Source organism: Pteropus medius, unplaced genomic scaffold, assembly GCF_902729225.1.
Source record: "Pteropus medius unplaced genomic scaffold, Ma_sr-lr_union100, whole genome shotgun sequence".
Classification (NCBI taxonomy): Eukaryota; Metazoa; Chordata; class Mammalia; order Chiroptera; family Pteropodidae; genus Pteropus; species Pteropus medius.
In genome coordinates, this window is record NW_024344370.1 from 7,417,111 (window position 1) to 7,561,289 (window position 144,179).

At 36.3% G+C, this 144,179-nt stretch overlaps 2 protein-coding genes, 2 long non-coding RNA genes, 1 other non-coding gene and 1 pseudogene across 12 annotated transcripts in view; 3 read left to right on the forward strand and 3 right to left on the reverse strand.

The window, feature by feature from the left end:
- LOC120608286 (uncharacterized) overlaps positions 1-6,468 on the forward strand; it is a 15,896-nt gene extending 9,428 nt beyond the window's left edge. For 2 of the 3 annotated variants that reach the window (XR_005654367.1, XR_005654365.1), the window contains one exon: positions 1-2,844. This exon is cut by the window's left edge and continues 470 nt beyond it. This is a non-coding gene — a long non-coding RNA (uncharacterized LOC120608286). Of the gene's footprint in view, positions 2,845-6,051 lie in introns of those variants that run through there. The other variant, XR_005654366.1, reaches the window with a different exon arrangement.
- Positions 6,469-54,094: 47,626 nt separating this feature from the next.
- On the forward strand, positions 54,095-85,870 carry LOC120608205 (uncharacterized). Its single transcript, XR_005654329.1, has 3 exons — positions 54,095-54,228; positions 68,116-68,197; positions 85,260-85,870. It is a non-coding gene; the product is annotated as an uncharacterized LOC120608205 (long non-coding RNA).
- Positions 60,280-112,410, reverse strand: DEPDC1B (DEP domain containing 1B). Its single transcript, XM_039869986.1, has 11 exons — positions 112,261-112,410; positions 110,251-110,516; positions 94,757-94,892; positions 91,107-91,234; positions 90,321-90,451; positions 88,501-88,548; positions 84,605-84,745; positions 69,380-69,546; positions 67,472-67,648; positions 63,836-64,021; positions 60,280-62,641 (listed from the first exon to the last, which is right to left on the reverse strand). The coding sequence occupies exons 1-11, from the start codon at positions 112,306-112,308 to the stop codon at positions 62,480-62,482; spliced, it is 1,590 nt and encodes a 529-aa protein (XP_039725920.1). The 5' UTR covers positions 112,309-112,410; the 3' UTR covers positions 60,280-62,479.
- A 14,071-nt stretch (positions 112,411-126,481) lies between these two features.
- On the reverse strand, positions 126,482-126,600 carry LOC120608310 (5S ribosomal RNA). The gene has a single exon (XR_005654374.1). It is a non-coding gene; the product is annotated as a 5S ribosomal RNA (ribosomal RNA).
- A 5,665-nt stretch (positions 126,601-132,265) lies between these two features.
- The window catches only part of ELOVL7 (ELOVL fatty acid elongase 7), a 63,308-nt gene continuing 51,394 nt past the window's right edge, over positions 132,266-144,179 (reverse strand). For all 6 annotated transcript variants that reach the window (XM_039869995.1, XM_039869990.1, XM_039869992.1 and 3 more), the window contains 3 exons: positions 143,135-143,240; positions 138,224-138,360; positions 132,266-134,977 (listed from right to left, as the gene is read on the reverse strand). In XM_039869995.1, the coding sequence (XP_039725929.1) occupies positions 134,768-134,977; positions 138,224-138,360; positions 143,135-143,240 (453 nt within the window). In that variant the 3' untranslated portion in view covers positions 132,266-134,767. The remainder of the gene's footprint in view (positions 134,978-138,223; positions 138,361-143,134; positions 143,241-144,179) is intronic.
- Positions 141,186-141,304, forward strand: LOC120608351 (uncharacterized; annotated as a pseudogene).

Here is a 144,179-nt window from a genome sequence, read left to right on the forward strand (position 1 = left end):
ACTTATACACAGGGAGCCTAGACCACATGCTTGGCCAGCATCTTGGCTGCTAGTGTTGGCTACATCCTGACTGGCTGTGGCCAGCGGCTACAGGGACAATGTTAGGCTACCCTCTCGCTTCTCTACTCCAGAAAGAATGACTGAATTTGAAAACAAAACAGGGTCAATATCCGGCTTCTGTGGTAGCCAGCTTTTTTTCTTACAAATATCACTTGTATAATTAGCTTAGTTTGCGCATCCCTGCCTGTTCAGATTCAGCCAAATCTAGACTCTGAGTCAAAGAAAACTATGCACGGCCATGTCGTGACCCTGCCCTCCCAGATGGGCTTCTACCTTAGCACAGCAGAGACACAAATGTGGCTAAAATGTCTGACAGGAGAACTGGACAAGGGCTGCCTTGTCCTGTCAAGACAGGATAAAATTCCTGCAGAAAAATGCATGGATCAGTAGCCCCACATTCATCCTGCCAAAGTGACCAAAGACAGGTAGCCAGCCAGCTCTGCAGTGGCATTAGCACCTTGTCTGTGGTATTCAGGCTGATCCCATCTTGAAGTTCCTACCAAACCTAAAAGAAGGCTATATTCCACCCAGCACAGGTCCTTGGTGGGGCCTAGAAAGGCAGCCTCCTCCACATTTTCTGTACTCAAAAAGCATTTTTCTTAACTCGTTAGACATTCCATGGTCTAACAGAATAAATAATTCACACCGAGACTTAAAGAACAGCTGGATGAACAGTCTTGGGAAAAATGGCCTCGGATTCAACAGTGATGATTATTTGGGGCCAGGAGACACTCATGTAATCCTCACAACAACTTTCTAAGGTAGGTGTTTTTATCCTCACTTGATACATAAGGAAACAGAGGAAATAATAAGGAAGAGTTAATTTCTGGACTCACTTGATCCTTCTACAGAATTTTATGAACTTTTATTGTGACTTTGAGCAGTTCTTCCAAAAGACCAAGGGAAAAGAATGAAGTCTGTCTTGAATGTTAACCTGTCTTGAAGGTTTGTTCCTGGCTGCTGGACCAACTGGCTCCTCTCAGCTTTCTCTCTGGAAAAAAAAAGTGATCTCATGCTTGTGGCTCTCTTAGGGAATAGGATGTTTGCCACAAAAGAAAATTATTTTCAGAACTTAAATCTTATTTTAAGAGAGTCGTGTGGATTCCCAGCCATCTACACTTGGGAAGTCTGATGCTCCTGAATCAAAGATAGACTCTTCAAATAAATTTCAGCAACACTTTTGGTCATTAAAGACTCAAAAAATAAATGAAGAACCAGATCAGGGGAGTTATATTGGTCCAGGACGTTTGTGAACACATGACTTTTCAGCAGAGATTTGCTAATTCCTATGGTGTATTTCCCTCATCTCCTTTCAAGTTTTCCTATCAACTGTTATGGTTCCTGGGGTATTTACTTGCTGGCTCTGTAGTCTTGATGGATTACATGCAATAGGTTTTTGTTTCTTGAAACATTCCTTCAATTTAATTAACATATTTGCTCTTTTTTTCTCTCCAAAAAGGATCCAAAGAAAATAATATCTGATTCCAAGGTTGTAAGTGACGCCGTTTGGAAATATTTAAGATTACTCATATGCACCTTACACAAAACGACATTGAGAAAAATACCTAATTCCATAGATTATCCAAGAAGGTATCTGACTTGGTACTAAGCACCTATAGGAACTCAAAAAATACATATTAACTGATTTATATTCATCAGGATAATAATGATGATAATAACATGTATTTATAAGGAACTTTACTATTTTCAAAACGCTTTCAGAAATATCATTTTAAATAAACCCCAAAATCTCATGGAGGTCTAAAAAGGGGTTTTGTGAACCTATGTATTAAGATATATACCCTGGCTTTGCTACTTGTTAGCTATGTGACCTTGGGCACGTTACTGAAAGGATCCGAGTCTCAATTTTCTCAACCATAAAACCTGAATGGTAATTATTCCTTCCTTGTAGACTTGATGAGAGACTTAAAGGTAACATGTGCCAAAGGCATAACAGAGTACGTGGCACACGGCAGACATTTAGAAATGGAAATTATTGTTATTATAAACCAGAACTGATCAAATTATTCCCTTCTTACAGTTGAGGCAACTGAGGCTGGGAGAGATTAAATGATCCTGACCTTCACCAGTCACTACAGCCAATAAGGGCCAGACCTAAGACCAGAACCCAGGTTTTCAGCCCACCAAATGTAATAGTTCTCTGCTCTGTTTCAAAACCTGAAGTGTGAAAAGTAGAATTACTGCCAAAACAGGGGTGTTGATCTCTGAATCTTGAAAATAGCTGATCCATGCTTTCAGCAACAAATAAGGCAATTAAAATAAAACTCTGTCTTCATGCTAGTGTTGTCAATGGGAAGCAGATTTAATTCCAGAGACTCTCTCTCCTCGTTTCAATGCAGGCAAAATTTTCTAAGGATTCGATGAGTTTTATCTCGACCATCGCGTCTTTTTCCAACCTGCTTTCAAAAATTTATTAATTCTCACATTTTGGCATGGGTCCCCTGCCCTTCAACTAATGAATATAAATTCTGAACAAAACAGACCCAAAAGTAAAAGGAGCTTGCCATCTCAGGAATGCTGCTGGAGGTCATCTTGTTTAAATGTCAATTAAAATATGTAGCTGCCATCCAAGTAGATACAGAAAGTATTTTGGTGAATGCTGGATTGGGGGGTAAGGAGATTGGTGAAGTGGGGAGGGAAATAAAAGGTACAAATTAGTAGTTACAAAGTAATCATGAGGATGTAGAGTATAATAGCATGGGGAATATAGTCAGGGAATATAGTCACTATAATAACTATGTATGGTATCAGATGGGAATTGGATTTATCGGGGTGATTGTTTTGTAAATTATGTAAATGTCTAATTCCTGTGTCATATACCTGAAATTAATATAATATCGCATGTCAACTATAATTGAAAATAAAAAATATTAAACTGACAAAAAATGTTTACATTGATTACTTGTTTAAATGATAATATTTAGGCTATCTTGAGTTAAATAAAATACATTATTAAAACTTTTTAAATAAATAATAAAATATATAGATCATTCCAAGAAGCAGGAATAAAGATCATTTTAGGACCTGTGTGGCCTCTGACATGTGCCAGGCAGAACTTTTTAACTGCACCTTTTCAGCTCTAGAACTGATCTGTTCTAGAATATAGTTGGGAAGTCTTCTACTTGGAACTTATTTATAATAAGTTACTACATTCAGCATTATTGACAGTAATTTGAGATCTGCCTAAGATTAGGAAATTTTCAAAACCTTAGAACAAGAACAAAAATCGATGGTGCTCTCTGCAGCAAGCCTAAATGAGCTTCTGTGAAATCGCTAAAATAAACTACTAAAGTTGAGTTTCGCTCACACCTCCATATCTTTTTGATGCTGTTGATAGGATGTCTGAAGTACAGATAGCCATACTAGTATCAATTTAAACCCTACTGGACAAAAATGGGGAAAAGAGAGTTAGAGAACCCAGGACACTCCCTCCCCCAGTACGTGGTAGAAAACAAGTGAAAACATGACTTGATCGATAGACAGCATACTCTACCTGCTAAAAGAACACCAATGTTGTAAATATTTACTTGACACCCTGCCCAGTAATTTAGCCAATCACTGTTCAAAGTCGTGAGTAAATTCTCCTTCCATTTCTTTATTCTTGGCTTTATTTTCTTTGCCTTCCTTTTGTCCTTTTGCTTTATGTTCTCTGCATTGCTTCAGTATTCTTTATATTCCTTCCTTTATCTCTCTGTTCTTTGAAAGTGCTTTCAAAATAATCAAGTGCTATAAAAATGTACATTTGTAGCATTATTATTCTTATCATTTCTATTATTTATGTCAAGACATTATTAAATATCCTTTGCATTCTCACTATTGTATCTATAACTAGCTCCTCCAGCTTTTATCTTATCTGGTCTCCTGCAGATTTTTCAGAATATTGCACTACTTATTAATACTTAATTAATAAGTATTAATAATAGGAGCAAAGTTGTATATCTTTCTATTACCTATTTTTTTTTGCTCTGAAAGTATCCAGTGAGTTAAGGAACACGTTTAAACACCATCTACAGACAGGATTATTGTACCAAAACTATAGAGGAAATTCCAAAGATAAGAAAGACATGTTACTTGACCTTTGCAAGCTTAGAACCTAGGCAGAGTGACAAGTCACACAATGAGCAACTCCAGGGGACATCTATAAGATATACAAGTAACTAGAGTTCAAACAAAGGACCAAGTTTGAGTTAGCCAGATAGAGGTGACCATATAAGGTTTTTTGAAGGTGAACTTCATAAAAGAAAAGAAAGAGATGAGAAGACTAGGGGAATAAGGGCATTCTATTGACCCACCAATGTTATTAAATTTTCTTCTGTAGCCTTTTGCAGTCTCCTAGGGACTAGCTAGTTTTCTGATGCCTTTCTTATTTCTGTTCTGAATATGTTATCAAAAGCTGCTTTGGAAATTAAGAAAGCTCTAATATGTCTTACTTTATACAGTTTTTTTTGTTGTTGTGTGTATATGTCTGTGTGTTTTTCTACAGCCTGCTTCTCTAGTACTTTCAAGTTTTCCAGGTCTTTTTCAGTATGTATTTTTAGCATGACATGTGAAGCCAACATTTTTTAAAAAGCAGTTCTGTGGCATCCGCTGTTTGAGGCATGTGGTATAGCACAGCAGCCCAAAGACTTTATTCCAGCCCTCACCAATGCTCTAGGTTGTCCCTCAGTTTCATTCTCTCTGCAGAAAAGATTAAGTTACAAAACAGCCTCTTCCATATTGAAATGGGGACACCAAACCAAAATGATCTAAATTCATTCTGAATCTGTTAGACAGTTGATCAACATCGATAAGTTCCAAGTCTGGAATGTAATTGCTTCCATCATATTTCCCAACAGGTTCCACCTTTTTTTTCAAATTTATTAAACATTAAAGTTTACACAGTGACTTTTACTTGAAAATTAAAATTCATCATAGTAAGAAAAAAGGAAGGATGCTTTTAAATGAGCAGCCAATACCACAAGAGGTTCTATCTAATAATTGCATTTTTAATACTAGATAGGGTTTTAAACATGGACTGCCAGCAAGAGGGCTAAACGAGCCCTCCCCAACAAAAGCATAAAATACGTCACCTGTCTGCTTGTAGGAAACATGCGTTTTGCTCCAAAACAAAGAATGTAATGTCAAATTTAAATATCTAAATGGAATTAATATATATCTTACATTCGCACAAAGGTGTGCTTGATTCATCACCCCTGAAAGCTAGTATTTCTCGTGAAGGGGGAGAAAAAGGAAGAAAGCTCTGTAAGAAGGGAGACTGAGGCAGCAGGACAGAAAATCCACTTTTTCACATTATTTCCAAAGGCCCATGGTGGCAAGGGACACTTATAGCATTAGCATTATTTATCACCTTCTGTGCACAACATGAACCTTGTACAATTTGCATGCTTCTTTTCAATCAAATAAATTTAATAAAATCCAGTTTTCACCCATGCGACTGGATTTTTTAAAAAACGACATTGGGGTAAAACATTCATCTCACTGGCTATCTCTTTCTCTACCTAGCATAGTCTTTTGAATGGAGAATGAAGAGCTCTCAACCTCAGAAAGCATATCAAGATACATTTCCTCCACTAGGAGACACTAAGCTGAGCACTCTATAATAGTCATGGGTACTTGCACACTGCAAGCCAGTGTCACATTTGCCAGTTCTTTTCATCATAGGCTTGATTTATCACACAAATTTTCAAGGCTCAATCCTTATGGGTCTACCCTGGAGCCAACTTCAAAGCCAGATTTTAGATTTATGGAAATGAAATAAGCATAGCACTTCAATTATAAATATCTACTTGAATTCCAATTTATACATAGAAAAGTTCATCCTGGAAATCCTAGCCTTCTCTTTCGACTCATAGACTCTCCAGATTTGGTCCTTAGCTTTTCTTTCAAGGTGTCATTTTAATTTGATCCTGCATGCCCACATATATAAATCGAGTTCTACCATTTTGTCTAATATATTTATCTCTTTACTAGTTGGCAGATTTTGAGAGATATTGAAAGTCACCCTGCCTGGCTTGGAAACAGCCTAGCAGCAGCTGGAGAACCCGCAGAGCCAGCCCAATTTGCATCATCTTCATCAAAGCTTTCAAAATATGGATGTCAGCCTGCTGGTACCAAAGTGAATTAGGGCATCCTCCTCCTGAGAGCATACAGTCTGAGCCCAGATATCAAGCTCTGAAAGGTCTCTAAGCAGAGACAGGCCAACAGGCTGCAGCATTACTGGAGTGCCTGCTTTTATGGAGGAGATAGGAAGTGACACTGTTCCTGACCTGGAAGAATAGAACATGTATTCACACACACACATGCACCTACATGCACACACACATACACTCTTACTCCTGATATGGGGGGAAATACTTGTGAAATCCCTAAAAAAATAAAAAAATTTTCATTAACACAAAAGTACTACCAAGGCTCTGAAGAGACTATTCTATAAATATTTGGAAGAGACTATTCTATAAATGTTTCTACCTTCTACCCTCCAAAATAAAAAAACCAGAGTAAAGAAACAAGAGAAAAAGGGGGAGATGGGGTGACTATATGAAACTGAATAGTGCGCTTCATCTCCCCAACAGATAAGAAGAGGAAAAGGTTAATACTGCCAAAGAAAAGCAGACAGAATTTAAATTAAAAAGAAAAAAATAAAAGATCAGTGAAAGAATAAAAAGAAAAAGGAGAGGAGAAAATCCACAATTGGAAAGGGGGCTAAGTACAAAGGTTTAAGCTGAAATGATACCATGGGAAGAAAAGGGGCTTGTAACTGAACAAATGTGAAATAACTGAGTTTCCATTTTCATCTTCAGCCAAAACAAGTGATGAGATCTTTCGAAATGCAGAAACTAAGAGAAAAGAACAGGACTTCCTTTAGGTAAAACATAGTTCAAGGAGAATGAATGTTACTTACCATTTTTTCTGATTATAAAAATATATAGTCATTTAAGAAATTTGAAAACTACAGAAATAAAAAAATACAAAAGGAAAGAAACACCTATAGTCCCATCACCAAGAGATAACCTCTCTTAACATATATTATTCTGGTCACATATATACAACTTGTGATTACACTACATATTTGTGATTTTTTGCACATTGTGCCTTACCATAGACAGTTTTTCATTATAGTATATCATTTTTAAAACAACTTTTAGACATTTGCTTTGATTTTTAGTTTTCGTATTTTGAACAATAATGCTGTAAATATTTTCATACATAAATGTTTGTCCGAGTTTCTAATTACCTCCTTAGAATAGATTCTTAAAGGGCATATTTGGTACCTGGTTCAAAAGGTGTCAAATGTATTTTATAGAAATTTTATACTAATTTTTTCTGCCATTGGCAGTATAAGTAGGTTTGTTTCAACACACCCATGCCAATAATGAGCATTTAAAAAAATCCTTTACTAAACTGGTAGAGATGCAAAATACAATGTCAAAAATAACCCTAACCCAGTTTACTATTCACTATTTATTTACAAAGTCAATTTCTGAATATGTACGGAATACTTAAACTTTTTAGAATCATGAGTTCCTTTGAGAATCAGATGAAATTAATGAGTCTATTGGAGCTCATACTTGAACAACCTCAGACTGACTTCACATCAGATCTAAGTGGAATTTCTGGAACATAAGCTCATTTGTAAGCCTAGACCCCAACAATTAATTTAAACACATAGAACATACATGGTTTAATGGGAAAGGACTCAACTTGAGCCATGGGACTCAGTTTCTGGTTCTAGTTCTATGTCTAAACATACTTAGGTTCTTATCACACTCTAGGACTTCTTCGCTATGTAAAACCCTGGAGCTCTAAAATAATGTCAGCCTTCACTGACATGTTGTAGAAAACTGCTCGAAAAATAACCGTTTCATGGTTATTTTCTGTACCTTGGCTGGGTTCCTTGATATATTCTGAAACAGCCAGGCCCTTCTCTGATTCTCTTTGACATCTGCTCCAGGAATATAAAGCAATGTCAATACCATTGCTTGCACATATCTCCTTGCCTTCCATGGAGGACTGGGGACTCCTTCAGGGTGCAAACTGGGTCTAACACAACTGTGTCTGACTTACTTGACATTTTCACTAGTAAAGTTCTGCTAAAATAAACCAACCTAAACAAAAGAATAGAGTGTCTTCCAAAATTAAATAAAAGTAGCTTCGTTTTGTTTGAGTTGACTATAATTCTACAAAATGTCTAAATATGCGTAGTCATTAGCCATCTTCTCAGCTTAAACAAAATGTTCATACAGTTGATTTTTGGTATTCATAGCAGTTTTGTTCTACTAAGTCAGTGAGAACACTGAATTCATGAATACTGAACCATTGCTCTCGAAAAAATACAGAGTTAGGTTCCGGAGAGCCTCTGATCCCAACATTTTCATCAATCAAATAATATATCACCATGTTTTATGTGTGTTTCTGTTTAAAGAGATATATTTTACTTAATATATATTGTCAATCCATTAACATTGAACTCATAGCCAACAGCTCTGTAACTCATGCCTGAACAAAGCTTATCTAACGCATGTATTTTCTCCCTAAGGCACATCACAGCCTTTTTGTGCTGAGGTACATTAGACAACACTTCAGCACCACACTTGGGGGTCCATTTTATACAGCAAAATCACCAGCAAAAAACACAGAAATACAAAAATTGCAGCACTGAATATACCAAGAAGAGGACACTTGTTTATAGTATGAGAGCCAAAACGAGAAGGCAGAACCCTGCTTTGTTACTCAATAAATGCTTATTTTATTAGGCAGGATTCTCCAGAGAAACAGAACCAATAGGATATATATATTATTGATACACACAGACATACACACACACACGCACACACACGCATACAAGCTGGTGACCCAGGAAGGCTGGTGATATGGTTCTGACGACTGAAGGACTAGTGGTATAAGTTTTAGTCAAGGGCAGAAAAATAATGTGTCATATCAGTCAAGGCAGAGATGGTCAATTCTCCCTTCCTCCTCCTTTTTGTTTGATTTAGGCCCTCAACAGATTAAGTAATGCCCACCTTCACTAGGGAGTGGGAAGAATCTGCTTAATCAGTCTATCAATTCCGAAGTTAATCTTATCTAGGAACACCCTCATAGACACACCCAGAAATAATGTTTAACCAAATATCTGGGCACCCTGTGATCCAGTAAAGTTGATACATAGATTAACCACCACACTTGTTAAATTAAGAATACAGAATTTATGATGTGCCATTGGCTCATATGTTCGCTAAATATATATCTTCACAAACTCCAAAGAATAAAGTGCTAGGTTATTTTAAATTATTTATTTTATAAGGAATCATTCTCCTACCAAATATCATCTGCCAATACAACATATTATTCTATGAATAAACTTAGCAGGCAATATTATGCTATAGAAATTAAAGAAATTAGTAATAATAATGGCTGCCATTTATAGAGTAATACTAACTCATTTATTTTCCTTTATTCTTAAAACAGCATTGTAAGGTACAAATTAACCTCCTTTTACAGATAATAAAACTAAGGCTTGAAGAGTTAGAGTAATTTTCCAAGGATACACAACAAGTAAGTAACAGAGATATTATTTGAGTCCAGATTTGTCTTATTTTAAAACTCATATTCTCAACTGCTACATTATATTTTAGTAGATTTTAGTATAAGAAAAAAATATTTTAAAAGTAAGAATTTAGTAAGCACTATATTAATGTTAAAAGAGGTTCATTTTGCAGCCAAAATACTCCCTAAGAATGAAAAAGTTATAAATCAAATGTACAATTATAGATCTATATACTCAGTAGAAAGGTGTCACATTTATTTTTCCAACAACTGATGTCCAAAATGAAAATATTCAATGAAACATACCTAACCAATAACCACGTAAAAAGAAAATTGTAAATGATCAAGAAAGCTAATACAGTACAAGGCAGAATCTTTTGGACTAACTTCATAAATAAAAAGAACATGGAATAGTATTATATGTGTTTCTTAGAAAAAGCTTTGCTCTGAGACTGTGACCATCAAGTTCAAGCAAGACACATATACGTGTGCTTTTTTTGCATTATCTTTGCATACTTTTACATTATTTAACTTAAGTTTACATATGTTTTATTCTACCTCTGTCTTTTAGAGAGTTATAAAAGTACTTCCTAGAATATGTTTCAATAATCTTGGAATGTTCTTTAGTCCCCATATTAAACAAATACTTTATGTTAAGTAATCAGATACTTGATTCCTTTGATCATCTGCACTTAAGGTGCAGATTTTTAAAAATTTTATGCTAAATATCTGTAAACTTTAAATGCCATGAAAAATAGAACTAGCTTGAGCTATACACACACAAACATATGTACATATATATAAAAACCTTGATGTAAAAATTTGTTTCTTATTGTTGATTACAGTCAAAAATATTTGAAAAACCATGCTTTGGAAACTATTTTTCAACAGAATTCTAGTTGTCATTACATGTTACAACACCTAGTATGTACTAAATGAAAATGGATTAAATGCTCCAATAAAATGACATAGGATGGATGAGTGGATTTAAAAATATGATCCACCTATATGCTGCTTTCAAGAGACTCACTTCAAATCAAAAGACACATACAGACTGAAAATAAAGAGGTGGAAAAAGATATTCCGTGCAAATAGAAATGAAAAAAAAGCCAAAGTAGCAATACTCTGACAAAGTTAACTTTAAAACAAAGAATGTAAAAAAAGACAAAGAAGGACATTACAAAATTATAAAGGGATAAATCCAAGAAGTGGATGCAACAATCATAAATATCTATGTACCCAACATAGGAGCACTGGTCCCTTTGTGAAAATCACTGTAATTTTGTTTTTTGTGCACTTTGGCCTTTCAGACTTTCCCTCAGTGGTGGTCACCTACCGCCACATCTGTTTCTCCATCTTTCCTCTCAAGAACCACCCTGGCAATTTGCTCTCCCAGCTCCCTTGGTTCAGGACCACCATCTTCCTTATGATATCTCCCGGCCAACCTCAGCCAGAGTGTAAGCAAAAGAAATTGGGGTGCTGAGACATGAGGAGAGCAGCTTTAATCTGAACTCCCGGGCTTATGAGACCCCAACCAGAAGAAACCTTGTAGGTCAAACATCTCCATATGACATACTAATTAGTGAAAGAGATTTAGAATTAGAGCAATAATAATAATAATGATAATAATAATATTAATGAATTAATGTTTATTGAGCATCTATTTTATGCCAGGCATTGTTCTAAGCATTTTACATGAATTAACTCATTTAATTTTTACAGTAACCCTAAGGTAGGTATCCCCATTTTGCAGATAAGGCAAATGAAGCACCGAGTGTTTAAGCAACTAGCACATAGTCTCACAGCTAAAAAGTTGTGAAGAATATAGAAAAAGGAGAATTAAAAGCAAACTATGAAGTAATCGAGAAAGAAGAAAATATTGAATTATCTGCTTGACGAAATGAGCCCATGATTTTTCAGGATATCTTTAGTTTGCCTTTAGTTAGAACTACAAGAGTTCACATACACTCAAGATAAGCTTGGATTTAATTGCCTTTACCTACCGACTTTTGTGTGGCATTTGTGGAAATCGCCAATGTCAATCTCAGAGTTTTTTCCTTAAGAAAGATATTGCTTTTGTAACTTCCAAACTACAGTCTTCATAATAAAATGTTAAAAAGTTTCTAGGGACTCACCAGGACGCTAAACCAAAAAGCAAGAAGCCTTAACATCTGATGACTAAAATTCACCCTACTTATTTGAGACAAGTTAGTCCCCTACCTTATTTTGGGAAACCCAGGAAAAACGCTGGTAGACAAAGGGTATTGTGAAGATCAAAAAACTAAAACACTTAATAGATGTATCCAAAATCACTGAGAGAGCAAGGGGAGTCATCAAGTCCCAAAGCCAGTGAAATACCCATGTTAGAAATAAAGCAAACGTCAAACAGCTAGGCTAAATGTTGGTGATGAGAGAGTGCTTTCTCCACTAAGCTTTTCAAGGAACTAAAAAAATATATATAAATATCACTCCAAGCTGGGAAGATAAGGAGATAGATTGCTGTTAATAGCTCTTATGAGCAAATTTAAATTACTTATTAAAAAGAGAGTGAAATTTCTGCCTGACATTTAGACATTGCTTATGTGATGTGCACTGTCCCTTTAGAGCCTTGACCTGAATTTAGTAGTTTAAAAAGAACTAAGTCTCTTCTAAATGCCAGCTAAGAACTTATTTCTCAGACCCTTTTCATCCATAACAAAACACTGAGAACTTTTTTAAAATTTAAGGACAAAAAGGTCAGAAAGTTTAAAAGCAGAATATAGTCTCTCCTTTCTAACATGGCCATTTGGCTAAAATCCATGAAAATGAAAGAGTTAAAATTCTGTGCTGTTTAAGAACAACCAGTTGACCTTTAAATATGCTGGTTTGAATCCAATCACCTTTCAACAAGCATGAAATCTGGCACAAGGCGTACTAACACACCAATTATTTTCATAGTGTACATGACGGAGTTCACAGCATCCCGTTTAGACAAAAAGAATAAATGTTCGCTTTTCAAAAGCCAGACTAAGAGGCTGAGTGTCTCTGTTGATGGGTTTGTCCTTTGGTAACTGTCTCCAAACATGCTGTTGGAGAAGGCATTTTCTTGAAAAAGTACAGTTCCTTAAAGAAAATAACTTTTTCAAGGTGTTTAAATTCTGTTATGTGAATCGTTTCCCTCAACTTTTAGCACATGAAAAGTAAAAATAGCTGGGAAATAATTAATTACTATGCTCAGTTGAAAACTTTGCATGCCATATATGTAAGAGGAAAACTTTACACTCTCAGTGAAAGGGTAAAATGCTGAATCTTACTCTGAGCAAATGTATTAAAATTCATGGATTTAATACCAATTGTTGAGTGTCTACTTCCTAAAACGAGTCTTTGTTTTTCAAAAGTAATTCCTATGAGTCTCTTTTAAGTGATGATCGTCCCTCATGTCTTCAAAATATGATTCGGTCTTCGAAATTCTGTTACAGGCTTCTTAAGAAAATACTGTTTGGCTGTTTAGGTGCGATGTGCAGAGACAGACACCCTCTTTGGAGAACTATGTCACACGGCCAGCCTTTAGCCAATTGCAAGACCACGTTTTTATCACTTTCTTTGTTCTCTATCTCCAGGTCCCTTCTGTGCCTCACCCCAACCCATTTCTGTCAACCAGTTACAAGGAATATTAACCCCACGCCTGGACCATGTTTGAGCCTAAGTGTATGTTTTTTCTTTGTTTAATCCTTTGCCTTAGCACTGACACTCCTGAGAGTTCTTCCCAAATCTCAAAATCCTCCTCTCTTGGCATCTCGTTCCAGTGAGAGACGTCTGCTGGCCATGCCCATGTTTGCCAGCCTCTCCTTTCTATAATATTTGATTTCCCCTCATTCAGTCCCTGTCATTTGTGAGTCTATAAAGAGAACAGACAGATCTCACAGCAACGTGGGCAGTGGCCCTAGGCCAGCCACTTCTGCTTTGGGGCTGACGGGGGGAAGGGCTTGATTCAGGAAGGGAAAGGACCTCCTGGCTTGGGTACTACTCACAAACCATCAGGAAAACATCTGCTAGCCTGAGTCCCTGGCACAGAAGGCCCCTTGGAGTTTACTGTCTATCAAGACAATTTGGTTACACGTATAGTCCTGAGGACTCCTCCAAAATCAAACAGACCCTCCTGGAGCTCTGGTAGAGCAGAGTCGTCCTACAGACATGCCAGGCAACACAGGCAGCCAAGCCTTCCACGGGCCTCACTCACTGCCCCATCCTAATTTTCACTGGTTCTTAAGAAGTAGAGCTCCCTCACTAGCTTCTTCTTAGCAGCCACTAACTTCAATCCCATTTTCCTACCTCCGTGACTGATTTGATATTACGTCCAGATATTCATTATTGATCCCAATTCATAGCTGATTCTCCACTCTTTATTTGCCTTGCCAAGAATTGGGGAGCAGGGGACATGAAGTGTCTTTTTGCTATCATCTCCAGCTCAATTGCCAACAGAAAAACTCAAGTCACTCAAGTCCAAGGTGTGAACTGCCACCAGGCTCACATCTGACTTCCTTATTCTCCTAGCATTCAGTGAATGACTCCCTCAGTCACATTGTCCTAAAGTCTGAAACAAAGTAAGAGCCAAAGCCCTATATACTTGACGAATTGCATGGCAATACATATAGTTAACATTTAGTATTTTATTAATCAGGGTACACAATTCTATGGAGGATGAAATCGATCAGGTTTCCCAGCCCAGCTACCATTTCCTCTCCTTTCTGTCAGCATCCTGCACAGTACAACTGCCATCAGAAAAGCAGTGTGGTATTGGGAAAAAGAAAACATGAAAGACCCGGAGTTAGAAGACTGAGGATTCAGTCTCAGGATTATCATTAATGGAGAGACTGGCCAAGTCACTAAAGCTCACTGAAACCTCGGTTTCACCTTCTGTAAAATGGGAATTGTGATATTCACCTCACAGGATGCTACAAAGAAAGCAAATGAAAGAATGAAAGTGAACATAATTTTGAATTATAAACAGAGAAAGAGAAAAGAGGGGAGGAGGAAAAACTGAAATGATCTGCCTCCCTCACCCTTTCATACTAGCAGGTAAAATAAAATGCTCAGACAGGAAATAAGGGAGATAATTCAAACTATAATATTCTTTGGAACCGTCAAAGTGAGAAGCCACTGTAACCTCCAAACTGATCAAGAGCTCAGTCTGAGCAGCTTGTTTTAAACCTCTGAGTTCCTGGAGCACTGCACGGAAGCTCTAGGTCTGACCTGCAGGAAAAGACCAAATGCTTTCTCATTTCACTTCCTGTAATATAAAGATGAGAACAGCTGAAGGACAAACTTTGAGAGAGGGGTGAGATAAACACCTCAGACCATGAACTTACTTTATTCCCATGGCAGATCAACTTCAGGAGAAATTTCCAGCTTTGTGTTTTCTGCGTGGTCCCACCCGAATGGGAAGTTCTGCTCAGAGGCCCAAAATAGAAAACAGGAAGTTAACAGAACTGATTTTTCTAACTCCTCCAAAGCGAATCACTGTACTTGTTATGAATGAGAACTACAGTAAGGTGTAAACCTCCTTTTTGAAAGGAGGTTACATGTTGATTTGCCAATTGTGTATGGAAAACAGTCTATTCCAAGGAAGAAAAGAACAATCCATCAGCTTCCTTCCTAAATGAAGGGAGAAAGCAAAGCTGGATTGACAGTGAAGTAAAGGCTACCTGGGGTGTTCCCATCAGAATCAAACCGCCACTAAAAATAACCAAGTGCCCCATTTCGAAACAAGACACTATTCTCTGAGCTGGTTCCTCTGAAAGCACTTTTCTTGAAGGGAGAGTGCTAAAGGGACTCCCTTCCCAATGTCCTCATTAGCATTAATGGTATCAATATTTTCTTAGTGTCCCATGTTTGAAACTTTCAAGTTCAGATGCCAAGCTCCACCCCCTTCAGTCAGTTTCTATCATATACTGTCAGTTGCGCCTCATTTGCATCAGGCACAAAGTCAGCTGGTTCTCCTGTCACGGCTAAACTCCCGTTTGCCACACCTTGCAATTTCCTCAGTCATCTCTGGTCTGGATCTTAAGCACCCCGGTCTTCTTGCCTGCTCTCCTTCACAAGACTGCCAGATGAACCTTTCCAACATACTGATGGCTAACATTAGGGAACTGCTACAAGGGCTGCCACAGTTCCCTAATATTTATCAAATCTAAATTGTTCACAAGTAGCCTCACCACAACTAGAAAGTGCCTGAGCCTGGGTGCCAGATGCACTGTGTAAGAACATATCGAAGGTAAGCTTTACTACTAATTGGCTGTGTGAATCTGAACAAGTTATAAAGCCTCTCTGCACTTGTTTCCTCCTTTGAGAAAAGAAGATAATAGCACCTATCTACATAGTGATTAAAGATTAAATGACATAACACATCAAAGTGGTCCTAGTGGGTTTCAATAAGAATAATGCTTATAAAGTGCTTACTACATTCCAAACCCTGTTTGAGCGCTGTACATGTGTTCATGCATGTATTATTATTGCCTTCATCTTGCAGAAGAGGAAATTGAGGCAGGAGAAAGTGAAATCACTGAAACCACATAATGACTCAGGACAAGAACCAATATTTAAAAGCAAGCAGTCTGACTCCAAAGCCTCAACTCTTTGCTGTCGCATCCCATTTAGGCTACTTTCCCTTCTGTCCAGCTTTTACCAGCTAACACAGTCCACGTGCCCATCCCAGTCCTCCCCATCTGTCCAGGCTTCACTCCATATTCCGGTCTCCCCTGATGGATGCCATACTGCATTTTCTCTCTAATCTCACCTGATACCTTAAAAGGAGCAGTTATAATGCATTTTTTCTGTATCAAGTATGCCATCTCTCTGCTCTTTATTTTGCCTTCCCTTATATATCGGCTCATAATTGTTCTCCAGTTCTTTCTGTAATCTAGTCCTAGAAACTGCATCAGAAAAATAGACCACACCTCCAAATTCCAAGATGTTCCAAAAGAAACATGTTATTTACACCAACACTCCAGTTGCCATTACCAAGCCGAATCCCCTGACTTCCATTTAATTACCCAGCAAGCATTTACCAAGCATCTGCCATGTTCATTTTGATAGGTGAAGATTGCATGGACTCTGCCTCTAGGCGCTTACAGCCTAATGAAGAGATCATGTTTATATAGAAATTTGTAATAAGTTACGGTAAGTACAAAATGCATGCTGCTAATAACATCTCCATCTCTGGTTCTTCTAGCTCTTGCATTTTCCGTGTCCTATTATTCACCAAGGCTGTGACTGTCCCTTCCTTTCCATCTCTGCTGCCATCCTGTGGTAACTTGCTCCCTACCTTGTTCCTGACCTGCAGTCACTTCTCATCTTATCTCACCGCCTCATTCTCCTGCCCCTCAAAACCAGCCCACCTCCTGCTGCCTGATAACCTATGTTGTCACTTGCATATTCAAAAACCATAGAGGTTGATGAACCAATAGCAAAGAACCTGAGCCTGAACAAGCAAAGCCACCTGGGAACTAACCCGACTTTCTGTCTTTCCTTCGTTCCATTCCCCTCCACGTATATAACACTTCACCTCCCATACTATATCCAAGAGAGAATTTCTGTAGTTCTTCAAAAATGATTTGCCTTCCTATTTCCTATTATTCCCTGTGCCTATGTTGCTTTCCCACTCCATCAGCTCATTATTATCTCTGAAATTCAGATGCTTCTCCAAGGCTCAGGTAAAGTTAACTTCTCCATGAAGGCTTCTCTCATTCTCCCACAATGTATTATAGTTCCGTTCTCTAATTTGCTCTAGTCATAAACTTTAATTCTATGTTGCATTATAGTCATTTGTAAATTTTATCTCATGGTCTCTGTATCTTCAGGACAGTATTTTGTCTTTATCATCTTTGTTCAATACAGCACCTAGCAGATTGCCTCAAGCATAACATGTACTGAATAAATAATGAATATGATCCTTATTTTTCATATGTGATATGATGGGAGAAACATCTCCTGATAACTCAAGAAGAAATCCAAGTTTTTTCTTTTTTATTATCATCCAATCATTTATTTAACAAATCTTTTTTCATTCCTAGGTAACATTCTAGGTAATAAAGGTACAAAAATAAAGACACAAATGGCCTGCAGTCAATAAACATACGTTCTCTACCAGGGAGATTAGCACATAATACAAATAATATAATAAGATACATGCAAAATAATATTAATTGCAAAATTGTAGCACTTCTACCACCAACTAGGTATGTGACTTCGGGCAAATCACTTACTCTGTTAGGTATGTGTTGATAAGTATAAAACTAAAATTCATAGGCAGTCTATGAATTTATGATTCTAACAATTGTATAGCCTGCTCTGCTGATGAATGGCCTTTCCATGTTAGTAAGTGCCAATTATTAGTAATTATTAATGCCAATTATTAATGCCGATCATTTCTAGAGAAATCGAGTATTCAGCAATCAAAGAAATGTAAAAACGAGCAACTGAAAATGATAGAACACCCCAAAATAATTTATATGTGCTTTACCAGCACCACTAGATTAATAAACCAGTGAAATTCGAGGCCATGGAATGCAGGGTATGTATATTTGGGTTCCTCCACCAGCATATGAAGACTACTGTAAGGTGACCCTCCTCCACCAAACTCCAAAAATGGAAATTAGATCACCCTCCAAGTTTCATGATTCGAATTATTTAAAAATTAATAATCAGAATAGTCATCTGTTTTATCACATTAAAGAGAGTCAGTGGCTCCCAAGCAAGCAGAACTTGCCTTATAATATAATTGAAAACACTCGAATCTCATTTAAAAAAATGACTCAACACAAAGAGTGGTTACCACTCATATAATCATAGGAAAGTGAGACCACAGAGGCAAATGCAGACAGTGCTCACGCAAGCTCTCTCCAGGAGAGGAGTCTTGACCAGCAGATTTTGAGTTTAACCTTTCTCAGTCACGGCTATTCCTAAGACAGAGGTGAATGTCCCGCTTTACCCCAGTATAAGACATACAAGTCATTTAATGGACTCCTCTAGCTCTGATTCTGAGCTCATCAATCCTGATTATTGATCGATTTACTCTAAGATCTATCTCTTGGAATAGAATATGATGGTCAAGCTGATGAATATCTTGTTTTTTGCGACAGTTGTCTTTGTCATCACAAATTAATATGTCATTCTCATTAACACATCAGTCTCATTAACTGCTTAATACGAATGCTCACCTAAGAAGCAGATGCCCTCTCAGTAGGCTCACAAAAATCAAGTTTCTGGACCTGAAAGGCTGAAATCTAAACCTTGGAACTTAGAAAATTCTGCTGCAAAGGCACCTTCTAGGGGCTCCAGAAAGACAGCTGGATTCCCTTCTTTTAGCAACTTACTTTCCTATTATACATGCCATGTACCCTTTCTTCAGACTCTTCTAGTTGATACTTAAATTCGGTAAAAACCAGGCTGCTTTTTCCTGTGTATCACGGAGTCTAATTGGGAACAATGCTTTGGTAGGCATGAAAGAGGCTCTCCCCTGAGCTCTCAAAGTGTGCCACAAGTATTTACCACAGATGATTGGAAATGTATGTGTGCAAGTTCGTCTCCTCTCTGTGAGGTGGGCAAAGACTTCTTTGTGCTTGTCTCTGTATCCCCACACCTGATGCCTGGCACATCTAAGGTATTCAATAAATACTTGAGAATGAAGCAATCAGAGAGTATCATACAGAACTTATTGAGAATTTATGCATGCTAAATTTAGAACTACAAATGATATGGTTCCTGTCCTCGAGTAAAATCAATGAAAACCTTAAGACTTGAACTATGAACCATGATTTGGTCTTCAGTATGGGTCATTATCAAAGAAAAACAACTTGGCAACCAAAAAGTAACTTTAAAACAACAAATTCTCTTTTTCCATTTCTCAAAAACTGTGAAAGGGCATCTTCATCCACGGCAACAATTTATAAAGCCCTCTTCTTGTCATACGGTTACTTTACATCACTCAAGCTCTTTCTATGCATCTCTCTTTAGATCTTCCCACGAAATCTCTTTTCCTAGACCTAGTCTTTAAACCTCAGTCCTTCCAATCCTCCTTTTTCCTTGATTCTGCATCCCAAAAGCCCAAAAGTACTGGTCTGGCAATATCAAACCTTGTTTGAAACGTACAGATGGAAAAAAAAAATGAATAAGCAAAATCAAAACCATTCTTGGTAGGCAGTGATAGAAAAACACCTCAAAACTATCATACATTACAAATGATGTTCTGCTCATTTATAGATACAATTCAAAGGGTTAAAACAAATAGGATAGTACAAAGAAAAGAAAGTACTTAACATTATTAAGCATTCACAATATTTAAGAGACTTGTGATACTCAATCACAAAATGTTTATTGAGCACCTACTATAAAAATTGTTTTGGAAAGAATACTGTGTCAGGAGTACCCAAGACCACCCCTACATTTGGACATTTACTAGAACTCACAAAACTCAGCTTATAGTTGTATTTAACAGCTAAGATTTTCTACAGCAATATGGTAAGGATACACAGCCAGATCATAAGGGGAAGAGACACAGGGAGAGCTCTATTGGATCCCATATATAGATTTCCTTACACACTCTCTCTCTCTCTCTCTCTCTCATGAGAGATTACACAGAGAACACATCCTTCAGCAACAAAAATGCAGCAACGTGCGTGGGATGAATCAGCCCGGTGAAGCTCCTTAGAAACTCAGTGCTAGAGGATTTAACTGGGGGGTGATCATGCAGGCACCCACTGCCTAAAAAATTTCCAGAGTCCCAGAGGGGAAGCAAGAGTTAAGCATAAACTGTACTGTTTGCACAAAACTCTAGGCACAATGATTCACACTTAACAGTTGACTGTTGACTAAAAGCACTTTGAGAACCAAATTCCTAGATGTCAGCCAAGGCTAACCTTGCAAGCAGGTCTTTCTAAGGGTAGCAGCCTCAGGCCTGCTATGTTAACTTCTTTCCCTATAGATACAAAGACCAAGTACTTGCCCTTGAGGCACTTAACATTTAGAGAAATAAGATTTATACATAAAACATGCAAAGCATGCAGTAGGTATAGCATCCTGGATAACACCAAAGCAACATGTCCCAAAATGTCCTCTAGACCACCTTTATCATAATCACCAGGGTGCTTGTCAACCTAGTAGCTAGAACTCAAAGCATCCTAAGAAGTAGAAGAATGGACATCAGTCAAAGCCACAGGATCAGATGAGATTATAGAAGGTCTTGAATATCATAATGAGAAATTTAAATTTGATTGTATAGCCATGGGAAACCACTGAAGGCTTCATTTTTTCCTTCACCAACTAATAATAAGATCAAATAGCATTGTATATAGTAGGCCAAGAAACCAGAACCTTGGAAAGAAAATAATCATAACTAATATCTAAGGACTGCTCACTAGGAGTTAGACACTGTCCAAGGTGATTTACATGAATCTTTATGTTGATCTTCTAAAGTAGGTGCCATTGTCCCATTTTATTGAAAAAGAGTTTGTCCAATGTCACACAATGAATTCAAACCTAGAGAGCGTGATTCCAGAACTCATATACTTACTCGTTAGTCAACAGACCTGTGTAAGAGAAAGTCAGGACAGTAGAAAAAGAAACGAGTGGCCATGGCAAGGGAGAGGAAGCAATCATGGGTAACTCCTGCACTTGTCTTTCCTCCGTTTGCACACTTTATTCTAAGGCGATAGGCAGAAAATCATCCTCCAAAAATAGTATAAGATTGAAAGAGAGAACTAAAACCAGGTATTGTCAAATTTTTCTGAATGAGATGAGAGGTGAAAAACAAATAGGAGTCACAGCTTCTTCTTGACCCAGATAGAGAGTAAGAAATAAAGTTCCATGTTGTATCTCAATATAAAGAAAGGAACGGGCAACTGGTGGCATCCTTTTGCCTTTACTATCTCAGAGAAATGTATATGTGAAAAATATTCCTTCCTGTTTACTTCCTCCTGCCAGAATACAACTCCAAAATCACTTAATAACTGAGACTATAATTTTTAAGACATCTAAAATTAACACTCCAGAATCATCACAGATACATTTGTTGATCATTTGATTGCATAAACTGTTTAGGAGATTCTAGAGTAAGACACTAACCCCCAAGGGCTTTAGAGGACACAGTGCATTGATAAATACCTATTTTGGTTCTTCCTAAAACCCAGAATTAAGCAACAAGGCATAACAAGCTACTATTTATAGAGAATTAATCTGTTGCCTCACTTGTCATTAGGCAGGAGGCCAAAGGCATTAAAACAAGCTGAAATCGATATACCAAAATAACTCAGTCCTCGGGTACTGATCTTATCATGTTGAAAATGACTCTAAAATCTTTATTAGCCATTAACATAACTTCTAAGCAAGCTGTCTACATCTCTCCTACTCAGACTTCCTATCAGCCAATTCAAGCACTCAGAAGTATGGCCAAGAAATGACAAAGAGGAACAACCTGAACAAAACCTTCAAAACCTTTGACACCACCCAGATAGTGTCAATGTACCCTGTGGAATGTACCCGGCTATTGGGGAAAATTCTGATTCAGATATCCAGTTGAGTTACAGCTTGCTTGAGAATTATTTCCTCCTAAGAGGTAATGCCAGTAAAAAGTTATTTGCTCATTTATAAGTTACAGCACTCTGACATGGTATGAAAGAATGAAAGGAGACATGACTTGCCTTCCAGGAATCTCATGAGAAAGATGGGACAGACACAGATAAAAAAAAAAACAATATGAATACACCCAGGTAAATATTTATGAATGTTGGTAAAAGCCTGGGTCATGGAAGTCGAATGGCCAAGGTTTGAACCCTAGCCCCACCAATCACCGTCTTCAGCAAGTTTTGTAACCTTCTCTAAGCCTCATTTTCATTTTTCCGAAAATTGAGTTAATAATACTCGACTTGAAGTATAGTTGTTGTGAGGAGTTAGTAATATAATGAACATAGAATACTTAACACGTAAAAGGAGTTCGGCAAATGTTAGCTGCTATTATTATCATAAAATGATTTTTCTGTTGTCTTTATGACATGACAACTCTTCCTGCCACCATGACTACCCTCCTCTATATTTTGCCCCGTACCTTAAAGATAAGGAGGCTCCCAGGCTGCTTAAAGAGGTCCAGTCCAGATGGAATAAGTTCTCTCCAGCAGGGAAGCGAGGAGGCTCATGGTTTGTCAGAAATATCAAAGAAGATTTTCAGATGGAAGAGATGGCTATATAGGGAAGGAAGCACAGCCTAGATAAAGCAGATAAATCAGTTTGTTCTAAATGGTTTCTTGAGCTGAGGAAGGGCACATGTTCACAGGTCATATGATTTTCAGAGCTGGAAAGTGCCTTAGAAATCCTTAAGTTACTCAAAAAAAAAATGCCACAAAAATGGCATTTGTGGAATTTTGGATAGCCACAAAAATCATATGCCTTCCTCTAAGTGTTATTTGAAATTTTGAAATAAATTCAGTATCAAGAGAAAAGAATAAATGCATGCCATAGTATCTTTGAAAAAAAATTTATTTCTGATCTTGAAAGATACATATTTTTTCCTCTGATCATGTGGCAATTGCATAAAACTGTGAGCACAGAATCTGCTTGCTCACCACCAGCTTCTCATTTCTAAGTAATAGGGAAAACAGAGCCCGATGTAGGTTTCTTTCGATGTCAAATTTATTTGCTGCTTTATTTTCAAATGTCATAGGTCACCTTCACCCTGACTCTGATACATCCCATATGAGTCCAGGGCAAAGGGACCATGAGACTCAAGTAACTTCTCTTAGACACACAGTGAATTGGCAAAGGAGAGAAACAGGAATCCTGCTAATGAAGAGGAAATTCAGAGGAGGAAACAGAAACGACAGCGAGGGCTCAGAATAACTTGCTGTGGAAAATCAAGTGATGTGGGCAGCTAATTAGATTTGAGCAAGAAAGGAACTTAAGAAAAATGAAGTTTTAGGAAAAGCATTCTTGCTGCTGTAGATAGAGCCCAATAAATTAATTGTGTCAGATTCCTTATCTCGGCACCTTTTGCTACAGAATCTAAAATGAAATATCAACAAAATATATATTTAAAGAAAAAATCCAGTTGTAATCTTTTTCATTTGAGAAATTTTTCTATTTATGATCTGTGCTTTACTCATTTTAGAATAAAGTTTTTTTTCTTTTCTCAGTTGGTTATAACAAACTTACAGGCTCAGTGGCTAAAAAAAAAATTCTGTTTTGTTTTTCATTTCTTTTTAAAGACAGAAAGTTACAAACTGAGCATGCAGGTGCTTGGAATTTTTTGGGTGTTCCCCAGGTCAAAAGTAGAATTTCAGTCCTGCTTCCCTTGAAGACATCTTCTTGCTTCAGCAACTTGAAGACACTGAGTTCTCCTTACCTTAGATTTTCAATTCAGGGAACTGGGGGCAGGGCATTTTCCCAGGAAACACCTCACATTTGAACCCTTCTTTACTTCCCAGGACAACTGTGTGCATATTGACCAGTACAGACCTGTGTTCTTGGTAGATTCTCAGCAAATGTTTGATGACAACCCTGGCCTTCAAGACTCAACTGCCACTCTAAGTTTTCATAGCCTTTTCCCAGAGGAGACGGGATGAAAAAAAGAACTTCAAGACTGAAATTTATTCTGCTTAGCCTCTGCTACTTATCAAAGGCTTTGCTGATGGGAATACTCATAAAAGACAACATAAATACACCCAAGTTTGAGTTCCCATGTGAAACCAAAGTCACATACACTTGCCTTCCATGCGCTGACCAATAAACTGCAGCATTTTCTCAGAAGAGAGGACATCTGTTTGTTCTTGGAGACATAGGAAACAGGCAGGGATGTGGGGACTCCAGGTTTCTATATAGGAAGGGATTGGAGCAGGAAGCTACCAAGAAGAGGAACCTAGGGACCTTTGCTTACAGCTGTGGTTTGCAAGCACCCTGCTATCGCACACATTGCATGGTTATTGCAGCTTCTTGGGTTTTAGCAGGAAAGCAGCTTCAGCTGGTGGTTAAGCCCCTTCATCCAAGCCACTGCCAGCCTTCCTCTGGAGAGTAAAGAAGAGATGAAAGGCCATTGTGGGGAATCTTGGAAAATGGTGAAAATCTGCCGTTGATTTGTCTACTCTGGTATGAATCTCTGAGGTGTCTCAAGCTGTTTAGATTCTGGGAAGCTTCCTGACACAGGCAATTTAGTTCAGAGCCTGTATCAGAGTGATCCAAGCAGATCACTCCACACCCATCTTCAGCATGTTTTACCTTATTCATATCCTATGTTGGGTTTGAAAAAAAACGAATTATTTTTTGAAGAGATAATATCATAAATGGTACAAAATTCAAAAGTTACACAAGAAAATACTGTGACATAAAATACCCCTCCTCACCTCTCTTAGTCACTCAACAGCTGTTACAGTTTCTTGAATATACTTCCAAAGCTGTTCTATATATATACATGTATATATGTCCATGTATTTTTATGAAAAACTTACATGACATACATAGAAGAGTACTTTTCAAACGTTTTATTGTGATCCACCAAAAAAAAAAAAGTTTTCTCTCTGTCCTGTTGAGGTAGCTATTTATGACCAGTATTAGAGAGCTTTAAATCATTTCAACTTTATAAAATGTGTTCGTCTGAGCATTTATGCTTCTCATAGCTATTATGATTTAGATTTTTTTCTGGTGATTCTTGCTCTTTTACTTTTCCATATAAACTTTAGAATCAGCTTCTCTGGTCAAATGGTCCTTTCTTGCATTATATTTTGGTAACAATTGTTATTGTTTTCTAAATATTCTGCAATTTCAGTTTCAAAAATTATTTTAAGACTGTAATTTCCAGGAGGTAAGGTTTTTCTTTTTATCTTTATTATTAATTTTGGATTTTATTGCAGTCATCAGAGGATATATCTATTTTTATTTTAGAGAATTTCTTGCATTGTTCTTCGTAGTTTATTATGTAGTTGTTTTTTGTGACCGCTCCACTGATACTTGAAAGGAAATTGTAATGTTTTCAGATATACAGCTTGATGTATATCTATTAGAGCTATCTTAACTGATTATGTCATTTAGAAGGTTCATATTCTCACTTGTTTTTTTACTTTACCTGTCAGTAGTTGAGATAATAATTAAAGTTTTCTATTAATAAAGCATTTCTGTCTATTCCTATATTTCTTATAACTTTGGCGCCATGTTTTTCTTGGCAATTTATTCATCACATTAATTACGTCATCAGTTACATCCTTTACTATTATCAACTGCCATTTTTTTCTAACAATGCTTTTTGTTCTGAATACAATCATTTAGTTATGACTGTCTCTCTCTCTCTCTCTCTCTCTCCCCCACCCCCTTTCACTGTCCATTTGCTTTGCAGTCTCTCTTAGTCAGCTTGGGCTACCCTAACAAAATACCATAGACTGGGTGGCTTACACAACAAACATTTATTTTCTCACAGCTCTGGATCCTAGAAAGCCCAAGATCAGGGTGCCGGCATGGTCAGGTTCTGGTGAGAGCCCTCTTTCTGGCTTGTAGATTGCCGACTTCTTGCTGTGTCCTCACATGGCAAAGAGAAAGCTCTAGTGCCCTTCCTCTTCTTGTAAGCACACCAATTCTAACAGGTCCCACCCTGATGACTTCATTTAACCTTAATCACCTCTTCGAAAACCCTATCTCCAATACATAATCACATGCGGGACATAGGGCTTCAGTATATTAATAAAGGTGGTGCACAATTCAACATATAGCAATGCCTTTGCCCAATTCTTTATCTTCAGTCTTTCTGGGCTTTGTTGTTTTTAGATGCATGACATACCACACATAATTGAATGCCTCTCTTTTTACAAAATTGAGTCTCTTTTAATAGGTGAGTTAGACAATTTAAATTTATTGTTATGGTCATGTTTGATTAAAATTTGGTACTCATATTTTATGTTATGGTTCCTTTCTTTTGCTTTTGATATTTCACTGTGTAATCCATTTTGTTACAATGCCAGCTTGTTTTTATCACACTAGTTTGATTTTCATCTAGGTGATAGAGTTTGTCTTTGAGGGCCAGTAAATTTACTTGGATACATGGGTGTTGATCATTCCGGATCAGGTTTTCCTGGACCATAGTTTGCCCTTTCCATTTGTATATGCAAGGGTTATTTTACTTTCTAAAGCATTTTACTGAATAATACCTCCAGGCTTCCTCTTAAAGGACACAAATTATGTATATGTTGCAATTTTTTGTCTTCTATATCTTTCATATTTTCTTTAATTCGGTCTAACTTTGTCATTTCTAATTTATTTTGCTTGTTTTTTCTTATTCCTGTCCTATTTTTCACTGATGTCAGTGATATCTATTCTCTTTTGCATTTATTCCAATATGCCTGCATTTCTTTGGTGACTATTTTTTCTCTTCTGCTTCTTTCCTGAGCTCTAGAAGTTCTCGTTTCATCTCCTGTGGTGTTCCTATTATTTTCCCTGAGCTCTCAGTTGCTGTTGTGAGCCTCTTTATTGTTTTATTAAATACTATTAGTCCATAGCCATTTATTTAGTCATAATTTTTGTCATAACATCTTGGTGGCCACTTGTTATTGTGAGGATTTTTTGCTGTATATATTCCCTGCCCTCCACCTTCTCTTGTCTTATATTATTTTTGTATAGAGTCTGTGCTGGTTGCCTTTTTATTCTTATCTTTAAATGAAGTGCACTCTTCTTGGACTTTGCAGGTGGTTCATTTTGGGGAGGAGATGAGCAGTTCTAGGCTAGCAAGAATTATGTGACTTATTTTAGCTCTTATCTCTCTCCAGCCAACAGATGTTGGCAGCTAGGGAATAGGGCACGATTCAATCTCTCTCCTTCACCTTGCCTCAGATCAAAGGTGGCATTTCTACCTGTATTTTTTTAAATTGAGCTCTACTATCTCTGCTTCTCTGTGGGGTCACATAGGGTCCAGGGATGTTCCAACACTCCACACACACATGTAGATGCTATTCCTGTGATTCCCAAGAAATGATCATTGCTTTTGTCCCTCAGAGTGTCATCTACTTAAGAAAATGGTTTCCTGCCAGCTTTGCCTGAGATCTATATCCACAAATATCCCCTCTGAGAATCTTCTGCACCCATATTTGATCTTTATTGCAACTGGCATCACTCCCCATGTATTATTTCTTGGGAGTTAGCCTTCAAGTTTTGTCAAGAATAACATTTATATTTTTGTCCTTTTTTTCTGGCAAATTCTGAGAAGAAAGGTGGAAGGAATTTCTTTAGTCTGCCCTTTTAAATAGAAGCCCCAGTATTTATAAAAGGTAAAATGAAGTTTAGGGTAAACATAAAGAGCAGACTTAAAGAGGAGAAAACGTCCTGGCAGGGGAACACATATCCTGAGTACTGAGCATGGAAGGGCATGGAACAGTTACTTTACAGGTGCCTCAATGCCTCAATAGGAGAAGACCAATATGCAGAGTATGTATATGCTAGTCTCTCCCTGGGAAACTCCCTTTAGAATCGTTGGTACTCAAAATGTGGTCCATGGACCTATAGCATCAGCATCACTGGTTAGAGATGGAACTGATTAGAGATGCAGAATCTCAGGCCCCTCCACAGGCCCCACATGCGGAATGGGAACCTGCATTTCAAGAAGATCCCCAGGTAATTCATATGCACACTTGGGAAGCACCGCTGTACAGTAATGCCATTCTTAACATTGTCGATAGGTTTTTGGAAACTGTGATTTTAGTGAAATGCCACATGATGAAACTAATTTTGCCACAGGCTAATTGATAACAAGAGTTAAGTTCCTACAGCATATTCCTGGTCACAAGAACATCACCAAAGCTCTAAACGAAGGCCCAAAACACTTCTAATATAAAACATTAAAATAAATGCAAGCTATACATATATTTAAGAAAGATTAATAAAAACAAATAAGATCATTCTTTTTCAACCTGTTTATTCCTGTTCAGGGTCGCAGGTGACCTGAGCCTATCTGGCAGCTCAGGGAGTGCTCACACACACATTCACACTCAGTCACACTGGAACAATGTAGACACATCAATTAACCTAACATGCACATCTTTGGGATGTCGGAGGAAACCGGAACGCATGGAGAAAACCCACCCAGACATGGGGAAAATGTGCAAACTCTACACAGACAATAGCCGTGGCTGAGAATAGATTTTTTTTTCTCATCATTATAATGAACTGACATTATTTGAGGACCTGCTGTAGATCTCAGGTTAAGCATAATTTCCCTTTCTGACCCAGTCACCTCAGGCTCTTTTGTTAAACACTCATAAAATGTTCTGTATCTTCTGAGCTCTCACTCTGTCATTATACGTTTCCTAGGATAATTTTTTCTACTCATCTGCATCTGTCCTGCTGAACTAGCGCCAGGCTTCATGGCTTTCCCACAACTAATCAAAATCTATTTGCCGAATGAGTAAATGAATGTGCACAATATTATATTTGTGTCTTAGAGCATTTTTCGTTTTAGTGTCAATTGGCTGGCACCTGCCCATTCTCCTACCAGCAGCCTCCCTGCATCAAATTCATTTTTACCTTCATCAGCCTGGAACTCCTCCAGCTAGCCCTCTGACTAGCCCAACTTCATCCCAGGCATGGCTTTGGAGAAAGCCCTCCCAGAAGGAGTGAGAAAATGAAGGAATAAATGGCATCATTGAAAAATTCAAGAAATCTCATTGCCCAGACCACAGTTCCCCAACATCTTACATACTTGTAACTAACACAAAGAGATCCTGTTACCTTCGTGTTATTTTGGAAAATCTGATCACAGCTTCTGTGTGGACAGGGAAGACAGTCCCCATGCAGCGGAGCAGTTACTCAGCCCTGCCAGCCCCCGTCCATGGAGGCTGTGTGCAGGAGTAAGGTCCCAGTGAACAGGAGTGGAAGGATGCTGAGATAGGGTCCCCCGCTGCTGGGCTCACACTGAACTCCAACAATAGAATTTTTCTTGTCCATTGCCCTCACCAGGTATGGCCGAAATTGCCATTCTCAGCTGCAGGGAATGTTTTGATGAGCAAGGAAGGAAAGGTGATGGCTTAAAACTAGTTTTCCTACTTGTATAATTAAACCTTTACTAAATATAGTGGGTTTAAAATGATTGTTCACAACATTAAAACAGAATCTACTAATTCTAAAAATATAGAATCCCTTGCTGTGAAAGTCCTCTCAGGACAAGTGGACACTGAAGAAAAACAATGATTTCATCTCTCCAGCCCACCACCCTCCCCCAGTGAACCAATTTGTTCCAAGACCAGGGTCAACACATGGCAGGGGGGAAGCCAGAGCTATTACCAGACATTCCATGAAATTCTCAGAAAACTAATGGTAGAAAGTCGAAGGAGGAGAAGTCATAAGGCTGAATTTCTCTTTGTGGGATCCTGCTCAGCACCAAATCAAGTCAGCTGATACTTGTTATGTGCACTCAATAGATGCATAACTCAAGTTCAAAAGGGAAGGAATTTTCGTTAGGTTGCTTTGCATCATAGTCTACAATGCTTTTTGTTAGAAAAGGGAGCTATTCAAATGAGAGAATCTGACTTCCATTTGAAGAAAGTGTAAACTTTTACAATTCGCCGGTGTAAAAACAAATGATGGAGAAACCTCATTCAAAGAGTTGAATTCAATTGGTGTCTCTACTTTTCGACCTGTTTTCTTTTGAACCTACTCCAATCACAGAAAAAGTTTGTACTGAGATCATAATGTCCCTCATGTTGCTCAACCTGATGGTCAATCCCAAGTTACATCAGCAGCATGTGATATGACTGATTATTCCCTTCCTGAAAATCACTTTTCATTCATTTGGCTTTCAATTCACCATTCTCTCTCTGTTCAACTCTGACCTCAGCAGGGACAAATGAGGTGGAACAGAAATTCAGATTAAGCTCATGCACAACCTCATCTCCAGTGCCCATGCATTCTGTTTCAAAAGGCTTGAATTTTCAGTTATCTTTATAGAAAAACTGTGTATGTGGATATGACAGAATAACAACCTCTTTTCTCCCAAGATGATATGTGTATCTTCAATCCTTTACACAGGCAACATCTCTTTCCCTCCATTTTCTGAAAATACTAAGTAGCCCTGAGGTGTGTAAGATATTCTATAAAGCATTTTCATTTACTTTTCTTCATAGAAAAAATTACAGTCTAATTCATGGCTTTTGAAGAACAAGAGAAAATCATGGCCACATGAAGGAAAGAGTCATCGTTTACGCCTCTAAGGCCTTTTCGTAGGTTCAAATATCACGGCAATCCCCTCAGCTGATCTCTGGGGACTTCCTCCTCTCTCCAGCACCCTAATACACTAACACCGCAGGAAGACCTGAGGGCAGAGTTTTTAGATAAGCGGCTCCGTCTACTGGCTACAAGTTATCACATGACAGAATAGATTTTACAGCGCTGAATCCTTCAACATCTCTTTTTTGGACCTTAACTGATTCTTTCTCAGAGAATATGCAAACTTCTGGACACAAATGTGCATAAATTATATCTATAATTCAGGATAGGACAAAGGCTACCTGGTACCATATCAATCTATGCCTGCTCTTGAATTTTAAAAAACTTAGGACTTGAAGAAGGGCCTATTCCACTGTTCTGAGTTTTCATGAGAGAATGGAGGCTCAGAGAGATAAGTGATTTGCCCAAAGGCTCACAGTGGCCAGTGCGGCATGAGATCAGGCTCTCCTGGCAGCAGGACATGACTCTTTCCTGCATTTCGTCTCTCCGTCAGGCTATTTGTCTAGACTTTACAGAGTTCTATCTTCTGCTGGGAAACACATTGAACAGAGACCACCACCCCCCCCCCCTGCCACCACACACATGCACACGCACACATGCACACACACTGTTCTGTCTCTTGGTGTTAGAGTGACACTTCCAGATAATTCTTAAAGACTGTAGTCTGTTTTACATCTGTTTTGTCAGGTCTCTCTGATTATCGGTGCTTCTGCCTGGACTTCTTTTAAAAGCAATCGATTCATTAACAAAACTTTCAGAAAAACTGTCTCTTTGGGATCTTTAAGAAGTTTATAATTAAATCTAAAAGAGGAGAGAAAAAGGTTTGACATAGTGGCTTGAAGAGCAGTGTGGGTTGTTACATTTATTTTTGCAGTTGAAGATAATCAGGATTATTTCCTTCTATCTCCCTGGGAACGGCTGACATTCATTTGTTTCTCTAACACAGCATATTATTGCTTTCACCAATACCAGCTGACTCTAGATTTGAGCTACAAATCTGATTTTCTTCAGAGGGGCCTCAAGATTTCTGATTTTACTTCCTTCCTAAGGTAATTTATATTTTTTTCTTCAAATTATGATCTTCTGTTTTTGTTGTTGATTTTTCTGGAGTAATATGTTAGCAAATTCTATGAGCTTCAGAATGTCAGCCTCATCTGTACCTAAATCTCTAGATTTTCATAATAAACAATCTTGCTGATTCCTTGTCTACTAAACTGTTTTTTATACAATTATGTTTTATAACAGGAAAAATGACGTTGCAAATGAACAGAAATAAGATTTCTACCCATTCCCTTCCAATTCTTTGGGCCTGAACATGTCCCTTTCTCCACCATGAAACATGACCGAAGACTAGTTACTTTGCACTGTTTTTTAAGGTTGATGTCCCAGCCCCAATCCTGGCCACATCCATCATACAAACCTCTTATTCATGTCATTAATACATTATAGACTTAATTCATAAGTTCTTTGGATTGTTCCTGCTTTCTCAAGGGCAGATAACACATTTCCCCCCTCATATGCATAATACTTAGCAGGTAATACCTACCTGACAGAGTAATTAGTAAACATTTCCTATGTTAAATTGTTGACTTTTCTCACCTCTTTATAGAATTTCATCTTCTGGCCCAAGAGAGAATCTGAAATGGTCTTTCCTTGGCTATATGTGTAAAGTAGGTAAAGGGAAAAGGCAAAAATTACTATTTATGCTTTTGAGACAAATGTAATGGGTATAGATTGGTTCACAACCCCCAGGTCCATGAAGTGTCATGTTTCTTTACCTTCCCAAATCTAATTCTAACTAGATGCACCCTCTCCTACTACTCAGTCGTTTTCAAACCACCATATACCCCACCCGCGAACATGAGAACACAGGGAGTTTTGTAATCCATTTGGGATAGGGTCTCTGGTCTGGTTCTCTATCTTGATCGAATCTTGACGTCTATGGTCCAGCACAAGTGGCTCATTTCATGGTGGGTGGCTCTGTTACTCACAGGATCTACCCCACCACTGGAATCGTTGCCCTGCCTCTGAAAGCCATCGTGTCCCTTATTCAGTCAGCAAGCACTACAACCAGGTGTCTTCAGCATTCAGACAGCCTCTTGGTTCAGCCTCTTTGAACTTTCTAGTCTTCTGTCAGCATCGATCCTGTGCAACGCATCTGGGAGTTTAACTCTCTACTAGAGAAAGGGAAACTCAGACTTCCACACAAAACTCTCTACCTACCCTCAACTAGTTGGGATGGAGAATGAAGATAGGGGGAAAAATGAGAAAACAGTTATTTCCTCAATCATTTCATTCCACTACAAAATAAATTATCTACACTGTTTATCACATGTGCTTAAAAATTTGGTAAATACAACCATAAAGTTATTCCAGAAGAAAATGAAAATTTTTTTTTTCTTTTTAAAGAATTGGAGGCAAGTAATAAGAGAGAGATGAAGCCAGGAAAATTCTATTTCAGAGGTATGAAAAGCTGATCTGCTTCTCCCATTCCACAATTCTCAAAATAACATAAACTATCATCTTTTTTTTTAATGGGAAAAGGCCATGTTCATAATAAGCTCCCTTCATTTCCTCCTGTTTTAGCATCTGTTACATTCTTGACCTCTTTGCCAATTCGACATAATCAAACAGACTGATTGGATAAATTAGAATAAATTTGCATATTATAAAAGTCTTCCTGCATGAGATTTAAAGATTTTTCAAATGAGTTACTCAGGAAGTTAGACTTGAAAGGAAACTGTTTGTTTCAAGAAGGCTTTCACCTTTGTGTGTAAATTCTTTAATCTGCCAATTGCTCTGTTGCCATCTCCAAATTATAATAACGCATTTGTAATCTACAAGTTTATATAACTCGAGAATTTTTAGCATAAATTACATGAACACATTCTTAACGTCTAAAATGTAATGGGTGTTTTATGTTGTGTTTACTTTTTCCATGGGAACCGAGAAAGAAATCTGGCATGTCTGACGCTTTTAAGACTTGTGCTTGTTCTCTGCTCTGAATCCAATTTGAGTGTTGAAAGTTCAAGAGAAAAATGCTTAAAAGAAAGTGGTTACAATGTATATTTATGTTACAGATAATGACACATAATATGTGTGATATATATAAATATATAATTTATAATTGCTAGAATTTAGTTACTTGGTAAACTTTCAAGTAGGCAGCTATTTTTAGGATCTATAAATATTTATTAAAAGGTAGAAAAAGAGTTGTGAGATACTATATTTTGTTCATTTGTTACTATACTCCCCCTTTACAAGCAGAATATCAGCTATTTATTCATTGTCTTCGGGAAAGGGTAAATTGAAGCAGAAAGCAAATAAGGCCTATGGAATTTCCTGGCATTGGTTTCTGAGGCGGGTGTGAGAACTAAACCCTTAAGGCTAAGGAAAAAAACTGAAGTCTTTACAAAGTATCTGAGATGGACAAGAAAGAAAAATATTTTCCATCTTACCCTACCTCCACCTCAGAAGAAAGGTTTCCCTGGACTACAGAGCAGAGACTGGGAAAAGGAGTGTCCTGAAGAGAGGGTCCCTGAGTGACAAGTCTCCAGAAAGAGAGTACTGCATCCAGTATCCATGCAGGGATTCTGGATCTCCCAGCACTTCAGAGAAGCAGGAAAATGTAATGACACAGCACCCCAAAGGACTGCTTGGACAAAGTAGAACGAGCCACCAAAAGTGAACATGCCATGTATTCGGGCACTGGCAATGACTCAGCAACAACCCATGAGACTCAAGGCCCCATGACCACATGGGAAAACAGTCACAAACAGCTTCATCAAACCACATGAGTCATCGTCAACATTCACATTCCCCAGAACCCAGACTCCAAGTGTGAAATGAGAGAAAAGGTGGCTCCTGCTGATCAAGACTGTTTCCACCATGCTAGCAGAATGGGGGTTGATAATTAAAGTTATGATGGATTATAGGGAAAACACCAATATTTGTGGACTGAGATTCATACCCGCTATGAAGGTAATATTTAATCTTCGTAGCATGCTTGTCAACTATGCAGAAAGACACAGTCTTTATTTCATTGAGCTTACCTATTTAATTGCGTTATGAAACCAGTGCATTGTGAGGAAGCTTAAAATCTACAAATGTTTTGCAGTCACAATGCCCATTACTTGGAGGTCAGTATAAAAAAAACATTTTATATTGCAGATAAAAAAAAAAAAAAACACTGAGACTCAAAAATCAAAACAGAGCAGATTAGAGATAGAACTGAATGTCATTTTGCTTCATTTTTTTAATGAATCTTGTGGTCCTCAGAAAGTATTCTAACCACTATACCATAATATAAGACATTATAATGACCAAAATAAGTACTATTTTGCAAGTACCGTACATCATCAGAAAGTCCAAAGACACTTTCTCTTATTTATTGCAGCCATAGGCTGATACTGCTAAAATTCAAACACAAAATTTAATAGTGTAGTTTATTGAATTTTTAACATCAAATTCACCATTTCACCAAGTTGAGAAACGTGAAAGTGAGGGTACTGATTTAGAAAAAATGGAGTCCTAAAATGTGAAATGAGTACATCTGATTGTATTGAAATAAAATTGACAGTCCTAAAACCCCAAGTCATCCGGGGTCTTCCTTACCCATGGAAATAGCCTGACCTCTTTTGTCTGAGGACAATAGTCTCTCTTTGCTTGAAAAGCCTATGATAACATCACCTGGAAAAGATGACTGGAAAGGAGATGATCATTCTCCTCAAGACCCACAACTACAATTACCTCTTGTTGCCACTCGACTCATAACTAGGGCTAATTCTCAGCATGCTCCAGGGAGTCAGAAGGAGATAGTTCTTGCTCCAAAAGAATTGCAAGATTTTGCTAATATATTGGCATCAACCTGGGGAATCTGTATGGAAGTAGATTCAGAGAGTGATAGAACAAGCAAGATGAAATATAACATTTGAATGGGCCAAATTAATTGATATGGGTATATTTACTAGAAATTCTGGATTCGTTGTGTTAGCTTGTATAGCAAGAAGTGGCTCTAATAATCTATGTGGTTGGTTGACTGGAACTTGCTCTCAACAGTGGTCTACGTCTAATGAGGTTGAGATGCCAAGGAATACAAAAGCTTAAGGAAGTGGTAGTATTGAAGATTATGTGTGACCTATACACCCATCTCCCAATTACATTCTCCAAGAAGGCTCAGCATATACTCCCTTCATTAAAGCATTGACACATACATAATTGGGTGGAGCACTGTTTTCCTTGAAAAGCTCTGAGGTTACTCACCTTGCAGGCCAAGTATGACCAGGAAAGAAGCTTCTATTGAAATGAGACCCCTGATTTCAATGGGATGATGGGATTCCAGAGGAACAGACGACATAAGGCAGAAATTTACCACCGAAGAACACCAGATGGACACAATTACCATAAAGGGCATCAAGATCTGAAAATAGGATTTAATAGGAATAAAACTCTAGATCCAGTGGCCAAATACCTTATTTGAGTTGCAATAAAGAATGAGGAGAGGTAGATGGATAGACTTCTCAGAATGAGCATAGTATAAAGATATTTATGTTGCATGTGACTGCTTACCAAAAGGCATCCACTACAAAAGAGACTCTTTAAAGATGTCAGTCAGGTTCTCCCCAGCTACTCCCATGCCTCTCAAAGAACAAGCAAAGTGGCCAGAGTGTCAGGGATAGAGGCTCTGCATAGGCTCGACAACACAGATCTCTCCTTATTAAGGTTGACCTGGTTACTGCTACTGCTGATTGTCTAATCAGCAAACAGCAGAGACAAACTCTGAGCCCCTGATATAACACCATTTGCCAAAGGAATCAGCCAGTCACCTGGTAGCAGTTAGATTAGATTGAACCTCTTCTATTATGGAGGGGATGCAGATTTGTCTTCACTGTACTAGACATGATCTCCAGCAATGGATGAGTCTTTCGGCCCATCATGCTTCTGTCAGAACCACTATGGACTCAAAAAATGCCTCATCCACCATCATGGTATGCCACACAGCAAGGGATTGATTTCATAGCAACTCAAGTACAACAATGGCCATATGCCCAACTAATTAACTAATTTTATTACATATCCCATTACCCAGAAGCGACTGGGCCAATTGAAATGTTGAATGGTTTGCTGAAGATTCAGTTACAGTGCCAATTGGAAGACAATACTCTGACAGGATGGGGTTCTATTTTATAGAATAAAGTATATGTCTTGAGTCAGAGACTTTATATGGTGCTATCTATCTCCCCCACTGCCAGAAAACACAGATCTTGGAATCAAAGAGTGGAAAGAAAAGTGGCTCCTCTCACTATATAAATGATAAATTTGCAGATTTTTTGCTTCCCTTCCCAGCAACTTTGACCTCTGCTTATTTGGAGGTCTAGATTCTTAAGGAGGCCATGCTTACAACAAGGGACATAAGAATGATTCCATTGAATTGTATGATGAGAATATCACTGGGCCATTTTTAACTCTTTACGCTGCTGAACAACAGAGAGAAAAATATAGTAACTCTGTTGGCTGGAATGATTGATTCTGGTGACCAAGGGGAAATTAGGGTGCTGCTACGCAATGTCTAGAATGCAGGGGAATCCTCTGGGGGCATCAATAATAAAGGTTAATGGAAAACAATAAATTTTTTAAAAGGCAGGACTATTGAGAACTCTGGCCCTTGGAAATGAAGGTTTGGGTCACTTGACCAGGTATAGACTCGAAGAGTAATGGGAATACGGAATAACAGTAGGAGGAGGAGGATGCCATCGATATCAACTACAGTCTCTTGATCAATTACAGAAATGAGACGTGGAATAGTTTTATATATTTTCTCTTTGCATGTTATGTGTATGAGTATATTTGTATGTACTAACCATTTTCTTTTTTCTCTCCTTCCATTTATTATTTTATATATAATTTGTTTAATATAAACTCTGAAATTTAGCCTTTAAGTAAGAGCATACTCAATGGGACGGTGACTAAATTTGAAGAATAAGTAATATAACCAGCTGAGGATATAACTGACTGTTGAAACTGTGTGTCTCCTCCTTTGGGGTAAGGAGTGAGAACTTCTGGACACCTTGAAGAATAGAGTTGGCTTTGTGTTGTACAAAGTTCTCGTGTATAAAAGGATATATGTGAAAGCTAAGTAGCCGAAGGAGTTGACTGCCATTTATTGATTTATTGCCTCTCAACTTCAAATCCACCCTTTTTGCCCTAGCAGGAACTCTGTAGACACTGTGCCTTTGCTAGCTGTTGCCATGTTATGTTTTGTTCATAGAGCATAGGAGGGATACTTCAAGGTATAGCAGAATAAAAAAATATCCCTTCTTCATTCTTCCTGGTTCTTCTTGCTCCCAGGGCATGCCACCTGTGGTGTGACAAAGACCCAACGGCACCCAGCCTCCTGTGAGTTTCAGTAGCTCCCAGTGAGGACTTCCAAATGTGCTTTACTGTCACTGCAGTAAGTTGCTTGCTTGCCAGTGGTACATGGGAGACCCGGTGATAGCCACCACCTAGCCAGATCCTAGTAGGCACTTTCTTATTCAGTCCTGGTCCACTAGCACCCCAGCAGACAACTCACTAGCCCTGGCCTACAGCACCTCAAGGAACTTTACTATCTATCCAGTGGGCCTCTCCTTCTCCCGCAAGTCTGGATCTCAGCCATAGGGATAGAGTGACATTTTTCCAAGTTTATAATCTTTCCTTGAATATTTTTCATCACCCCTAGATATAGTAGCTGCTCCCTACAATTGCTATTCCTGTGTTCTTTAATTTACCCCTTTTGTAATTAACCAATGTTACCTCAAGGCAAGAGAAGTAAAATCAAAAATAAATGAATAGGACTACATCAAGTTAAATAGCTTCTTAACAGCAAAAGAAACCATCAACAAAACAAAATGGCAATTAACCCGATGAGAGAACATATTTGCAAATGATACATATTCAAATATATAAAGAACTCACAAACTCAACTACAAAAGAAATCTGATTAAAAAGTGGGCAGAGGACCTGAATAAACACTTTTCCAAGGAAGACATTTAGATGGCCAACAGACATATGAAAAGATCATTAGTTATTAGGAAAATGCAAATCAAAATCACACCTGTTAGAATGGCTGTTATCAAAAAGACAATACATAACAAGTGTTGGAGAAGATATAGAGAAAAGGGAAACTTTGTACACTATTGATAGAAATGTAAATTACTGCAGCCACTATGAAAGATGGTATGGAGGTTTCTCAAAAATTAATAATAGAACTACCATATGATTCAGCTATTCCTCTTCTATTTACTCAAAAATATAAAAACATTTGTAAAGACATATGTACCCCTATGTTTATTGCAGCATTATTTACTATAGCCAAGACATGGAAACAACTTAAGTGTTCTTTGACAGGTGATTGGATAAAGAAGGTGTGGTATATGTACGCAATGGAATTCTCCTCAGCCATAGAAAGATGATATATTGCAATTTGCAACAACATGGATGGATCTTGAGAATATTATGCTAAGTGAAATAAGTCAGACAGAAAAGGACAAAAACCAGATGATTTCACTCACATGTGGAATATAAAACAAAAAATAACAAACTAACAAAACAAATAAAAACAAACTCATGTATACAGACAACAGAATGGTGTTTACCAGAGAGAAAAGAAGATGGGGTGAAGGCAAAGTACACAAAGAGGATCAAATATATGGTAACAGAACGAGACTAGACTATGTGTGAGTAACACAATAAAGTACACAGATACCAAATTAGAATCCTGTGCACTTGAAAATTATGTTATTAACCAATGTTACCCCAATAAATTTATTTAAAATTTTCCCTGTTCAAATTACTGGTATGATTTCTGTCTCCTCAATGGACACTGACTGATATAATCCCCTTCAGGAAAAAATCCTCTTTAGAAAAGTTTTAATTTTTTCCACAAATAAATTGATAGTATTAAAAAATTACAGCTCCTCAAACAGGAGATGCTCAATAAATAATTGAAATTTTGCTTATTAGAACTGTAAAATTTGCCTTTTACAAGATGTGGAGAAATTAGAAACTTCATATACCACTAGAGAGATTGTAAATAGTACAGTCACTTTGGAAAACAGTATGGCAGTTTCTTAAAGTATTAAACATACAGTTACTATATGATCCAGCAACTTCACTTCTAGTTTATACTCATGAGAAATGAAAACATATGCCACACAGACTTGTTTACAATGTTCATAGCAGTATTCATAATAGTCAAAAATGGAAACCATTTAAATATTTATCAACTGATGAATGAATAAAATGTGATATATACATACAATGGAATATTATTTAGCCATAAAAGGGTATGATGTATTTATATATGCTAAAACATAGATGAACCTTGAAAGTGTTATGCTAAGTGAAAGAAACAAGAGCCAGTAATAAAAGACCACATGTGGTATGATTCCATTTGTATGAAATGTCTAGAACAGACAAATCTTTACAGACAGAAATTTTATTGGTGTTTGCCTCGAGTTGGGGGAAGGGAAATGGTCAGGAATAGAGAATCAATGCTAATTGATAAGGGATTTCTTTTGGGGGTGATGAAAATGTTCTAAAATTAGATTGTGGTGATATTTGCACAACTGTGAATATACTAAAAACAGTGAACTACACACTTTAAATAAATTTAAATGTATGTAAATTATATCTTAATGAAGCTGTTTTGAAATTTTGCCTTTTAAAAGTGACTTCATTATGGTTCTGCCAGTATAGTTCATGAACTATATTAAAGTGAGGCTAAAATAAAACCAAGAATTAAACCCAATAAATCACAAAAATCTTTATTTTAAAAAATTAAAGCCTGTCTCTTTTGTTTTATTTGCCTCTAACAAAAATTGTTTGGAGAAACATCTGAGAGGCTAGTGAATGATTTTTCTCATATGTTTTATAATAGGCTGGTTCATCAAACTGCCTGAAGTTATGCTTTGTGAGTGTGATTTAAAGTGTAATGATTCTAAATCAATGTTAAAGACCAGCTCATAAGAGGCAATAAGCAGGACAGTGTGATGGGAAATGCCACAGGGTGTCCTTCTGGTTCCACCTCTACAAACAGAAGCTACAGCTTCGGAAGGAGCCTTCACTTCTCTGGGCATCTTTTCTCACCTGTAAAACAAAGGTGTTGAAAAGAGATGGTCCTTGAGGATCTCTGTATCTCTAACTTCTGTGTGTCTGAGACTGTTATGTAGATATTCACTTTATCAATGATAAGCAAGAAAGATTAATGTCGGTGAGATCTGAGCAAATTTTGCAAATGAAAGTAAATTTTTGATGTTGAGCGCTGAAGTGTGATGGCCTATACTGCCATCAGATTTGCCTAGATGCACAGTCTCTCCGAGGTCACCAATGCGACTATTCTTTGGGAAACCAGTCAAACAGCAAATCAGGGGTTAGATAGAAGTCGAAATATAACCAGAACTCTTCAGAATGAGGATCTCTAAATGAAGTTACAAAATTATTTATTACAGTTATTTGTTATGTTTATTGACATTTTCCCTAGGAAAAGTAACATTCCTTTATTTAAAAAAAAAAAAAAAAAGTCTCTGTAGTTATTCTGGTTTGGGGGGGGTAACCTGCAATTTTGAAATAATTAAATCTTCTATAGTTTCCTTTCCCATCACTCATCTAGTCTTTTGCTCCCCAAAGATCTTGCAAAGCAATGCACCTCAGGAAAAACATAGGAAAATGCAATTCCTTTTTCTTTCTCATATTTCTTTTTGTGTGCAATGAAAGAGCCCCCATAAGAGCTTTCCTTCTAACTCCAAATGTACAAGTTAAATCTAATTCCAATTGCTACTTACATTAGCTAATCTCACTTTTATACCATGTTGATGATATTTTATCAAGACTTTGAAAGCTGCTTAAGCAATTTCTATTTACTTGAATGAACTATAAGCTAGATGTTGCTCAAGGATTTTTAAAATTTAATTTTATTCTCTCAAATTTCATCTCATTTAATTTACTAGGTATGTAAAATGGTCACATATTCAGTGAATGAGAATCTTCTACTCACAAAATACAAAGGAAACTAGATATTTAGCCTTTACTGAGTAATATAAAATATAAATTAATATAAATAAAATTTAAAGTATAAATATGTACTTATATAAATATGAAGTGAATATAAGTGTATATAAAGAATATTTACTACAGATTCAGAATACTCTATACTATTATAGATATATAAGATACAAAGTAAATATTTATTTAAAATGAAAAAAGGAATCGCAACAAATAATAAACTTTTAAAAGGTGATAAGGATCATGTTACAAAATCTAGAAAAAAAACACATTTCTAGAATACTTTTATCCCTATAATTTTAGCTGAATACTCTTTGGTTGCCTTGTCATATGACAATGGTTTTTTCTCAAAATGTCTAAGTAAGAAGCATATCTTTCATCCACTGTATGTTCTGTTTGGTCCTCTGTAAATATTATGAGATCACGATTCTGGAAAAAGTCATTAAATGTTGTTGGATGAAATATTGCTCAAATAAGTCAAACAAAAGATAGCTCTTTATCGAAATCAATGACCTAGTCATAATGCAGCCATTGCTGGCCTTCATGCTCTTTTGTTGACTGTATAAACTGAGTTTTTCTTTACTGTCATTTTCATCTTCCTTCTGCTTTTTCACTTCCTGCTTGAGAAGGTCCTGGTCTCATAAACATTTTTACAACTTGTCTTCATTTTTTATTAACTATAATTCTTGGCTATCTAGATTCTTTCTCTTATCTTCATGATTTTGAACATTAGGGCTTTCAGTTTACATCATGACACAGTAAGAGATTTTTTTTGATATTTTGAAGTTTCTGCTAGCCTTTTCTTTCAATTTCTGTTTTTGGCTTCCCCTAAGGATACTTCTTTCATATTTATATTTTTGTATAATAAATGACTCCTCAATAACTTACATAATACATAATTAATATACAACATGTCATGTAACTTATATGACATAATTCATCCAGAATCAAGGCATATACATGGTGTAGACAAATTCTTTAGTAAAGGGTGAGATAGTAAATACTTTTGGCATTGGGGGTCTTATAGTCTGTCTCAACTATAGAACTCTGCTTCTATAGCACTAAAATAGCTCTGGACAATATGTAAATAAATGGGCATGACTGCATTCCAATAAAACTTATTCTCAAACAAGCTGTAAGCAAGATTTGGTCCCCAGACTACAGTTTGGCAACCCCAGCCCAAGAACAATTCAAATACATTTTTAAAGTGATGCCACATTGTATTGAGCCACATAATTATCCATATTACTTACTCATATAACAACTTTTATACTTCATACATTGATTTATTAGCGAATGTATGAGTTTGGTCACTTCTAGCTGTTTTACTGCACTGCTGACAATAGGTGTGCCATTTCATGGGGAACCACAGGATTTTAGCAGGACAAGGTGAATTTGAAATGCTAAACCAATACAATCCACTGGAAACAAAAATGTGACTTGACACATACACATACACACATACCTTGTAGTATGGCAACTAGTTTGGGTCTTCCATGGAAATTCTGATAAAATTCTATTTTGCACATTTCCCATGCCAAAAAAGAAAAAAATGTATGATATATCTGTAATTGGCAAGAGGCATTATTGACTATGTTGCTGATAGAAGAGAAATTCCAATTTGAATAGAAATCAATAAAATAATTTTACAAGTCTAGAAACTAGAATCATTTTTCCAGAATAATTTCTAGTTCTCTATGTTGCAAGCCTTGCAACATACATGCTTCTGATGCTAGATTTATTCATATCTTGATAAAAACTGGGTTCTATCATTTCGTGATTCTACTCTGCTGGGTGGATTGACACAGTGGGCAGCAGAAATATTACCAGAAGCCATTCTGACACCGGCATAACTAGCAATAATTTAGCTCTCTCTCTGTACTAGATCCTTATGGCTGCTGTAACAAACTACCACACACTTGGTGGCTTAAAACAACATGTACTTATTATCTTACAGTTCTGAAAATCAGAAATGAGAGACCAGTTTCACTGGGCTGAAATCAAGATGTCAGCAGGGCCACACACTCCTTCTGGATGCCCTAGGGCAGTGGTACCTTTCTTCATCTTCAAAGCCAGTGTAGCATTTTGCTTCAGTGGTCCCTTTGCCTCATTCTTATAAGGGTACTTCTGATTCATTCAATGGCTACCTAGATAATCCAGGATAATCTCTCCATCACAAGATTCTTCATCATATCTTCAGTTTCCTTTGCCATGTAAGGCAATATTCACAGGTTCTAAGGATTAGGACCTGGATATCAGTGTGGGCCATTATACAGTCTATCGTAGTGTCTAAGTCTTATAAATATAACATGTTTGATACCTAACCTAAATTAAATATATGTCCAATTCAACCTCTCATAAACTGGATACCAACAATGCCTATGGCCACTTCACCACCATAACCCAAAGGGAAATATTACCTAAAAGTCAAAGTAGGAAGAGTAATCTTAACAAACTAAAGTTAGAATATTTTACTTTATAAATTTTTACAAAATCCAGGACTTTTGTCATATCAACTCAATTAATTCTCTCCACTATATTTGGTTTTATGGGTGAAGTAACTTAATTTCAAAGACATTGCAAAGGCCCCAAAAATTAACTTAAAATGTGACCAGGCAAATGAGAGACCCTACAACTAAAGCTTCAGTAGTTTTAGGTAAATATTTCCCTTACCTATTATTTACCTCTTCCAGGGTTTCTTTTTTGTTTTCTTGGTAGTAGATGTGAAAGACTGCATTTGTGGTTGAAGAAATTTTTATACAGCTTTTTCAGTACTATTTTGTTTACTTTGGTTTGTTTGTTTTTTAATTGAGGTAAAATTCACATAACCTAAAATTAAACATTTTAATATGTATAATTCAGTCACTTATAGTACATTCACAGTGCTGTACAAACATCACCTCTATCTGAAACTGAGGGTCCTTATGACTTTGATTAAATTTAGCTTTAAATCCTAGCTATAGAAATCATCTCTCTGTACACACACACACACGCAGTCACTCACTCACACTCACTCTCTCTCTGAGAACTAGCCTTTGCCCTAGATAATCAGCAACACCTGATGCAGCAGGAAACAGTAGCCCAGACCTAACCATAACAAAATCCAAACCTCTGGCAAACTAAAGATAAATCTTGACCTAAATTATGTTTCGGCTCTTGACCCCTAAGGTAGAATGACCCCTGGCTTACTTTCACATGAAACCAGACAGAAGGACACAGGAACAGATCTCAGAACTGTCCTCAAGATCTGAAGAAATGATATATTACCATTACCTCACCTCTAAACAATCAGCTCCCAGCATAACGCCAAATCCTTAATCCATGGCGTCTTATGTTTTTGCCTTATGTAACCTGTAACCTACATGCCATCTGGGGGTTTCAGTTTTAGATTCCCGTTTTCCTGGGGAGTGCCATTCATAATAAAATAGCCAGTCTTTCTCCACTGCAATTCTCGGTGTCTAGTGTTTGGCTCCCTGCTAGCACTGGGTGGAGAAACTTTTCATTAACATATCTAGTTCCAAAACATTTTTATCATCCCAAAAGAAAATCTATACTCATTAAGTAATCATTTCCCATTCTCCCCTCCTCCCAGCCCCTGGCAACAATTTGTTTTCTGTCGCTATAGATTTACCTACTTTGGATATTTCATATAAATGAAATCATACAAAATGTGACCTTTCGTGTTTGGCTTCTTTCATATAGCATGTTTTCAAAGTTTATCCATGTGTTTGCATGCATCAGTATTTCATTCTTTTTTATGAATAAACAGTATTCCATTGTATGGATAAAACATTTTGTTTAGCTATTCATTATACATTTGAGGTGTTTCTACCTTTTAGCTAATGTGAATAATACTGTTATGAACATTTATAAGGATGCTGCACCCAATTCCAGTGTGTGGGGCGTTTCTCCTTCTACCACCCAGCAATTCTCCAATACCAGCTGGGTATCCTCAATTCTGACACTATCTACCCAGAGATAGCGTCAGATTCTACAGGTAAAGAGTTTAATCCTACAGCACGGCCACCCTCACTTTGGATGCCACCTGTGCTTCTGACCAACTGACTACAGATTGGAGGTTCCAACGATCCCTCCTTCGGCTGGATTAAATTGCTAGAGCAGCTCACAGAATTCAGAGAAACATTTTACTTACTAGATCACTAGTTTATTATAAAAAGATATAACTTAGGAACAGCCAGATGGAAGAGAAGCCTAGGGCAAGGTATGGCATAGAGCAGGAGCTATCATGGCCTCTCCCAGCACGCACCGGCCCCGAATCTTCTCCACGTTTACCGATCTGGGAGCTCTCCAAGCCCTCTCCTTTTGAGTTTTTAATGGAGGCTTTATTACATAGATACGGTTGATTAAATCATTGGCCACCGGTGATTGGTTCAACCTCCTTGCAGGCCAAGTGGGTGGGACTGGAAGTTCTAACCCTCTAATCACCTGGCTGGTTCTCCTGGCAACCAGCCCCCATCCCTAGGTGCTTTCCGATAGTCACCTCATCAACAAAAGACATTTTTATTGCTCTCATCACTTAGGAAATTTTAACGGTTTTAGGAATTCTGTGTCACAAATGGGGATGAAAATCCAATACACATTTCTTATTATAAATCACAATATCATATTCATATTTTTGTTGAACACCTGTTTCCAATTCATTTGGATATATAACTAGTACAATTGCTGGTTCATATGACAATTTTATGTTTGTTTTTAAGGAACTCTCAGGGGTTTTTGCAATTTAAGCCCTATCTCTGAGGGTCATATTAGCCTAAAAATAAAAGGCCAAAGTGAGGCAACAAGCAGTTGAGATTAAGGAAAAAAAAAAAAAAAAGAATGGCTATTAGGGAAGCACTGATTCAAGCAGAAACTCAAATAGTGTTCTGATTGGAGAGTGAGGGCAAGAGGTTTTTATGAAAGGGAGGGGAAATATTTACATGAAAAGAAGGAATTTTTATAGGTGCAAATAAGCTGTTATTCTTTAGCTATACATGGTGGTGCTGATTCTAAAGCATATTTTTAATTTTCAGTCTTGTGGTCAAAATGTCTGTTGTCCCGTTAGCTTTGCAAACAGTTGTTTGAAATACAGAGTCCAAAGGTGTCCTTTTGCCCAAACGTTCCAAAGTTTTCAGGAATAAGTCTCACAAGGCTGTTCCTCCAAAATGGCTGCCCTCATTCTACTTTAAAATGGTCTACTTATGTCAACTTTTCACATTAAAATAAAAAGCAACTTTACTTAACATAGACATGTAGGGCAGAGGCTGGCCGAGAAAGTCAAGAAAGAAACATGACATTTCCTAGCTCAACCTCCCACGTGGCTCAAGCCTAGCTTCACATCAGAATCAGGTGGGTAATTTCTTTTTCCAAATGGCAATTAAACATTTGAGTGAAAACTTGATTTAAAAACCTTGGGAAAACAGGGTACTATACCAAATTTCTCCCCAAAAATGTTTAAGTCAGCGAAGTCCCTGCTTGTAGTTGGTGGTACTGGGACAGGTTCCTGCCCTAGCCAATGTGTACTATCGCCTCTGGCTCTGGAAAGGCTGTACATGAGACAGTCCTGGAGAAGAAGTGTTTGAAACTACTCAGAACATTTGAATTGCTCACCCATGTAAACGAACCCTAACCCTTTGAATTAATTAAAACTATAATTACCGAATAATATCCATATTGGGGATCTTATAACAGGAGGAGGCATAGAATGCCAGCAGGTGGTAGAAGAGAGTTACCAGAAGGAAAGCAGAGAGGCCAAAGACAAGCAAACATTGTGACTCTGGCAGTGAGACATTGCTGAATACATGCCTAATAACCATTTATCTACTTTCTTAGCTTATAGAACCTATTTCAGCCCCAAGAAATAAATTATGATATGTGTAAGTCAGCATTTTCCAAGCTATGGACTACCACCCACTTGAGAGTCATAAGGTCAATTTGGTAGGTCAAAACTAACAACAACAACACATGATGTTTCCTCAATTACAAGACACCAACAAATGTTAAGACGAAACATTATCAAAGTTGTTAAAATAATACTAAATATATACACAGAATTTAGATGCATCTTAATTTTTCAAAAGTAAATATGTTTATCTTAGATTCTAGGATATAAAGTCACTTAAATGAAAACTAGAATCAGACTTTCTTATGGCCTTTGCTACATAATAACATCAGCAGGAACGTGAACTCTGAAAAAGAATAGGTAAATCCATCCGTTAGAAAATTTCCATAGGGTAAATCTGTAAAGTACAAACATTGTGGGTGCTTTAGGTTTGTGGATAGAAATTAGGTTTTTTTTGCCAACCCAACCTATTGTATAGAAAAGCAAACTATCTAAATTTTCTATCTTGGACACTTGGACCATACAAAAATAATAATAGCAATAGCTACCATTTATTAAAAATCGACTTGCCAAACATTGTGATAAGCATTTTGTTTACATCAATTTAGTCCTCTCAATAAATCTTTTATATTTTAACGAAAAGACATTAAATAACCCCCATATGTTTACAAATTAAGAAAAAGTTCTATATAACTCATAAATCCAACAAAAATCACACTAGAAATTAGAATACATTTCAAAGTGACATAATAAAAATAATATACAACAAAACTCATTGGAGGCTACTAAAGCTGAGCTTAGAGGAAAATTTATAGACATATGCATACATTAGAAAAGACAAAATTCTGCTCATCAGTAATCTAAATTTTTATCTTAAAAAGTTTAAAGAAAAATAGCAAATTCAAGTCAAAGAAACAGAGTGAAGGAAATAAAGAATACAAGGTAAAGAAATAGAAAACATATATACAATAGAGAGGTCAATGAGCCGAAGATTTGTTTATCACATAAGATAAACAATTTGCCTAAATGACAGAGGTGAGATATCAGCCCAAAGTTCTTCGGCCTCCTAAGACAAACTCAGACTATAGTCTAAAACAGTAATCATAAACTCTGTCTGGTCTGGAGGCCCCTGAAGTGTATAATCTTAATAAAAGCAACCATTTATAGAACACAGGACCAAAAGTGTAAACAAAGTCTGCTTCTACAAATGGATTTCAATAGTGAAATAATTTGTTATTGTAACATATTTGCAAAGTTTGTTTGAAGCCCACATCTTTTCTATTTTAAAATAACTCTCAAATTTATTTTGTAGGAGGAAAAAAACCTGAAAAACAGTCAATTGCTACTTGTGTGAAATAATATTTCATTTTTATATTGAAGAAATTATTAGGTTACTATTTTATACAAAAGAGAGACAAATTGTGTTAAATAACATCATCTGTGGGATTATTCAAATTACTTGGGAAACAAAACCACTGTCTAAGAGTTAATATTGAGATCCTAGGTGGCAAGAATTACGTACACTTACCTGAAACAGTTTCCAAACTCCTCACATAATACTCTGCGCTCTGTGACATTTAGCAAATCCAATATTTCACTGCACTGGTTTCTCTGTTTTACTTAGGGTGTTTATATACCTGTTGCAGCTAAAAATCGCAGCAGCTTTCAGGACCAGCAGCATCACCAACATCACCTGGGAACTCGTTAGACATGCAAATTCTCAGGCTGCATCTCACACTGAATCACTCTCTCCAAAGTGGAGCCCAGAAATCTGTGGTTTAACAGGCCCTCCAGGTGATTCTAATGCACGCTGAAGTTTAAGAACCACTGCTCCAAGATAAGTTGAGAAACAGTTTCAGAAGCATCTCAGAATGCCATCTGCAGCAGTTAGCTATCAGCAGCTCACAGGGCTCTGCACATCACAAGTGTTGACAGTTTATACAGTTCCTGATGCTCTGACTAGGCTAGAAACTAATTATCAAACAGGAGCTTCGGCTGCTCTCACAGAAGACAGGTTCTACATGGCAAAAATGGGCTGCAAACGTCACTTTCCCACATACTGCAAGAAATGACAAGAAATTTAATGAGCTTATAACATTTGATCATTCGCCAGGGTAGAGTTGCCCTTCTCCTGTAAAGGGACATTAACAGGAAAATGGAAGTGAATAGGCAAATAAAAAAGCACTATTTTGAAAACAGCCCATTAAAAAATGACCTGGTAGAATGAAAAGATGCACCAGCATTTAATCGCCAATTATCCTAAGGTGATAATTTATATTTAGTAATTTATATTTTCCCTCACCTTATTCCTCCTCTTTTGAAAAGAAAATGAAGAAAAATGTTTCCCCCGAGTTTCCCTAAACTCACACTTCTTACCTGATTTCTCCCACCAACTCACACAGTGTACAAGATATTGCACCAAGTGGAATTTTTAAAGTTCAAGGTTCGAGCCTCCCTGTAGGAGATTGAGGAGCAGTGAACTGGGGGTACAGCAGCCCCCTTGCATGTCTCCTCCTTATCATGGCACAGGTTTGACCTCTGTGCCTGAAACTTTGAATAAAAACATGTTTCTTTTTCATAATAATACTATCTTCTACTTTTTTAATAACAAAAATAATTCATGCTCATTTTAACTAAAATAATCCAATGATGCATCTATAGTATTAATGTTTAATGGAAACAAATTTGTAATGGACACTTGTGGGAAAATCCGTTATGTGAATTTGGGTGGGAAACAGTGACTGGTGCAGGGCACGTAAGTTCAACTTGCACCGACACTCCCACCTGGGACTATTGCATCTAAAGGAAGTGATATAATACTCAACGGCCAATTAGTACCAGTGGAAGTAAAAGTCTAACAGTGGCCATGCTACTAGGGCCATCCTAAACCACATTGTTTTGCAGTGTGATCTCCTCTGTGTGTCCTCTACTCCCAAGTTCCCTGCCAAATTCCTGATCCTAGTTCTTCAGACCTAATCTTCCCACTAAGTTCTGTGGGCCTCATTTAGCCCATTCTTTGGAATATTCTCACTAGTAATGAATTTTTTCCTTTAAGGATAGATTTGAGTTTTGAAATAGCCAAAAGGCATTTGGAAGCAAGTGATGACACTAGTTAATACTAATACAAATGAGATGTGGTTATAAAGTTTTGACATTTTCCTGCCTGAAGACGAAATGCTGCCAAAAAATGCCTTGAACAATGGAAATTAACACTGTTAATTAAGGTGAGTGCATTTTAATATTTCTTAATATTTATCATCCTTCAAAAGGATGGAAATAATTTGAATGTTTATTCTTGTATTTCGAAATTAAAATCAGTTTCATTACTGCCTACCTAGTGTGCAGCTTATATGAGCTCAGGCTTAACGGGATGCATAGAGGTCTTTAAGAAATTAATAAGAAAAAATTACGCATACAGATCCATAATTTAATGAAATATAGTAGTAGAGACGATGAAATCCTAAAAATAAAAATTAACTGATTATTTAAAATTACATTGGAGATACCAAAAAAAGCTATGACAGTAAGAAATCGAAATGAGAACCGGAATAATCAAAAAAATATTTTCAGCATTTCTAACACAGAGAATTTACTATAGAAAAATGTAACAAAGAGGTAGGGTTTTGAAACAAAATTTAAGTTCTCCCCAAATGTCACAGTATTCAAGTTAAGAAATGAAAAAGCATATACAACTGGAATCATGGAAAGGCCATTAATATCTGAAGAGGTTACTGAACAATCAGAATGTTCAGTGAGAGGAAAGCACAGGACTCTGTCTTAGAGCAGAATGATGGGTCCAGCTGATTCTCAGAAGCACAGAGCTACTTTGAAAGATGTTTTCTGAGAAATCTGCACAAGCTATAAAAGCAATAAGTAATATAAACAATTATAAGTTCTGCAAACTGGCGAATTGCATAGGTGAGAAAAAAATTGCCTAATAGTAAAAGAATATAAATGAAGCATAAAAAGAAAATAAGAAATTTATAACTGCATCATTCTAGCCTCTATTAAAATAAATTGAGCTAGCAAAAAGCCATAGCATCTAAGTATGATCAATGTTAACTACTTATAACTCAACCCCCTACTTATATCTACTGGGGACTATAAAAGTTGGTAAAATCCAGGTTTTGATTATGAAAATATTCAACACTGGTAATGGGAATATTTTACATCTTTGGTGCATAAAAGGGCTATCAAGTCAAGAATATTTGAATGAAATGAATAAGTTATAGATGCTTATTTAATACTCTCATTTTATATTGAGTCGATTAAGAAAAAAAAAAACCCACCTGACCTTGGTTTTAACTTAATGATAAAACTTGAAAGCAGGAATCATGACATGAATCATTTGATCTAATAGGACAACTTGAATTTCTGTGCCAGCTCTAATACCCAGCTTCTTGAGCTACTAAAAATTACCATGGACATTAATAACAACATAAAAAGGGACTCTGGGTTATATAAATGCAAGTCAATACAAATAAGGAAAAGACCATTTATTGTGATGAATGTGTTCACTGAACGCGAAAAGCAAATTATTGAAGATAGAGTGGAAGGAAAAAAAAATCTATAAATATCTTGGCTCCTTGCAGTAGAAGGGAATTAACCACATGGAAATTAAAGAAAAGCTAAAGGAAAACACTGAGTTCACATGTGGAGAAAATATTAAAAGCGTCTCACTGCAGGCAACAAGATTAAGGCAATGCATTTTTAGAGCCAGTTCTAACATTCATTAAATGTTATGAAATGGAACAGTATATACCCAGAGGCATGGAATATCAGGCTATTGATGGGAAAAAAATAGAAGCGGGCAAATAAAAGGATCTCTCTTTTAAATAAAGCACAAGAAAGGTCCATCAACACCAACAATTTTTTGCAACTTTTGTAAATGCGTCGGTACAAATGAACACTGGCATGCCCTGTGAAAACTTGGAAAGAGAAACCATGATGTAGCAGCAATCTAAAAAGGATCCAAAAGTTAATTCCAAAGAGCACTGGGATCCGGATCCATTGGCTGTAATAAGAAGAGGAAGCCACCTTGGAGATGTTATTCAAGTGATGTCATAAAACTCCTCTTAAAATAATTCCATACCTACTCTGCCACGGTTCGTGAAATTCCCTTATTACTCACTCTTTTAGGTAAAACCTTTTAAGACTCTATGTTAAAATATTAGCATTATCTGAACATGAAATGGAGAATCATTTCTAACTGCCACTAGAGCCTTATTTCATGCTAGTCCTATTGAGAGGATGCCTCTTGCCTCACGGTAGACATGTTCTTCAGGGCTCAGCTTCAGTCAGCTCCTCAGTGACACTTTCCATATCCTTCCAACTGCCCTGGAAAAAAATTCCCTTTCTCTCTTCTGTGCCTCCTGCACCTTACAGGCTCTGTGGTGCCAAGGTCATCATCCACAGTTATGGATAAGCATGTTCATTTTCCTCAGTGGGCTAAGGCCCCTGCAGAGTTAGAACTGTCTTTCTTCCCCTATCATTGCCCAGCCTCGGGTCTGACATATTAAGGCTCTAAAATCAAATGAATGAATGAAAGAGCACTGTTTGCATAGCTAACTAGTCTTCGTGAAGAAATGTAGTGCAGCTTGGATAAGCTTTGCTGAGAGCAAAGGATGCATCATAGCACTGGACCTGAAGTGAGAGGGCCGCACCATGCGGGCGCCGGGCTGTTTGCCACGTCCTAGAAGATGCCTCATACAAAACAATGAACGCATGAGCACAGCCGAGAAGGTGGGGGAGTGAAGAGGCATAAAAAAAAGGAGGCACAGATGGATACAGGGAACCAAAAATAAGCTCCCTCTTCAAAGATTTGCTTGGAGCCAGCCCCTGACGGTGACAAGATTTAGTGTGGTGAAGTGGCGGAGCACTGGATCATCAGGGAGAAGACCAGGTTCGAAGCTCCATTTGTAAGCGGGTACCTCTCCGAACCTCAGTTTCCTCATTTTATTCTGTCTGCCCACCAGCGTTTGAAAAGATTAAGTCAGAAAACATGTGAAATCATTATAAAAAGTGCTCTAGGAATGAAAAGTATTATTTATTTTGGTCTAACCAACAAGAAAATGAGGGTAAAAAGCTGCCTGTTAGTGAAAATAAACACATCATACGTAAGGAAACTAAAGGGTTGGCTCTAGCAATTTAGGTTGGCACAATAACTACCAAAATTTTTTGAATATTTTATCAACAATTTTGATGAAATAGGTACAGACGTATAACACACAAGTATTATCACTAAGAAGAAAACTTTTTTTAGCTATTGTGGATTAAACCAACTGGCATAATAATATAAAGAGAGGCAAAAACAGCCGTTCGAATTAGGTTAGGCACATTATGGATGTGCCTAAGAATAAGGATAAAATTTCTTTCAGGAAAAAAAGCATTTCATGATGAATTGGCACTGACTTTAAACCCATCCTGATTGGCTTTCTTCTATCTGATACAGAACCGAGCTTGCTGGTACAAGTGTTCCACTCAGAAGTAAAGAAGAAAAGATGCAGGTAGGAAAATAAGCCAAGGCAATAAGGGGTTAAGTGTGGAAAATGATGTCATTCATATATATATTCACACACACACACACACACACACACACAATGAAACATTAGAACCGCAAGTGACCTTGAAAGTCATCTCTACACATAGGATTACTTCAGCCAACATGGGGCATTTGACATATTTTTTTGTATCCAATACTTTGTTGTAGGACATACAGGCTTCACGGGTACCTCACTCTCAGTAACATATCTTCTTGTCCCTGGAAGATGTTGAAGTTTGGACTTCACAAACTTCAAAATCCAATTTCTTCACTTTGCTAAGGAGAAAACCAAAGCCCAAAGAGGTTGTGACTTGCTCAAGGCCACTTGCTCAAGTGTGTTACTGGTAGTACTACAAATTAAAATCCAAACAGTCTAATTTCTAACCTATACTGGTGCTACAAATTGTAGTAGGAAGGACCCTTTAGGTGAGGCAACCCTTGGTTGACCTCACAGATTGCAAGGTCCTTGTCAGCTTACAATCCCATATTTTTTTTATTTTTTACGCCTATAGCACCTGGTCTTTCTAGATGGTCTCTCATCCAAGTCCAAAGGCATTATTTGTAAGCTCATGTTTTAGCCTAGATTTCCATCTCTACGTTTATTATAATTGTTTGGTTTTAGACATCAAAAGATTAGCTTACTATGATGAATGAGAATAAAACAATATTTATTCTAAAAAAAGAAAGCAAGCAGTTATCCCCACAATGCAGAACACAGCTAAGGCAAGGAGATGACATGCATGAAATTGTCCTACCACTGTTTTGTTTTTCCTCAAATTGAATTTTGCAGGCAATTTTTCACTTTAAAATCTAGTAATCTGACATGCGTCCCAAATTATCTGCTGCTGCATTTAGATAATTGCTGCTTGTTACCATTTATAGCCCACTTTTGGAGAGAATTTAGCAAGCAATACAGTCCTCTGAGGCTTTGGGGGAAAATATGATAACAGAGAAGCCAAAATATAACCCACTTACTTTTGTTACAATAAGGATGATTAATTTTTGAGTTACTTCTTTCCACAATTAATGACTTACTAATTATATAAAATATACTGAACTTTTAAATAAAATCCCTAGTTTTTCCTTTATGGTACAATAATTACCAGCATAAGACTGACCCCTACTGGGAACATCTGTCCTTGTTAGATGGATCGTGATGTAAAAAATCAAATAACAGATCTTTTAATTCAGTTCTCTCTAAAAGGTAAGAGGAATTTTCCAAAATCAAATCCTTCCTCATCTTTAAGCAGCAATTGTGTCTAATTATACTTGGTATTTTGATAAGTAGAAAGTTTTAAGAAATTTACAAGCCATGTAAGTGTATGTTTTAAATGTTAATTATAGCTTCAGATGATTAAGAGAACACTAAGAGTATTATCTAATCAGATTTGGCCACTGTGTACATTTTATTTAGAAAATTCTTAAAATTTTTTTCAAAGTATCAAAAAGCTTTTTAAAAAGTGGAATCTTTAAAACAAACTTGCATGTGGACAAAAACCAGATTTAATAAAAAATTATATGAAATCACTAGGCAAAAAAGGCTGAATTCAATTATTTATCTCTGTGACTCATATTATGGTCTGTTTTAAGATCTCATATGATGTTGTTGATTTAAGCCAACTGATTCTAATCTTCAAACAGCTTTTCCATGGTTTGACTTTGCTTTTTCTAATAGCTGAATCTAAAACACACCTAATTTTAAAATATAGGTATATAGGTATAGATACCAGTAACTAGAGATAAACTGGAATCATGGGCTCTCAGAATATCAGAGATTGCATTTTATCCTGGGTTAGCTATTTTTAGCAACAAATCTTTCTGCTACCTTTGTAAATTATCACTGAAATATTTGTTGCCAGGACCCTTCAAAAGGTCACAGATTCTTAGTGGAAATAGTGAGCAAAAGGCCTCTTTCATTTCCATGTCGGATTAGCCAAAACTAAGCAACAGTACTTCAATTTTAAATATCGATCATAGTTTACTTATTTTTTATGAAAATAAAATAAACTTTAGTCCTTTTTTTAAAAATAAGGCTGTATTTGTTTCACTAGGATACTCAAGAAGACTATGTTGTTATTACTATTAGAGAGATGCTGGCAGCAATGTGTAAAATTTGTAAGGGCTAGAAGATGGAAGGAGAACTTTTGTTATATTTTTCAGAAAAGGCTCTGAATATTACAAGTGCTCTCAACTTTGACAGAAGAGCCCCTAAAGGAGGTATTACAAAGTAAGCAGACTTAGCCAAATACACATATTATCTTTTGTTTTGAAATAGGCATGGTTTATGGAAAACATAATTTATTCTAGATCCTCAAATGAAGCAAGCAATTCACTTAACAATTCTCTGAAGTGGAATTTGCAAAAACTGTAGATTTTTAACTAAATCTTCGATTCATTGAGAAATTATGAAACTTACATAATACGAATATGTGAAAAGTGGCTAAATGCGACATTTAAAAACATAGTACCCTACATCCCATATTGTTCCCATTTTATTCCCACAAATTGAAAGCTTAAATATTAAGGTTAACTAGACATTGAAATACCAAAAAATCCATCAGAAGTCATTACATTGTTAGTGAACATATCCTCCACTTATCCCAGGCACTATATTTATTCTACAAAATTAAAAAATAAATCCATTTCCAAATTGATACAAATACGCAAATTCTCTGTTTATTGATGTGGTCCCAGATCTCAACTTTCAAATCACTTGGGTACCCAAGAGCAAATTTCTTAAAGTCCCAATAATCATAGTTTATATATTAGTTTGTTTGCATGTAAGACCTTATATGCAATGATGTCAAGGTATTATACTTTTTTGCAGATTAGGTTGTCCAAAGCAAGGAAATGCAAAAATGTTCCAAATGCCGTAAAATTAGAATTTCCAACATCTCATTCTGAAGTGAATACTTCAAATTGAGGCAAATACTATGATGATGGATAGAAATACAGCTGAATTGCCTCTTAATGCCAATTTTAGTTGGTAATAAGTCTTACTTTACTATAGGCCTTTAATGTTTGTAGGTTTTTGCTCCTGAGGACAAAAATATAATTTAATTTAGCCATACCCATATAGTAAAGAGCCATTTTAACTGATTCCTCTCTTAATCATAAAAGATTTTTGACATTTCAAACACAGGAATAGTATTCTCTTCTTGTATATAGACAGTTCACAAATACTAGCTCCTTTTAAGTTATATTTCCTATAAAAATGTACAGAAACTCTCTTCAAATGTGAGAATCAGAATCAAGCTCCTGGATAGCACAAATGCTAAGTCATGACCCATAGGTCTATTACATTTGCTAGACCCCAGAGATGACTCCCATGAAAGCAGATGCAGGAACACAAAAATGTAAGAAATCGCAATGATGAATGGCTGAATTCCAACACCCCTCTCACGCACAGAGTATATTCGACCTTAGAAACATGCTGTAGTACTCTCGATTGTCCATACGGAACACTCATTTGATAAATTCCTTATCGTAGTCTCTCAGATCAACAACAATTGCTATGCATTTTCTACTTATATATTTTTTAAAAGCAATTGTATGTAAAGATAAAAATACTTTAAAAATCATGCCTACAAATAAAGCAAAGATCTGATTGTACCCATAGAGCTTCAAATAAATACATTGTTTTCATCCCTGTTGCAGTATTTTTTGGGAATTGTGGGAAACTTGGTGAAACATATTCAGCACATGTTTGTAGAAAGTGACCAAAAGAAACTGGAAATTAATTTGGCAAAGCTATTTTAGGACAATGAAAACACCGCAAATCAAAAAGAAGTTTGAGATCCTAACTTTTAGAAAGTATAGAATAAAAAAATACCATGGGAGCTTATACTTACATATCTAAAAAGTATTCATACATAAAACAGTACTCACTGGGGGATATAAGACCTCCTACTCGGGAGATCGGGCTCTGCAGTCAGAGCTGGCTGTGACTGCCTACGACGTCACTCACAAACCCGGTAATCTGAAGGAAGTTACCCAACCTCAGTCTCAGCTTCATGAGCTGTAAAATGGATGCAAATTCCAATAGTGGATATAGGGATTTAACAGGGAACTAGACATATCTGAAGAGAGCTGGGCTGGAATGGAGGAAAGACTGAAGAAGTTATATAGAATGCAGCACAGAATGTCAGCTACATGAGATTAAGAGACAGAGGACAGAGTGAGAAGATCTTAAAATGTCTGGAGACTCAAAAGCAGAGAGACTGTGACAAAGACAATATTTAAAGTGATTAAAGACTTCAATCTTATTAAGAAGCCCCACAGATCCCAGCAGAATGATTTAAAAAGTATATCATGTAAACTGCAGACCACCAGACACAGAGAAAATTTTAAGAAGCAGCCTGCAAAAAAAGACATACAATAAAAGAGTGACAATTAGCGTGGCAGCTGATTGCTCAGCAATGAAAGCCAGCTAACAAAGCAATGGTAACTACAGTGTACCGAATAAACTATCAACCTAGAGTTCAATACATGGGAGAAACATCTTTTAAAAATTAGGACATTCATTACACTTAAAAGTAATTAAAATAGTAAATTTTGTCATATATATTTTACCATAACTTTAAAAAATTAAAAATGTAAAATAACAAAAACTTAAATTATATACTTTATATTATATTTATATTAATCATATTAATATATTATATCCCAATAAAGCGGTTTAAAAAAATACAAGCAAAATAAAAGTTTTTCAGACAAAAACAAGCAATGTATTTTTAAGAAGGAAAAGTGGTAAAATATGTAAATCTAATAAATAAGGGCTATAGATAATAACAATAGAGTATGAGGTTTAAAAACAAAAAAGTTAAAATATGTTACAACAACATCTAATCTGGGAGGGTGTTCTTACTGCTTTATGGTCCCTGAATAACCTGTGAGGAGGGTAAAAGCTATTAACTTTCAACTTTGATAAATTAGTATGCAAGATGTAATTTCTAGGGACTCAGCGAGATTAGAAAGAGTACTTAAGTTTCAGATTAGTGGAAAACGTGAAATTATATTTTAAATCCAAAGGCAAGAAAATGAAGACAAAGAGTTAGAAAGCATCAATAAAGATTTGTTATAGACTGAATCTATGAAATATTTGTCTAAATGTTAGTTAAAATAAAGATTGTCAAATTGGCTTCTTAAAAAATAAATGATCCAACTGTATAATGTTTATAAGGGACACAACTAAACTATAAGAATACAGAAAGATGGCAAACAAATGCATTACTAGAGATAGGGACATTCTATAAAGATAAAAAAATAAAGGGGGGAGGGAGAGACTGAAGAAATAAAAATTAGAAAGTATACTGTATCTATCACTTCATAACAAATTACCCCAAAATTAAGTGGCTTAAGACAACAAATACTATCTCATAGTTTCTGTGGTTCCAGGCACAGCTTAGTTGAGTCCTCTGGCTTAGGACCTCTCACAGGCTGTAATCAAGGTGTCAGCTAAGGCTGCCTTCATCTCAAGTTTTGACTAAGAGAGAATCTGCTTCCAAGGTCACTCATGTGGTTATTGGCAGGCCTCAGAAGATCCACCTCCAAGACCACTCATACAACTGTTGGCAGGCTTCATGTCTTCACTGGCTTTTGGCAGAGACATCAGTCCCTTGCCTGATGGGCCTCTCCATAGGACAGTTCACAACAAGGCAGCTGGCGTTCCTCAGGGAAAGCCAAGGAGAGAGCGAGAGAGAGGGTAAGCAAAGTGGAAGCCAGAGACTTTTTGTAACCTACTGAGTCTTTTTGTAAATCTGCTCTCAGAAGTGATATCCCATCATTTTTGCCATATTCAATTTGTTACAAGTATGTCACTAGATCCAACCCACACTCAAGGAGAGATTATACATGGGCATAAAAACCACGAGGCAGAGATCACTGGGGACATTTTAGATACTGTCAACCACAGAAATGAAAAATAAAAACTGTCATTGTTTGTTTACATGTAGTGAATGTATAAAGTTCAAAAGAATCACACTAGATATTTAGAGTAAGAAAGTCTAGAAGGTTGTTGGGTACAAAAATCAGTACATAAAAATTAGCTTTATATACTATATATGAGCAACAAACAGAAAATGAAAATTTTAAAATAACCCCATTTACAATAGAATCAAACATCAAGGTATTTACCAGTTGAATAATTGTTGAAGCTAGGAATGGGTAAGATTATCTTTACTTTACATACATTTGAAAATTTTAATACTTACATTTTTTAAATGTACATAATACCTAGGAATAAATCTAACAAAAGATTTCTAAATCTTTACAGAGAAATTTAAATATTTTTCTCATTTATTCTAAATAAATGGAGGTATAAACTATGTTCATGGATTAGAAGACTTAATACTATAAAGATAGCAATTCTCTACAAATTGATTTATAAATTCAATACAGTCCAAATCAAAATCTCAACAGTGTGTGTTTGTGGGTGTGTGTGTAGTTCAATAAGCTGATATTAAAACATGAACGGAAGTGGAAAAAGTCAAAAAATATTTGGAAATAGTCTTCAACCATGTGAATAATGCAAAGTAAAACCATATGAGATACTGTATACACCCACCATGCACTGACAATTCAAACTCTGACAGTAGTAAGTTTTAGTGAGGATGTTAAACAAAACGAACTCTTATATACTGCTGTTGGGAGTGTTAATTGGTACAACCACTTTGAAAAGTTGTTATTAGCATACATCAATTTCACACTTAGGTGATGGTGATGTTTTATGATCTCTCCATAAGTATGTCATATTTAAAAGAAAAGTAATATTAAGGTGAACAAAAGGAAGAAAGAAAAGGAACATATTTCCAAAGATAACCAATAGGAAAGGAGACTCTGAAAAGTAAACTCTACCTAGAAGAGCAAATAGAGCAGAAAGCAGACTTATTCTTTGTTTGAAACAGAATTCCAAGGTCTGAGAATAAATCCTAAAACACTAAAAATTCCCATTACTTTATATTTGCAAGGTAAGGTGGTACCCAAACCAATATGAATACTTTTATCCATTTTTAAGTAAACAAAATCTGAGTCAACCGTAGGAGGCATTTTTGCTACAAAAGAATAGGGGCAGATCCCTAGTACGAGGAAAAATCAGAACAAAGAGCAGAACCAGCCCATTAGTGAGTGTTACTTCCAGCTTTTTGGGTAGTTGCTCTCAGAAGCCTTCAAGTGTACCACTATTTGCAGGAGCATAAAGCAAAGCAAAAGAAATGGACAAAGCACCCTCCTAAAGGCTAGTACAAAAGCCAAAAATCTCACTTCTTATTTTATCATAAAAATAAGTGACTGATGTGAGAACAGTGGCCAAGGCAATGACGTTTAACATTTGAGGATGCTCTCTAACCGACCCAAATAAATGCCAAAAAAGAAACACCATGTACAATATTTAAAAAAAAAAAGTATTTATTTACATTCCCTTTACTTTCAAAAGGATGAGGAAGCTGGGAAAAATATATTTATAAAGAAATATAGTCTCATTTTACTTAACCCTTTTGTGTTTCCATGAAACGACAAAGGTTTGACTTAGAATCACATGTCTAAAGGGACCAAAGGAATTTATCCCATTCAATTTTCCATCTCTAACCAAGACTGAAATTATACCACTGCAGGCAGATTAAAATTTACTCTGCTTATAGATAAACACCAACCAGTATATGTTATAAAGGAACCAGCTTTAGTAAAATCTGTCATTGTATCCAACAAATCTGCAATAAAAGATACAGCCATCATAACATAGGACATTTAGGAATCTTTGTGCAACAATTAAAAACAGAATTTACACAGGAAATATCACTATTGACTATTAAGTCAACAGCATCACAGTAACAGTAGCCAGTGTCTTTCATTCAAGTATATACACTATTTTTGAGACTTGGTTGTAACAAAGACATCGGTAACTAGGATACGCACATAATTATTTTATAAACACCATGAAAAAGAACAAATAAAAAAATAAAAATATCCTTAAATTTTCTAACAATTACAAACAGGTTAACATTACCACTATATAGGTCTCATAATTTTTTAACTGATTTTTACACTTTAAAAATAGCACTGAGTTTTAGAAAAATACTGATAATGGCTTCAATTTTTTGAAGTCAGATAATCTTTATATTTCATTAGTCTACATTTTCTGCTCTTCTTTCTTCCACCACCATGCTCTCTAACCACCCAATTATGCAAAACAACAGAGATCTCTAATGGTTATAAAAATATTACATCCGAAAACTTCTAGTTCTTTGAAATGGTTGGAAAGGGTTTTTCAGTGCCCACATTAGCAGCTGTGGTTTTGGTTTTGGTTTTTCAGGAAACAGAAGTGCTTCACTTTCTGGTGTAGGAAATCGTTCTTGGTAGACTTCGGGATAGGATTTCTGAAACTAAAGAAAAAAGAAAAGAAAAAATCCAAGATGAGTCAAAATAACAGATAAGAGCCAATAAACTTGCACAATCTAATTTTAAAATAAGAGTTTCTGATCCCATACTTTCCGTTTTGTTTTGTTTTAACATTACTGCTTTCCATCAGAAAAGAAGAAAACGTCACCATCAAACTGACTTCAACACAAATCTTTTTTTGTTAAATCATTTGATTCCATTTTTTATATGTCTAATTCATCTTTAATACAATCTCTAAATAAACTTCTCATTTCAGTCACATTTCTTAAAATTTCCCCCACTGCCAACTGTAAATAGATGTTACTTTAAAAATATTCACAAGTAACTCTGACTTAAAAATAAGTTCTACACAGTTAAAGAAAATTGTGGTCCAACTACATTTCACCATCTCCCTGCATCTCCAACTCCTGCTTCTGCCCAAATGGATGAATAAATATTCTAGTATATATTATTTTATAAAAGCTTAAAGAGAGGCAATATGTTTTTCCTCTGTTCTTTACTACAAAGTTTGAACTCTTCTACAAAATCACTGAGAAAAATATGATTGGAAGTCTAGAACTCTGGTGCTCTATGTATAACCTTGTATGTATGATGTGAACATGAATCAAGCTATGCAGGATTCAATCTTTAAAAATAAAAACATTCACTTAATCTTTGATCTATACTTAAAGAATGGTCAAAGTAAACCTATTCTGAGTTAAAAACTATTCTCTGAAACTCTAAGCTATGATGCCTAACAGTGATGCCTGAGTTGAGAAACCAATTTGATACTGGCTATCTAAAATTCAAGGCTTTTATATTCCAGATGTTATACTTGTGATTTCAGTCTGATTTGCCTTTCAAAGAAATCTGTCCTCATTTGATAGCTTCTCTGAATTTAAAGTAATTATATCAGGCCACATATCAAAAGACAAATATAGAGAGAATCGTTCCAAAAATGAAGAGTTTAATAATGGTAAAAGATCTACGCTGGAGAATAAAGATATGGGAAAGTGACCACAACTGTGTAAATCAATGAGACTTCTGGAATAATATATGGAATGAATAATATATTTTCAAAACTGCTATCTCAGATGATGAGATTCATAAGAAACCTATTAAAATAGAGAATTCTAAACAAACAACATAAGAACCGTAGTAGAGGAGATGAAATGACTTATAAAGAATATCCCTTTTACCTGCTTCAGTTTTTTCTTCTTCTCTTTGCTGGAGAGTTTGGCATCTGTTATGATTTCCTCCAACAAAGCTGCTAGAGGTTCCTGAGAGCCATATGCTCTTTGGTATTCAAATTCCTCTGGACTGATTTGACGGCAAAATGATGGAGCAGATACAGTAATATCCATGTCGGCTCCTGGGTATTTTATCTGAGGCAAAAGAATTAGTAGTGAAAGAAAAAAGTGTATTTTCAAATAAATTACAAAAATTTGTTCAGATCAAACACAGCATATCTCCAGAATGCCATGTCATTCCTCAGTGTGATTGGAGAAAACTCCATATTAAAAACTAAAAGTGTTTCCAAAACTTCAAAAAAATATCACTTAAAGCCCCAGTTTTCAGTAAGACTTTTACCTTTTTAAATACAAGCACAATTTTAATAAATAAAACCTTGTACCCTCTTTTTAATAAGATCTGAAATTGAAACATAAACTGAACATGTTGACTAAAACAATTTAAAACAGTGCTAATGCTGAACACATACAGTGAACTATCCAGGTTCCTTTCCTCATCTGGAGAGTCCGGTCCTCCCTCCCTGGGGGATGGACAGAGGCACCCCTTCGGCTCTGCTGTCACTTACAGAAAAGTACTGCAACCATTTCCAAACATGTTAATAAAAGCAGATGAAAACAACAAATGTGCAGACACTGCACAGGGCAAAGGGAGAAGGGAGAAATAAGAAGAAAGATGATACCGACGTCTGTAAACAAATAAGTATCCATTAAAAATATTTAATTTCAGTCCAAGAGGTTCATCTTCTCAAAAATATAGCACTGTTTGTTCTTCTGCAGTGGATAAAATTTCTACTATTACATTCACTTGTTTAGTTTAAGTTTGTTTTTCTCCTAGACTCCACAGTTAAAAATAAATATGTTGCCAAGATGGGTTATTATATTCAGTACATCCCATGCCTAAACATCAGTTTACCAGATCAGTAAGAGACAACCTGAGAGAGACAACCAGAACCATAAAGGAAAGGGGCATACACCGGACACTTCCTTTTTATTTGAAACAAGAAGGCCAGCAAAAGCAGGAAAGGGCCAGAATCAAGGGTGAGTGCAAGGTAAAAGGCGACAGTCAGAACCCAGGATATGAGAAAAACACTAGATACCTATGATTAGGTATCTAAAGGGCACAAGAGGAAGAAGGGGGTGGAAGACAAGGTTGATAAAAGATTGGTATGAAAAAACAATGCCTAGATCACAACTGACCTATCTCAGGGTCAGCCCTGAACTGCCCCCAATTCACCAGGACAGTCCAAGTAGCACTGCCCTAAATGTGACATGATGTAGGGGCTGAGAAGTCTGTGTGAAAACAGAAATCTATAGGCTCCAAATGTTAAAACAAACAATTTTGGGGTAATGCTACTAAGTACTTCTAAGACAGAACATTTAATTGGACAATTGAGTAGCTACTGATTTTATTCGGTGTCATTGTTAATCATCATAGCTCAGTTTTCTGATCTTCAACTGACAATCAATGGTTCACAAGTATAAGTTGCTGCAATATACATATCGTATTGCAATATAAGTAAATATACTGCATTGCAATATAAATATTCACATTGCCTGTGCTATGTGAATACACAAACCTAGCACGTATATAGAGCAACATAGTTTCTGCTATTGCTTTTCCTTGCAGAAATTCAATAAAGTATATCTTTTTATTTTTATTTTTTATTTTTTTTTCAATTTGACTCAAAAAAATATTGGAGGAAGGCTGAGAGAGTAAAACAGCAGTAAGATTACGTTTCATCCATTTAAATGGCGAAGTATATACATTAATGATAATAACCAAAGTAGGCAAGGGTGCAAAGAAATGAACACTTTCTTAAACCACTGATGGGAATATAAAATGGGATGATCATTCTAAAGAGAAATTTGGCAATATGTAACCAATACTTAAAATACATTCATGGGCTTTGGTCATGAATGCTGCTTCCTAGGACTTTATTCTTAGAAAACATTCATAGATCAACAGCAACAACAACAAAATCTAGCTATGAAAATATTTACTGCTATATTGCTTACAGAAAAGGAAAAAAAAATAGAAACAATCTAAATATCTACCAAAGAAGAAAACCATTTAAATAAATTATAGCATAACTGTATTATGGAATGATATTGTTGAATAATATAACAATAATGATGATAATAACAACAGATACCAATTAAGAGTTTACTATGTGATAAATATTACTCTAAGCACTTGACATGTCTCAAGCCATTCAATTGCCAAAACAACCAAGGACATAGGTATTAACTATTATTATCCCATTTTACAGATGAAGAAAGAGAGATGTCAAGGCAGATGCTAAAGTAGAGATACGTTACATAACATAATAAAGGGCACATCAGGAATTCAAACATCTGTGCTCTTGGTGACTCTAGTGTCAATCAAGAATATTTAATGATGTGAAAATTTTTTCTTGTCAAGTAAGAGAAAGTTAGAAGGAGGAAGGAAAGAAGGAAAGAAAAGATACAGAAAAACACCTAAAAGATTATGATACTGACTGAATATCTGGTGTTACTCTGATATGTTTTGGTGTGTATTTTTTATATTTTCCAAATCCTTTCAATGTATTAGGCTAATAATTACCGACATAAAACAAAAATTTTAATTTCATTTTTAAATTGCTCACTGCAAATAGCCAAATGAGTTATTTACTTTAATAATTGGGATGTAGCAGTTCACTGGTCCTTAATTGTGGAACCTCAAAAGGTGCTTAAGCGAAAAGAGGTCCAATCATTCAGAAGGAGCCAAACAGAACTGCCAAAAGACTTGTTACCAAAAGTTTCTGCTCCCACGGATTGACGTACAAACTCCACTTTGGGGCTCACATAATAGTAATAGGTTACATGTCTTTTGCATCGTTTTAGTATAACAAGAAAAACAATAATAACACTCCCTTTCAAAAGGTACCTGCCGTATGTCAGACATTTGTGCTAGGGGTTTTACAGTGTAGTACTCTATCCTTCACAACAGTTTTACAGAGCAGGTATGGCCCATTTTAACACTTCCTGAAACTAAAATCCAGAGAGGTTTGGGGACTTGCCCAGAGCCGCACAACCGGGAAAGAGGGGAGTCGGGAGTGTAGCCCAGCTAGTCGTGGCCCTAAAGCTGCGTTCTACCACACTACGTTTTAAAGCAAGGCAGTACGGCATGAGGGTTAAGAGTACGGATCTCATCAGTTTGAATCTTGGCTCTGTGACCTTAGACAAGTTACTTAAGTTCTTTGCCGCAGCTTTCTCATCCGAAAAATACAAATATTAATAGTATCTGGGTTGCAGGGCTATTATAAATCAAGACAGGAAAATCATTTCCATCAGGAAGTACATGTAGATTCTGAACAAATTCACTTAAGGAATTTGCAATCAAAAGAATGCAGCATTGATAGACAAACAAAACTAAGTGGGCGGTCCACAAATTTTCAACGATAACAAACACATGAAGTGCTTACTAGGTACTAAGCCCTGTTATAAGCACTTTGTAAATATTAATTCACTGAATCCTCATAACATAAAGTTCCAAGAAGCTTACCAAGCTTACGTGACTTTCTGCGGGCAATTTCACAGGACAGAGAATATCCCTTCCTTTACCTGGACTCTTCGTAGATGCGCCACACGCTCTTCTATGGAGGTCTGCAAGGCCAAAGGGACTTTCAGAATCTCTTGGGAATTGTCCATCAGAAACGTCACCAGCCTAGCTGCTAATAACTCATCCAAGTCCACTTCATCCTTGGAACACAAGATGCAACGGGAAAACGTCTGAACCATCTAAAAAGAAAAAAAGGTGGGGGGTGGTATTTTTAAGTGAACATAGATAAGTTTTTCCTACTCTGAACTGAGTGCAATATAATATGCAAAAAAAAAAAAAACAATGTGACTAGTCAGTGAGAAATGGCCCATACCTGATTATCTCAGATGAGCTGATCTCATCAACCAGCATGAACAGAATGTGCATCTCATGTCACAGAGACTCATCTCACAGAGATGCCTGTCTGAAGAGCTTTCAAAGGCACCTCTTTTCACAGACAGTTTTAAACAAACATATTTAAATAAATTCTGAAAATTATTATTACCATCATGGCTTGGATCATGTAGCACTTTTAAATTCAGTATACTTTATAGCCATTTAGTCAGATAATATCCTATTTTCATTATTGATGTTTTAAAAATATACTAGTACAGTCTGTATGCCTCAATTGTTATATATTTTCTTGATTAACTGTTATTTTCTCTAGGGTTTTGTATGCACATTTGACAGTTACCTTTGAAGAAAATTATGAGATTTACAAGAAGTGCATGAAGTGATGAGACTCTACGGTAAGCAGAAATTTTAAAAAAAATTATAGCAGCTGCTTTCATAGAATTCATATTAACTACTCCATTCTTAATGCTATACTTTGGATGGATGATTTTTTTTTTCCTTCCTACTAATTTTATTGCTGACAATCTTACCTCAACACCTATCAGCATGTAATTCCATTTACTAAGACGTCACTTTACGCTCTGAAGATGATACTTTATCTTCACTCATTTTTATGTGTACAAAGAGATACATAGAGATTCCTTACCTGGAAACTACAGACCCCAGGGAACCCACAAATGCCTTGAAATTGTATGCAAAACTTTACACATGCATTCTTCTGAGAAATAGGTGCAAAATTTTCTTAAGCTTTTCAAAAGGCTCGATCAGCTTCCCTACTCATCTACCTCCTCCATCCCTCCCCACCAAAAATATTTCAAGAATCACTCCACTGGGCACTGAGCGCTCCCTGATCTTACTCCATACTTCCAAAACTGGGCAAGTGGAACCCCCGAAGTCCACAAGGATGCACCAGGAGACAGAAGCCCAGGAGATGCTCCCAATGAAGCAACAATTTTATTCCAAGACTTTTTTTGAGGAAAATTAAGAAATTTTGTTAGCAAATAATTCTAAATATAAACCTGCTTTTAAACACATACTAGAATTCAAAATTAGCATATGTTTTTAAGCAAAATTGAGAATATTTTAAGAAATATCCTCGCTCATGAACCCTTGAGTTGTACCCCGGGAGATACAAGTTCTCTCTCTCCTTCTAAGTTGTCTGGTTCCATACAACATTTTACTTCTTCCCTCTTTAATCTATTTATATATGCTGCATCTCACCTACTGGTTATAGTAACAAAGGCTCGCAACCCCCTTTTGACCTGGAGGAGAGAACGTTTTCTTGAGAGACCACTTATCCTTTCTGTCCACCCTTCCTTCTTCTCTCTGTGTTGACAGCAGGCAGGCTTCAGCAGGTATCTCTACATTCAGAGTCTACCCCTACTCTTTACTTTTCATTATGTTCTTTAAGACACAAAGATCAAAAGCACAATACCAGTCTGGGTGGATTCTAAGCCATAGCTCTTTAAGCAAAGTCTGTTACGTGTATCTTCCTCAGGTTGCCAAGCTAGTAAACTTTACTTGGGTGTATTTTATTCTAAAAATCAAGACATGTTAGATGTTACAATTTAACCCACCAGTGTTCGGGTGCCAAAACCATCACAGAGTGGTGGCATCTCCTTATTTAAGCAGATCCTTGCCATCATCCTCATCAACAGCTGTAACTTTCTCCGATTTTCAGGTGGCAGGAGAAGGCAGCAAATCTGAAATGCTTCAATCGCCATTTTCTCTTTCTGTAACAAACCTGGTTTAGAAAAAAAAGTTTTTAACTTTTAAAATCCTATAGCCTACTTGACTCTATGATGTTCACATTTTTATACCAAATTACTAAAATTATATAGAACATGTTCACAGATCCAGCTATAATGGTCACTCACAAATCAGCATAGAAAATGTAAACCATCAACTAAGGATGACAAATATATAAAACAAATAGAGCCATTTCCTCCTTCACATCCTTTACAGATACAATAAATTTTTCATAGCATTCTTTCCCGCTGAACTAAAAGCAGTCAAGTGAAGACTAAGCTAACCATTAACATTCACACTGTTGATAAGTGCAAGGTAGCATGAGCAAGAACATGAATGTGCCATCGCATCCCTGAATTCTCCCCCTTGTGTTACTTCCTCATAATGAGCAGGATCGCCACCTTGCACAATTCTCATAGACTAAAAATAGGACTAATCCTCCTACGATCTGTCCACTGTGGAGTGGCTCAGCTTCTTTCTAAATAACACCTGTCCAATAACCCTTCGTCCCACTTAAGCTATTTTTCCTAGTTAAGTGTGCTGATTCAACTGTGTTATATGCCATCCCTCCTTATCCAGTATGATTTTGCTAAAAATTAGAATATTCTAATATTGTGCACTCTTCAACACTATCTGTTCCTGAACACAGCCATTCCAAGCTCGCTGAAAGGATGAAACTGCTTTCACCAATTTATTGGTCCGGATCCAACCTTTTCAAGTTCCCACTAGTCTCTGACTTGAAGGCAAAACCATCTTTTACATTCAATAAACATTTTCTGACTGTGTATGAAATGCCAAGAACTATATTAGGTCCCGGAATTACAAAAATTTGCCAGGTCCCTTCCTTTGAAGAGTGTATGCACTGTGAGAAGAGACCCATGAAAAAATAAGTGACAAAATGTAAAAGATGCTGCAAGAAACATCTGCAAGAGACATATTAGGGAAACTATAAGTACTCAATATGACTGCAGCATAGGCTGTAAAGGTAAGATAGGATCTTAAAAGGCCGTGAGTGCCAGACTAAAAATCTTAAGCTTGATCTAAAGGCAGTGGATGTACATAGGAAAGAAAGGGGACAAGAAGGAGCTTTTATATACCAAGTTCGGATCTTAAATGTTCACCGGAAATACTACTGCTGATTATCATCTTCATCTATATTGATCTGCCCTCAATTCCACATAATCAAATCTATGTAAAGAAAAAAGGTTTACGACCATATTTAACTCATTCTTCCATTTATCTAACAAATATTTACTAAGTCCTGCCTTTATTCCAGGAACTGTTTTAGAAGAGATACTGTAGGGAATAAAACAAAATCCTGTTTGATTTCACAGAGCTCTCTACCCAGCAGAAAATAAGCAAAGGGTTATATAAAAGTGATGTTAGGTGGGGAAAAAATGCCATTAAGAAAAATAAAGAAGAAAAGAAGCTGGAAAGTGATGGGAAAATACTTCTAGTGTTTCGGGAAAGGTCTCTTTCTTAGGAGGTGACATTTAAGTAGTCATCTGAAGGAATGAGAGTAAGCCAGGAAACTACTGAAGAGACAAATTTTCAAGGCAGAGGAAATATCAATTATTATAAAGATTGTGATGTTGGGGTATTTAAAGTGTTTGAGGAACAGCAACGAGGCTAGTGTGAAGAGAAAGGAGTGTGTAATGAATATTCAAATCAGAAATGAGATTAGAAAGGAAGCCAAGAGGCAGATCACACAGAACCTTACAGACTATTTTAAAGACTTTAGGTTTTATTATAAGTGACCTGAGAAGCCACTGGAGGATTCTGGGCAATATATATATATATATATATATATATATATATATATATATATATACATGAAACATAACAAGATAAGGTGAAATCTGATTCCCTTTATAATTGGAAAAAGAACAGATTTGCTGGCTAATGGGATAGAAGGCTTCATGGAAAAAGTAGAAGGATTTGTGGAGAAATAGATCTGGAATTTCATTAGTTCTTGCCAGTTCCAACTGCTATAACCTTATCTGGACCTTGCATCTTCCTTCTTCCTTTTTACCCACTTACACTCTATTCTCTATACAGCTGCCAGAGTAAAAATGTAATTCAGAAAGATAAAGGAATTAGCAGAAAAATATGTTACATAAGGTATTCTAATATATTTAAAAGAAATATGAACATAATGAGGAGAGAAATATAAGATATAAAAGGAGCCAAATGGATCCTTTAGAGATGAAAAATGTTGTCTCAAACATTCACCAGATGAGAACAGTAATAGATTAAACACTGCAAACAAAAGGAAAATCAAGAAACAAATATATAGCAATATGAACTAGCCAAAATAGAAGTAAAGAAAAAAAAAAAGTAGAGGGAAAAAAATAAACAGAGTTGCATCAACCTATGAGAAAATATCAAGTGAACTAACATATGTATAATTAGAAAAGGGGAAGGAAGTGTAGAAAAAAATACTTGAAGAAATAATAGTCCAAAAATTTCCAAATTTGATGAAATCTATAAATGAACAGATGAAAAAAATTCAGTGAATCAAAGCACAATAAATACAAAGAAAACCACATAAAGGCGCATTATAATTCAGTTCCTAAATATCAGTAATAGAGAAAACCTCAAAAGCAGTTAGAGGGAAAAAAAACAAACATGATATGTACAGAGGAACAAAAATAAGGGATTACCACAGACTTTTTATCAGAAATTATTTAAGCCAGAAGACAAGGGATTTACATCCTTAAAATAAACTTTTAACTTAGAATTCTATAACCATTGAAAAAAAGCAGTGAATTTGTTATTAATAGACCTATACTACAAAAAATGTTAAAGGATGTTTTTCAAGCAAAAGGAAAATGATATCAGATGAAAACCTGGATCTACACAAAGAAATGAAGAATGCCAGAAAAGATTAATATGTGGGTAAATAAAATTTTTTTTGTTTCTTAATTTCTTTAAAAGAAAATTGTTTAAAAAAAAAAGCAATAACAATGCATGGTAAGGTTTATAACATGTTAATTAAAAAAGAAAAGCATATGTAGGACTAAAATGTATGAAACAATAGCACAAAAGAGAGGAGGGAGAAAATGAAAGAATATTGTTGCAAGGTAAGAACATTACATGTGAAATAGTATAATATTTAAAGGTAGGCAAAGATTTCCTGAGACACAAAAACCATAAAAGAAAATGATGAAAATGACTTCATCAAAATTAAAAACTTTTGTTTAAAAGACATTGTTAAAAATAAAACAATAATCTGGAAGAAAATATTTGCAATACATATATCTAACAAAGGACTTACATGCAGAATATGTGAGTAACTCTTACAGCTCAATAATAGGAGAACAGGCAATAAAAACTGGGCAGATTTCAACAGTCACTACGAAAGAAGATACATAAATGGCCACTGAGTAAAAGAATAGATGTCCAATATTACCAGTCATGAGAAAAATGCAAATTAATATCCAATAGATATACATACCACTACACACTCAATAGAGTAGCTAAAATTTAAAAGACTAATCACTGATGGGAATGTGATACAACTATCTTGGAAAACAGCTCGTCACTTTCATATAAAAGTAAACATATATTTACCATATGACCCAGCAATTACACCTCTAGCTATTCTCCCAAAAGAAGATATATATTCATATAGTCTTGTATATGGATGTTAATAACAGCTTTATTTATAATAACCCAAGACTAGAAACAATTTCACAGGTCCCTCAACAAGTGAATGGATAAGTTGTGTATATCCATGCAATAAAATACTCAGCAATAAAATGTAACAAACTACTGGTACACGTGACAACGTGAACAAAATCTTGAAAAAATTATGTTGTACAAAAGAGGCCAGATCACATCCTGTATAATTCCACTTGTATGAAACTCTAACAAAGAAAACCTAATCTATACAGATAGAAAGCTTCTGTTTCTGTTTGGTATAGTAATGGGGTTGGGGGCTGACTAAAAGAGAACGTAAGAGAACCTGTAAGGGTAATGAAAATGATTTAATTTTAGTTGAGACTGCAATTAAACTAGTATAAATTGGCTAAAACTCATGGAACTGCACTTCAAATGGGTGCATTTTAATTTTATGTTAATTATATCTTAAAAAAAGTTAATTTAAAAATAAATTGAGCAATTAAAGAACATGGAAGAAAACTTAAAAATCTCAGAAGTACGGCATCTCTTCATTACAGAAAGATTTCTTGAGATACACAAACTAATTTAACCAAAGTAAAACACAAAAGCTCTTCATCTTGCAATTAAAATCAAAGACAAGACAGACTAAGAAATGATATTTGTCAGCTTACGGTACAAAGGATTAGTACTCAGAATATATCTTTAGAATGACAAAATAGAAAAACCAAAAGAAAAGAATGGGTAAAGGATAGAAAAAGCATTTTGTCCAAGAAGAAACCCATATAACTAATAAACAGCAATGAGATTCCTTTGGAAACTCATCAGATTAGAAAAATTAAACAGCCTGATGAAACCAATTATTGGTAAGGAAATGGTCAAATAGGAATAAAGTGCTAATGGGCATGTAAGTTGCTGGAACCACTCTGGAAAGCGATTTGCTAGAACTATGGAATACCAGACAACCTAGCAATTTTGCTTCTACATGTAGAGAAACACATGGCAGTCTTTGCAACACTGTAAGATGTAGTGTTAAATTAGGGTGGTGGGCACATGGATGTCTGTTATATTAGTCTCTGTTCTGCCAATTCAACACCATCCTCTCCTCAAATACTTTTGGTGAAAATCTAGAAATCAAATCACACAGTTACTTTAAGTGCTATTTAAGAATGTTGTTTTCTTTCTATGAACAATATACCTCCAATAACATAAGCACATCTAGCACTAGATCTTGGCTTATAAATATCATCTTTACTAAAAGGAACCAGGAATTTTTATAGAAATGTCCGGCTCCAGGACAGGAAAGTACAAGATGACCCTGTAGTGTCAGTAAGTGCTCTGAGAATGAGCAGGATGTGGCAACAGGATACTTGAACCAGTTCGAGAAGCCTCCATCAGGAATTCCAACTATGTATATTAGACTGCTTGACATCATCCTATATATCATTAAAGCTGTTCAGTTTGGTGCCCACCCACCAGTCTCCTTTCTCTCTGTGCTTTCTTCAGGCTAGCTTTTATTGCTATATGTTCAAGTTCCTTGATCTTTTTTTCTGCAGTGTCTAATCTGCCCCTAATCCCATCCAATTCATTTGCAATACTGTATTTTTTTAACTCCTAAAGTCCAATGGTCCTTTTTTCTTTGCCCTTTTTTTAACAAGACTACCTTTTTTTAAGTGTACAATTCAGTGGTTTTAGTATAGTCATTAATCTATGCTCACTCCACTATTTAATTCGAGTGTTTTTAATCACTCCCAAAAGAAATCCCCATACCTATTAGCAGTTATTCTCCATAATCTCCTTTCCGAGCCCTTGGAAACCACTGATCTCTGTCTCTGTAGATCTGCTTGTTCTGAACATTTCATATAAGTGAAATCGTACAATATGTAACCTTTTGTGTTTGGCATCTTTCACTAAGAATAATGTCTTCAAGATTCACCTATGTTGTAGTATGTAATAGTATTTCTCTCCTTTTTATGGCTGAATAATATTCCACTGTATAGATATACTACATTTTATTCATTCACTTGATGGACAGTTCAGTTGTTTCTACTTTCTGGCTATTCTGAGTAAGGCTGCTATGAATATTCATGTACAAATTGTTGGGTGGACATATGTTTTCAATTACCTTGGGTATACACCTAAGAGTAGGATTACTGAATCACATGGTAACTCCATGTTTAATTTTTTTAAGGAGCTGCCAAAAATTTACAAAATGGCTATGCCATTTTACATTCCCACCAGCAACACTTTCCATATCCTAACACTCGTTATCCATCATTTTTATTATAGTCATCCTAGTGGGTATTAAGTGGTATCTCATGGTGGTTTTGATTTGCCCAGCTTTGAGGACTATTATTACCCTAGAAATGTACAGCTAAGTATTTATTCAGCAATAGATTCAAGAAGATCCCTATGCAGATTTTTAAAGCTCTTTCTCTGTATAACTGTCTTATATTAGTTTGGTAGGGCTGCCATAACAAAATATCACAGACTCTGTGTTAAACAACAGAAATTTATTCTCTCACAGTTCTGGAGGCTAGAGGTCTGAGATCACGGTGTCAGCAGAGTTGGTTTCTCTAGAGACCTCTCTCCTTAGCTAGCGGATGGACCCCTTCTTGCTCTGACCTCACATGGTCACCCCTTAGTCTGTGTGTTGTCTGCATTCTAATCTCCTCTTCCTAGAAAGACAACACTCATATTAGATTAAGGTTACCCATATGACCTCATTTTACCTTAATTATATCTCTTTAAAGGTCCTAATAGAAATAGTCTCATTCTAAAGTAACAGAGGTAAGGACTTCAATATATGAATTTTGGAAGGGACACAATGCAGCCCATTGGCATGGTAAGACAATAGAGGACCAAATGACTTTAGAAAAAATACTAAATCTCTGTTTTACACATGCTGAAAATTTCCTCATCTACAAATGGAAATATAAAAGTAGTACCAATCTCTCAGGAGTATGGTGAAGATTATGAAAATACTACCTATGTAATAAAATGAGTATAAAATTTAAAGCAATGCCTTTATAGTCATAATGTTTAAGAGAATATCTGTATGTTTATTAAAGTTAAACATAGAATTAATACAGGAAGGTTTTATATATTTCAAATCTTAATTTTGCCAAGCATGTTATCTTTTTATTTCCTGCTCTGGTGCCTAGAAGTCTATAGGCTCTAAATTAATGTCTTTAGAGTAACTGAAAAGACTGAGAAGATCAGTAATACCACGATTTTGTTTGCTTGTGAATCAAATGAGATGTTTAAAATCCTGCTCCTCCATCTTAGAAGACTGAGTAACAGTACTGAATGCCATCTAGGCCTCAGTTACCATATATTAAGCAATTTTATTTGTTCGCATTTAATTATTTTGACTATCCTGTGAAGAAGGAAATATTGCCCCTTTTCACAGCCAAGGAAACCAAAGCCCCAAATATTTAACACTTGACCTAGGAATTCGGCTAGATTCAAATCTATGTGCTATTCTACCTTATATACAGCTGCATTCTTTACTTATTATCCTGCCAATAGGAGGATCACTTTCTGAAACAACAGCAATTATCAACCTCCTCTACATAAATACTTGGTTTTTATTTGGTGCTAAAACTGAATGGTCAGCAATTATTAATTATCAATTAAATGATTACACTCTCTACTTAATAACATACTCCCTACATATATTGATACTCATAGACATGCTTTTCTTGGCTACTATATGTATCCTAGATAAAAATCATTTTAATTTTGGATTGTGTTTTAGGAGTTCATCTGTCAGCCACCTATTATCACTGTATTATGTTTGAAGTAATCTTTTGGCAAAATCTCCAGGAACCTGAAAAAAAACCTCAAAGTGCTAGTGCTATTAAATAAATATTTTAAAGGAGATTAAACCTGGAGTATAAAGCAGGTAAAATTGAAAGCATTTCTCAACCACATTAAGGCTATAATTTGAAATCACAAAAATATTAATTGGTAGAAAATTTAGAAAACTAGAAGGGAAATACATTATAGAAATTTTTAAATGTTTTTGGTTTTTTTAAAGATGTTTAGATAAATTGAACTTTATTTTTTAATTTATTTTTTATTTTTATTTTTTTTATTATGGTGACATTGGTTAACAAAATCGAGTAAGTTTCAGGTATACAATTTAACAGTAAGGCATATGTATATATACTGCATTGTATTTAAATGTTTTTGAATGTTTAAAAAGGCGATAGTATAAAAAGTCAAAATCCTAGAATTTCTTTCGTATTAGAAACACAGATGCTATAGACAGAAAAAGAAATTGGGTCATAAAGACATTTAGCTGTGCCCTACTTGATCACATCATTATACATATCAAATAAAAACAGACCACATTAAAAATAAAATAGAAGCTATGTTTACAGAAAGTAATGATGTGAAGCATTTTCATGCTATTAGTCTTGATAGGAGCAAATTGTTCAACTACATGCAAAAGCACGTGAATTTCACAAAATATCTCAGAACTTGAGTAGATCTCCCAGTACAGCAGGAAAAAAATAAATTTAAGTGTGATAGTGGTTTTGGAGCTTATTTTTTTCTTTAAAAATTATAACTAATAATAGCAGCTAACATTTATAATGAAACGAATTTATAATGATGACAATAGCATTTGTTAAGCATTTTACTGTGTACCTAACAGTGTGCTAAACACTAAATATAACTCAATCTTTACAACAATCTCTATGAGGTAGATGCCATTATTATTCCCATTTACAGATAAAGAAAGTGAGGCTTAAAGAGATTAAGTTGTTTGCCCACACAGCTAGTTAGTGGCAGTGAGATATGAGCCCACACAGTGTAGGGCACACACTCCTAAATCTCATGCTGTATTATCTACTTTTTCCATGTGGTCAATTATTTCCTAAGGATAAATTCCTAGAAGTAGAAATGATGGTTCAAAGAGTTTAACAAACATTTAATAAACAAATAGTCAAATAAAATACCATTCTACATTCAACTTGGGGCAAGGATTAAAAACAGTGAAAAGAACAGAGAATTTCTGTACATATCTAAATCTGAAATTAGCTCTTTTATCCTAAGGAGGGCACTCGAAACCATTTCTTAAGAGTTCAAAGTGAAAGCCAGGTGATAACTATTGCTAGTTTCCTTCTCATAAAGTAAAAACAGAATGTAATTTATATCTGAAGAAACTCTCAAACCACTTTAAAATGCCAATTCTGCAACACGCAGGAATGAAAAATTGAATATAACTCTATAAAATATAAGCTATAGGTAAAAGGCATTTTTAATCTACATATAAACAACAAACCATGTGTAATACAAGCATCTCTCACAATTAACTATTAGTACTAGTAATATTTAAGCAATATTATACTTTCTGAGAGGTCTTCACATTTATTAAATCTTCCCAATCACTTTACTATGTAGGCAGGTATAGATGAAATTTAGAGCTGCTTTTTTCAAAAATTTTTCACAACAATTAAAATTAAGAAATATATTTTATATCGCAACAATACATGTACACATTCATAGGTATTTAACTAAAACAAAAATAAGTTTATAAAAATACCTACTTTTATTATTATACAACGCACTCTGATATTTCATACAGTATTCTATGTCTTTATTTTTTTTAATGCTTTTCTACTACATAGAATTCACATCCAACATACTGTTTCTGAAACAATGGCTTAGGGACTACTAAATTTGGACGAGGCTCTTATATAACAAACATCCAGAAACAAACTGCCAGAAGTTAGACAGATAAGCTGGTCTTGAGTTCAGGAGACAGATCTGGGATAAAGATAAGAACTGAAAAATCAGTAATACCACGATTTTGAAAATACTCAGAAAAGAACTGAAAATACTCAGCACATGGGTGATTCGTGAAGTAGTATGGATGGGATAAAAGAAAAGATCTATGGGAAAAAGGCTGAGGGTTGATGTATCTATAATATTTAAGTCCTTCTTGGCATCCAGTCCCAAGGATGTTATTTTTCAATCTGTTCAAATGTCAAAGCAGAGCTCACTTTTAGTTCTGCCTTTGAATTTTAGAGTGCTATGTATTGCTTTTCTCAGTTCGAATCATAGAGGAATACTTAGATTTCTCAAAAATAGTTTAATCTGAGCTCTCTATTTTTGTTTCTTAACTTCTTCTCATTGCTGACCATCACCTAATCTTCCCTCCCCCCCAACTTAAATAAAAGCTTACTGACAAAAGCACACTACAGGATTTAGGAAAAAATGATTACAAGAGAACTTAGCTGTAAAATCCACCATTGATCTCAAGAGACATCTTCAGTAAGTACTTTTGGGTTCTTCATCATAAAGTAGTACTGATTTTAAACAGCTTCTTGGTTTCTTTAGGTTCTATTTTAAGAACTTCTGAAGGACCTTAGCATTCTATTCTGATTTTATAGCCAAAGAGTTTTAATGTTGTAACTAGTTTATTATTTGGATTCATTTCATTTGCTAAATAGAAGCTAAAAGAATAACTTTTTCATCTTTCATCATTTCTACAATCTCGATGTCATCATAAAAAAACTGAATCTTACTTCTCTTGAGAAAATAACACTGGCCTTTTGTAGGCCCAGTGGTAACTTGCTGCTTGCTTTTCAGGATGATGTAATAGTGCTTATCCCGATTATAGCTTGTAAAATCTACCACAAGTAGTTTCACATAAAAAAAAAAAAATCTTCCTAACAATTGAGAAAAGAAATAACTAGATGGCAACATATAATTACCCTATCTTAATTTAGGCATTGTTCCAATTTTTGTAGTTTTCAAAACAAAAAAAAGATATTTAGTAGGAAAATAAATGTTACCCATTGCTTTAGGTTTCATGTTTCCATATCTGTAAGTATGACAGGCATTACTGCCACCTACCAATGAAGAATCTGGGGCCCAGAAAGGTAGGGTTACAAACCAAGTTACCTGAATTTGATTATGTTTCCATTGGTGAAATAAGAGTAAAAAAAATGAAAATATACTAAACAATCCACCAAATAACTTAAGCAATTCATCTGTGAATTTTTTCAATCAGGGAGCTGGATTAAGGAACAGTGAGTGAATAAATAATTTAATCCTCAAAGAAACCCAATTGTTCCTTATGATAGAAATAAATAAAATCAAATTCAATGGAAATTTATAATGTTCTGTTATTAGAGATTAGGTGACTCTCTGGCCATGATGGCCTTTTTTTGTTGCCCTCCCTCCCATGGCCCAATGGTTACATCAGATATCTACTTTTGAATCATTAGGAACGCAAATTTTCATCTCTGCAAAGTAGATCTGAGCATTTCACTAACAAGTGCAATGTTAACAATAAGCTATTCTTTATGGGAACTTCAAAAAAAGAAGTGAAATATGAACTTTAGAGAGGGCCTAGAGTTCCCAGAAAGGCCACTGGGACCACATCCAGCAAGAGAACAAGAGACTTAAGAAGAATTCACTGCAGTTTTCGAACAACCAAAGGAATTAAAAAAAAAAAAAGTCAGTTTCATTTTCACTGAGAAGAGGTATAAAGAGGAAAAAGTTTATACTAAGCCGAAAGAATTCTGACTACACGTCAATTGGTAAGAACTTCTGCCCAAAGAAAGACACAGCAAGAGGGACTATTTCTCTAGAAGCTTTTAAGGAAAAGCAAGTGAATTGAAAGTACTTATAGATTCACTCATGCACAAAATGATGCTCTCCCCACATGAAGAGTCCCAATGCTTCAGCATTTTTATGACTTCTTTTGCTTTTATGCTTAAAAAGTCCTTCACTCACCCCCAAATCAGATAACTATCAACTGTATTTTAGATTTCCATTCTTTTGCATTTAATTTTCTAACCCAGCTGGATTTATTCTACTGAGTGGTATGAGAAAGGTTTTAAAATTTTTTCCCAAAAGTTTTGTTAATTATTCTAGTAATTACCAGTATACTTACAAATAGCTTATGTATTTAGGTATAGCTAGGCATCTCCTTAAATTCTCATCTTTGAGGAGTACTTAACACCACTTTATTCCAACAATCTTGACATAATAGTAGCCACTATATTTGGAAGTGATTCAATATCCTTACCTTGGCCCATCTGTATCTTCAAAAGCTCCAGCAACAAGCATGCGCTGGGCCCTGAGAGCAGAGAGCGCCACCAACAAGAACCTTGGACTAACATGAGCAAGAGCTCTCTGTCTAGTCAAGTGCACAAACTAGGAACTCTCTGGAAAAAAAAACTGTTTTCTCTTAAAAATTATCATGGGATACAGACTTCATGATAATGTGAAGAATGTATAGGCAGAGAGGTAGCAAGGCAAAGATGGTGCACATCTCCAAAGGATCTCCTAGAAGTAACCATACAAAAGAACCAAAGAATAGAAAACCTAACCTTATGGATGCTTCTAGGTTAAAAAACACAAGAGGAGATCTCAGCCTATTGAGCAAGATGATCCAGTGTACAATTTTGTGAATTTCAATGGCATTTTCTAAACCAACATTCAGAATAGAACAGCAAAAAGCTTCTATCTCAGTCTTCCAGTCCACTAGCAAATAAATCAGGAGTTGCAAGCTCAACGCTTATAGGAGCAGACAAATGAAATAATTGAGCTAAGGGGGTCATGTGAACTGTGCTTCTGAGAAGCAATGGGGAGCACTGGAGACTTGGCAAATTGAAGTTCATGTCCCTGAAACACTTGCTCCTAATGGAAACACTCACTACACAGCTGCAGCAGTCTGTGCCACTGAAAATTCAAGCCCAAAACTGTCAGATCTTCCAGTTTTTCTAAAGAAGCCAAAATTATAAATTATTATATGAATTTCCTGTTTTTCAGAGTTTGGCAATTAAATTTCTTTTAAAAACACACAGGTCACATGCTTGCTTCAGCAGCACATATACATATACTTAAAAAAAAAAATGAGACAATAAAAAAACACAGGTCAAACCAGATGTATTTATAAGCCAGATCTGGGCCACAGATCACCAGAGTAGGATCTCAGGTTTTAACATTACACAACCTACAAATCGCTCAATTTTTCAAATCACTCTTCCCTACTCCTATGACCTATTGTGCTTCCTATCTGCCTAACCCTTTCCTCAATATGCCAAATCATTGCAAGCTACACAGATTCTAGGGTGTGTGTGGAGTGTGAATAAAGGATGCTATACTATCTCATTCACTGCATTCAAGAGTCAGACGAACTCTGATCTTAATACAAGGAACTGCCATTTTGGAAATGAAGATTAATTATTACGAACAGTTAGGCCAGACGAACTAAATTAAATCATTTGCTTTAAATTTTAAGTAAAGACTAAATCTTACATCTCCAAAGATGTCTTTTTTTTTTTCCTTTGAGAATTCTTAGATGTCCTATTTCATGTATCAATGATGACTAGCTGCTTGCAGGGTCACAGCTTTGGCATCGAGCTAGCATGATTTCATGCTAGAAGCAAAAGAATAGATCTCAAAAGAACTTCATTAACTAAACTGAAAAAATTTCCATTGAAAACGCTGTAGAATTTTTAGCTTCTACACAAAATAGACTGATTACCTACTTTAAAATATTTTTATTTAATGGCATGCTACTTCATTCAAAGTGAAATCAAATGATTTAAGGAATGCGTTAACCCTACTGAGATCCAACCTATACATCTGGTTTGTAGATAATGTAGTTTCTAGATATGACATCTTCTCCCACAGGCTTTAACAGGATTGCTATATTAGATAATCTTTGTTAATCATATAAACAAATTCTGGTCTTCCATAATCTAGAAGACTTTCTTCTTTCAATACATAAGGATATGGTTTTCAATGCAGGGTGTCTGAAATATATTAATTTAAGGAGTAGATCAGGGAAGGTTACTATATTGTGACCTCCTAAACACAATAGTCTATTCTTGTTGATACCTAAGTGCATTCTACCTATCTTTCTCCATTCTACCTATCCTTCATTCTACCTATCCATTCTACCTATCCTCTCTAACCTAAACCCTCTATAGATAATATTTTAGAAGGTGACCGACTCTAACATCAATTCGTATATAATCAGCTTTAATTCCTAGCTGAGTTCAAAATGAACGATTGTGGTAGTTCAGACCAGTAACATCATAAATATAACTGATTCAAATTAGATTTCATTTTTCAAAAGCTTCAAGTTCTTTTGTTTCCAAATCAGAAAATTTTATAATAGGACATTTTGAAAATGGAAAATGAGATGAAAATCTAAGAAGTGACTTTTAATCCAGTCTTTAAAATTTTTCATTTACCAGTAGCATAATGTTTCAGTAAGTGGCTATAATGAGAATCTACTCAATCAGTCTATACATATATTAAATAACAGGAAGTATTCATTATTAGGCATGATGTCACAAGTACATAAGCCCCCAGTCCTCTTCAGTTGAAAACAAAATACTAAGCAGACCCAATGGCCTCAAAATCTAGTAATAGGCCTAATTCTTTCATTTGTTCCCAATATGGTCTCTCTGAAAACAAACTCACTCTTATGTACGTGACTTATAAATGTTGCATTTTGTTTCTTATTATCAGAAAACTTACAAAGTCTTACACTTTAAAGTACTGTGCTGTAATATCATGTAAATTATTCACATAGTGTTGATACTTTATTTTGTTGGTATAAAATAACAAAATGGCAGCATCCATACTTTCCAAGAGTAAAGTAAGACTGAAAGAAGGAGAAGAAAAGAGAAGAAAAAGAGAAGACTGCTAACTCTTACAATACTCAAATACAGGAGTATGATAATTCCTACAATTTTACATAACACAATATGATACCTACACAATGATTTGGTCAATAAAGCAAACCTTTTGACAAGAAAACAATAATACCTATTCAACATCACAACAGCAGGAGGAAAATCTGATTTCTGAAGAGGAACAATATGAAAAAGACCTATAGCAATGATATTGGTTTTTTTCCTTTTTATCATGTTTCTTTGACAATGTAAATTTTGAAGTATAAACCTATGTGAAGAATAGCAACAAGTTTTAGAGAATGATAAAGCTACTATATTTTACATGTCACAAATAACAAATAGTGCTACAAAAATCTATCCCTTCTATAAAAAGAAAGATTTCTAAAAGAAAATACATCTCCCATACTTGACTGTTCATGAAGTTATATTCAACACAGTAGATTTACTCACGAACGGTAAATGTCAAGTTTACATTCTTCTTTGCTGATAAATTCATATTTTTTTATACAGAAATGACATAAACGTATTATTCTTTCTTAAGAAATAAAAACTATTGTTCCTTGCTTTGAGTTTCATAACAGAGCTTAACCATTTTCTTTTCCTCCTTCAGAGAGCAGGACACCAACTAGGCAAGCACTCTATCAGTTGTTATTTCAAAAACGCTATGGAAGTTTAGTAACGGAAGTCTCAAGATGGTGAAAATGAAATGATTCAATGTCAATAATGCGGTTATGTGCTCATTATACTTCAACTTACCTAATACACTGACAAAGGCATCAAAAAGGTGAAATGTAAGCAGGGGCTCTTTCAAGTGACCATAGTAATCTGCTATAGTTTTAAAGACGTCTTTTTCAAATCCTGAGTACATAGGCTGCTTCAAATCAGAACAATTAGGCCCTGTTAAAAGAAAATGAGAAAGAGCTAGAAAGAGACACATTAACAGGACAACCACTTCTAAGTATTAGTCTCTGTGCGTATGTGTGGTGTATACAGATATTCAAGGTAGAAAAAAAGTTTTCATGGGAAAAATTGATATTAAGCAAATTGACATGACATATTTTGCTTACACAAATACGCTTTATGTCTAAGTTGAAATCTATTATAAAATAATGAGAAAAATCACTGGCTTACTTCCATTTTAAAAGAAACCTACTTGTTGAAACCCAGCCCTTCCAAAAGGCATTTTTATTAAATGTAAACAATGATAATTTTCTTTGAAATATTTAATATTTTCCTAGTCTTGATACAGTTGAAAATAACAATTAGCTCACATGTATAATAGACAAGTTATAAAGCAATTTTAAAACATTTCATTATATATGTAGAATTCTAGAGTCAGAGCTGAGTGAAGTAATCAATTTCTACCTCTAAACTACTTTAGACTAATAAGAATTCATACTTTTTCTTAAAGGTATTCTGAAACAAAGATTTTACATTGTGTCTTATATTTCATTCCAATTATGAAACTCTCATATTGATCCCCAACCAACCATCAAAGGATAGTACATCAAAAAGAGTCATACTGCAAAGTTGGAGTAACTTTAAGAAGCTTAGAAAAACCTGGCCCCAGCCATATCCTATGCCAGCAGCAAGGCAAAGATCCACTTGTATCTGGGACCAAAGAGGAACAAGAAATGCTTAGCTCTCTAGAGAGCTGTCAGCAAATGCCCCTCAACGATCCATCCAGAGACCATAGAAGTCCCATGAGGAACAGCTTACGCAGCCTTCTCTATTTCCATCACAGCACAGAAAAAAGGAGTATGACAGCTCTGGCCAAGTCTGGGCCAGCAGAAAACATGACTAAACAACTGTACCCAAACAGATGTCTACCCTCAGGAGAACGAAAATGAAGCCAGTAAAAACCGAAAGGAAATTCCTCCTACAGAATCGTTGTCACTAAAGAGAAAGGATCAAACCAAAAAGAGACAATTAAGCATTCTAGGCCTTCACATTTCAAGGCCACTGGGACACTATAAATACGGCTTCTTGTTGGTCTCTTTAAATCTCTTCTTACCTTTTAATATTCTGTACAATTCTTATAAAATAACTTAATTTGATTAACTAAAATAATAAAAATTTTGAAAGATCTATATGTGTGGTGCCACATTAATCTAGCAGCAAACATAGCCACCATTTTTGCTCGTTTCTTCCTCTGAAATACTGCAAGCTTAGTCAATTGAAATACTGTAATTAGTTTGATACGTCTCAGCAAGCAACACACTTTGCCTTGAATTACTCCCTCCCAGGATAAGTATGTAGTTCATTCTAAGCAGTTGTACCCCTCTTTGAACATTTCATTATTCTTGTTAAAAATATGCAAAAAAAAACCAACTTTCCCTAAAAATGCCAGTGCATAGTGCGCTCTATAAGAGGCCATATTTCTAAGATCTTTAATTTCTTAATCATCTTGAACTTCACAATATTTTTTTAATCTAGTGTTTTACAAATGTTATTCCTGACAGATTTTGGAAAAGAATTGTTTGTATCTATTTTTGATTGAATTCTTGCAAACTACATGCACAAAGAAGAAAAAAAAATCACAGTTAACCTGGTTTTGTATTGCTTTAGCATCAGTCCTTCATTCTATGGCTAACCATGAGGCTAGCTAACAATGAAGTACCAGGCCTATGTGCACATGGGCTATAATGAATACAGGTGGACTTAAAGGAAAGATGGGAGCAGTAGATTTACAGAAAAGGAGGCACAGGCCTTCAAAATGCCACATAATCAGATATTCCCTATTAGATGACTATAATGAGAATCTAGACTCGTTAAAGACAAGGATAAGGAAGAGGACATGACTTTGACAGACTCAAAGTAATTTTGGGGGCCAATGAGAATTTGGAAAAAATAATTTTATAAAACTATTCAAAAAGCTGACCTTACCCTTTGGCTACCTTTTTTCCTTTGACACATAAACAAGCATTTTAATAGACATGCCAACCACCTGTAAAGCAATGTGCACTTGTTACATGTGAGACATGTCTCTGTCCCCAAGAATCTCTACCCAATATACCTCTACCTTACACGTGTGGAAGACACAACTAAGTGGCTCCTCACAGCTTTCCTCACCACTGATGAGTAATTCCAGTTATTCTACCCTTTTTGCAAAAGTGTGGTGGCTTTACGTATACATCTTACTTGAGGGAAAGCTATACTCTTCACCAACGCATTTTGATCATCACTGAAAATTCAACATCACAAACACACCTTAATATATACTTTACAACGTATGATAGCCTAGATGTGTTATAATGACTTCCTCTGTTCATTTCCAGCTGATCTACTTCCAAATCCTTGGTTTTCCAAAAATTCAGAAATGGGTAATTTAATTTGCCATTTATACCTTCTATCTTGTCTCTGCCAACTCTGGCCAAAGACATAATTTAAATTTAATTCATTTCAAATGATTGAGCAAGAATAAAAAATACTCCCTAAGCTAAAACCACAGCACTCTACATCTCAGAGTTTCCAAAATATTAATAAAAAAAAACAAAGAAATTTTTAATAGTTAAACACAGAGAACTCCGGGCTTCACACAATCCAATATTGCTATTCATATTCAGAATTATAATATATAATTATTTTCTATATATTACCACTAACATCACCCACAGTAAGCTGAATAGTCATTTTAGTTTCGTTCCATAATTTAAAAGAAAAACAAAAACTAATTTCAGTTAAGTACATAATTCAGAATCTACTAATTCAAGAATTTATACACCTATCTCTGTACATACTAGTCTCACCCAAAAGGGAAGAAATTACCTCTCTGAGGTGATCTGTGAGACTTCAAAAGGCCCTGAAGACCAAATATCACCATTATCAGTTAGTTTAAATAACTACAATTCTTCTCATTAAAGTCACTTGTTTGAGGTAAGCCATTAGCCATTAGAATCCCTTTTTTGGGTCAAGCCTTTTGAAAATCCCCAGAAAAATTGTAGTGTTAAGGCAGATACTATAATAACTAATTCCTTCACAGTGCCTATGACATCCAATAAAATGGATATCATATGCCTATCAGATGGATTTCAACTACCAAAGAAAAAAACCTTAGAGGGATTACTCTGGTCCAAGCTCCTTCATCTTAAATCCAAATTACTAAGAGTCTTTCTTGTTTCTCTGCATGTAGGTCCTTCTTCCAAACCATCCTGCATGCCAGTTAGATTAGTCTTTTAAAACATTTCTCTCCCACTTAAACTACTGCCCTATAAAAATCCAATAGCAGACAGAATCTGCTGAGCAAACTGATGATGTAAATATAGGACATACTTAAGAATACATGTTTTAGGAATAAAAATATAGGTTTTAGAAATAAAAGCCTATATACACACTATTAACAATGTTACATGCAATATTACTAATTTTTCTTTCCTCTAATGAAGCAGTCAGAAGAAGTAGCGTGGACTTTATCTACAGTGTGATTATATGCACTAGAAAATGGAAGCACAAAATTCTTTTAAAAACGTTCTATAACTCAGCCCTTTCACTAAGTCACAAATTTATCACTAAAAGTACAGTAATCCCAAAACAATTAACTGCCAGTCTCACAGGTGTCAAATCAATGTTCAGGCCATTATGTGAAAATATTTTCTAATTCAGGACACTCATTTCAGTTAATTTCATGAAATTGGACGATAGTTAGTACTTACAATTGGCCAAACACTTCATTGCTGACAGCACCCAATGAGGAAGTTCTTCTGCAGAAAAGTAAAAATAAAAACATATTTTATTCAACTGCATATAACTCAAGGAATTACATATATAGTTGGTATCATAAGAATGTAGTTTTCATCCAAGTAATATAAAACATATCTGCTAATCACAAATCACCTATTTATATGTCAAAATATTTAAAAGATGAAAATTTTTCTTAGCAGCAGTGTTACAACATGTACTTGTATAAATCGTGCCTGCAAAATTCTGTAAGGGCGAGATGCACTTTTTAAAGCTTTAGTAGAAAGAAGAAATTTGATAGTTTGTTCCAAAGAAACAAACAAACAAATCTATTACCCTAAGAATTATAGAAGACAAAGAACAACAGAAATAGCAAAAATATTAGTCATCAAATGCATTTGTGAAACCAGTTCACCAAATACCAAAAAAAAAAATAAAAAGTAAAAATAAAAGGTAAATTCTGTATGTCCAATGTCCAATATAAGAATCATTTTACATGTTTCACTTTTCAGAATGTTTTAGGGCAACAAAGTTCTACTGACATGTTAGTATAAGCTAGTTGTACTAAGATAGCTTTAAAATAATAATGGTTAACATTGCTACAAGAAGTCCAGCCGAGCCCTTTGGTAGAGTCTCCTTCCTTCCTGAAAAATTTACTTAATAAGATAAAAGATGTTTGGTCACCTAACTGGTAGCTAAAAGCATTAATGTTTGCTGTACTCAGAGATGCAGAAGAATTTTTGATGTATTACAAAGGCGACACCGCCCTCAATTTATGTAATTTAATTTATATGTTGACGAGCCAGAAAACTTATGAAGTCGCAAATCTATTTGTTTCCTGATGTCCTCCATTCCTGATTCAGCTATAAAAGGGAAACATTTCAGATTTCAATGACACGTTCTACTCCTGTCAGGAAACAGGGCCTAGAGAAACCTCTTCCTCTCTCTCCACTGCTCAGGCTCCTTCTGGTACAGCTCTGTCTGCTGCCCAGGAGGCTTCAGTCCAAAACCTAGTAATAAATTATAAGAATCCAAAAGTACCATGCCAACTTCCCACATCCAAAAGTCATCTAGTTTCAGCTAATTTCCAAAATCAAGGGTGTGAAGAAAGGAAGAAGCAATCAAAGAGCCCCTTCAATTTTAACCCATCCCTTATCTAGGGGAGGGAAGTTATATAATCAGTTTGAGGATTCTGACCCACTTACAGGTATGTTGACTGTATTTTCACAAATGAAAAACCAAGATAGGTGGCTGCTAAATGTTTTTCTTCCTGATTTGTAAACTGGCTCGGAAGGGTATAAAAAAATTAAAGCACCTTCAACATTTAAAGAGCTACTTTTATTAGAAAGAAAAAAATGACATAAACCAAGAGCATCCCAGAAAACCTGACACAGAGGCATCATAATAAAAAGGTCCATGAGAACTTAAAATCAATCATACCACAGGACCCACCTAAATAAAGTGACTCAAGCTCTCCGTTAGGTCTTAAACCCACTCATTCTTTAGGGATTTTCCAGAGATAATATAGAACCACTTCATGCCACTTCAGTGTGGCTAACACTGAACTAGCCTCTGGATGGATTCTGCTGAGGTTTTCACTCCAGAATATTTATCTTTCTATAACATTTCTTTAATCTAGACAATTAGTTAAGAGGTATTAGGAACTGAGAGAATGCTATATTTAATGAGAGGGCAAATTTATTTAGGACCTAGAGAAGAGTCAAATAGAAGGCGATAGACCTGTATAGCCAACATATTGAGTCAACTAGAAACCAAGTGATTTTTATGCACTTACTTGACTTGTCATCAAGGATAACAACTCCCTGCTTGCTCACACTATATACATTATGGATGATGAACTTGGAGTTGACAAGTTTAACGTCTAAAACTTCTTCTAAAGAATCTAAGCCAAGGATTTTCTGTAAACTAAAAGACAAATAATAATTAATTAGATTAATTTTTAAAAAATCATTACTTACCCAAAAACCCGGCACACTTAACGATCAATCTTTAAAATGCATTGTTTTCATACATTTTACCCAATCTTTGTGGGGCAAAAAAACTAGATATTGAGAATGACAGAACAAACCTGAAAGATATCCTTTTGCAATTATCATATTGCTTCACTAAGTTAATAACGTAATACAATGAATATCAAGAAAAATGATTTTATGAGTAAACCTATCACAGAAACAAAAATTGGTTTATCCAATAATGAGAAATTGCTAATAGTACATCTTTGTGGGAAAATAACTTGCTATATCATTAACTTTAATTACCTGTCATACAACAAAAACCTAAAAGATCAAATTTTCCCGTTATGTGTTTCATTAAGCTTAAGATTTTGGTGTTAATAGAAAGTTAAGAACTTTCAAATTTCTATTCTTGGCCATTATATGACAACAGAAAATTCCCAGAATTCAGTTAAATCATATTTGATAAGCAGCACAACTGCAAATATTGCAATCAAAGTCAAGATTTCTATACATAATTTCAGAAAAATTAAATATGCAGAGAATAGGGGAGAAGCAAATTAAAAAATAAACCACTGAAAGATTTCACCAATATCAAATGCACATACTATGATAACGTCATAGACTTCCATATCTCTTCCACATTGGCCTCTGTCAGCTGTCTGCGGCAGACGAGACGGCAAGCCGGTACCTCTCCAATAGCAATACTGTGACGCTTGTACCACATCTCAGAATTCTAACAGGGTGGTGGTGGGGCGGAGGGGGAGAGCAAGAGAGACAATAAATATTTCAGTAGACAGTGGTACAGTTTTATAGGTATGTTTCCCCCATAATTCCAGCATTTATTGGTTTAAGAGATATTTATTTTTATTTCATTTTATTTATTTTCATTTTTTTCAATTACAGGTGATATTCAATAGTGTATTAGTTTCCGGTGTATAGCATAGTAGTTAGACATTTATGTACCTTATAAAGAGAAATTTCTTTTATTTAGTTATTGTAATTTGATATTAAAGAAGAAGAAATATAAACTAACGTTTTTGTATGGGCTGCAGAGAAATAAAGTATAACTCTTAAAGATCAAGTCATATTATAAGCGAATATTCAAGAACTGCAAAGGAGCTATGACAATAAGCAGGACATTAAGTGGCTATTTTTTTTCCTGTGGGAGCTTCAACTAATCAGTGAAGTAGCGATGAAATAAAATTTTATTAATTCAAAATTAAGTCAAGGAATACCTACACAAATTCACACCCTGTCCAAACTGAATGATCATTTAAGATTAAATTATATTATATTCAAGAATTCTCTATTTTCTGTAAGCAAAAGTCAAATAAGTACAATGTTAGATAGCAGCACCCAGATCGTAGGCTTCTGCAGGAGGCAAGTAAAACATGAGCTCCACAGAACAGCTGGAAATGGCAAGGAGAAAAACTAATGCCGGAGAGATGAAATAACTTGCTCAAAGTCACGCAGCTTTACCAGTTCCACATTCTTAGTGTCTCCCTTCTCACATTTAGGCTACTAGACATAGTCTTAAAACTTCCTTTTGGTAATCACAGAGACAAGCTTTGAATTTTTAAAGGCAAAACATGAGAAATCATTTACGAAGAGTTTCTGTAGTTTTTTTGCAAAAGCATCATTATAAAAAAATCTTATTGATTTGAAAAAAAGGAGCTGGAAAGTTGTTTGTTGATTTGGTTTTTGGTTTGATTTTTGGAGAACTGTTGAATTACAAAAGAAGCCGAAGGTCACATGAGTTTGTGAATTTTTTTAAAGGATCTAAATTAGGTGTTTATTTTTCAAGACAGGCATATAAGTTGTTGCATTTGCCTAGCAAATCTACTTCTAATAAATAAAATATATTACTTTTTTATTCGATATGGTCCAGCTATTAAAATAATATTGAATGTTTGATAACACACAAAATGGGCATAACAGTGTTCTAAGTGAAGAACACAGGTTACAAAAAAGCTCAGCATGGTCTCATTTTAGTGTTAAAAATATGCATGGGAGACAGGATATACAAGAAAAATGTTAATGTTAATTCTCTCTGGATGATATTATGGGTAATTTTTTTTCATCTGTCTCTGCCTATAAACAATTCTATTAAATACATAATAACAGAAATGGTAGTTAAGTTACCAAGTACCTGTGTGCCAGGCATATTCTAAACACTTTATAGATATGAACTCACTTGATTCTCACAGCAACCTTACCCCAGAGGAGAATTATCATCCCAGTTCCACCGAAAACAAAAGTGAGACACAAACAGTGAAACAGAGAAACAAGCTCAGTTAGCTGGTAAGTGGAGAAGCCAAGATTCAAACCCAGCAGTCTGGCTCCAGAGCCCACAGTCTCACTTTCCACGGCAAACACAAGAAATAATTTTATGCGTTTCATTTATTTGACGTAATGGGTAGGCAAGAGAGAAGCTGAGACAAAAGAAAAATAAAAACCAACAAGCACAGTGGAGGCAGAGACAGAAAGAGGGAAAGTAAGAAAGAAGAAATGAATGATAAGCTCAAGTGGAATTATAACAAGCAGGGAGCTTTCAAACCTCTACCACTTCATTTAAGGAAGAAGTATGAGAAAAATTATCAAAAGAAATGTAGATACAGATGACCAGGAAAATGATAGACCTTAGCGGGGGTGGAGGGAAGGGTTGATGAATCAAGACACTGATATACCACTTCAGGAGTCCTGAAAATATTCTGAAACTGAAAATGGAAGATGAAAGTCATTGTCATCAGTGCATTAAAGTGTGCAAATGAGGTTTTCCTAACAGTAATACCAGGAATATTACAACTTCCCATAACTAAATAGAATAGAAAAAGGAAGTTATTATATTGATAAAATACATATATATTAATTTAATATGAGATTTTATGTTTTTTGTATAAACAACACTGGGTGAACTTATAATAAAAAAAAGTCTGTTGAATAACTACTCTACTGATGAGGTCATATTAAGTGTCTAAATACGAATGTGCAAAAAAAGTGTACCTTATCTTATGGAACTTATATTTTAATTTTATCTAGGAGAGAAACTATCACTAAACCTTAATTAAGTACTCCTCATTAGTAATGAATTAAATAGTCCTCAAACACCTTTTGTGCTCATTCTTTCATCAGAGTAGTTCCACTTTGTTTTCTAATAATCGATTTTTGTACTGTATGCTACACCAGACGATGAGCCTTTTTAGACCAAAAACTGTATCACATATTACTGTATCTGCAGAGCCTAGCACAATGCTTGGCACGCAGGAGACAATAAATCTTTGCTGACTTCCAAACGTGACCTCTCCTCTAAGTTCCAGAGCATTTATCTCCATCTGCCTATTAGACACTTCCATTTAATACAACCCAACTTTATCATCAAACACATTTAAAACCAAATTCATCATTGTCCCTGACAAATCTGCAAGCTCTTGTGGAGTCCCCACTTCTGTCCCAGTGCCATTCTTTTTCTTGACTTATCTTTGATAAAGCCTAAGCTGCTTAACTATTCTCGCCAAACCGAGATATAATACAGCCTCTTCAGACGAAATTTTTTATTTTTAATTACATTGCCTAAAAATGTTTCATCAAATCTTTTCAAACAAAAGTCTGAGTTGGACATCTAGTCCTATGAGACTAAATTAACTTACAATATTAGTGTTAGTACAATTATTAAAAACTGCCATAAAAGAGTTTTTCTCTGTATTTTATTATTTAGCATTATTTCAATCTTGATAGTCTTCTACTGAGGATGTTTTAAGGAAAAAGTATGCCTCCCCAAAAGGAGTTTATCCTACAACGAGCTTGGGTTTCCCAAGACTAGTAGAATCCACCTTTGTTCATATTTTATTGTAGGGCTCATTCCATAATACTCCATGCCCCAACCTTCTCATTCTCAAGTGGTAATAATTATAACAAAGTTTAGGAGGAGGAGACAAAGAAGGAAAAGAGCAAATTATAAAACGGAAAGAAAAAGGAGATTATAAGGGAATTTTAACAGAAAACTGCTTGAAACACATGAAAACAGCTATCACATATTCAGCCAAAATATCAATTGGCAAGAGTGAAATAATGCAAAAGCCAGTCTTTCTTTGTTCCTGGTCTCTCGGCTGTTGGCAGGTAAGCTATTGTCTTGAAGCACTTTCAGACGATTGTTCATAAGGAACTGACAGAAAGAACTGGACTAAGCCTGGTGTTCACAGACTAATACTTATCTCTCCCTGCTGCTAGCCCTCAGTCTTTTAGTAATGGCACTCACCATCACAACTGGCCTCACTGGGATATTCTCTTGTGATGTGCCCGGTGGGGGGTCATTCCATTCTGGAAATTTAATAACATCCTTTCGGTATGGGGGCCTCTTTGGATATGGTTTCAGGGGTGAAGAAGAAGGAAATCTAAAACCAAGAAGAAAATTACAGTCAGTAGAAGACAGATATTTTAACAATAGTCCCCACTTCTTATATCCCTGAGAATTTATACAAAGCAAACTTCAGATAATAAATGAATTCGTACTTAATCAAATCATTATGCATAGCTAACTGTACCCAACAATATATGATTTTTTAAACATATTCATTCATCATGCCCATCAAATAACATTTATGAAGAAAAATAGGAATCAAACATGTGGCATTTAAGTAAATAAAACCTGTTCTCTTATCATTTGACTTTCATGATTAAATGTGTTCTTAATGGGATGTTTCTTGGGTAAGCCACTTTTTTCACCCAGCGCGAAATCCTTACTGTCTCATAACCCTAGCTGAAATTTATAGATGGTAGGTATGCAAAGAGAAATTATTGATAAGTCCTCAATAATACTTGCTGAGGAAGAGTATATTAGCATACAAATTATTTGACCTAATATTCATTTTTGTAACTATTTCCAATAAAGATTAATCCTCCTTCCCTAGAACACTCAACACACTAAGATTGCCTTTGGTCGAGAAATCCATCTTGGAAGAGGTAGAAAGCTGTCCAATATCCTTATTCTGCCTTTCAGTACTCCTTCACTCTTCCTATCCCTCTGATGTATCACTCCTAGACTCATGCATTGAGGCTTAAATACAATCTAACTCTCTTGAAGCTGTTCTAGACCATATGCAATAAAGAAGAGAAAGGTAATTAAATACATATTTTTCTCAGAGGATCTTTTTCTATTAGCTTGTTAGAAAACAATACACTGCACTGCATTACACTGAGAAAGCAATGCAAGAACTCTAGTTCTTAATGTTAATTTTTTATTAAGCCAAAATAAAAGCTTAAAATCTTGTTTATGATATCCACAAGAAAAATAATTCAAATGATTGATAAAGAATTTATTCCTAATGCAAATGCAGAAATAAAAAATTTTAAAATGTCTGTAGTTTACAAAGAAAGTTTTATCAGGGTGAATCAGGAGAATCACAAATAATAAGAGTACTATGGAAAAATGTTTCAGAAACAGTCAAAATAGACTTGAAAAAACAGATGACTGATGGAGAGAAGTTGAGTTTCATCTTCTCTGAAAAGAATATTCAATGATTGCACTTCAAAAGGTCAGTTTTGAGTCAGTAAGAAAAAAATGAGGTCTGGAAATCATTAAATCAGATAAAGATAAACTGAAAGATAGCTTAAATTTTTGGTATTAAGCTACCAAATGATTATTTCCAAATGATTCCAAACTATATATTAAATGAAATTCTGAAGCCAGTGAAAGTGATCCCAGTTTGTAAGTAGAGGCTGGCTTAGAGAAAAATTCAACCCTGTTTCTTAGAGGCCAATAATCACAACAAAAGTCCTATTTCTAGCCAAAGTATAGCATGTATGAGTGTACACATGCACACGCACACACACACAAAGTCACTACACACACTCTCACATTCACATGTAATACTGCAATATAATTCCAGGGAATTCACAGACCACCCACCTTTCAGTCCTTTAAAAATTAAACACAATCCCGACCCCCCGCCCCACCACTAATACCCACTGCCCACTGCTTACCCTCCCCTCCCCATTCCCTAAACTAGTGTGAAAATGTGTGGGCCTAAGTTTCAAACCTTGAATTTCTCACAAACTGTATGTCCTTTGGAAAGTAACAGCATCTCTAAATCACAGTTTATTCATTTGTCAAATGAAAGAATTAAATTGGATGACCTATAAATTTCCTTTTACATTCAAGTTGTGTTTCTTGAATTTCCACACCCAGAAACAAGTATAGTTGCTCCTTGAACAACACTAGTTTGAACTCCATGGGTCCACTTACACATGAATTTTTTTCAGTAAATATACAGTCGCCCCATATGCCTGGGTTTGCATCTGTGGATTCAACCAACCATAACTGAAAGATACTTTTGCATCTGTGGATACAGAGGGCCAACTGTATGAATTTATCTGTGCTATTTCATATGAGGGACTTGAGCATCGCCAGATTTTGTTATCTGCAGGGGTCCTGGAATCAATCTCCCATGGACTCTGAGGGATAACTATAGTTAAGTTTTGGGGGAGTCAAAAGTTATACACAGACTTTTGAGTGAAAGGACGTCAGCGCTCCTATAATTGTTCAAGGGTCAATTATAGTATCTTCCAAAGACCAAAGCTGAATTTCCTATGTGGAGAACTGTGACAGGAAAGGTCCCAGACAGTCGCTTTCTTCCTCCACCCTAAGAAGATGAGGTCTTTGCCTAACATCTGCAGCTATCAATAGCAGATGTGGTTTCTTCACAGCAGTCTGGCAACCTGGCCGGAGAAGAAATGCGGAAGAGCTCTCTCTAGTGGACTACTTTTATTTTATGCATTGAAAGTATTCAATTTAATTCTAATATTTTAACCACGTCATCTTGGCCTTGAAAGCTTGTTAGGGATGGTCTAGAACAAATGTCACACTTTCCCTTGGAGGAATTAAGACCCAAAGGAGGAAAGCAACATATTAAAAGTCTCACAACTAACTGGCCAAGAGAGGAAATCTTGCACAAAAGATTTGCAAGCACTTTAGTAAGAAAGTTATAAAATTTTATTAAAAGTCATTAAGGAACTAAGTTGATAGAAAGATACATCATGTCGGTGAATAAGAAGATTCAATATCATAAAATGTCAATTTTCCTTATAAAGATATAGAGTTACAGTGAAATTCCAATCAAAATATAAAGAGTTTTTCATGAAACATGATAAACTGATTTAAAATTTATATGGAAATGCAAGGGGCTAAAAATAATCAAGACATTCTTAAAAAAGAAAATCAAAGTGCGGGGACTTGCCCTACCAGCTAGCAAGTCTAATTAAGATAAGATAATCTGGTAGGGCAATACTGATGGCACAAGCCATAGTTTCTCGACCTCAGCACTACTGACGTTTGGGGCCAAATGAGTCTTTGTTGTGGGACGCTGTCCTGTGCACTGCAGGATGTTTAGCAGCATCCGTGGCCTCTATCCCCTAAATGCTAGTAGCATCCCATTCAAAGTGTGACAACCAAAAATGTCTTCGTTGTCCCCTGAAAAATGGCTCCCAGTTGAAAACCACGGGCATAGACAGACAATCCAAACCAAACACACACATATATTTAGAAATCTGACTGATGACAGAACAGACATTACAGATCAATAAGAAAGTACAGATGGTTCAGTAAGAGTTCTGGTCCAACTGGATATCCATTTGGGAAAAATGACATTGCATCCCTGTAACAGCACCGAAGATGTTTTACGATAGTACCTCCCCATCCGCATGCTCTTCTACAACGTGATCTTGCCACTACCCTACCAGGGGGTAGGGTATATTTCTCTACTCTTCTGAGTATGGGTGAGTCCTCCTCTCTAATTGCTTAGATAAACGGAAAATGGCAGAAATGACAGCGTGGCAGTGCTGGGCACTAGCCCTTAACTGGCCTGAACTCTCTTCTTGTCTCTTGGAACTCTCAGTCTTGTATCACTCATTCTTGCAAAGCTCCCTCCTGGAAACCAGCCATCATGGAAGCAGTGCAACTACCCTGAGACCAACATGCAACAAGAAGAAGCCCTAAAAGATAAGACACTGCGTGGAAAAAAAACTGAGGTCAAGGGGCACTAAGCTCCAGACCTGGGAATGAAGCAGTCATCATGGAGGTGGATTCTTTAGCCTCAGCAGCCCCAGCTGATACCCAACAAAGCCCATCCAAATTCCCGATCCAAAAAATATGTAAAATTTATAAAGACTGTTTTAAGCCACTAAGTTTTTTACACAACAAAAGATAATCAGAACAGAAATTTGTGGCATCAAGACCAGGCAGTGAGTGGAGACCTGAAGGGCCTCAGGGAGAATTGTTAGTGGAGGCTGGACTAACGGGGAGGAAGTTGTTATTGGAGGCTGTAGAAAAGACACCTGTTATGTAGTAGCATAAAGTTCAGTTAAAACTGTCACCTGCAATAACATGGAAAATACAAAAGGCGAATCTGGCAAGGGGGTTTTCCAGGATGAATGCTGACACTGCCAACTGGTTTCTTTTAGTCTCGATAACAAGATACAGATAGAGAGAGATGAACTAAAGAAGAAACTGTTCCGTTTTCAAGCAGAATTTAGAGGAAATATAAAAGAGTCATACCTTGAATCAAAACCAAAACTATTTCTCTTCTCCAATTTCTCCCAGCAAAACATTCTCAAAGTAAAAATGGCCTTATAGCAAATATCAAATTCAAGATGGTTCTAGTAAAATATGGTCTCAGGGTAGTTACAAGTGTGTGGCTGTAAGACTTTTGCTGTAACCTCAGAAAGATTTAAAGCAGTGTCTTATAAACCATGTTGCTTAAATTAACAGTGTAAGAATCTTAAGGGTATTGTACCACAGCAGACTTATAAGCAACCCAAGGCAAAGAAGAGCCTGTCTCAAAGAGATTTATGAGTAAGACTTCTGTCTAATGGACTAAACCACAATCAGATTCATAGAAAAGGCACAGCATTTCAAAACAACAGTACTAGCAGAATCACCATCCACTTGGATAAAAAAAAGAAACAGTTCAAAATGAAAAGAATAGTCAATAATCTCAAGTTTCTCTTAGCAGGAAGTATCTGAGAAAGCCCTTCCACAGCAAACATATATCAGCTCTTGTGGAAAAGGAAGAATGACTCAATGCAGAGCGAAGAACCCAGAAGGCAGAGTTAGGAAAGAACCACACAGAATCACTCCCAAGAAACAACTGTGCCCCAATCAAGGAATGGCAGACCTATGTTCAACTGCATTTTAGAAGTGTTACGGGACAGTGATTGTTAAATGTGATGCAAACATGGAATGGATTTGGGGAGTCTTGATGCAGGGAGTGAATTTAGTTTGCAAATAAATGTTGTTGTGGCCAGCATGTATTTTCCAAGGATGGTCACAACAAAATCTCCATCCCGTATGCTCTTCCAGAACGTGACTTCGATACTCCCCAGCAACAGCTTTCTCTACTCCTTTGAATGTGATGGGCCTTGCGATTGCTTTGACAAATAGAATATGGCAGAAGTGATGCTTTGCCATTTCCAGACATAGATCTTAGCTGCCTGGCAGTTTCTCTCCTGGCCTATTGGAAATACTTATTCTTGGGATGCTCAGTCTTGGGAAACAACCTCTTGGAAGCCAGCACAATGGAAAGACAGTGACTACCCTAAGACCATCATGCAACCAGAAGCACAACCCATGCGGAGTTCCACAGAGGATGAAATCCCACGTAGAAAGAGAGAAGGGCCAAGAAGCACAAAAGCGCCATGTTTGTGAGCAGAGAAAGAAGCCAATTTTCTAGCCCAACTGATGCTTTGTGGCGAAGGGGCAAACTACCAGATGATGAGCTCTTTCTAAATTCTTGTCACAAAACCCATGAGCAAAATAAAATGTTTTAAGCCATTAAAGTTTGGGGTAGACTGTTTCTCAACAATACAAAACCAGAACAATCTTGAATTCATACTATGAATAAAAATCATGGGCCAAATCCTAAAACTTAAAGCACAATATAAGCAAATCTCTCTCTGAGCTTGAGTAATGAAGGGACTCATTTTAATCAAGATATAAAAAACACGGCATAAAAAATTGATATTCACTTACATTAAAACTTTTCTGTTCACCAAAATATCACAACGTGAAAAAATGGGAGATCTTTGCAATCCATAAAATTGACAAAAGATTAATAACCAGAATATATTATTTTAAAACTCCTAAGAATTTATAAGAAAAAAAAAATCCTATAGAAAAAGGCCTAGGACATGAATCAGGCATTTCCATATATGGAATCAGGAATGATGAATAAAAATATAAAAAGATACTCAATCTCATCAGTAATCAAAGGAATTCAAAATAACATCACAAGGAGACAGCATTTCACATTTACCAGATTGGTAAAAACTTAAGCCAGTCAATATCAAATATTTTCCACTACCAAAGAAAAATTAGCACATCCACCATGGAAAACAGTTTGGCATCACCTAGTAAAGTTGAACGTATCTTCTAACCTAATTCCACTCATCGGTAACTCCGTGTATCCTAAAGAAACATCCACATGTGCAAAAGGAAACATGTCCATAAATGTTCATGACAGCATTGTTTAGAACAGCAAAAAAACTAGAAGCAACCCAAACTGCCACTAACAGGAGAATAAGTAGATAGATTGTGGTATATTGATAAAATTGAATAGAATGTAGACGAGAAAATTCCATGAACTATATAATTAAATATATCAACATAGATGAATCTCAAAAATCATGAGAAATAAAAGAACAAGTCAGAAGAATATATACTCTTTGATATCTTTTACATAAAGTTAAAAACAGAGAAAAACATTTCAGAAACAAATCAATATCTTGTTTAAGGATACAAGCGTAAGTGTTAAGAACAAGAAAGAGAAGCAAGGGAATGATTAAGACAGAAGTCAAGATATTGATGACCTCTGAGGAGAAGATGCAAATTATGGGTAAACAGATATCTGCTGTATCATTTTTATATAAATTGTTCAGATACAGTTATACATTCTTCTGTGAAAGATATATTTTCAAATAAAATTGTTTGTGAATATTAAGAACAGAGCTCCCTCTAGTGGGCTGCTTGTTTTTGCTTTGAAAATTATAAATTTAATCTTAACATTATGATCATGGATTCTAGAATTATAAAGACCCTTAGAGATAATGTAGTAAAAACTCCACATTTGAACACTGAAAAAGCGATACCATTACAGGAAATGGCCACAGCTAGTGATACAACAAAACAACTCAGGTCTCCTATTGCCACATCTATCATCAAATATTGGTTGGAAAAAAAAACAATTAGAAAATAATCTGTACCAGAACTACTGTCCTCTGATGAACTTACTTGAAACAAATTAGAATTTATTAACTAATCAATCAGTAAAAATATTCTAGGGCATCTAAACCACAAGGAAAACATAGTTTATAATCTTCATAAATTTGACTCATAAATAACAGAGGGCACAATTATTTAAACTCCTTTCTGTAATATATACTAAACTATTACTTCAGCATCAGCAGAAATTGGCAGCTTCTACAGCCTTGCCTGCCTGCCTCTTTGCCTTAGTACATAACCTAAAGCCTTTGTATAAAAAAGCCAACCCGGTAGTGATTATTGTAGAGTCGACCTCTCTGAGACTGCCATTTCCCAGAAACCCCTGGGTAGGCAAACCCATGACAATGTGCTGGGTTTTACTGGGATCTGTACCCATCGCACATATTTTTCTAGCCTAGCAGTGCTCCATAGTACCGTATCACTTAAATGCTGAAACGTAAAGTTTTTGAGGGAAGGAGAGTGAGAGATGAAGCTGGAAAAATAGTTAGTTGCCAAATTAAAGAAGCCTTTGAACTCCCACATCAGCAACTGCCCCTTATTCCATATGAATCACAATTCCATTATGAGTAAAGGATCAAATGAGTGTTTTTAAGGAGGAGAGAGATGTGGTCTGATCTGAAAGACTCTCCTACTTTAGATTAGTAAAACTATTTAGAAAGCAAATTCCATTTGCATCAGAATATATAAACTACTTATGACTTTTTTAAAATGTGCAAGATATATAGGGAAAACTATCACTTTTTACAACAGCACCAAAAACTATGAACTACTTGGATCTCAATCTAACAACTCTTGTGCAGAGTCTGTATACTTAAAGCTAAAAACACTGCTGAGAGATTAAAAATGTAAATAAACAAAGAAATACCATGTTCATGATTTGTAAGACCCAACTGTTAATGTGTCAAATCTCCCAAACTGATCTACAGATTCCACACAATTTCATTCAAAATCTCAACAGAAATTTTTATAAACAAGTTGATTCTAAAATCTTTATGAAAAGGCAAAAGAACTAAAATAGCTAAAACGATTTTGAAAAGAATACAGTTGGAGGACACACCACCTATTTCAAGATTTATCATAAACCTACTGCAATCAAGACAGTGTTGTACTGGAGACAAGCTGGACGTACAGGACTCGTACGGTGCTATGTCCCATGTACGTATGAACACATGGCCCAGGAACCACGAGGTCAAAGCAGGAGTAGCCCTACTCACCACCCCTCCCAGTGACTCATCCCCACAACTGGAGGTCCTGTCCCCTAAAAAGAAGTACTCTTCCAGGAGACACAGCAGAGACTTTGGATTCTTTGTGGCAGATCCAAAAACAGAATCACTAACATGGCAGGAGTAACTGACCCTGACCAGCAGGAAGAAGGCAGGCTGCTCTCACCCTATCAGGGCAGGGAGGAGTACCCATGGCAACTCTTGGTATTTTCTTGTCCCACTGTAATTGTGATTGAGCATGTACAGAAATATCGGCCTAAGAAGTGCATGATTATCAAGGATCCTAACTCTCAGAAATGGACTGTTGGGTCACACTACCAGGTAAGCCACCCAGAGCCTGCCAAGGTGACAGCTGAGGGTGAGGAAATTTCCCGTGGAGAAGGGAGAGGGTTGTAGCCAGGAGACTAGCTGCAGCAATAGGGGCTGTATTCTTCCAAGTAAATTCTCTTACATTTCGTCTCAGGAAGAAAGCCCCATGAGCATGAGTGGAGAAGATCTGTAGCACAAGAAATGGACTGTGCTGGCCATGAAAGTACAAAGCCCATGTCTCCCTTCAAGAAGCCCACATCCTCCAAGCTCTCGCTGCTGTACCTTTCATGCTTCCCCCAGGATGCTTCCAGCACATGAATGAGCGCCGTGGGGGGTTCTGGAGCCAGGCCAATCATACCAGCAGACACAGGACTCCTCTAGCAGGCAACCTCTGCCCAAGGACTCCCCATGAGTCTGGCCAAGATTTTCTCAGAACTGTACACCTGTGATCAGAGGCCCTTCCTACCGGATTCTTCTTTCCCTCTCTATTTCACAGCGGTTTGACCTGCATCACAGTCTGAAGACTCACCCTAACTCCTATTCCTTTCCTCTTTATCCTTTCCAGGTGCCCCACACCCTGGCTTTAAATCAACAGTCTCCAACCTTTTTGGCACCAGGGACGGGTGCTCCTATGAGAATCTAATGCCTGATGATCTGGAGGTGGAGCTGAGGCTGTGATGCTAGTGCTGGGGAGCAGCTCCTAATACAGATGAAGCTTCACTCGCCCGCCACTCACCTCCAGCTGTGCAGCCCTGTTCCTAACAGGCCACGAACTGGCATCAGTCCGTGGCTCAGGGGTTGGGGATCCCTGCTTTAAATCTCTTGCATATCCAGTTCCATCTTGGTATCTCCTTCTCTTCTCAGAGGGCCTGAACTAACAGAATCTTCTATTAATCTGTACTCAGCTATTTGTGAAGTCAGGTACCTACTATGTATCAGATACCACTAAGTAACAAAGACATAAGAATTAATAACAATTCTTGCCCTTAAGTAACTTAGTCTCCTGCAGATATGAGGAACCATGGCTTGCAGGCCAAATCTGCTTTAATAAGTAGAGTTGTACTGGAACACAGCCACACCTATTCCCTTACATGTCTACGGCTGCTTTCACCTTACAACAGTCAGGCCGTTGTGACTGAGGTTGTGTGATCCACAAACATTTATTATCTGGCACTTCAAAGAACAAGCTTGCTGATCCCTGGTCCAATGGGACCAGAGATACCCTCCAGACAGGAATGTTAGTATCCTTACTTTGCAGATGAGGACACAGTGGTTCAGAGTGTAAGCAATTTGCCTAAGATCATGTGGGTATCAGTAACTCAGAGCTAGGATTCAAACCCAGGCCTGCCTCACTCCAAACCCTGTTCATTATATCCCTTCCATTACTGAGCTTGTGCTATACTTAACCACAGTTTTTTTTGATAGGAGAAGTGACTGAACTTCTTTAATTAAGGAATAAAGGTGGAGTGATTATTGCTTAATTCCTTCCAGTTAAAAGGAAACTCTTCACTTACTCACCTTTGAACTACTTTCTCAATAAATAATAGGCATTTTGCTGGGACATAGATAAAAGCAAATTCTTTCATAGACTTATCCACCATCACTCCCAACATAATGACACCTAAGATATTCTTACATCCTTCAAGTTCGCTCATGAATGAACTTTTATAACCCTCTACCTTGATCGACCTCTCTCCCTTCCTTGTCTAGCAAACACCTATTGATGCAAGACACAACACAAGTGTTACTTCTGAATAAGATATTCTCTGACTTCCTCAAGTACGGTTGACTTCTCAGTCCTCCAATAGCACTGAATTCACATCCTTATAATGGCATTTGTGACAATGAATTCTGATTTATCTGTCTTCCTATCTAAACTGTAACTCTAAAGATAAGGTCACGCATCCAAAGTGTTTAGTGGTGTGGCTATACTAGGCACTCCACAATGCTTGAGAAAGGAAAAGGAAGCAGGAAGAGAGGAGGACAGGGAAAAGCAGCATATGTGAGGATCTAATTAACACTGAACCCAAGGCCCCCACCCTCCCCCCAAAAAGCAAAACCACTGAATAGCTCTAAGAAAAGGCCAGAACGTAAGTATTAATCAAGCGACTGGTAAAACGCTGACTGGACACAAGTCGCATAAAAATGCTTAACTAGACTATGCTTTCTGATTCTCTCACATAAAACATTTATCTGGCCTCCCCCACTTCTACTTTGGAAGCTTACAAATAGAAGGGGCAGGAAGAGGAAGTGTCTCACCTACTAGACTTCCACTGGTGGAGACAGGGCTCTGCCTCCCATCAAGGCTCATACAAACAAGAATCCCACAAAATAGGAAAGTTTAGAATGCTTGGCAGTAAAAAGTCCCATGTCTATCCTATTACTACTATTCAACACAGACTTTGTCACTACGCAAAACACTAACGTTGGCTGCTTTGTCTTTTTAAAATAAAAATCTACTCTATAGCCAGGTATTTAAGAAATACTCCACCAAATGCATCCCTCGGACATCCTAAACCTAAAACTTCTCCTGCCAAGCCACATCCCCACTCTTCTCCCAGTAAAGCTGACATGCATTTCTGACTGAAAGCCTTGGTCTCACCATCCCTGTCATGTGAAATATCACTTCCCTTCCTATCCCTTATTATTAAGACCCAGGTTGAAGTCCTCCACCTCCTCCTCCATGAGGTCCCAAAACACTCCAGTGCACACCGAGTCACAGACACAATTCCTGCACCGGCAGGCAGACAACATAATCATGATACAGTCTGGTATAATGTAGGTAAATGGTGAGAGTGTGGGCAACTAGAGTGGGTTTGCCCTATCTAAAGACTTTCAGGTTCAAAATTTTTTAAGACATTGCCTTAGAAGCTAATACATTAGGTGCCTCTTGGTAAGGGAACTGAGTGGCGAGGGAAGAGAGGTGGAAGAGAAACATTTCATTGCATAGAATCATTTGTACTTTGTAAATTTTAAACCACATGAAAATGTTACCTTCACAAAATACACAAAATTGAAAGACAAAAATGAGACAGAACTCAAAGACTGCCCGTGTAATTTACTGTTAAAGGTTAATCTTGGTTAATTAATTAAATACTACCTTGGTTCTGCCATTATTTTTTTCCACATATGAATACTCTATCAAAAGAGATTGCAAAGTTAGGGAGGAGAAGAATCATGTCATATTTCTTTTTTATCTCCTTTATTGCCTTGGACTGAGAAATACATGTGATATGTATTTAATATTTGGAATCCTAAGAGCTTAGAATTTAAAACGTTCTTAAAGATCTAGTCCATCCTTGTCATTTTATAGATGAAAAAGCTGATGCCAGACAGGCTAAGGAACTTATCCAGCTATTATAGGACAAGAATCTATGACCTGATGAACTGAGTAAAAACAAAAAAAAACCAAAAAACAAAAAATCACAGGCACACATTCTAAGCTTTACTGAAAAAATAAAGAATTCCACTAGAGGGAGCCAATAGTCCATTAACTTAAAGGTGAGGTTCCTAAAACAATTTCTATACATTAGCTCTCAACCACTGCCCCTGAGCCAGTGAATTTCTCTCTGTAAACCATGAACACCTTCTGGGTTACAAGTAGCCACCAGGGTTTGCATCACTAGTAAGAACAGGTCAAGAGCCAGGTGCAGGCCCCAGACTAGGGACCCCATCATACTAAAGATCTATGCTAGGCCAACACCTTCTTTATTAAATAGTCCAAAACGAGCAATTATCGTAATACACACTTCAATTTTTATATAACCCATAATATTAGGTTTAAATAATTCTATATAATTGTCTGTTCACATACATTAATAGGCAGACTCAATGATCAGTTTGGAATTTCTTTAAATAGAACATTCCTGGTGTTTTATTTAGATGCTTCAAAGAGAAAAGTGTCTGGTTCTCTGAGGATGAATATCTACCTGTCTTCCTCACAGGGCTGTCACGAAGATTAAATGAGATCGTGGAAGGGAAGCTGCTTCATAAACTGAAATTTCTTACAATAGTACAAAGTAGTATACAACTGGTTCTCATTAGAAGTCTAGGGCCATGAAGTTTTGTTAGACCCAGATGACAACCTCAGACTCAACTATGAGGACTCTTCAGTGAACTATAGTCTTCACTAGCATCAAATCCAGAACTCCTTCTAGTTAATAGTATTAGAATGTACATGTAGTCACAAAACAAACATGACATACATTTTTTTAAAACTAAAAATAAAATTTGACACATTCTAAAAAAAAAGCTTAACTCATCATCTCTGTTATAATTCTCCAGCATACATGTGTATATACAATCTGTATTTTAAAAATACTATAAGAGCCTTTATATTTCATGTTGCTTTGTCTAACTATGTCTTTCTGTAACTCACAGACCCAGGAAACTACCTATCCCCTGAGATACTAATATAAACATTTAGACTGATTTTTACCTTACCTCCTTTACTTGAGAACTTCCTGAAGAAGACAGCTGATCATTTAACATGTATTACATAGTACTTAACACATTACTAGAATTCTGTGTATAAACACATGTTGACTACACCAAATGTTTCTTGTTTTATTATTCTGTGTATTTACTCATTCACTCACTAATTCATTTAAGAAGCTAAGCCAATCTCTTGTTGTGAATGAAGGCTGTCTGGCGTACCACAAGAACAAAGACTTCAGAAAGAGACCTCAAAGCAAATCCTAACTCTTTCACTATTAGCTGAGTGGCTATGGAAAAATTAGTAACTTTGGTCTTATTAATTTCCTAATCTTTAAAATAGGATACCATCTACATCTACAGATGTTGAGTTAAATGACAATTATGTAACAAGTCTGATACATGACAGGTGCTGTAAAATTTTAGTTCCTTTTTTCCCAGCAAGAACTCTCAGCTGTCTGTTCCAGCCTTCTTGATAATACTTAAAAAGGTTCCTCTTCCATAAAGCTTGTTATTTAGAAGCACATTCTGGAATTTCTTCCCCTTACTGACTTTCCACTATTTTCAAATCTAATCTGCCTCTAGGTCCTAATCTCCCCCAGTCTGCCTTTTATTATAATTTGGCTGTAGTACTATTCAACTACAAAAAGCAGTTGGAACTAGAGCAAGTAGGGCAGCCTGCCCCCACTCTTCCCTGGAGCACTGGCATGTAACCATGACGATCCTCAGCGCCAGTCCCGGAAGCTGCATGGGTGCTACAGCTGCCTCCACATTCATCAGCTTACTCTCAAATCAAGGTGCATGCTCCTTAACAGGTGATTTACATGTCTACATAGATTTCATCCTGGATTAATCTGAGATCATCAAACATCAGGGGTTAACTTACAGAATTCCACTCAGGAAAATGGAAAGCTGAGTTTTCATGTGGTAAATAATGAAAGAAAATACGGCCCACTTTATGACTCACAAGTTTTATGTAAGAGAAACTGGGGGGTGGGGAAGGATCATTATTTCATGGACCAACTTAATCTGTGTGTACACTCTGTTTTTTTAAAGGGGAATACATGAGGAAGTCTTCATATTGAAGAGAACAGTAAGTGCTGGGTGGTTGCTCCTAGGGCCTGATCCTGTTTTAATTCTGATGACTTTTAAAGCCTCATGGGACTCCATGAGAGCTATCCAATTTAAGGTCAAAAGAGAACAGATTGGAAGTTGCTCATCCAGGGAATATTTTAGAAGTTTGCTGGCTAAATCTTGATGGTGTACAAGCAATCAGTTTCCCAGGAGAAATAATCACTCAAGAATCCCCAATGAAGCGCAGCACGTGAAACCAGGGCTGCAGCTTCTACTGCTTGATTGTAATAAGCACTATGGTCTCAAATAGGCTAAAATCACCCATAATTTTAATTAAAAGCTGGATCAGCAAGCCAGAAATAACTGCCAAATGGAGAGACGACTAATTGCCCAAATAACAATCTTGATATCTAGAAGCTGAAGATTGCTAATGAAACTCCATGAGGAATTAGATTCTAAATGTACAACAATGTCTGGTCTTAGCCTTGACAGTGGTGACCCGCCTCTCCCTGCTCTGCAGCCCTTCTCAGTACCTAGTCTCAAAGAAGCCAAAGAAATGGTTCAGGTATGAAAAATCAGGTTTTCAATGCTCAAAACCAGGTGTTCCAGTGGCCCCAAAATGCCCTCATTAAATGTGTTGTAAGAACATTCTTTATTTTTCTATTGGAGTAAAAAAAAGCAAATATTAAGAGTCCATTTGCTCCATTTTTTTTAATCCCCTCTGTTTCTTAGCACTTTGGTAGGCCTCTCTGTAGATAAGTCAGCAATTCCTCTTTCCTGAACTTGTGTGACTTCATCCCTCGTTAGTCCTCTCCCATTTCCTGAATATTAGGTAGATCCTTCCACCTCCAGCAATAACGGCCTAGCATGCAGTGGGAATGGAAGTAAAAGCAGAGTCCATTTCCCTCAGATTATCTGGTGGTAAGTGTCCAATCATAAAATAGCACTGAAACATGAGCAAAAATCTTTGATGGAAAGCAGACATGAATTGCCAAGGTTAATCTGATACATCAGGGAATTACAGTACAATTCTTCATATGAACCTTGAGCTCTGCTTAAAGATCAGACACACTCTGCCACTAACCCCCTGAATATATACATTCTAATTGCTCACAAAGGCCCAACCCAGAGCTATCATTTCACTCATTTTAGATTCTCTAGAAGTACAGTCCGTCTCTTGGGTGTACAAAAGGCATGAAAAGATTTCCTTACTGAAAAATCACTGCAACAAAAGACTGCTATGAAATGCTCTATGAAGCCAAGAAACATTGCAATCCGTTCTATTATAACACATTCAGTTATCCACTCAATAAACCACAAGAAGTATCACTCCAAGGGACAAGGTATATCCCTTCACATGAGGAAGTTTCAACAGACTCTGACCAGATCCACTCCTCCTTCCTGTACTGCTCCCCTTGAGGGTTTACTGGTTGCCATTACCTGTACAAGTGACCATTATCTTCAAAATCTTCCTGACCCCATTTTCCCTTGATGTCTTCAATAACATGATTCTTCAGGAATTTTTTAAGCAGCTGGACAGTTTGTTTGCGGGTCACTTCGGGGCCAAAGTTTTGACTGCACCTCAGCAGCTCATGTAACCAATCCACAGCTTCAGCCGCTGTGAAGCAATGTTCATAACTTTTGAAACGACAGCGATGTTTTCGTAATGGCATTTTAGCGCGAAAAAGTTCAACCGTTTCATTCCACTAAGAGAAAAATAAGAGAAAGGCATTTAGTAATTGACTGATTTCATTAATGGTTATTACACCTCGAATACGTAAAACAATGCAATTTTTTCTATTTAGAAGACTGCTTTAATAATAGATGGAGTCTTGAAATTTTTATATTTCAAGCTTCACGCTCTAAAGAAAAAGTAACTTTTTAAAATGAATTTATTCACTTCATATTTACTGGAGATATTGCCATCAAGTTTTCCTATTATTTGGCACTCGCATAAAAGAACCTCCAAATTTACCATAACATATGGTTACGTAGGAATCATGAGACCCTATGTGAAGACACTTGGCCCAGCTAACAGCCAGAATCAAGTCAAGTGGCCATTTTAAACCACCAGTTCTAGTCAAGTCACCAAATAGATGATGATGGCACATGAGTGATCCCAATAGAAGAACCACTGACATAAGCTCAGCTCAGACTGCTGACCCACAGAATTGTGAGCAAGTAAATGCTTGTATTAAGCATAATGAAACGATGCCACAGATTCCCCAAGTCTACTGAATTCATATGTAAAATATCATGAGTATGTGGCATGTGTACTTTTCTGTAAAAAGGAGATAATTTTTATCAGATTCTCAAAGTAGCTTATGAGTCAAATAAAAAAGTAAAGAACCATCTGCCCTAACCATGATTTCTTCTTCTAGAAGCTGGCCTTCTTAGCTCTGGCTTGACTCCACTGGCCATAGTGTAACTGGCTCTAGAAAGAAAAGGAAACTCTATTTCCCACTGTCCCACCGTCCTCATCTCTTCCACATATACAATTCTAGCCAAATGAGAGTTTGGATCTTAATTCCCATCTTCTCCTGGATAACTATCAGGATGCACAGAACAATGAGACTAATTCCCAAGATGTGGCCAAGACATGGTGACAGACCAAGGAGCGACGTCCCTTCCTCCAAAATGATCATTATGCTTTCATAGAAAGCTGTTTAAAAACCTGCAATGGATATACCAAATGGTCACCACTTATTTCATTATGGTAATCCTTTGAAACAGCAATCACTAAAATTAATTGCTCCAAGTCATAAGGAAATCAAGTACGCCTCTCAGAATTCTGAATACCAAAGCTCTTATCCCAGGAGAAAAGACAGCACTTCTGACCTTGGGGTCAGCAAAGGATCTTCAGACCATCCAACCAGGTCAACTCCTCATTTAGGTGGGTGCTGACAGAAACAGAAACGCCAGGGGTCGGAAATGTGGCCAAGGAAATCCACCTCTGTTCAGGGCACCGTTAGAAAGAACCTCAAGTGTCACCACAAGAGACACGCAGGACAGAGACACGCCCTGCCCGGAGGGCAGCGAAGGGGGAGCATTACAAGATGTGAGTGGCCTTAGGGTTACGGATCAGGTCTTTTCTCTCCGGACACAGAGGTCAGACTCAGAACACAAAAGCTGGAGGCCGGGGGGGCAGGGTAGTCGGGGGGGGCGGGGAGGGAGGAGTGGTCACCCTAGTCTTCCAGGCGCTTTAAATCCAGAGGCGCCGTTGATCGTCGAGAACTCAGCCTAGATCTCGGGAACCAAGCAGTGCCCACCCGCGACGGGCTGGGCTCTAGACATGGTTAGCTTTGAGCAACATCCAGAAAACGTCCGCCCGGGCCGAAACACGTCTCGCCACCAAACCCGGGTCTGGCCTGCCCGGGGAGAAGCGAAAGCTGACCAGTACGCGGTCGGGGAATCGCGGAGCCGACAGCATTGTCTCGCACGCTCACTCACCAGCTTTGTGGCCCGGTATGGCCCGGGCCCCACGATGCGGTGCTCCATTGTCCGCACGCAGCGGCGGCTGCGGCCGAACCGGCGCAGATAGCGACCCTACGGAACCGCAGTTTGAATCGCGAACCTGCGCGCAGCGGGCGCTGATTGGGCGGTGCTGTGGCACGTGACGGGAACTGCGGGGCGGGGCCACCGGGACCCGTGGAGGAGTGGGGCGGAGATCCCAGCTGCGTCTCTCCTGAGACAGGGAGTTGAGGGCGTACACGCTCCCTGGGCAAAGTCAGCTGCCCACCCTCGTCCCACCTTGCGCGCACTCCACAGGCAGGTGCGGACTGACCGTGCGGGGGTGTTTCCGCCACACCCTAGGGCGAAGCGGGCTGGCGTACATCCTCAGACTTACCCACGGCTAGTCCATTCCGCGCACACACGTTTTCTCTGCAAAAGCGTCAATGAAAGTCTGTAATTCAATGACTGAAAAAGCTGGACTGGACAGAGCACTGTGAACCTGGAGGTGCTGCCAAGATTGGGAGACGTGGGTAGTGAAATGAAGTGAGTCCTTACAAGTGGAGGGACATTTAAAAATTAGATAACAGCATTTGGCCACAGGTAGTGGCCTTAGGGTGTAAAAACAACAAAGAGCTGGAAAAGGGCCCTAATTAAGCTTTCTATTTTTTTTTTTAACATTTTCCCCACAGTTGACATTAAATATTGTTTTATATTAGTTTCAGTTGTACGGCATAGTGATTAGACATTTATCTAATGTACAAAGTGGTCCTCCTGCCATTAGTCTAGTACTCACGTGGCACTATACATAGTTATTATAATATTATTGATTATATTCCCTATGTTGTACTTTGAGCCCCTGAGACTATTTTGTAACTACTAATTTGTAGTTCTTAATCTCTTCACCTTTTCGTCCAGCCCCCCAAACCCCTTTCCATTTGGTAACCATCATTTTGTATTTGTTCTTTGGATAAAGTAGGCTTGCCCTTGAATTTCAGTTCTATGTTTTGTATCAGACTGAAATTTTCAGTCCTTTGCCATAGGGCTGTGAGTTCTTTTTTGCTGCTCAGGATTTTCCCCCCAGGAATTGGTGGTCTGATGTGCAACTTTTCAAAGGGACAAATGAAGTCACTCTATACCTCACTCTATACTTTATACCTCAGCTGGAGTTCACAGTTCAAATCTGACCACCTCAGTGAGCACTCAAGACAAAAGAAAGCAGAATAAAGGATCAGATTCCCACTTGAGTCCATTTTCATAACCCCTTTCCTCCATTTGTTGGTTTAGGTATGTATTTAGCTGCATTTTAGAAAGCCCCCCAAATTCCTAGGATGATACATACATATTTTGTAATCAGAAAAAGCAATAAAGATCATTTTACTTCCAATGGATGAATCCTTAGCAAAATTTATTCTTCTTGGTGGGGAAGGAAAACTGAATTCCAAGGAAGAGATATGCTGGACCTTGGCAAGGGTTACCAATGGGGCACAAGAAACAGAAGGAGTAAAGGAATTTCAAAGCCTTGTCCATCTGAGACCTGCCACAGTGGTGGAACTGGGATTTGATACAAGACCTCATGCCACTTCCCGAGCATGTTCCCAAGAGTCCATCATGAGCAGTGGACTGTCTTTGAGAATGTAGTTTAAAATGGGCTACTGACTATCAGTCTTTCAGCATCACATAAAAATAATTGGGAAATTTCTCCCTGTCTCTGTGCTCTAGGAGCCAGTGCTTCCTACCTTTCTGACCTAACTCCAACTATCTGTTCCTTAAATATACTGTTTGTTTCCACCTCACAGCCTTTGGAGTTTCCTCTGTCGGAAATGTTCTTGTCCCAGCTCTTTACAAGGCCGTCTCCATCTCACCATTCAGATCTCACTTTAAATGCTGTAAACCCAGAAAAGTCTTCCTTGACACTTGCACTATTTTATTTCCTTCATAACATTTATCTATGTGCTACAGTTGAATAAGTACACAAAAAATGCTAGTTTATTTTTCGTTGATTGATTGGTGACTATTGTAACAGTATTTATTTCTGATTTATCTACTAGGAACTTAGAGCCAAATTTGTGGCCGATTCCTAACAACTATAGAGAATATAATGGCAAGTTGTTTTATTTTTCTATCTTTTTTCTCTACTTATTCTATGGTATTATATAAATATATAACTAGCTGCCTCAGTTTCTTTTTGGAAAAGTGTACTCACTTCTTATTAGAAATAAGTTACAATCGTTACATTTGTAAAGCAGCTTTCAAAACTTTTTCACATTTCATTTGATCTTCAGACTGTTTAGATATATAAATATGAATAACCCCTTTTTACTGTTGAGGAAATGCAGCTTCAGAAAGGCTGTGACTTACTTAACCAGAGAGGTTAAATGTCCCATAGCCAGTATTTAAGAAAACTTGAACTTGAACCTAGATCTTCTTCTGTGAAAGCCCAGGGAGCTTGATTTGGTTTGGTTGCTTGACTGGTTGGTTTTTACTAAGACCTTCAAGAATCAAAAAGGATAATTTTCAAATATAAGGTCAAATTTTGCCTTTATATTTATGCAAAGATACATTTCAGGAGAGGGGGAAGAAAAATATAGAAACCTTTTATAAGTCTATCCGAATGACCTTTCTCAAGAATGAGTTTCATAAAAATCACAAATTTGGTTTTTCAAGCCTCTGATTATGGTTTGGCTTGTTATTATATTAACTGAGATTGACTGCATATGAAGTATAAATTTAATCACACGACTCTTCCCCCCAAGAAAGTTGAACTTCCAGTTATGTCTCAATTAAATTATTAAAATTTATTTCCATATTCTAAGTGTAGCAATTTTAATAAATCCCTGTTCATACTCTTCTCTGGCATATATAAGCATGAAGTCATCAAGATCCTTGTAAAAGTCTTGACTCAGCCTCAGAACATCTATATAAGTATTAGTACATTGAGAACTGGCAGTTTCACTATCAGCAGCTGTCACTGACACTGGGAAATTCCAAGCTGTAGAGCCAAGAGAAACATAGGCATCAAGTGTACGGCGGGGTTGGAAGTTGTGTTTCTCAATCACACTAAGTAGGGAGTGGCGGGGAGCCATGCCTTCACTCCCAGAAGAATTCATGACTGCCACTTTCAGTCCTCCTGCTGTGTGAAAGGTCTCCCAGCCAGTTGGGTCATTTTGAAAGAACTCCTCTGCTGAAACCTGTCACTCATTGCTTATGTTATTAGACTGTAGCCTTTTGGATTGTACTGCAACTACATTAAGCTGTGATTGTTGGCATTTAAGCCATCAAGACAGTCCATTTGCTGAAGTGCTTAAAGTTTATAAAATCTATGACTTGATTTCCACTGCTATTGGCCTGTACTGTCACCGCTTAGTTGGGAAATGCCATCCCCCACCCCACCAGAACCTGTGCCAATAGTATTCGCTAATAGGGGAATCATATTCTTTGGGGTATGGGTGAAGAAGAAAGGATAAAGACGTGTGAAAAATATAAAATCATACTATTTCACTGAAATGGTTAAATAATATTTTTACTTCAGTATTTTAAAAAAATAAATGCCACAAAGATATGAGGATTACATTCATTCAATCATTTATACACATATACGAGGACTTACTATGTGCCAGGTACTGTTCCAGTCACTGGAATATAGTAGATAAAACAAAGCCCTTATTTCCAGAAGCTGACATTCTAGCAGAGGAGGGGACAATAACTCAACAATAATGTGTGTGTGTGTGTGTGTGTGTGTGTGGTGGTAATTGAGTACTGGGAAGAAAAGTAGAAGAAAGAGGAGAGGGTTGTTAATTGGGGCAGAACTACTATTTTGGCTCAAGTGGCTAAATGTCACTTCAGGAGTGACATTTTAGTATATAATATGTGTGAAATAAAGGAGTAGCTTTCTAAGCTGATGGAATAACAGCCCATGCGGAAGTCTGATGTGGACACATGCTTGCCATGTCTAGGAAACCTGGGAAGAAGCCAGTGTTTGTTGAAGTGGAGTGAATGAAAAGGACAGTAGACAAGATGGGGTTGGCTCCAGAGAGTAGTGTTTTTTAGGCTACATAACAGGCCATGGGATTGGGATTTTACTCTGAAATAGTTAAAAATGTATTAAAAAGTTTTGAGCAGCAGAATGACAAGATCTTAAATATATCTTTTTAAACATCGCTCTGGCTGCTGTGTGGATAATGGACTGGGATGGGCACAGGAGTAGAGAGCAAGAGTGGAAGCAGGAACACCAGTTAGAAAGCTGTTGTAATACTCGAGCAGAAAAAAAAATTTGGTTGGTACAGTGCCACCTCGATATTCACACCGTCACTGTTCCAAGTCAGCATAATAAAACCTTCACCAAGGATATAGCCTAATAGATTCTCATATTTGGGCATAAGTTAAGTTTCTGGTACATCATAGCCATGCCTTTTTGTTGCTATAGCTAAGTATAATTCTTTATATCTAGAAAAGTGACCAAATGAGAAACTTTTTTTTTTTTTTAACTAACATTGATCTGGCCAAGGAATATAGAATGAATTAGAGAAGGAAGATCTTGGAGGCAGGAAAGCCATTTAGAAGGTAGTTGAATAAATAAAGACATGAAATTCCAAGAGCAATGGAGTGTTATGAAAATAGCTGCTTAATCGTGGGCAAGGCTTCTCTTGTGTCTGTTTCCTAACTGATAACATGGAAATAATAGTGATATCTGCTCATAGGGTTATTGAAGGACTTAACTGAGAAAATGTCTTCAAATGCTGCTTCCCTTGTATGGTAGGTAGAATTCCAAGATAGTCTCCAAGATTCTCATCCCCAATATATACACACTTTCTCCCATCTATTCAATCAAACGCTGATCTAGCTATTGCTGTAAAGGGGTTTTGCATGTGTAATTAAGGTCCCAAATTAGTTGACCTTGCAACAGGGAGATTATCTTGGTGAGCCAGACTTAATCACATGAGTCCTTTAAGAGAATAGACTATTTTAGCTAGTTGCAAAAGTCAGAGATTTGAAGTGAAACTAAATTCTGACACCCTGAGCTTGGAAGCAAATTCCCCCCACCCCACCCCACCTCCACTCCCAGAGCCTCCACAAGGGAACTCAGCCCGGCCGATGTCTTCATTTCAGCCTTCTGATACCTGATATACTGAGCAGAGAGCATATCCACATCATGCCAAACTTCTGACCTACTGAATTGTGAGCTAATAAATAGGTGTTATTTTTGACCACTAAATTTATAGCAATTTCTTATGTAATAAGAGTAACTGATACATCTTGAATACACAGCTCTCAAAAAATATTTGTTCTAGGTACTACTTGGCATTAGAGGGAATAGAAGAAATGTCAATATTTAGCGAATAGTTGGCTATAAGGGATGAGAGAGAAGAAAAAGCCAAAGATGGCCCTAAATGTATCTGAAAAGAAAGATTGTACCATCAACCACATGAAACAAGAGATGTCTGGGTAAGCAAGAAGGTGCCCCAAGAAGGAACTTTACTATTCATAAGAATCATCAAGGTAACTTGATTAAAATTTAGTTTATGGATTCTACCCACAGAGGTACTTATAGATACCTAGATTCCATAGGTGACTTATGGTTTGACCTTTATCTGGAACTGCAAAGATCCATGACATGTACAGATTTCTAATTTTGATAAGGTGAAAACTTGAAATTCCCACCTTAGAGGGTGGTATGCAAGAAAATGCCATCCAGCTTGTACGTGAACCAGCCAATCACCTAGGATTGCCTGCTCAGTATGACTTTGAATTCTCCACTCTTCGTGTCTATGTTTGTTATGGGGAAAATATACTATACTGGTATTTGAGAATTCACCCAAGCCATTAGACCTGTTCCCCATAAATTCCAAAGGCCAAAAGAAGTTGGGATTTGGATATGCAGCATTTGATTGGCAGCGAAACATCCAAATAGAGATAACCCAGGGTACAGTTGGGGAAGTTGAAGCCCTATAGATAAATGAGGACTTTGGGGAAGGAAGACTACAGAGAGAAGAATAGACAGAGGACTTACCACCTTGACTGACCTGTTTCTCTGGCTCTCAATCCTGCCACTTCACCCCTGAGCCTCGGCTGTTCTATCCACTCCTGGCACTTCTATTGCAATTCCTCAGCCCGCCTTAGGCCAATGATAGCTGAACTAAGGACTTGTCCCACTCCTGGTTCCCTCCATAGAAATTTAAACTCTGGACATCCAACAAAGACCTTCTCTTCTATATCATTCTCAAAGGCACAAGATTCAAGTTTTTGCCTTAGAATTACAAATCATTATTTGATAATGAACTTTTGGGTAGCTGACAGTCAAATGATAAACTCCAGCATATGTAGATCAGTTTTCTGATCCATAGTACCTAAGCTCAGTTTTAAGAAAAATTTAAAAAGATAAAATTATCTCCACTTTTAGAACATTCATCATAAATGGTCCCTGAAATAGCAAGTATACTTAATATAGCCAGAAAGAATTCAATTTACAAAAAAAAAAAAAAAAGTAGAAGAGCGGGAGAATGAGCAGAACTTTTGGAAATCACTGCAGCTGGGTCTCAGAGCCAGACATTTGTAAGTAGTATGGTGACCAGGGCAGGGGCAAGATATTTGACAGGGAATTCTTTACTCCTAGGGGTAGCAGCAGAGAATCCTGACAGCCAAGGTGCATGGACCACAAACACAGGAGCTGGGAGAGCCCAAAGTGGGGCAGCGGTCAGCAGCACTAAGCCACAGCGGGCTGAAAATGCGATTGTGAAGCCAAAGCAGCTGAGGAACAAGGAAGGTCTGTGAGCTGGGGTTGGGGCAGGGTATCTGTGTGTGTTGGGCTATCTTACAGGGCTAACAAAGGCAACAATGGTTATTGTGTTCGCCTACAACACTGCCACTCTTATTTTCTTTCAGGGCCAAGCCTGTCTACATACCAGAACCCAGGAGACTTATTAAAACACAGGTGCCAGACCTTACTCTAGGTTTCTTGACAATAGCCTCTTTAGGGAGAGGGGAAACCAGGGGAGGGACCACAGAAATGCCATTGTTATCTGATCCCTTCCTACAGGCTAGCTGAGGGCTGAAGGTGGGGTTCTTGCAGGCTGTACCCGAAAGCGTCCCAAGAACCTGGGCAGCATCCTCAGACGGAGTGCCTCTTGCCTATTCTGTGCTTGAAGCTGAAGTTACCAGAAGGTGCATCCTAAAGGAATGTTAGATAAAGGCCAAGAGAAGAGTCAAGTCAGGTCTCCAAACTGGGCCAGGAGAAGGATAGAATGCAAGGAGATGGGAAAAGAGAAGGTACGAAGGAGGCTTGAAGCAGAGCCTGGATTACTGCAGAGCTGCAGTGTAACAGCTAGAACCAAGTTTTGGCCAGGAGCTTTCAAAGAGATGAGGACCACAATGCCATCTACCAAGAATTTTTGCCCCCAAAATGCAACCTAAACCTGACCTCAGAGTTATGTTTCAACCACCAATATATAGGAAATGTAGAGGATAGGAGAATATGAGGGGCTGCAAGCAGCAAAATCTGGAATGTAGATTCTATAAATGACTAAGTCTGTACAATTGCAAGGAAGGGGGAGGGTGGAACATGGAGGGAGAACCCATAAGGGATTTAAAAGACAAACCAATTAATCACAGTGTGTAGACATTATTTGGATCATAATTAACCAACCGTAAAAATAACAAAAACTAAAAAATTTAAAATCAATTAGACAATTGGAAGTTTGAATACTAAATAGATATTTGAAGATAAAAATTATAGTTTAAAATTTTAGGTGTGATAATTGTATTATAGTTATCTTTTAAAAGACTCCTTAATGTTTTAGGGCAGTGGTTTTAGAACTTTAGCCTGTTTCAGAATCACCTGGAGGACTTGTTAAAACACAGATTACTGGGCTCTGCCCCAGAGTTTCTAATTCTACAGGACTTTTTGGGGGACCTGAGAATTTCCACTTCTAACAAGCTAGATGATGAATACATGAATGTTCGTATAACTGTTCTGTCTACTCTTGTTATGTTTGAAATTTATATTTTAAACATTTCTTTAATAAGGAAAAATAATAGAAAAATCATTTCACAATATCCAACATATATTTCTGATTTAAAAAAAAAAAACTTTCAGCAAACTAGGGACTAGAAGGGAGCTTTCTCAGTCTACTAATAAGAATCTGTGAAAATCCAACAGCTAACATTATACTTAATGGCAAAAGGTTCAAAACTTTCTTCCTAAGATCAGGAACAAGACAAGGATGTCTGCTTTCACCATTTCTATTTAACACTGTACTGGAGGTTCTAGCTAGGACAACGAGGCAAGAAAAAGAAATTAAAAAAACACCCAGATTTGAAAGAGTCCGTTAAACTGTCTTTATTTGCAGACAACTATCAGCTACAAAGAAAATTCTATGAGGTCTACAAAATAGCTACTAGAACTAAACAGAAAGTTTTACAATACTGTGGCCAAGGAGAGAGACTACGGCAGGGTAGAGGCTAGATGGTTGTAGGGGCGAGGGCCCTCTCTCATTATTCTCTAAGATCCCAAGGAGCTTTTTTTTTGTTTTTCCTTCTGAGCCTGTAGGCCCAAGAGTCAGGCCTGGCATCTTCCCTGACTGATGTTAGGAGTAAATACTTTATTCCTTAGTTAATTATATTCCCACATGGAGAGACTTACCTCAAAGCAGCCATTCTCAAACTTGTCTGCACACTGGAATCGCCAGAGGAGCTTCAAAAACTAGTGATGCCTGGGTTCCACCTCCATAGATTGTGATTTAATTGTTCTAGTTTATGGTCTGGGCAGAGGATCCCCAAATGATTCTAAAGTGCAATCTAGTTTGAGAACCACTGTCCTAGAGGATTATTTTTGGTCTTGAAACTTCTCTGAACAGTTAGGAAGTAAAACTGAGCAAGTATGGCTTAGGCCCTACTGTGTTTTCTGTGGGATCTGCCTACCTATAAAGTTTACCAAATTTGTTCTGCTATTCTGAGCCATCAGTTTTATAATAACAGACCCTGTGGCAAGGGGCAGAGGAAACAGGAGGTGGGAGAAGCCTGTAGTTGTCCAGAAGTGCCTATGGCAAGGTTAAGTCTATCTAATTTAGGTATAAGGAAGTATTAGCAAGTCCACTTACTCAACAGGCCTAAAGCCATCTTCTCCTAATCACTTACCTGCCCAACTTTTATTTGGAAAAATTTCAAACCTACAGAAAAGTTGAAAGAATAGTCCAATGACACCTATATATTCTCTGAATACATTGTGCTGCATTTCTCTCTCTCTCTCCTCTCTCTCTCTCTCTCAGCTGAACCTACATAGTTCAATAAGCATCTCCTAAGAACAAGGGCATTTTTCTACTTAACCATGATACCATTTTTACTCCCAGGAAGTTTACAAATATGCATTATCTAATAGATATTCCATATTTAAATTTCTCCAATTTGCCTCAAAATTTCCTTTATACCTATTTTAAGGACCACACACTGCATAGTTGTCTCTTTACTCTCCATAATCTAAAATAATCCCCCTCCTTTTTAGAAGACATTGACAAATTTGAAAAAGCCAGACTATCTGTGTCATAGAATATACCACGATGATGCTTCTTTATGATTAGATTTATGTTAAACATTGGGCGAGAATACTATGTTGGTGATGATGTGTGCTCCTAATTGCATAACATCAGAAAGAACATAATGTCAGTTTGTCCATTATCTCTGATGAGTTCAATCACTTGGCCAAGGTGGTACATACCAGATCTCTTCATTTTAAAGGTATCTTTTTTCTTTATACTTAATAATCTTTAGGGTGATATTATGAAACCATATGCATATCCTGTTCGCCGTCAAACTTTATACCCAATGGCTTTGCATCCATTGCCAATCTTTTATTATAATGGTCGTTGCAAATAGCAATTTTCTAATTCTATCATTTCTTCTATATTTTTTAATGGCAATCTATGTAAAGAAGAGCTTTCCTCCCCTCCACTCCTGTTCCTGCTTTTTTGAGTATCGTTATGGACTCATAAATTCTTTGTTTATTAAATGAATTTGGATCCATTATTGCTCTTTTTGAAACCAGCTCCTATGTCTTTTCAATATATCACCATTAGTCTTTAAATAGTATCTTTACTTTTGCTGCAAGATGTTTCAAGGTCATCATGTATAGTTTCTTCTCCAGACCTGAAATCAACCACTTCTCCAATGGGCCTCCATTCTTTTTCATTGGAAATGGTATTTCTTATACCATTTCTCTTCAGTACTAACAGTGAAGTTTTTATCTTTACCTGTCTGACTCCTGCATCTATCGCCAAGTTCATTCCAAATTTAGGCAGGGGAAAAATAAGGTGTTATGAATTAACCCTCCTATACCTCAACACATGACCCAGTATAATACAGAATAGACTCACACCTTGTCTTTATATTTCTATATTGATTCAACGGATATTTTTTTGAATGCTTACTCCATGCAGGGTTATGCTAAGAACCAAGGATAAAACCTGAACCAAGACAAACACAGTCAAGGCCCTCACGGAGCTTACAGTCTAGTGGGGAAAGCAAATACAAATTAGATGATCACAGAAATAGTTAACTAAAAATACTGTATGTGCTCTAAATGCACACTGAGTTTTAGGCATTCAACAGGGAATCTGATATACTCTGGGTAGTTGGGAAGGCATCCCTGAAAATATGAACTGAGATCTAAGATCTGAAAGAATGGATTGAAGTTATTCAAGGGTAAGGAGTTTGTGTACATGTTGGTGGTGGTGGCGGTGGTGGCAAAGGGTTAAGGAGATCGTCAGTTGAGCAGGTTCCAGACAGAGGTAAAGAGAGGAATTTGGTATATTTGAGAAACGAAAAGAATATTGAGGTCTTTATTCAGCCAAAAGTTAAGAAAAGGGGCTATTGGAGTAGCTGGAAGTCTGAGCAGATGCTGATTCCATAGAACCTTGAGGGCAAGTTAAGGGTTTCAGTCTTTATTGTCCAAGTAATGGGAAGTCATTTAAGAGTTTAAGCAGAAAAGAAGCATAATTAGATCTATATTTTAAATGAATATTGCCTAATGCAAAAAAGATTGGCTGGGGCAAGGGTGCAAGTTAGCATTCCAGGTGCAAGTTAGCATTCCAGGTGCAAGGCTCTTTGCAGTAGGGCGGTGGCTGTGAAATATCACTGTCACTTCCTGTCACTGAGGCAAGTACACACCCATTTTGTGGCTCTCTAAAGATTTCTACAGACAGTGAGAAATCTAGTTAATGGGCTCCTCCCTATGCTCTCCTTACCAGCCCCCACTCTTTCTGTTTGCCTCTCTCTCTATATATATACATCTAGTAGAGAAATACAAAAATGATATTGGAGTTGATAATGGTGGGAGTTTAGAAACACGAGGGTACACAAAGTCAATAAACAAATATTTCAAAAGGCTTCAAAAGTAGGTGGATGTCTCTGGAGGAAGAGAAAAAGATGGGATAGGAGCTGGAAATTTCTTTGGATTTTTGTAGTGCTTGTTTCGGCAGCACATGTGCTAAAATTGGATTTTTGTGGGGGGAGGGGGAAAGGATGAGCAAGAGGTTAAAGGAGGCAGTGTCTGAGCATAGGGCTTACCTTCACCCTTCTCCTATTCCAAAGGATCTGCCCTGTTGCCAGCATAAGATGTGACCCTACTAAAAACCTGGTCTATCCCAGCCCAGAACCAGTTTGAAATAGAGAGCAGTGGTAATGGTGAATGCAGAGCAGGAAGGCCTGAGGTCTGTAGTAAGGAGGCAGCAGGTAAAATGTGCGTTGGAGAATGCAATTGAATGTATCTATATTGTTTATCTAATAACGATATCTAAAATTTCCTTTTCTTTTTGTATGGGAGAAAAAATGGATGTTGTTTATTGTTTAGTTCACCCCCATCAAAGGGAAAAAAGAAAGCACATTAGGTAGACTATTATTATATGATGTTAAACAAAGGGAATCAGCTTCTTTCCAAAAATTAATTTTTAAGAAATTATAACTTGATAATATAAGTTGGATTAAATACACTAATGGTTTAAAGAACAAAATCCTTTACAGAAAAAAATTATTTCTAGAAATACAACTATCTTTGCTTCTTGAGGTATAAGTTCTTAAAAGAGGAAAATACTGTATTTACTAATATAAAATATCTTTTCTTTTATTTTTTATTCTAAAATGAGAAAATAAAAGTTATGCAAGTCAAAACTACAATAAAATATCACCTCACACCTGTTAGAATGGCCGTTATCAACAAGACAAAAGATAAGCATTAGCAAGGATATGGAGAAAAGAGAACTCTTGTACTCTTGGTGGGAATGTATATTGGTATAGCCATTATGAAAAACAGTATAGAGAGGCCTCGAATATTAAAAACAGAAATACCATATGATCTAGCAATTCCATTTCTGGATATATATTTAAAGAAAATGAAATCAGTATCTCAAAATTGATATCTTCACTCCCATGTTCATTATAGTATTATTCACAATAGCCAAGATATGGAAACAACATATGTCCATCAATGGATGAATGGATGAAATGTTATACATATATAAATATACATGTATATATAACATTTTATATATATATATATAATAGAATATTATTTAGCCTTAAAAAAGGAGGAAATCCTTATTTAGTGACAATATAAATGAACCTGAAGGACATTATTATAAGTAAAATAAGCCAGACATGGAAAGAAAAATACTGTATGATCTCACTTACATGTAGAATCTAAAATGTCATACTCATAGAAGCCAAGAGTAGAATGGTGGTTGCCAGAGGCCAGAGGGATTGAGGGGGAAGAAAAATGTGGAGATATTGGTCCAAGGGTACAAAGTTTCGGTTATGTAAGATGAATAAGTTCTGGGGATCTAATGTACAGCATGGTGACTATAGTTAACAATACCGTATTGTATATGTGATATATGCTAAAAGAGTAGATCTTAAGTGTTCTTACTACGAAAAAAAAGAAAATAAAAGAGAAAGAAGAAAATAGTAACTATGTGAGGTGATGGATATGATAATTAGCTTGATAGTGGTGATCATTTAACAATGTATACAAAACATCAATTGCATACCTCATATATATATAATTCCTATTTGTGAGTTATACCTCAATAAACCTGAAAAAAATAAAAATAAATATGTAAGATTACAATGATGAATTAGGCAAAGATAATTTTAACTATATTACAGATCCCACAACCCTAAAGTATTAGAGCCTATTAAGAAATGACAACAAAGACAGCCATACAAAAAATGGCAATGTGATTGTGAAACACACATGACAAAAATCTTTTAAAATAGTAGTTATATTTAGTTTGGAGATTTATTTGCTCCACCCTAGGAGGGAAAACCAAGAAGAGTCTGCATGGTCAGTCCATGGTAGTCAGTAGTAGCCCACAAGGAAGAAATTGGCAGTTATTGAAGTGAAGAAGGAGTCCACTAGATATGAAAAATAATCACACATCATACCATGACCACCACCATCACCAACCACCATTATCATCCAGGAGCAACAGCTGCTCCCTTCTCTCCTGTAGTCAGAGAAAAGAAATTAGATGTTACTCCTTTAAAGTAAGTCTATGATTTGACTAGGACAAAATATATTGCAGTTTTATGCAAAAGTGCTCTCCAGTGAAAGAAGTAAATAATGACAAAGGGAATTTGTTTTCAATGAGAAATTGCCTGCTAGGCTATTTTGCCTGTAGGTATGAAACGGATTCATATTCTTAAAATCACAGTCTGAAAGCTTCTCTTTTGGCAACTATGATTATTCCTACAATGAGTAGGTAGGGGAGCTGTGAATGCATTTATCTTGATTCACTTTGCAAAATGGTACAAGGAAGAAAGCTGGAGAGTAATATAGTACACAGGTGGGGGAAAATGGGTAAAGTACCATAATGTAAGCAATCAGTCCACATGACACCACAGGGCTATCAAGTAACAGACACTGCATAGAGCTCTGAATCAGTAGTCTTAGGCTTGAATGCTGATTCAAAGACTTCTAAGATCTGAGACCCTGGGCGTTTATTTCAATAAAATTAAGAGAGTAAGATCAACCTCTCTGTCAGGACTGGATATAATTTTACCTCTATATGTCAGGTAAGATTCTTAGTCCACAAACTCATGACTCCAAGAAATAGAACTTCTCTATTTTTTATAGTCCAACTTGATTTCTTACTCTGACATTTGTTCTTACTGGTTGGTATTCTTACTGGTCCTATCTATCTGTCTGTCTGTCTGTCTGTCTGTCTATTTATTTTTACGTCTACAGCACCTGGTCTTCCTAGGTGGTCTCCCATCCAAGTACTAACCAGGCCCGACCCTGCTTAGCTTCCGAGATCAGCTGAGATTAGGCGTATTCAGGGTGGCATGGCCGTAGACTGGTCCTATTTATTTTAACAGATAAAAATATGCCCTCAGTTCTTTTCACAATTTTCTCAAGGTATGGTAAGGTGGAAGGGCTAGAGCATACCTTCTGTCATCTGAGATTAGAGATGGCTCTTGCAATGTCCATTGACATTCTCTCCCTCCTCCCATGGATTCAGCAGCTCCTTTCTACATTAGAACCAGTCTCAAGGTCCAGAAATCTTAACTGGGCTGTGTCTAACTTTGCTGACCAGACTATCTCCAGAGATACTATCAGAGGGAAGGTGAAGCTCCTCTCTACTCTCAGGAAACAAAGGTATCTCTTGGCCTCTTCGGATCCATTCTCTACTTACCAGTCTCCAGGAAACTAAAATACTTCCACTCCTCTGAAGATTAATAAATGTGATCTAACATACTTCTGAGGGGACTATTTTATACATATATATTATTTAACATCACAGAAGAGGTTCAGACAGCACTCCATAATCAAACACATTCATATTTCTACATTAAAATATATGAACATTTATCCTATGTGGATGAAAAGAAAGATAAATAGCCTCTTAGTGCCCAAGTCAGGTTTGGCTACTGAATAAGTTTGCTACAAACTTACAAACTGAGGGTTCCTGGGCCTTTTGGATTTTATAATCACAGGGAAAGATTGTGGATCTGTAGTTGAATCTGAGTAAGTTAAATATGGGTATGATGTAATTCCATTATAGTGCAATAGAAATTCAAAAGAGGGAGGTGTTAGTAAGGGATAATAAAATCTGTAAAGATTTCATGAAGGAGAAAGCGCCTGAACAAAGACTAGAGAATGTACAGAAATATGCAAAAATCAGAAAATAAAAGGCATTCCATGTGAGGAATAAAAAGAATTAGATTATACTGGAAACCATTTGTAGTGAGGAAAATGCAAATTAAAGTGATAATAAGATAATACTATACACCTCTTAGAATGTCTAAAATCTAAAAATCTGTAAATATCAAATTCTGCTGAGAATGCGGAGCAATAGGAACCCTCATTCATTGTTGGTGGGACTGCAAAATGGTACAGCCACTTTGGCTAACATTTTGGCTGTTTTTACAAAGCTAAATATGTCTTACTATACAATCCAGCAGTTGTGCTCCTATGTATTTACCCACTTGATTTGAAAATCTATATCCATAAAAAAATCAGCATGTGAACGTTTATAGCAGTTTTATTCATGATCACTCCCAAACTGTCCTTCGATAGGCAAATGAATAAAGAACTGTGGTACATCCAAACAACGGAATATAATTGAGCAGTAAAAAGAAATGAGCTATTAAGCCAAACAAATAAACAAAAAATGGAGGAATCTTAAATGCATATTTATAAGTGGAACTATCTAATCTAAAAAGTCTACATACTGTATGATTCCACTTATATGACATTCTGGAATAGGTAAAACTATAGAAATGGCAAACAGATCAGGGGATGCTGGGAGTTCAGGGTAGGGAAGGATTGAACCAGTGAAGTACAGAGGATTTTTAGGGCATCGAAACTGTTCCATTTGATACTGTAATGGTGGACACCACTACACATTTGTCAAAACTCAAAGAGCTGTATAGCATCAAGAGTCAATCTTAAAGGATGCAAAAATCATTTAGAAGGTGAGAGGGTCCCAGATGGAATGTAGAATGTGACCAAAAAAAAAAACCCATCTAACTGTATTACAAATTAATGAAACAAACTCATTGAAAAGGATGAGGGAGAAAAGTGCAGACCTAAGTAATTCTGGGAATGAGTGGTTTGTAAATGAAGACAAAGGGAACTCTAGTTAATAGAGTATAGGTTAAGAATTCTGGAGCCACTATACATGTATACTAGAATTGAATCATTAAGTAAATAAATGGCAGATGTTGGGAGCCAGGTTTCTCACTGTTGGAGTTATAGACAAACAAGGGGCAAAGGCATTTAGAATGATCCACATGGTAATGGATTAGAATTGAAGATATCATTGTGAACTCATGTTTGTATTAATATAGATACAAAGTTACATACAGCAATATTTATAAATATGTATATATACACTGATTAGTATACACACATATACTTCCTTGCTCTGTCAGCTGAGAGGGCCTAGAAGCAATGATACTCCAGTAGCAATTAGCACACCTAGCTAGCATCAGCTCTTGGTTTCTAATACTATTCTCCAATCAAAGGAACCAAGACTCCTTGCAGAATTGGCTGATTCTAAGACTGGGGCAGGAAATATGAAAAAAGAGCCTGGAGCATCTTTAGTACCAGAAAGTAAGGAAGTGAGGATATATGAAATATGAAATATGAAAAGAGCCTGGAGCATCTTTAGTACCAGAAAGTAAGGAAGTGAAGATATATCAAAATAACACAGGAGCTACCTAGATGGCCTCCGAATGGCCAAAGCTGGAAGAATGTGAGCAAGAAAATAAATAAGGTCATATTGGATTATAACCCAAAGCATCAAACAGATATTCATGAGTCCATACTATTATAATACTTAAATAAGTGATTAAATAATAGACGAGAAAAGGCACTTTACCCATAGAGAAGAATTCCAAATAATTTATACAGATACTTTGCTCTTAAGGGGAAATCCTTAAGTATGTCGGTGCACAGTGACTCCTTCCAAAGAATAAAGTATAAAAAGGGAGAAAAAAAGAGAAACATTACCTTAACCAGGTGGTCAAGGTTGATAGCAACGGCGAAAAGTCATATCGATAGTACGTACCCTTGATGTAACATGATAAGAATACTTTTCTTCTGTTGTCTTCCTTTTAAAAACTAATACTCTCAATCTAATCATAAAAACACCTGACAAATTCCAGTTGAGGGACATTCCGCTCCTGTAATATGCCAGCCATTGTTCTTCTATGCACCGGCAGTGAACAAAACAGACCGAATGTCTACCCTTGAGGACAGGGTGCCCTCCTTTCTAATGAAGAAGAGAGTCAATAAACAATTTAAATATAACTGAGTACATTGTATAGCATGTTACAAGGTAAAAAGTGATGTAAGGAAAGAAAGAAAGAACAACATAAAGAGAGGTCAAAGTGTAGATTGTAGTAGTAAACAAGGTGTGCCTCACTCGGAAGGTGACATTTGAGCAGACTGAAGGGCAGAGAGGGGTTTAGTCAAGTAGTTACTTGGGAAGGAGTTTATTGGGCAGAGGCAAAAGCTAAACCAAGGGCCCTAAGATGGGAATGTATTTCACTTGGTCCAGTGACCACGAGGTCAGTGTGACTGGGGCAGAGGGAGCCAAGGAAGGAGTCATAAGACATGAGAACAGAGGCACAATAGCAGGTGGGAGACAGATAATGGAGGGTCTTGTAGACCATTGCAAAGACTTTGGCTTTTTCTCTGGGTGAAACCAGAAGCCATTGGAGGGTTTTGAGTAAAAGAGTGACATGATTTAATTTATTTTGAGATAACTTTGAATGTGATGTAGACATGGCATTATAAGGAGATGAGGGCAGAAGCAGTGATTCAGATAGGAAGCTATTCCAGAAATTGAGACATGGTGTAAAAGGGCACAGAACTGGTCATATTCTGTTTATACTTTAAGGTGATGCCTTTGATGGAGAGAGAGAGGGAGAGACAGAGAGATGAGGATGACTCTGAGGTTTTGGGCCTTAACAACTGGAGGTAAAGCACTGGTCTAAAAGTTTCTCCTTGTATTAACTCATTTAATCCTCACACTAAACCGATGAGGAAAAGTCGTGTCATTGTTCCCATTTTCAGTGGGGACACTAAAACACAGAGAGGGTGTCTAGGTCACACAGTGAGTAAATGACAGAGCCAAGATTTGACCAGACATACTGGTTCCAGATTCTGTGCTCTCAGCCACTACAAGCTTCCCTCCATGAGAGCGGCCTAGTCGGATAAAAGGTTTTTGTATTGGGGGGAAAATGTAAAAAGACCAAGGAGAATTCTATAATCCAGGCAAAACAATTTGGGTTCAAAGTAGAATGTTTAGCACAAGAATAAGAAGAAAGGAAAAGATTTATGGACAAGGTAACATAAAGCAAGCAGAAGATGCACTGACAGGAATTTGTGCAGCTTTTAAGACAGCAGCTCTGAGCTCACAGCTTTCACATTTAGATCGTCAGATTCTTACGTCATCCCTACTGAGGTTGTAAGTACTAGGCACAGAATGCCCCCTTGTGTAGCCTGGGCACTTTAAGCCAATACTACATTGTAACAAGCTTTCTCCTTTTAGTAACCAGACTGTCCCCTAAATTAATCAAATGCTGTGGGCCCTAGAATATAAACAAGGTACAGGCGATATTTTCCTATTCCTGCTGCTTGACTACAGACACAAATGTTCTTTTGGATATTTTCAGTGTTGTAGTTTGTAAGGATTTTTAGGTTACATGCACATGTACAGCCTGACCTAATATAAGCTGTCAATAAAAGCCATAACCACACCCAGATAGCCACATAAAAGTAAGAACCTCTGGTCTTCTCTCTGGGGCAGCCTGGAATTACAAGATATTGTGAGTCTGTCCTACTCACAACATGGTTACACCTGGTGGAAACATCATATCTAATCAACATATACCTTATTCCACCTGAGGTGGACAGAACCATAACTTGCTCTATCTTAGGCTAGGAACTCACTTTCTTTTCCTCCCCACTAAACTCTGCTGAGTCTACAGTCTCTGTGCGCATATTATTTCATATTTTTACCAATTACTACAAAGGGCTTTTAAATACATTATCTCATTTAAGCCACATAACAATCCAGCAAGGAGACCATGTACTAGTATTCTCGTTTTATAGATGAAGAATCAAAAGCTGCAAGAGGTTAACTGGTTTGTCCAAGGTCCATGCCTCCAACTGACATCCTCCAACATGCATTCTTCACAGCTTCAGATTTGGCCAAATTTCCACACCACCACACTGGTCCTTGGACCCTCCTACATAGTCCATCCTTGGTCCATCAGTCTCCAGATCTGACTCTTCATCATAAGCTCTCACACATTAGCCTCTTTCTTTCTATCACACTCCGGCTCTCTTCACCTCATCCTTAACCAACTAATTTATCTTTGCCTTTAGTATCTCATGCCTCCACCCTGCCCCACCCCACTCAACCAGATGACTCATCTGAAAGTACCACTTTGATCATACCTCTCTCAAAAACCACTGAATGCTCATTTGCCTGGAGAATCAGCCCAGATGCTGCAGCAGTGTGTCACCCAGGTCAGAGCTGGCCTCCCTTTCTGGCCTCATCTCTCTGTAGCATCTACAGGAAGCCTCACTTTAAGTTAGTCTACTGACCATTCCCTCAACTTTCCCAATACTTTCCTTCCCCTCATCCTTGTTGTTATTTCTTTTTCACTTAGAATACCTTGCCCGCTAAACCAGCACTCATTTTGAAATTCTGCACATCTTAAACACGGAACTCAAATTCAAATAGGGCATCTATCATATACTGTCCTGTAATATATTTTCCTCCACCAGTCTGTAAACTTCATGAGGTCCCAACTATGTCATAAGCCTCTTTGTATCACTCTAAGATTTAGCACAGGGCTCTGAACATCACACGTGTACAATTAATGTGTAAAGTGCTTTGGTTAAATGAGTATTCAGGTGATAAACCACCTACCCATGCAAGCATATGGGTAGGTGTTTTGTTTTTTTTTTTTCAATTAGAGTCTGAAAAAAAAGATACACGCATGTAATGCCACACGTTTATTATAATATACACACACCCCATCTTTGACAATATCCACAGAGTTTTCCACAGTCTTTATGACAGAATGACAAATAGGAGATAATTAAGGAAATAACCTCATGATTTAGGTAACAATGTAGTCTACTCAATTAAGAATGCTACTTAGACTGTAAAATGGCGATGTCTCATAGATATTTAAAATTTTGTATTTCTATGTATTTGTAATATAGATGTAGGTTCTCAAGGATTAATAGAGCATTATGTCATAAATCAGATTCTGTAACTGGGCTCTATTTGTTAGGTAAGCAAACCCAAAGGCAATAAAGTCCCGAAAAGTGGGATGAAACCTCAATAGAAACTCTATAACTCACAAAACTCTTTAAGAAAATGATTCCTGTGCAAATTCTACATCTAGTGATATGCATTTTGCTCTGCTGATGTTTATATGGAGGACACTTCTGCCAGCTGTGATTTCTTTTCATGTTAAATTCTAGCTCTCCATTTTGATTCATGATAATTTAGAATGTGGTTCCATCACATGTTGCTGATAGCTGACAACAAACATTTCAAAGACTACAGGGCAGTTAGAAGTGGTTGTACAATGCGGGTCAGAAAGTATGCAAAGAAATCAAGAAATTAAGAAAGTATGCAAGAAAAACTCTCCTGTTTTATCTACTTTTATTTTTGGTCTTTGGCAATTGTGTGTATATATAACAGCACCTACCACATCTTCTCATTTAGCACAGGTTGGATTTGAAGAGCCAAAACAGGAAAATACTTAAGGAATCCTGAGACCATCAATGAAATAAATTAGATCTGCTCCACTCCCCTGTTCTTTATCCTTTATTTGAAAAAATACAAATACACTCCCCTCCTGCAATTTCTTAAACCTTCTCATACTGTAAGCAAGTGAAGTCATCAAAGGTCACTTAAAGGCACACGACCTTATAAATCTGGTAAGTGTGAAGAGAAAAGGCCATGGTATAGTTTAATAGATTACGGGGAGACAGAGAACTATAGGAGTTTACAGTGAGTAAACACTCAGACTTGGTTGCACAAGTATCATTATGTGTTACACAAGACCCATAAGTACTAATCATTTAAAGTCATATAAGTATAAGCAATCCTTCAAAAATCAAGTATAAATATCATAGGAAAAAATAACCTATAAGGAAAAATTCAGAAATGTCTGAATATTTCTGTTTCTTGCACAAAACTCTATTGATCATTAGTCTGGGTTATCCAACAAAAATATGTGAGAACAAGAGAATTTTTGAAATAGCAATTTTAAAGTAACGAAATCTATGCAAAACAAATTTATGTACTTCATTATACAGTTCATAAATCTGAAAAAAGCAATCCAGGCTGTTAGTTAATTAATAATTTCAGCAAATATTTTTCATGCAGTGTATCTCTAACAATAACTATTATGCAGTCTCTCTTTCTTTATTGAGAGAGACCCTTATATAACTAAATCATTTTCCATGTATAATCTCTGTGTCACCATTTGCCTCCAACTGCTTCAGAAGCCCCTGTAATGCATCTATGGAAACCATGTGATGGGTAGTCTAAAATCACATAGGATTTAAGGGTGCCTGCAGTGTGCTCATAATATGAACATTTACATGTCTAACCAACATATATTTAACCAAATAATCCTTTAAACTGTGACAACATGAGAAAGTGACATTGTAATACAACAGACAATAGATTTTTCCCACTGAATTACACAGTACTTTTTCCATTGACAAATTCATCTCTTTCCAGAAATATACAAAAAGTTAATTATAAAACAGTAATAATAAAGCGTTCATTAAGCCATCCAGACAAATCACCTTGTTTTTAAAATAATAACATAATCTTAGTGTCAACTGCATCAATGTACTAACTGAAAGGATTACTTTTAAACATTTTCATACAACAAAAGGCTGTGAAAAAATCTTATCATCCAAACTGGTGGCAGCTACTCAAGAGCCATTAAAAATTATTGTTAGTGATTTTAAATGACAACATTAAAAATTCGAGTCATTTAGAATGGGAATTTAAATCTGAAGTGAACAGTGTCTTCTGAATATAGTCAACAAGCTACAAAGCAAGAGCTCACAGTTAGAAGTTTCCAGAACTAGCAGAAGGAATTCATTTTACAGCATGGATCTCTGTCTGTGCTCAAAATATCTAAAGATATTTCTCATTTATACTGAACTTCTTTGAAAAGTACTGTACTGTTTCACATCCTCCTTTGTAACAAAATGTATTAACAAAACTTTTGGATTAGGTTTAAAAGCAGCTAAAAAAACTGGCTGATTTAGGCTCTAATTATCAGAAGACTCTGCTATCTGGAAGCTTTGTGCTCTCAAACATCAGAAACCCCAATAACTTATCATAAAAATACAAGCTCTTGGTTTTGAAAAGTATACAAAATGCACTGCACATGGGACTATCTCTTGATTGTCAAGGAAGACAAGATATGTGTCTCATTCATAGATTCATGTAGTGCTTGAATTTCAGTGATCTTTGTATTTGCAGATTTCATTTTTCGCAGATTTAGGCAGCCTTTGACCTTTGGTGTAAGCACAGTACCAAAAATGGAGAAAGAGCAGCAGAAAGATGCACGTATAAATCATAATAATGTACAGAAAGACTGGAAACTGGTACTTGCAATCCTCCATGAAAAAGAACTGGCCTAGGTGGATGATGACAATGATGAACTGGACCTAACAAATGAAAGAATGAAAAATATTGTTCAAATATGAAGTGTCACAATGGAGCAATTATTTAATGCATTCTTTGCCTGTTTATGTTTAAAAACTCTCCAACCGCACTCCAGGCTTCTGTGGGTAGGGAATTTTATCTTTCAGTCTAGCTTCCAAGAGAGTGATAGTAGACGGAACAGTGTCAAAATCCAAATGAGAATTTGGAACCACTATTCAGTTCTACCAAAGTGCTCACTCCTGAAGGCCCTGTGTAAATGTCCCTGGAGCTCTACAGTGCAGCAGCCCTTTCATACTCAGAGAACCATCAGAGCAGGTTTTCCTTGCAAGTCTCTGACCTGAGTCCTTGACTAATGAAATGCATGCAGGACCACTACCTTATGGCCTAACTTTCTAGGACAGTTTCAATTTCAAATATTTTGTTGTTAGACCAGATATTTCAAATTGGGGGAAATGAAACATTCTAATTAGAGCCCCACTAATTTTGTAGGAGCTGAAACAACTCTGAGTCCTCATATTTGCCATTTGTCCTCTATTGTCATAGATAAGAATATATCCTATCTGCCAAAAGCAGCAGAGACTCTGCAAGGAGTGAGATAGCATTAGAGACTCTCCTAGGGATGCCCAAGGGCTCTGTTTCAGAACATTATACACAGTCTTAACAGAGAGATTTTATAGGCTAATGCCCAGGTTTTTTGGATATCTTTTTTCTCCTGATTAAAAGTTGAGAACCATGTGATTTCACTTATATGTGGGATATAAAACTGAAAGCAACAAACAAACATGACAAATAAATAGAGACTCATGGACACAGACAGTGAATTAGTGGTTATCAGAAGGAAGGGGGGTAGGAGATGAGGGTAAAGGAGGTTAAATATATGGTGACAGGAAGATTTAACTTTGGGTGGTGAATAATCCACGCAATATACAGATGATGTACTATCGAATTGTACACTTGAAACCTATATAATTTTATTAACTAATGTTGTCCCAATAAGTTTAATTAAAAAATAAAAGGTGACATATGTTCTGTGAATATTTTAGTAAAGTAAAAATCTATTAATAAAAATAAATAACAATTACCTATAATCCATTCAGTTATAACCATAGCTAAGAATTTCACATAGTTTCTTTTTACTATCATCATCGACTTTCCTTGCATTATCTTGAGGAACTTCTATGACATTCCCATGTAGTAGCTATAATTATTGTTCTCGTTTTGCTAATGAGAGCAAATGAAACCTTAGGAAGCCTAAGCAAGATCCTCAACATCCTACGTTGGTGTGTTTGTGTATAATTGACACATTTGAAATAATGAACAAATATCTATTCTTTTTCTTTTTTCTATATAAGTATTTTCCCATCTTATTAAAAATTCTTTACAGCATTTAAGAGTATATTAAGTGAAAAAAAGCCTAATACAAAATTGTATATATAGTATAATACAAATTATACAAAAGGTGTGTATATGAGTGTGTGTGTGTGTGTGTGTGTGTATTATTATATATACATATATGAGAAAAGTTAAATAAGAGAATAAAATATTAGCTCTGATTATCCCTGGGCAGTGGAAGTAACGCTTATTTTTCTTTCTCATTGCTTAAGTAGATGTTCTTATTCTTCAGTAATGAGCATATATTACTTTAAAATCAGAAAACCTACTATAAAAGAAAGCAGCTGTGAGAATGGGGTGAAGGGTTAAAGAAGTACAAATGAGTAGTTGATAGTTGGGTACGGGGAGCATGACGGAGAGAATGTAGTTAGCATTAATATGATGGTTAAGCGGAGAGCCAGGGAAGGGAGGGAGCAATTGTGGGGATTGTTTTATGAACATTATAGACGTCTAACCAATATACTGTATACTTGAAACTAACTTAAAAAAATAAAGTTATATAAAAAAAGAGCACTAACTACAAAAAAAGAGAAAGAAAGCAATTGTGAATAATTTGCATGACTTCATAATATTCTAAAGTAAGAATTAAAATATTTATTTCACCATTTCCTCACAGTTGGTTATTTAGGGTAATGTCAATTTTGGATACAATAAACAACTCTGCAAGGATATACTCTGATACTGATTTAATATCCTTACAGACTAAAATATCAGTTTCTTACCTGAGAGAACATCTTATGTGACTATGCTGAATTTTATTTCACAAGTTGTAGGATTTTAATAGAAATTAAGCTTCAGTAGGCTATCTATACTCAAATTCACACTTTCTTTTTAGTGCTATTGGCAGAATATGACACTAACTTATTATAGATTGGAAATCTGAAAATATGAGAATCAGAATTATTCTTTTAATAGAAGACAAAATTTAAAGTAAATCATCATCTCAATCTATGGTTACTCTTCAAAAAAATTATAAGCCTTATATTTTTAGGGTTAATGCGCAGAATGTATTATTAGGTCTTAGATGAGCACCTCTGCTCTTTTGAATATTGCTTACTTGAGGACAGTATTCTAATTTATGTTATCAGAAATAAAAACACTTAAAAAGAAAGCAATTGTGAATAATTTTCATGACTGTAATATTACAAAGTAGAAACTAAAATAAACCTATTTCACTGTTTCCTTATGTTTGGTTGTCTGGGGTTCTCAATTTTGTGTATATATATACACACAAAATTGTGTGTGTCAATATTATATGTATATACACACATATATATACTCTATATATATATATATATATATATATATATATATATATATATATATATATATATATATTACATCACCACTCTACACCTTTAATCCTCACAATACTTTTACTAGTTGGAAGAAAATAGATTTATAAATGTGAGAACTAGATAGGCAGGTACACAGGAAGGCTCAAAATTTCCTCAAAGTTATATTCCCTTAATGTTACTTAAATCTAGAATATGAGATTTCTAACTTCTAATCTATTATTATACCTAGTGAGGTTCATATAACTGAAATTATTTTGATCATAAATGTTTATTTTATATAAACACATAAAATAGCTGAAAGATGGTATAAAGTTACACATTTTAGTTTAATTGTCTGAGCCTCTTGGCTACCAAATATGCTTTGTTTTCAACAAAGTTCCTGACAAAATTTTAAATAGCATAGAAATGATAATGATGTGATGCCATATAGAGGCCAGATACTACTTCCTCATTGTTTTGTAAACTTCATTATCTATTTATTTAGTATCCTAATTCGCAGGGAAGACAAATAACTCTAGTTTAGTTTCATAAATAGTTTTAAAGAAAATAATTACTCACAAGCTGTAATGACGTCAAATATTTTTTCCACCACAAATATTTCTGGAAGGCTGGTCCCAATGCACATAGTCCGTAGTAGGAATACATGACTACATGTACAGCCGTATTTAGCATGGCATGGAATGTTCCCAAACCACCTGAAAAATAAAATTATTATAAAATGGGGGGACTGTTCCTTAAAATGAGACGTATTTTTGTCTGAACTGAGACTTCAGTACATTTATTTCTTTAATTTTAGTGCAAAGAACATCATACAGTGTATGAAACATCAATCTGGTTAAACAGCTATCAAATTAAAGGAAGCTAGATAATACATTCATTTAGTAAAATATAAGATACAATCTTAGAAAATAAATTAGCAAGTCTTTATTTATTTTGTTAGATCTTGACTTAAGATAGTCTTATGATTTAGATTTAACAAACTAAGTTGAATTACTTTTTATTTTGCTAAATAATAGTAATCAGATTTATTTTTTAGTGAGGGTTAATATATATAAAGTATACAAAGTACATTAATCTTGTTAAGTTACAACTTGATGATTTTTTTTACGTATGTATACACCCACATAACCATTACCAAATTCAAAATATAACATTTCTAACACTAAGTAAGGTTCTCACACCCCCCTTCAAAGAATACACCCCTCCCAATGTAACATTTATTCTGATTTCTATCAACTATTAATTTAGCCTGCTTTTAAAGTTCGTATAAATGGAATTATACTGAATATACTCTTGTGCCTTTTAATCAACATGTTTTCAAGATTCATCCATGTTGTGTGCATATTAGTAGTCTGCCTTGTTATTGCTGTGTATTATATGACTACATCATAATTTATTTACCCATTTTCCTATTTAAAGATATTTGGATTGTTTCCAATTTGGTTAATTATGAATAAAGCCAATAAGAATACTTTTGAACAAGTCATTGTATCGAATCGAATCCACCTTTTCCACTCTCAATTGTCCATAGACATTTTTAGTGCCTCAAAACTCTGTCAGCAAAACCACTGGTTTTCATTAGTAAGCTGTGCTAAAGTTTGCTTTCATTAATTACTGTTTTTCCAAAATAAACATTTATTAATTATTAAACCATCTTTGTTTACTGCTTCCATTTGATAATTATAAATTGTGCCATCCCATCTTGGTTTTTCTCTTCTAATTTCGCCACAGCTTGTACTGATCACATACAATTTAGAATAGAAGCAAAGAATGCAGGGGAATATAAGCAAAGATCATTTCAATTGCCTTTAGCTGGACCAGTAGTACAGTGAAAGGGGTAACAGGATCAATAGTCGGTGGTGGGAGAAAAAGACAAAATTCTTTCCTAGCCACTCATTCCGAAGTGGCACAATCTAGAAGAACCTGCATTCTTTATGCATAGCCTGATTCAGTTTAGCAATGTTGGCCTGAAATTTAAATTCTTTTTCAAAATATATTCTTTATTCCAGCATTCTTTAATTTCAGAAATAAAACAAAACCTCACAAATCTGAACTAATTATGTGACAAGGACCAAATTCACAAACACTATGAATTATAGAAAATTGAAAGCAAAATAAAAATTGTTGCATAGTAGAAACTAATTACTCTTTAATAATCATTCATAATTGCAGCAATTCTAGATATTACCATTGCTAAAGTATTCTCTTAAAATAACCTGTTTCAAATAATTTTAAGTTGCTTAAATATTCCCCCAATGCCTCATTTATGCATTCATAAATTTTCCCTTCCTGAACAGAGTAATAAAATTTCAGCTAATTCTTTATCACCAATTTCGAATCAGAAGAAACTAAATTAATGAAGTTTATAAACTACCTCACAGCTTTTATTATTTACATTTGGATTAGTCTTCTTTCCCAAAAGCAACTTGAATAAATAAATTATAGTGGTGTGAAAACACCTTTTCTATGATAACTTAAAATAGAATAGTTGTCTATTTCTGATAGTTTAGGAGTTAAGTTGCCTAACAGGAGGATAAGCCAATTTTTGTGTCTCACGATTATATACACACAAAAAATCTACTGCACTCTTGATAATGAACTACATCAGAGCCTATCTCACTAAGACACCATTCCCATTTTTTGGTAGAAGAATGTCTATTTCCCATTCAGAAGCTTTCGCCATTTAAATGTCCTAAAAAGAGGATCCTATGGAAAGGAATTTATCAAAGCACTAGTGCAAGGATTACTGCTGAAAATAAGCTATCAAATAAAATTAACTTGCTTATTTTCTCTAGTTACTATTTTCTGATGAGTTATTTTAATAATTCGTTCACAGAACAATCACATTTTAATTAGTAATGTTTTTCATATCTTTTTTGGAAGGCTTTTCTAATAAAGTATTTTCTAAGCTTGCTTTCTTCTCTATAATAACAGTTCTGAAAAGCAAACGTCTTAGAATAAATTACAATTAGTGCCACACATTTTACTCATTCGGTTTGGGAAAAATAAAGGAATCACCTGGGTAATTATCATAATTCTCCATATCTCTGGAAGGGAGTTTGTGCATAATTAATATAAAAACCTGACACAGAAATATTTTCATTATATTCAAAAAAAAAATCTGGATTGATAGTATCCCAGAGACTTGTACAATAGGCAAACAGGAAATTAAATACTAGATAGAGATCAATTGTGCTCAAGTCTTTGAAAGAGCAGTTTAAAATGGACCATTTCACTCTAGGAATGGAAGCCAATGTAAAACTACATTTCTGGAAATACCTCAGCTCTTATTGCTGTGCTTGTCACTGAATAGACATCAGGTATACACACGTTTATTAGATTCCACATGCAAGACTGAACAGAAATGTCTACTCATGGGACATATGAGAAAAAAGAAAATGTTATTTTCTACTGTTTACATTTTCTAAAGCAGAAGGGGGATTAGGGTGTGGACAATGAACCCACTACAAAGTGCTTGGTGTCCATAGGCATGGTAACATTAAAATATTAAGGAAAATATGTCTACGACCATGTTATCCTGAACGTGCCTGATCTCGTCTGATCTTAGAAGTTAAGCAAGGTCGGGTCTGATTAGTACTTGGATGGGAGACCACCTAGGAATACCAGGTGCTGTAGGTGTTAAAAAAAAAAAAATTAAGGTATATCGTGTTTAAATTTTCGTTACTGAAAGCATTGTTTGTTTTGAAATAGAAGCCAGACTAGCAATGGACTCAAAGAAATTAGAAAAGTGCTCAACTCTATTTTTCAAATAAAATTTATTTTTCACATTATAGAATAACATATATGTAATGGAGAAAATTAGAAAATACAGAGAAAGATAAAAAAGGAGAGGGAAACCACTTTTTGTGTCCATATCTCTAAATCACTATATTTTGAGGTATTGCCTTCGAATCTTTTTTCCATTTATATCTAATTTTTCAATGTTGTGATATACTATTCTGGTCTCATGGGAAAGATCCGAATAGATAAATTATAAGGGTGTAAAAGAACCTTTTCCAGCATACTCCAAAAATAGAATAGTTGCCTATTGCTGATAATTTAGGAGTCAAGTTGCTTGAGAGAAGATACCAAATGCCTCTCAGTATGACTTGTGTTTCACAATTATACGCACACAAGAAATTATAGCTGCTTCTATTAGTGTAAGTTTAGGTCTTTTTCAATTTTTCATCAACACTGAGAGGGAAGACATGCATGTGAAAGAAAACAAAAACATAAAAAGTAAAGTGAAATAATGGAGATTAAAGAATACAGCTATCCTTGATTTGTGAAATGGACACAGATGAGACTATCTTATTACATTGTGAGTTAATTTTTTACATTTACATACATTATAAGAAAAAAATAGCTACAACTACTTGTTAAAAATCTTCAACAGATAAATGCTAATTTTGGGCAAGGATATACTTTACATATTGAAAAATCTGATGCCCTTGGCCATGGTAGAGACAGGCCTCCTGGGTTCTGGCATCTCTCTTTCGTGCTACTGGCTTATCCGTGTTCTCTCATGCTCTGAGACATGAGACATGCAGATTTTTTCCTTCCTGCCTAGAGAGTCTAAAATTCAAACAAGTGTTCTTCAATTGTGGTTCTTCTTTTCTTTTAGTCTTGCAGAGTCAGAAGGCCTAACAGAGGTGAGTTATTTACAGAAATGTTAAAGCATTGTCTAATATGGGCTACAGGCCTACTTAAAGGATTCTTAAATTTAAGAAACTACCATAAATAAATACTTCGCCAAACAACTTTGCTAATAAGGATATGTCCTTGGGGATATCACTTATTTATAACTTTATGATAGGGTAAAATTACTTAACATCTTTTTTTCCCATTTTTGATGCACAAAAACATAAAAATGAAACCAAACAAAAGAGCCTATTTGTCAAGCTTTTGATTTAAACTATTTTTGACCTTAAAAAAACAATATAAAAGCATCCTTTAACATGGTAGGATGTTTAAAGGAAATCAAGAAAACTGCAATTTGACACATCTTTAAAGAGCTATTAGGGGTTAGAGTATGTATCAGTTATTGAAAATTTTAAGACAAAGAAGACATGGAACAGATAAATCTGTTATTCTGGTAACAGATAAGGAATAGATATCTAACTATACTACAATATACCAAGGCTTTTATCATCTTATTTCTTTGTTTGTTTATTTATTTAAAGACATTTACTAGAACTCTATGAGAAAAAGAATAAAATACAAACAAAACCACCAGAAAAATATGTGTAGAAGACTGTATCCAAAAGTCATTCATTTCGAAAGAATGGAGGATCTAGGTAAGAGTTCTATGTTTAGATTTCAAGTAATAATGAAAGTCAGAAGTTTGATCAAAGTGAGTCTTTGATGTTTTGAGTTTCTTTTAAATCACATTTAAGGACAGATCTTATATTTATAGCATACAAGAATGTTATTATTTATAACACAGGATCCCAACTCTCCCTTGGCTACCTGCAGCAAATTTGACTCCAAACCACCAGGCACATGGCATGATGGTATGATGCAAGACATGCAGAAAAGTCACTTGGCTATTCTTCTTACGCAGAACAAAAAATATCTGAAATAATTTAAAGAAAATCAAGTTCATATAAAATCATGCAATAGTTTATCTAGTGTTATAAAAATATTGGCAAATATAAACTATTTCACATCATAACTTGCTTTGAAAGGATTTCTTTATGGAATGCTGATAGAAGCAGCTGATTCTCCAAGGGACAGTTCCAAAGCTAATTAGTATGCAGGAACTTAGGTATGAGGCCTAGTCATTGGAAAATCAATAAAAAGGTAAAAAGATATTGTATGTGGACTTAAAAATCAAAGATATAAAGTGAAGAATATGGTCACAAATTATTGAAAGAAATGTTATTGTTAGGGAAAAAATCCACGTGGATTTTGAAGTATATGAGAAAGCAGGGAATCTTAATTCTTAGGACTGAAATTATTCTATATCACTCTTTAACACATCCTACCAATTTAAAAAGGGATTAAGCAGACTGAAAGATGACTTGCAACACATCAAAAGTCAGGAAAAAACTTGAAGAATTAATTGGCGAAATAGGATGGAAAAAAAGCAAAGCTTCCTATGAAAAATGAGAAGGGCAATGAAGCCACCATTCAGATCGAATGTACCCAATGGTTTACAGAAACTCTGCAAGCACAGGAGTAGAATAGAAAGAATTTGGGGGAAACTTTTTTTTCAAAAAATATTCAAAGGCAGAACTAAATATTCAGAAATATTCAAAATTCAGATGACGAGTGATGAGTTAAACTTCTAAATACGGCACTAAACAGAGTTACAGAAACAAAAGTATTCATAGGAGTACTTCAGAAGTGTGGTTTAAGTAAGGACATAGAGGCAGCAACAGTCTCTAATGGAAGCTAGAACTGAGAACATGCAAAGCAGAAACAATGAAGCCAAATGCATTTGCTTATGCACATGGAAAAAGGCAGCATGGTACAACAAAAAAATGGCATAAAGCAGCAACCTGGGGTCCTA

Excerpts from the sequence above, each read along its gene's own strand:
- DEPDC1B (XM_039869986.1), bottom strand. The coding sequence starts at position 112,308 with ATGGAGCACCGCATCGTGGGGCCCGGGCCATACCGGGCCACAAAGCTG. Across the intron at positions 94,893-110,250 it reads GATAATGGTCACTTGTACAG|ATTTCCTTCTTCTTCACCCC; the intron begins GTAATGGCAACC and ends TCTTGGTTTTAG. Across the intron at positions 84,746-88,500 it reads AATGAAGTGTTTGGCCAATT|GGCCTAATTGTTCTGATTTG; the intron begins GTAAGTACTAAC and ends TTCTTTTAACAG.